The sequence below is a fragment of the Leptosomus discolor genome, chromosome 11 (assembly GCF_034619465.1).
Source record: "Leptosomus discolor isolate bLepDis1 chromosome 11, bLepDis1.hap2, whole genome shotgun sequence".
Lineage (NCBI taxonomy): Eukaryota > Metazoa > Chordata > Aves > Leptosomiformes > Leptosomidae > Leptosomus > Leptosomus discolor.
Genome location: NC_141401.1, coordinates 8,955,327 through 9,068,908, shown reverse-complemented (window position 1 = coordinate 9,068,908; position 113,582 = coordinate 8,955,327). Strand labels below are relative to the sequence as shown.

The 113,582-nt window shown below is 50.5% G+C and overlaps 3 protein-coding genes across 3 annotated transcripts; 2 read left to right on the top strand and 1 right to left on the bottom strand.

Annotated features, from left to right (window-relative positions):
* Positions 1 to 21,003: 21,003 nt before the first annotated feature.
* Positions 21,004 to 31,679, top strand: MFGE8 (milk fat globule EGF and factor V/VIII domain containing). Its single transcript, XM_086471786.1, has 10 exons — positions 21,004 to 21,094; positions 24,653 to 24,778; positions 25,033 to 25,158; positions 26,547 to 26,660; positions 27,092 to 27,273; positions 27,682 to 27,837; positions 28,713 to 28,857; positions 29,721 to 29,923; positions 31,259 to 31,414; positions 31,536 to 31,679. The coding sequence occupies exons 1-10, from the start codon at positions 21,004 to 21,006 to the stop codon at positions 31,677 to 31,679; spliced, it is 1,443 nt and encodes a 480-aa protein (XP_086327912.1).
* A 6,654-nt stretch (positions 31,680 to 38,333) lies between these two features.
* On the top strand, positions 38,334 to 40,988 carry HAPLN3 (hyaluronan and proteoglycan link protein 3). Its single transcript, XM_009955554.2, has 4 exons — positions 38,334 to 38,460; positions 38,756 to 39,127; positions 40,226 to 40,528; positions 40,708 to 40,988. The coding sequence occupies exons 1-4, from the start codon at positions 38,334 to 38,336 to the stop codon at positions 40,986 to 40,988; spliced, it is 1,083 nt and encodes a 360-aa protein (XP_009953856.2).
* A 1,861-nt stretch (positions 40,989 to 42,849) lies between these two features.
* On the bottom strand, positions 42,850 to 70,410 carry ACAN (aggrecan). Its single transcript, XM_086471383.1, has 16 exons — positions 70,341 to 70,410; positions 69,427 to 69,798; positions 67,934 to 68,108; positions 67,268 to 67,395; positions 66,382 to 66,675; positions 64,120 to 64,632; positions 63,464 to 63,638; positions 62,912 to 63,039; positions 62,497 to 62,790; positions 62,142 to 62,336; positions 58,144 to 61,494; positions 46,303 to 46,461; positions 45,719 to 45,801; positions 45,228 to 45,372; positions 44,460 to 44,642; positions 42,850 to 42,938 (listed from the first exon to the last, which is right to left on the bottom strand). Exons 1-16 carry the CDS (start codon positions 70,408 to 70,410, stop codon positions 42,850 to 42,852), a joined length of 6,354 nt encoding a protein of 2,117 aa, XP_086327509.1.
* Positions 70,411 to 113,582: the final 43,172 nt, after the last annotated feature.

The window sequence follows — 113,582 nt, the reverse complement described above, 5'->3', positions numbered from 1 at the left end:
AGCATTGACTAACCAGGTGACTTTTGCTAAATGCATATCCTGATGACTGAAGGTCCTATCACCCACTGCTCTCAATGTAGTCTTTAACAGTCCATTGTACTGTTTGATTTTCCCAGTGGCTGGTGCCTGACAGGGCACGTGATATACCCACTCAATGCCATGCTCTTTGACCCAGGTGTCTATGAAGTTGTTTCAGACACGAGTCCAATTGTCAATTCAACTCTTTCTGGCGTGCTGTATCACAGAATCACAGAATGTGAGGGGTTGGAAGGGACCTCGAAAGATCATCTAGTCCAACCCCCCTGCCAGAGCAGGACCACCTAGAGTAGATCACGCTGGAACGCATCCAGGAGGGTTTTCAATGTCTCCAGAGAAGGAGACTCCACCACCTCTCTGGGCAGCCTGTTCCAGTGCTGTCACCCTCACAGTGAAAAAGTTTTTCCTTATGTTAATGTGGAACCTCCTGTGCTCCAGCTTGCACCCGTTGCCCCTTGTCCTGTCACTGGCCACCACTGAGAAGAGCCCAGCTCCATCCTCCTGACCCTCACCCTTTACGTATTTATAAACGTTAATGAGGTCACCCCTCAGTCTCCTCTTCTCCAAGCTAAAGAGACCCAGCTCCCTCAGCCTTTCATCATAAGGGAGATGTTCCACCCCCTTAACCATCTCTGTGGCTCTGCACTGGACTCTCAAGCAGTTCCCTGTCCTTCTTGAACTGAGGGGCCCAGAACTGGACACACTATTCCAGATGGGGTCTCACCAGGGCAGAGTAGAGGGGAAGAAGAACCTCTCTCGACCTACTGACCACAGCCCTTCTAATACACCCCAGGAAGCCATTGGCCTTCTTGGCCACGAGGGCACATGGCTGGCTCATGGTCATCCTGCTGTTCACCAGGACCCCCAGGTCCCTTTCCCCTACGCTACCCTCCAACAGCTCAGTTCCCAGCCCCATGTACTAGTACGGATTGTTCTTTGCTTTTCAAGGCCCCAGGACTGTGTTCCAGGCAGTAGCATAGGGCATGGGACATGCGGTTGCTTCTGCCACTGCAAGATCAGAACATCCCTTCCAACCCAAACCATTCTATGATTCGAGAGCTCTGCCTCGAATCACACAGGACAAATGCCTCCCTAATTACAAGCAGGGATGAGGTCACCTTGCTCCCATTTTGTTAAACCCTCTTTGCATTAAGCCAATAAACTTGTCTGTTTACAAAAAAGGACAGATAACCACAGTGTTGAGCCAGTCAAATTTTAATCTAGAATCTCTTCTAAATGGGTCAGCATTAATATAAACAGAAAAACATTTGACTTTTTTGTACACAGAACACTAGTTTCACTTTTAGCAGGCTAGACAAAATTGGTGAGAGTCAGTAAGTATATCACTGGAAGTAATCAAGTCTGCCTTTTCATCCATGACAGGGTTTGAGATCCATATTGAGCAACACAAAGAAGTTGAAGCTCTTGGGGCCAAGGACATTATTTTGAAGCACCTTAAGTGTACAGTTCTTTTTTTAGAAATCACTTAAAGGCATGAGAGCCCCAAAGACTGACAGTCTTTTCAATCAATATTCTGAAGTCCCATTTGTGACTGAGGACTAACTTTAAAAATCAATCACTGCAAAGCAAGTGCTGTGTGGAGTCTTTTCATTTGCCCTTCCATCACAGATTAAAAAGCTGAAAAATGTTACAAGAAACACTCCAGCATTACTGCTAACAGAGTGCATCTCACCTGTACAATTATAACAAGGAAAACTCCATGTCTCCCCTTTCCAGACAGGAACAGAAAGCATAACAAAAGCCAATACAGCTACAGCAAATTCCTTATGAATCCTTTCAAGGACACTGGGTTTTGGGAAAGCCATCATTGAGATATTTACTTGTACATTAAGAGAATTCATGACTGACAAATCTGAAACCTGTACACATTTCTGTTCCAGGTTTCCTGGGGAGAGGAGACTCTCCCAGGGACAAAGTCACTTCACCCTGACTCAACAGGGCACACATGCAATTGGTAAGTACCAAGCATTACAGCTGCTCCACCCATGCCAAAGCTGAGCCCGACCCTGCATACTGGAAAGCCAACATTCAAAAAGCAAAGGCATTAATAGAAGCCACTCCCATAGGGTCCTTCCCTCAGGCCTTTTAATGAGCAACCAAAAGCCTGGCAGACTCATTTCACGGAAGGATTAGAAATGCTTTGGGCTAAAGCAGAGATCACAATGGTTTGGGTTGGAAGGGATCTTGAAGATCATCCAGTTCTGACCCCCACCATGGGCAGGGACACCTTCCACTAGACCAGGTGGCTCAAAGCCCCGTCCAACCTTGGCCTCGAACACTGCCAGGGAGGGGACAGCCACAACTTCTGTGGGCAACTGTTCCAGGGCTTCGCCACTCTCACAGTAAAGCATTTCTTCCTAATATTAATCTAAGCCTACCCTCTTTCCATTTGAAACCGTTACCCCTCATCCTAACACTACAGTCCCTGGTAAAAAGTCCCTCCCCACCTTTCCTGTAGGCACCCTTTAAGCACTGGAAGGCCACTATCAGGTACCACAGAGCCTCCTCTTCTCCAGGCTGAAGAGCCCCAACTCTCTCAGCCTGTCCTCATAGGGGAGGTGCTCCAGCCCGCAATCATCTTCATGGCCCTCCTCTGGACTCAGCCCATAGACAAGAGTAAAGGCAGCCTCTTTAAGAGGGGCTCCACTAGCTAGATATTTTATGCTCCATTACATTCACCCATGAATCTTGAAGGTTTCCAGGAATTTGATACAAAATCCTCCTAGATGCCCTCCCACCAGCCAGCGTTCTGGCTCACTAGAGCTTTCAGAGCTCAGCTGGACACCAAAACACTGGAGCATGCCTGGCCAACAATTAAAGCCTTTAGAAATCCCCTTTCCTACCCTTTTACAGCTTCTACCAAGTAGCGTAACACCTTCTCTTTGTCACCAAGATTCAGAAGAGCGAGAGAGGTTGTTTCTAGACAGATTAAGCAGACTGACTTCATTAACTAACTTATCAGACATTTCTTGTACTGGTTTCATTTATTTGTAGTGGCTGCTTGGGGAATAAAACTCTGAAAGCAAGTCTGCTAGACAAGAGGAAAGCAAAACATCGTACTTCGAAGAGTTGTGCCTAGGCAGATTCAGATCAGAAATAAGGTCGTGTCCCCCCCTCTTTGAAGGGGGAAGAAGAAAGGCCATTTCACTGAAGTTAGCTCTTTAGGGAATGTTTCCAGGAAATTAATCCTCTTTAATATCAGCCAAAGCTAACGCCTCTTCTGAAAGATACACTGCAAAACCAGAAGTTACAGGCCTGTCACTATCAGGTAAGATATTTAGAACCACGTTATGGAGAAGTGAACTTAACTAAAGAAAAGATGGAAAGTCAGAGCCCTACAAAGGTTTTTAAGCAAAGCCAAGTTTTATGCCAGCAGATTATCCGAATTTCACTCCAGGAAGTATGCAGAAGTGTGTCACACTGCTGAGCTTTCAATGGTTTAAATGCACACAATATTTAGAGACCATCCAGATGAAAACGTAAGTAGGGAATGTATACACCTGGGAAAGACTCTGAAAACGTGTCTTGATGGGAAAGGCTGCCAGACTCAGTTTTTGTAAAGCATCAAAGGACAGTCTGAGGTCCCACAAACTACATGAGCACAAGGATCTGTGCAAGAGAAATAATTAAAAAACCCTCAAGCTTTATGGCAGTCCCATATCCTGCCTTTCACCCAGCACTGTTTGTATAAAAGATATTTTCATTTTAATGGAAAAAAATGTTAAGCCTAAACCAATACTTTAAGGTCTCCAAAAATTTACATAGATACAAGGATTTTAGGGCCACACCAGTACTATGCCTCACTGGTTTAGGCACACAAAGCAAGGCATCACACTGCTTATGTTGAGACCGGCATCTAACCAGCCCAACCTTAGCCCACACAGAACCTCTTATTATCTTCAGTGGTAGCTCAGAACACGTCAGAAGCGAACGCTGAGATCATCTTGGTATATCACTCAGTATTCCCAGCCACTTAAAACAATCAACTAAGTCTCAGACCCCAGAGCATAGAGGGTATAATTAAGAATTAGCTGAGCACTTCAAGCACTTAAGTTCAGGTTTTCAGAAGGTGTGGCCATGAGAGATAAAGTGCAGTCCTCACCAGAGTCATCAGGAGTCTGGCAAAGTCCATCACTGTTTCATTGTCAAACATCTGACAGATTTTGTCTTCAAATAAAGAAGGCACACTGGCATGTCCCATCATAAGGATGCTTAAAAGAATATTATTTGGACAGCACACAAGTCCTTGGTGTAAATCCCTCTGACTCGTGCCAGAGCCAGCACCCAGGCCAGGATTTGGCTGGTGAGTATACAAAGCAGCAGGTACTGTTTACACCATGTTCCAACAAGAATTTCTTGGCTGGTGCCTTCACTGGAATTCAACCTTTTCATCAGATACAATACTTGGCTCATATACTCAACTTAGAGGTACTGTGAGGTTACAGGGACAAAGTTCATAGCACAAGGCACCATCAGCACAGCCAGAAAGACAGGTGCCATTAACTGAATCTTTTTTCCTTTTTTTGACTTTGAGAAATCCTACACCTTCAGAGCAGAAGCCAAGCACCTCAGAGGGCTGGGTGTACACTCCAAGGCAGCTTGCTTAAGAAAGCACCTGAGAATAATTCTATAGCCAACAGGGCCAAAGACTCTTTAGGTCTTTCACTCCCCCAAGAAGGCTAATTTACAGTCAAATAAGCACTGAATTTCACTTCCTTCAACTACAGGAACTGGTTTATTCATAATATCATTTTAACTGATTAAAATGGTTCTACTGCATGACAGGCAGCTTTTGCATATCCTCCAAGAAGGTTGCTATGTAGACTCCCTGTATGTCACCTTATCTGGTTCCTGCTTGTCACAGGTGGATTGACAAACACTGTATTAGCATTTATTGCACACACCTGATGTAAAAGATTAAACCAAGACAAGGCTCTGATGACTCCACAGAAATCAACTAATTGCATCTTATCTTAAAGAAAAGGCTCATGTTATTCAAGCAAACAATTATTGAATTACTACAGAAAATTAGGACTTTGTCACACCCTAACCACTGCCTTACGGAACTACATAGCAGAGCTTCAGCTCCTTGTAGAAGAGACCAAGCTTACTTTTAGGTACTGAAAGAAGAAATACCAGCTAACACCCTTCCACAGTCTTACAGCATTAGCAAGTGTCATTTGCCTACCACATAACCCCGTGTCAATGGGCAGCATGAAGCTTGAGGAAGTATAATAAACAGATTGCAAAGAACCCAACAATCCATGCTCAGTAGTTGAAGGAACAGTATTATCATCAAGCCAATACAGCTGCATTAAAGACTAAACCTCCCTGAAGGAGTCTGCTCTATTGCTTCACTGTATATTGAAACGCAGCATCACACTGTTAAAGCCTTATTTACCCTCAGGCTCCCAACTCCTCCACCCCCACACTGTCACAGAGCTCAGACTATCAGAGGAGCAGCCCGAAGTCCAAGGACATCATAGCTGTTTGCTCAGCTACAGGGTACACAGCTAAGCAGGGAGCATGCTCCACACCACACCAGCTGCACAGCAGGGAAAGACCATCTACCACCAAAGCACAAGTTAAGACAGCTAAGAGAACTTTATTCAAGACTGCTCCAGTTCAAACAGTGCCATATCTGAACATGATCAAAAGCTGAGGTGCCACTTCACTCTAAAGTCTTCTTTTTTAATATCCTTCCTATTCTTACCCCTGACTTTGAGACTGAAATAAACAATGGCTAGAATAATGAGAAAGGCTACATGCCCACTGATCAAAGAAGAAACAAGAGAATTCATTCAAACTTCTCTTGTGATATGAGAGCTAAACAAGCATCTAAGAAAGAAGGTGAAGTAGACAAACCAAGAAAAGACAAAAAACAGAACAACCAAAGACTACCTGTCAATGGCAAAACTCCCTGCACAGGAAATAAATGTTATCAAAGAAGGTCTGAAGATGAGTTAATCACAAATGCAAATAGCTGAACTTTGTGTTCTATGAACACTGTATCAGTGGCGACTAGAACATACCACCCTAAGCAATATTACAAACATGGCTGAGCATGATAATCTTTGATAAACAAGGCATGCAAGACGAACACACTGTACCAGCTAGCTGATTAATAAGCCACAAACACTTGCTACAGAATCAGGCACCAGTGTGGTGGAAGCTGAACAGCAATCTGTAAGAGGCAGACAGGAATCTTTAGTACTTACCACACCAGTGACAATTGTACATCAACAATAAGAGGAAGCTGTTATGAATTCTCTGAAGAGACCTGCATGAGAATGCAAGTACAGACTGCAATCCCTCCAGCCATAACTGTGGGAATAAAGCCACTGCTAACACATCTCTACAAAGAGTTAGTGTCAGGTGAGGATTTCACCAGCTGTACTGTATTGACCATGATGGATATACCTACCTATCCTGTGCTGGAATAAATCACAAGTTATACACGAAGTTGTAGAATAGAGCGGACAGAGTTCTGTCACACAAGCTAGCAAGCAAATATATAGTACGTACCAACAAAAGGAAGTCTAAAGTTGTTGCAAAACGCTAGTAAGGGTCAAGACCCAGGAGCATAACAGAGAACAGCCTCATTCAGGGGGAGCAGCACGGCTTGCCAGACATCAGCCAGAACTCACCTGGCCCCAACTCACACACAGATCCTCCCCTCCAGACCCCTGCTCCACGCAGCTCACGCTTGCTTCCCACCTCAGCCTTCACTCCGTGCGAGCACAGGCTGCTCACACCACGGCTTTTCTCGCCCCGCACAGCCTCCCGAAGCCACGGGGAAGGCCGCCGCCACCCCGCCAGCTCCACAGACCTTCTAACCCCGGCAAGGACCGAACGAGAGGCACCGGGAGAGACCCGGACCGCAGATCACCACAGCCACGCCAGGCCCCACCGCAGGGCTACCCCCACCCCCAGAAAATAAACACACAAGGCAAGCCTGCTGCTTGCAGAAAACAACCAGCGAGGAGGCGGCTGGGCAGGCACGGGGAGCCTGAGGCCGGAGTGAGAGAAGCCCCTCTGACCGCCCAGGGCCTGACAGACCTGGCGGCGGGCGCCCCGCGCCCCCTCAGGCCCCGTACCGCCGAGGAGCCGGGAGGGAGGGCGGGAGGGAAGCAGGCCCTGCTGCCGCCCCCTCAGCCCTGCGGGGAAGGGGCTCCCGGAGCGCAGCGGCCGCCGCCTCACCTGCAGGCCCGGCCGAAACCCGCGGCCGCCGCCGCTGCCACCCGTCTGTACCAGCCCCGCTACGCGCGGCCCCTTAGCAGCCGCCTTCTCCCTCCCATTGGCCACGCCGCCGTGCCGCTCCCGCCCAAGCCCGCCTGCTGATTGGCTGGAAGGCGAGCTGAGGGTGGGAGCGTGCTTCAGCCGGGCTGCACGGGTGCCATTGGCTGGTGGAGACGCAGCGGGGCGGGACAGGACGGTTCCGTTGGCTTGGGCGTCTCTCAGTCAGGCGGAGGGCGGTGATTGGCGGCCGCGGGAGGGGCGGGGCGGGGCTGCCGGCGGCTGTGGGGGCAGCGGGTGCCGCCGCCATGACGGAGCGGTGCTGCAGGGGGGCCGTGGGCGGCGGGGGCAGCGGTGACACGAGGGTGAAGCACCGGCCTCGCCGGTGGCCGCTTCCTGCTGCCGGAGCCAACACCCCTGCCGCGGGGGGGGGGAGGGGAGGCAGCCTGGGGAGCCGCTCCAGCTGAGGTGCATGTTCATCTCTCTGCGACACAGAGCTTGGTGGTCCTGAGGGCCACATGGGGCAAAAACCCCTCCGGTGTGGCGCAAGCCGCTGATAAGCCATCTAAGTGTGCCCAGGTGGTGAATACTGGTCACGTAATGCTATGTTGCAATCAAAAACCCTTTAGGAATGATATCTTGGGGCATTAAAAATGGTGGCTGGGCCTTCAACGTGATGGTTTTGTTTCCCATGGGCCCCCAGGCCACCTCTGCGGCAAACGTGGCACTGGGGTGCAAGCTGGGATCACCTCTTGGGCCTCCCCAGAGGAGTGAAGGGGTCTCCTCCACCCAGGCCCTCAGAGGCACAGGAGCGCCTGCTGGGTTTCCTCCCACCAAGTGGGATGTGTGAGAGGGACAGCAAAATCTACTGGGAGGTAGATGGAGTCTGCCACATCTGGAAGGAAAACAAATGATAAAAAATGTCTGCAATGTGATGTTTATAAACTTGCTTTTCTTCTAGCCTCCCAAAAGAGCCACATGTTATATTGCTAGTAACATCAACTGTTCCTAGCTATGTTAATGGTTGCTTTATATAACTGGATGGAAAAATCCTTTCCCTACTTTCAAACATTTTATTTCCTCTGTTTACTGGGAGTTGGAGCTTCCTACGTAGAGAAAGCTCTCAAGGAGCAAGTCACATTTTCCAGAGAGTTATGTATCTGGAGAGATGACTAATTACTGTAGACTGAGTCACGGTGAAGTGAGCTCTGAGGAAGGGTAGAGAGGGGACTGCTAAAATGATGGTGGCGGAACGGAAACAGTGGCAGCCCGACAGCAAGCACTCCTTGCCTTCTACAGATGTGATCCTACACCACTCAGTTAAATGAGAGCTGGATTCCTTCTCTTCAGCTTTTAATTAATCTTGCGAAAATACCCATGGTTTATGGTGGTTGCTACACTTGTCAGCGACTCAGCTGGGCTGAGGTTTGGTATGTCTGAAGGCAGCTGCGTTATGCTTGTGATCAAGCTATGAGATAGGCGTAGCAGATAAACTTCCGGTATCTGCCTCTTAACTAAGTATTTGAAGAATGTGTTTGAATTTAATTACATAAAATTGCAGTCCAATTGATTGCAGGTGTACCTTGGCTCCTCACCATTGATCCAGGCAGAAAAACACAGATACAGGCAGGAAAATGTGGCACAAACCGGAGCTGAGCCTCCAGGCAAGGCTTTTATTTTAAGTCCTTGAGGCTGTTAGAGATTTCTCAGACCTGAGAGAAGCTCAGCTATTAGAAGAGAGCTTTTTTAAGCACACCATCACAAGGCAAAGCAAACTCTTAGCTGCCCACTTCTTGCTAAGGAGAAGTAAAGCATAGGGCAGTGTTTTATACCGGGGGTGCTCAGATACATCAGTGACGAATGAGAGCTGAGAACTGGAGGGGGCTAACACTAAAGAGGTGGCAGCACAAATTCACGGGTGGCTGTGGCAGTGGGAGCCCAACTCCTGAGCTGTGCTTGTTGCAAGAAGAAGGGATGTGGTGGAAAAGCTGCTGTGTCTCCGGAAAGGGAAGGAGGAACCGGTGCAAGTGAGTTGTGTTTTGGACAATGTTGCGGGGTTCCAGCTGCACGTTCTGGTGTGGGAGCAGAGATGGCTGGGAGGGAGCAAGTGTGTTTTGTGAATAGAAACCCGGCTTTGGGCTATTAAAACAGCCTTCAAGCTGTGGCTTGCAAAGGAAGCTGCCCTCCCTCTGCGTGTCTGGGGAGCTGACGTTGCTACGGCCGAGCCGGTGTGATGGTGAGCACCGCAGGGCCGGTGGCATTGGGAGCGGTGGTGTGTGCAATAGGTGGAGCGCTGTGGCCCGGAGCCAGGAGCCAGGCTGTACCACTCATGGCAAACAGCTCATGCTCAGGAAATGCCATCTGAGCAGTACTACAAACCATCCCGTACAAGAAGGGTGCTGGGAAGAGATGAGCTTCATTCCCAGCCTCCTAGGGAGGGATTTGGCAGCTCCAGCCCAGCAGATGCTTCTGTCTGATGTTACTGCAGAGGAGTGGGATGGGGGTGTCCATGAACACCCTAGTGCTTCGGCGGCAGGAGGAGCCCCCTTTGAGTAGCGTGGCTGCTGTGGAAGAGGCCGGGTGTATATGCTGGAAACTAAGGCACAGGCTTTGCCTCGTGCTTTGGCCAGGCACTTACCTCTGTACGATGAGGCCAAAAAAAGGCTGATGATATAATTTCACCTTTTTAAACCCAGCAATTGGAAAGGTACCAGGAAGAGAGAACTCGATGTGGTGCTGAGCCAGCCTGAGACACCCCCATGCAACACTGTGGTGACAGTCACTTTTTGTTCTTCTCATCCCTCTTTCTTTTGGCTGTTGCTGCCAGAAGGACCTCAGACTTTTTCTGCTTCATTTCCCCAGGCCTAGCTTTTCTCCTGCTCTGCAAACTCACCATGCACTGAAGGACTCTCAGGGGCTTTGCACCTCTGAGGAAAGCTTTTCACTGGCGGAAACATCAGAGTGTTGATCTCTGCCAGTGTAGCAGGAGCAAAAAGGAAAACATCTCTTATGACAGAGTTTGATTGCCAGCCGAAAATAAGCGAAGTGCCTGTCAGTGACATGTGAGCACAAAAAAGCTTTGCAGATGGAAATAAAGGCAGTGCTTTTTCCTCTTCGCCTGCTCTGCCCTCCCTGCAGTGCCAGCGAGGCACTGGCGTGCAGGCTGCAGAACCACGCTGTTGGAGAGCCTGTTGGAGCTGGATGCACAGTGCTCTTTGGACTCTTACGTCTTTTCTGAAAACGGTGTCTAAAAGCGTAATGGGCACTTTGCAGGTCTCTAAATAGACCAGCCTCTGTCCCGAGGAGCTGACAACGTAAGGAGGCAAGTGCCAGGGATGGGAGAACGGCTGCCTCATACAAACCAGCTGGGGAGGTGGCACGTGGCCCACCTGCTCAGTATTTTTCCATCACATTTTCACTCAGCTGCTCCTTGCCAACTTCCAGTTCTGTCACCCCCCTCAAAAGCTTCTGCTCTGGGTTTATTTAGCTCACTATTTATTTCCTAATTATAGAACTTAACTGACTAACCTCAGCCCTACTGGGTTACTGCTGTCCACGTTTTTGTCCCCTGTAGACCAGAGGCTCTGGTCTCTTTTTATGGCTGAAGGCAGTTGCTGGAGACTTTGTCACTTTTTTGTTTGTTTTTCTACCCCAAGAGGGCTCTGACTGCTAATACAGGGAGCTCCACTGATCATTTCAGAGCAGGCAGGCTACTGAATTCTCAAATTCTTTAGGCCGAAAGAGAAATGCCACGGAGCTGAGCACTGTAACCAGGCTGTGGTGCACCGCATCTGTCCACGAATTCCCAACAGCCAGCTCACTCCTTTTACCCCACGTCCAGCCACAGCTGCTGGCTGGAGGAAGACGTTTTGAAAACCACTCCCTGGCAGCAGCAGCACCACTGCTCCTGCTTCTGGATGCTCGAACACTGTGTGGCTCCACACGCAGGCTCAGTGCTCTAAGAGAAGGATCTGTCTATATCTCCCTGAGATGAATCTGTGCCTCAATGCTCCTGAGTTTTCCAGGGAGTCCAGTTAGGTGAAATTCCTACCTCCTGCACCAAAAGCTGCCAGACTGAGCAGACCTGTTCCCTGCAGCTACCTCCAATGCCACCTCTTGTTTGCCCGCAGCCATTTCTGCCTCTTTATCACATATTTTGGTAAATGAGGACACAGCTGCAGGAGCCAAGCGGTACTTTGGTGTGGTACCTGTCCCCAAAGCCGTCTGCACAAGCAAAGGGGTTATGTGCAGAGGAAGCTGTGTGAGAGCAGCAGGTATCTAGCAGGCAGCAAGAGCAGGGAGAGGAGGTATCTTTGGTGGAAAGCAGGATGGATAGGAACAAATGAATGTAGGAAAGCCAGAAGGATGTATGAGCTTCTCCTGGAGTGTTTCCAAGATCTCATACTGAATAAAGGAAACTATTTGTCGTCTGTTTAATTCTGAGTGGTCTGTCTGACATTTGCCGTTACGCTGTGTTCCTGAGTTTGGAAAGACTATGATTATCCAGACTCAGAAAGCCAGCAAGGGAGACTGCTAAAGCCACATTTTTTTCAGTGGCTGCTTGTGAAATACTTTCTCTGGAAAAGTTGCCATAGAAGTAGGGGTGCATGAGCAAAGTGAAGGGTTGCAGTCCTGAAAACTGAAATGCTTAGTGAACCGAACAGAGGGATTATCAGCCCCCAGTAAAAAAAATCCAAATTTTAGTATTGCCTAAGGAGTGGGGAAAAGACTCTTCCTAGAGGGCGATATTTATGGAAACAAAGTGAGCAGAGGCGGAAGCTACTGCCTTGTGCCAAGATAGTGGTAATCAGGATAGGTCTGGGAGGTAGGGAGCACCCAACTGTGTGGTTGAGGGTGAGTATGAAGGATGTGGTTACGGTTGTGATTTGGGGGGAAGGATGATGGTGTTACGAGTGCAGAGAGCCAGAGCTCTGTTTTCTGAAGGTGTAGAAGGGAAATAGGGGTGAGAGGAAACAGGCTCGATGCCGGTGCGGGGAGGTGGGTTGTGGTTGAGGCTGGTGGGGACCACAGGAGTATGGTTTGGGGGGTAGGCAGGTGGGGAGGAGGCAGCAAGGAGCAGTGGGATGGCTGGGATGAAGGGATAGTCCAGAGCATCCTTATCTGCTGGATGCTTTCTTGGAGATGCACTGGCAATCACAGCCAAGTGGAGAAGATCTGCTGCTGCGTCCAGAGGCGAGCTGGGGGTGACCACCCTCTTCCATACACATGGACCTGGCAGGCTGCAGATCAGCCTCCCAAGAAAACAGAGCAACTGCAGAGCTATTGCCGTCACTGACCCCACGCCGCTCCTCCAGCTGACCTCACCTGGCTTCCCAGGAGCAGCATGACCCTTTTGAAAGCCCTGCCTGTACCACCACCAAGTTGAATTACTGCATGGGCTGGAGGAAATCAACAGTGCTGCTGACGCTGTGTAAGGATCACTTCTCCAGGCTGACACCACCGTGGCTCACTGCGGGCTCCACCTTGCAAAGCTGGTGCCTTGGCCTTTTGGAAATGATGTCTGATTTGCCAAATGTCTGCTCAGAATAGACCAGCTTTAAGGTCCTGATCACCCAAGCTCCTGTGAAATCCATCCTTGTATTTGGCAGTAATGCCGCAGGAGGATTTTGCTGGAGTTACGCAGGGCTGAACATGTAGGGAGCGTTGCAGGCCTGGAAGGATGCATTGCTGAATGATGGTGGTGAAGGTCCTCCTTCCAGATCAGTAAAGAGCTGCTGCCCCGGCAGAGGCTAGAGGGTGCTGTGCTCCAGGGAATGGGTGTCCTCCTCTCTCCCCGCTCAGGATCGCTTCAAAAGCAGGTAAAAATTTGCAGGAAACGCCGCCTTTAAGCCGAGATGAAGACCAAGGTGCTGGCTGTAGTTACTAACAACCTCCAAGGCTTCTTCAGACTAAAATATTGGCCCTGTCTAGCTCATTAGTTAGCACCCAGAAGATGACATACAGAAAGGGTGGCTTTCCTCAGATGGGTGAAAAATCAAAAAGGAGGGGACAGAGACAGGAGTGGGGAAAAGGAGTGAGAAAATGAACAGATTAGAAGATAAGGAAGCTGAGTGGAACAAAACCAAAGAATAGAAGAATAAAAAAAGAAAATAGAAGATGAAACCAATGCAGGGGATCACATCAGCTGCTGTGTCCAATTAAGGGCTTAAGACCTGCTGAATGATGAAAAGGGAGATTTGGTTGGGAGAAAAATCAAGGAGCACTTCTTGCTTGTGGTGGCTGATGCTGAAAAGCCCTCGGCTGATGGGGCAGGATCAGCTCCTGTTTACCCAGCTGAGGTGTGGTTAATCCTGAGCCCAGCAAGCAGCAGAGCTGAGGAGAGACAGGACAGGCAAGGGCGGGGGGGTGGGGGGCACAGAAGACAGGGCTGTGTTTGTACAGCAGCTGACAGGCAGCTGCAAGACCAGGCAAAAACACGACATGCTCCCAAACAAGCAGCTCTCTGAGCAGATCGCTGCTCCCTGCAAAGCCTGCCAGCTAACCACAGGCAGCCAGAGCCAACGTGCCTCCTGTGTGGGGCTGCACGTGCTCTGCAAAACACAGCCCTGCCACCCTGAAGCGGCAGTTGTGGGGTCACTGTCCTCACTGCTGGCAAATCTGCTCTGTCTGGCTGCCTGCAGCGAGGGAGGCAAACGTGCAGGCGTAGCTAGAAGAGGTAGATGTTTTCTTACATTCCTCGGTCTTGCAGAAGACAACCTTCCGAAAGTGAGAAAATGCAGACATGACAAAGAAGGAGGAAGACTGCAAAGGAGCCCCATTTCACAGCTGCCCTAAAGGGACTGCACCTACCTCTGGCTCATGGGGAGGTTCTGGTGTTCTTTTAGGCGAGCAGCATCTGCGCAGCATGGTGTGCCCATGAAGCCAGCCCTCCTCACAGAAATGAGCCACATCAGGTCTTGACGTAGGTGACCTCCCTCCTGTTTTCCACCTCGAGCCTGAAGTGGGATAGCAAGGACTGGAAGGGAGCATCCTAAACTGGACACGGGTTACCACACAAGCGCCTAATAACTGTCCTGGCCTCACCACACATGCCAAAGGAGGTGCTGGGGCTGCGTCCGCAGGTCCCTGGGGAACATCTCCAGGAGGCACAAACAAATCCTGCCCAGATCACGGACCAAGGAGAATGCTCCAGGAGGATGCAAAGCCCCATTAGGAGCTAAGAGGGGCTGTGAAACCCACATGTTTTCACTCACTGTATCTGCTCTGAATGTCCGCAGCAAGACCCACTGGTTTTACTGCTGAGGCTGTCAGGGCAGCAGCACATTGCTTGTGGGGGACAAGTGGGGACTCAGCACTGGAGCCAAGGCTGTTTAACTCTCCAAGAGCCACTGTGAAGGTGCAGAATAGGTGGGATTTGCATGCAGTATCAACTGGGCCACGGGACAGGACAAGGAGCTGAGAGGGAACAGTGAATTGTGAAAATGCCTGGAGTGGATTTGATGGCAGAAGGCAAATTGGTTCGTGCTGTAATAAAGGCTCTGGTGGAGGCTGGACAAGGTAATTGGTGTAGTGGGAGACTGACAAGGAGGGGTGATTGCACAGGACATATGGGTTATGACTAACAGAATGGATGTCTTAAGAACATGTTAGTATAAACTTCCCAGCAGGGAGGGAGAAACACTTGGGAGACTTTACGAGGGTTTGATACAAAACTAAGTTTTAGGAAATTTCCTTTGGAGGAAACTTGTGAAGCAGCCAGGGGATGGGTGGATACCCCTGACCCTCAGGACATTGCTGTTCCTGCTAAGGAGGTCTTCACTACTCCAAACGGTGTGTATGGAAACTGTATGGAAATGCCTGTGGATGTGCAGAGCTGTCAGCTGGCTTCTTGCCCGGCAGCTGTTGTTGCTGCTGAGACAGGAGGTAGCACAGCCCCAGGCAGAGGGCTTGGGGAGGACACAGCTGTACCGGCAGTCCCAGGGCGTCCCCTGCTCCGGCCTTGTGTCCCCCTGGGTGCGTGCTGCCCCCGGGGCTGGCTACGTGCACTCCTCCATGGCAGGTCTGGACGCTCTGACCAGCCAACAGCCCTGGTTGGGCCGTGGCCATGGCTCTCACAGATGGGTTTCATTGAGGACACATGTCTGGCTTGGAGCTTGTTTTCATTTCCTTTTGAGGAGAGGAGGAGTCATGGGAGAGGAGTAACCGAGCGGGTGAGCCGGCTCTCCTGGACATGGACTGTGGTGCCAAACGAGCTCCTGCTGCGGTTTCTGCTGCAGCTCTGGAGGCTGCAGCCCAAGGGGCAGGAAGTGGTGGAGAAGGAGCTTCAAGCGATGTGCCAGCGGTGCAGGATCCATCCAGGATGGGAGAGGGTTTGAATCACAAGGGGGAGGCTCTGATGGGTCTCGGGGTGGGGAGAATGTACAGCTCTTTGCCAGCACAGGAGCTCCTGCAGCAGCTGCAGCTGAAGGCACCAGGCACCAGGAGCTTCCTCCCAGAACAGAGGTCCTACAGGAGCCAACATCTGGCATTGGTGGTCAATAGCCACCCAACACAGGGGCATAACTGACTCCTGGTGGCCTCTGAGAGCCACTTTGGGTTACAGGAACCAAGGGAATAAGGAGCCATCTTTGAGGTGTGATCACTCTGGATGCCCCCAGGGGGTCGTGCATCTATGTGAGAGAGAAGGAGGTGCATGGGGACCTGTGCTTTCCTGCTACAACCAGCCAAAGATGTGGCTACTGAAGTGCATCTAAAAGGCCTCAAATACGCCTCTCTGGGAAGAAATTAATTGCAGAGCTGTGGCAGATCTCCCCTTGCCTGCCAGGCTCTAGGGGATCAGACCAAGTGGGAGGCACAGAGAGGGTGGGATGGGCAGAGTTCAGACCTTCTCATTATGCTCAGAGATACAGAGATCAAAAGGCAACTTCACAAATTAACAAGGCCCCTGCCTGGGCAGAGCCTCTCCCCAGCACGGTTGGGTGGGAGGGGAGTGTGCTGTAATGAGTAAACTGCCTCTTCTTCACCAGCCGGTAAGACAGGTTCTGGGCTCCTTGCAAACCCTGTGGCCCAGCTCATTAGAGCTCATTAGTGTGGTTACATATTCATATAGCATTAGTGCCATCAGGTCCCTGAAGTTTAATCAGGCTGCGAGGTTGCCTTGAGCTGTACAAGTCTTGGAGGACCTTCCACCAAGCCTATGCCAGAAGCACATGCACTAAATTAATGGCTTGAGTAACGAGGGGCCTTGTGAGTGTGATAACAGGACAAGAATCCGTCCCTTGCCACAGAAACCTGGGTTATCAGAGGAACCTCGATGACAGAGTTATCAAGTACACAATTTAGTGCTTTGTGTCGAGGCAGGAGCTTCCTGAAAAAGAACAAAGGAGCCACGTCTTATCTGCCTGTGGCATCTGCTTGATGCTCAGGCATGGCCAGGCCGCTTGCCACTGCTAATCCATAAGTGGTTTCGATTGTGCATCATGGCATACCATGGAGTGTCAGTTTGTGTTACTGGGTGGGTGCTTTCAACCAGCAGGCTAGAGAGGGGCAAGGCAAGTCTGGGCTGTGGGCCGTGCTCCATCTATCCTGGACAGTCCTCTGAGATGGGCACTGCAGGGAATCACCAGCACCACCATGCAGGCGTTTAGTCCTGGCCAGTGGTTAGTAATGATCCACTGTCAGAGGGGAGACAGCTGTTTCCCAGGGTGATTCCTCCTGTTGCAGATACGAATGACCTTTGGAAATGCTGCTGTTACTACTGGCTGCTGAGGAGAGGTGCGTGTAAGAGGCCAAGCCTGCATGCCTACCTTTTAGATGGACGAAATAAAGGGAGACACGTCCTTCCCACAAGCCCCTCCAGCCCTTGGTTTCTCATCTGTCAAATGAGAAGATGAAATCTGTCAAAGATGAAGGCAATACCTTTTCTGTTGGAGATACACATGGATAAATCCTTACAGACTGCAAAGCACTCCAATTCAGAGAAGGGGGTTATATAAAGGTGCTTATATTAAGCACCTTACACAGACACACCAGCTCTAAGCTGGATATAATCTTGTTTATTAAGGTTAGAGCAAAGGATCTAGGCTGGGATCTCATCTGAGCTCTGACACAATTCGCAGTGGAAATGGAGCAGAACTGGGGGACAGTGCTGCCCTTTGCCTTCTTATTTTTAAATCACAAAATTTTACATACTCTGAAGGGCACTTGGTAGCTGTACCAAGCTTTCCATGCCCTGAGGATGTTCAGTATCTAGGTTTCTTCGGATAGCCCTGAAGTTCCTGGTACCTAAACATTAGTATCCCTAAATGTAAAGCCTGAGTTTAAAGAATCTGTTACCCTTTTGCTGGAAAAGACAGAGAGTGTGTAAAGCTGTTTTTTTCTTCTAGAAAATAAACAGAGAAATCCAGTGACATGCAAGTATTGTCCTGGCCAGTATTCTGCAGCCGTTAGAAACCATGCACTGGCCTGCTGGCAGGCAGTGACACTGGCTGGGTCTGCAGGAGGTTAGAGATGCTGGCACTGAGCACTTGGTTATCCTGTTAGAGGGATTAGGAGCAGACTGGGGCTTAATCCTCTGTGATGGTGCCACAGATCGCTTCTCCTTCCCACTTGGAGTGGCTGACACGTGTGGCGGGACAGGAGTCTTGATCCCACAGGGCAGGAAACCTTCCCAGGACCTGTGCTGTGGCCTGAACCACAACTTTGGGCTCTAGGGAAGAGCCATGCCTGCAAGGGATGGGACTGGCTACCTCTGCCAGGGTTTTTTTTGGGCTCTTGATGCTGAGGTGAGGGAGGAAAACCATGTCGAAGGGCTGTGGGAGCGTTTAGGGTGGGGAATCCCTCTGAGGTGTAAGGGGTGCCTTTCTTTTGAGATAAACCTAAGCCAGTGAACTCCTTTATAGAACAGATAGCTGAAACAATAGGGGCTGTCACCCAAAAAAAGATCCATGCAAGGGTGGGGTGGGACTTTGCTGGGAGTGGAGGGGTATCACTGTTATCTGATGGTGGGGGAGAGAGGTCCCATGGGTGAGAGGGAGTGGAGAGAAGGAACACAAAACTGTGGTGATACCCGAGCTATTACTGCAAACTCTTCAGCCGTGAGACGCACCCTGGCTAGTTTTATGGCAGATGGAGGCTTTATGCTTAAGCAAGGAGCTTTCCTCCGTTGTTCACAGGAAAACACCTTTGTATAAGCTTGGAAATAAAGAGGATTGCATCAGAGACACGCAGCCCCATCACTTATTTTCTTCTTTATCATCCCAGATACGGGCACCGGGATATCGGCCATCTGTATGGCTCAGAAAGGGTTACGGCACAGCAAAGCCTGGCAGATCTCCATGCAGAAGAAACCAAACCCAGTGGTAAATCCTGCTATAACAAGGCCTAAGTAGTCCCTGCAGAAGGGAGTGAAATTATGCCTGACCTTCAACCTACCCAACTCTTTCAAGTAGAGCCATCCCTTGCAAAAACTTGGCGGCTGTATGAACCCGGGGTGTGGTGTTCGCCTGTGGGGGCTGTCTCCATTCCTCCCTGCTTCCCTGTCCTTGACAGGTTGCTCCTCTCTCTTCTCTGCCTCCCTTTTCCAGCTGGGACAGCATGGGCTCTTCCCAACACCGGTTTCTCATTGAGATCCCCCACTCCTTCGCAGGTCTCCATTCAAAGAGCCAGTGGTGCCTCCAGGAAGCGCCATCCCTATGGACAGCATAGCTCCGCCTGGTCTCAACCACTTGCTTTTTAATATCCTTTCCCATGCACATTCTTCAAGACATCAGTATTTGTGCCCCCAGGGACAGAAGGAAAACATTTTGCTTTCTGTTTTTAGAGAGGCTGATGATTTTTCTGCAGCTCCCTCTGGGTCTTGCATCCTCTCCGACTCTCCGAGACCAATCCAGGCAGTAGCCCCTCAAGAGGCAGAACAAACACCCTTGTCCTACTTGCTTGTGCACAGGCCTGGGAATCTTGCCCTGTGCTCTCCTCCTCCTGACCTTGTTTTCCTCTGAACACCACAGCAGTAATTACCCTGAGGTTGAAGGGTTATTCGAAAGCAAGTACTATGTCTTGTCTGTTCCTTCCTTTTCAGCCACTGTTTCTTCCTACGCTGGAGTTAAACTCTGCCTGGAGTTTCCTTTGTGTTGCTCTTAATTGAAGCACCACCAGTGATGGTGGTGGGTCTGGGTGGGAATATGTGTGCAGCTCCCTGTGTTCCTCGTGCCCTGGTGCTCCAGCAATGCCATCACAGCCAAATTGCCGATGCACTGGGGCAGGTGGACCTGCTGGTGGGTCTGTCCCTGGGGTGTCACTCCCCATCTGGGTGTTCTCATGGGCACTGGTTGACTGTGTCCAAGAAAAGCGTTAGCTGGACCGTGGAGTGGAGATGGAAAAGGAGTTGGAAAGACTGGTCAAAGTGCACGGCATGCGGCTGGGCTGCCCAGCTGGCTGCTGGCTGAGGTGGCCGCATTGCCAAAGCCAGAAATGTAGCAACACTTGGGCAGAGTCAACATGTAAATATGAGCAGCCAAAGTGTCTGAGGTGGGTTAGTTAATACTGAAATGAAGGGTTTTGCAAGAAGAGATAAAATCAGCTTCATGTTTAGGAGAGGGGCTTGCAGTGGGTCTCCAGTGCAGAGTCAAATGATCCAGCATTCCCGTACTGTGCAGTTCTCTTTTCTAAAGAGTTTGCTGCTGAATGTGAATTTATGCTGAATATGCTTTAGCCCGGTGGTTTCTGCCTTCCAGGGCAGATGCTCCCCACATGGCATCAGCTCCTCTTGATAGAATGGCTGGGCTTTTCCAGCCCTTGGTGGCTGGGTACAGCTCAAAGAGGAGCTTGTTTGCGGCTGAACCAACAGACCTGTGGCATGGTGCTTTGGGCAGGGAGCGGTTGTGTCCCCCCAATCCCTTTCCTGTGCACACCCGAACTGGCTGCAAGCTGTTTTCCTTGGTGCTGGTTAGGAGGAGGTTGGGAAAATCCCGTGCGGCTGGCATGCTGGGTGCCGAGGGTGGCACAGGGTGCTCATGTGTGCCCTGTCCCAGCGGAGGGGAAGCCCTCCCCAGCTTTCACCCCACCCAGGGAGAGAAAAGTGGGGGTTTTGCTGCAAAACAGCTCTTCCTCCTGCCAAGTGCTGGCAGCCCCCAGTGCATCCCGGGGCAGCTCTGCACCCCTCTGCCTGTCAGCCAGGGCCTGGAGCCACGGGCACCGCCGGGCTCATGAAGTCCCCAGCAGCATCCCGAGGGACAAGGTCCCCCTGCACCCGGAATATCATCACTGTGCCGCGGTGCCTCCCGCTTCCAGGCCGCTAAAGAAGCACTTTTGGCTGTGAGGCCGGTCTCCCGACCTTCCCTCTCGCCCTCCTGCTGCCTGCCTGCACCCCGGGCTGGCTGGGGTACTCCCCTTGCTGTCTGCACCCCCCGTGCTGCCTGCACCCCCGCTACTGCCTGCACCCCCCGTGCTGCCGGCACCGCCCCCGCCTCCCCAGCCCGCAGCCCCCTCCCACTCCCCGGTGGAGTCTCTCCGGGAGGCGGGGGGGAGGCGACCCGCGGGTCACCCCCTACCCGGCGAGGCCCCCACGTGCTCCGCCGCCCGCCCCCGGGGCGGGGACCGGCCCCGCCGGGCCGGGCTCAGTCACTCCCCGCCCTGAGCCCCGCGGCGGAGCGGCTCGGCTCGGCTCGGCTCGGCTCGGCTCGGCTCGGCTCGGCTCGGCACGGCACGGCACGGCACGGCGGGGCTCGGCGGCACGGCTCGGGGCGCAGCATGGCGGCGGTGAGGCCGCGGCGGACGGTGAGGCCGTGCCGGGCGCTGCTCTTCCTGGGGCTGCTGCTCTCGCTGCTGCTGTTCGTGGCCGGTGAGTGCCGGGGGTGCAGGGGATCAGGAGTGCCAGGGAGTCCGGGGTGCGGGGGAGAGCGGGGTGCTGGGGATCAGGAGTGCGGGGGATCCAGGGTGCCAGGGAGCCCGGGGTGCTGGGGATCCGGAGTGCAGGAGGGATCCAGGATTGCCAGGGAGCCCGGGGTGGTGGGGATCAGGAGTGCGGGGAAATCCAGGGTGCCAGGGAGCTCGGGGTGCTGGGGATCAGGAGTGCGGGGGATCCGGAGTGCGGGGGATCCAGGGTGCCAGGGAGCCCGGGGTGCAGGGGATCAGGAGTGCGGGGGATCCAGGGTGCCGGGGAGCGCGGGGTGCTGGAGATCCGGAGTGCGAGGAATGCGGTGTGCAGAGGGGATCCGGAGTATGGGGGATCCAGGGAGCCCAGGATGGTGGGGATCCGGAGTGCAAGGGATCCAGAGTGCAGGGAATCCAGGGTGCAGGGTTGCCTGGTGCGTAGAGGATCTGGGGTGCAGAGCGAGAGGATCTGGGGTGCCGGGGGAGAGTGTCCAGGCTGCCGTGTGTGGGGTGCAGAGGTAGCGAGTGAGGGGGTGCATAGCTCCCAAAGCTGCTGCTGCAAGAGGTCCACAGCCCCGTCCTTGCTCCTGAGCCGGGAATAGCTCAGCCGGACTGTCCCGTGCTTTCAGGCTTAGATAACCGTGCCCGCGATGTAAACAGCTTCTCTGGGCCAGCCGGGCCAGGGGAACCCCGGGGAGAAGTAGCTCCATCATCACCTGTGGGTCGTGCTTGGGGTGATTGTTTCTGAAAGGGGTGGGCGAGACCAGGGGAGAGGGAAGCGAAGCCCAAGTGCAGGCTCTGGGCCAGGGGACAAAGGGCAGTGGGAGGGTGTGCTGTGAGGAAGGCCCTGTTTGTGCTCGCTCTCCCTGGGCAGAGGTGCCTATTTTGCCTTCGCAAGACAGGCTTGACCTGACCTCCCCCAGCCCCACTGGGATGAGCCGTCCCAGTTTTCGGAGGATGTTATTTTTGCCTTCCAGCCAGCCTGTGGGTTCATATAAGCAAACATTTCCAAAAGCAGTGGCTGATCTTTGTTGCCCTGGTTCCTGACTGTCCAGCCTGTGACAGCTCTGTCCCTGACCGGAGAAAAATGTGTGTGGGGAGGATGGAGATGCTGAACTGATCTGAAACCAGGCCTGAAACAGCCGAGAAATATGAGCATCCAAAACTACTTGCCACAGCGGAAAATGTGACCTGTGCCTCATTGCTAGGCAGGGGCTGGCTAGCGAGACCCACCACGTAAGGGATTATTCCTGGGAGGGGACAAAAGCGAGTCCAGTTACTTGGGATAATTAAAGTATAAAACTGGGACCCCTCCTGTCCCAACCCTGGGAGGAGCCCTTGCTGCTTTGCTGCTGTGTCCCACCCCAGAAACTCGTGCGTCGGAGGCAGCACGGATGCCGGGGAGCACACGTTCCTTGGCGCTCCGTGCCTGGGGGAGCAGCCGGCTCCCCTCGCTGAACAGAAGCAGCTCTGTCCACACGGCCTTGGCTGGCTGCTGGGAGAGATCCTTGGGATGGGGTGGCTGGATATGCCCGAGACCTGCAGAGGGGCGTGGGGCAAAGGCATCCCCACGTATCAGCAGGAGCTCTCTCCTCCCATGCTGTAGCTCATGGCAGCGCATTGATGGAGCATGAGGTCATGCAGAACAGGCTGGGCAGCGCAGGCAGCGACTTGAACTGGTGCCCAAGTTTTTCTGCCTCCTGAGGCTGGGCTACAGGAGCTACAGCATCTTTTCGGAAACCTTCAAGTAACACTGGCCTGTCTGCCACCAGTGTGTACCCTACAGATGTGGAGTGTCAGGAAGGGTAGGATTAACTCAAAGGAGCCCTGCTATTAAAAGAGTAATGAGTAGGAGCTCACTGGGTAGTAGCTTAGGCTAATGAGAGCCATGCTGTTTGGTGTGGGTCTGGGCAGCGAGCCCACAGCTCATTAACTTCTACCTTCTCCAGGGCATGCAGGTAATAGGGGGTTATTCCTGGGTCTCTACCTGAGTTCAGCCCTTGCCCTGACTCCTGCAGTGTAGTAGAGAAGAACCTAGCATCAAGGGGTGTGCTGTCCTAGCGCTCAGTGAGGAGTTGTTGAGGCTTTCAGCCAGATCTGTGGGAATCTGATCGAGGTTTACGGCGAGTGTTGCCTCCTTGCAGCTCTTGGGGCAGAAAAAATTGAAGGTGGGAGGAATTTCAGCCTGGCTCTTGCAATCTGATTCAGCACTGCAACAGGGAGTAGAAGGTTGATGAGTGCGGCGGGTTGACCTCGGCTGGTAGCCAGGTGCCCACCCAGATGCTCCCTCACTCCCCCTCCTCAGCAGGACAGGGAGGAGAAAAGATGAAAAACCTCCAGCGTGGGTCCTTCCCATGGGCCTCAGTTTTTCATCAACTGCTCCAGTGTGAGTCCTTTCCGTGGGGTATAGCCCATCAGCAACTGACTGCACCAGCGTGGTCTTCTCCATGGGGCTGCAGGGGACAACCTGCTTCACGGTGGTATTCACCACAGCTTGCAGGGTGACAACCTGCCTCACCACGGTCTTCACCATGGGCTGCTGGGGAATCCTGGCTCTGGCGCCTGGAGCACCTCCTCCCCTTCATTCTTCACTGGCCTTGGTGTCTGCAGGTCTGTTTCTCTCACATTTTTCTCACTCCTCTCTCACAGCTGCTGCGCAGCGTTTTTTATCTGATCTTACGTATATTATCAGTGAGGCAACACGAGTGTCGGTGATGGGCTAAGCTTTGGGCAGCACTGGGTCTGTTTTGGAGTTGACTGGGACTGGCTGTCTCCAACATGGGGGGCAGCTCCCCGTGTCTTCTTGATGAAGCCACCCTTGCAACCCCCCACCGCCACCACCTCGCCATGTAAAGCCAATACCATGGGAGATGCTGGAGGTGGATGAACAGGCAGGGAAGATGGTAAAGCCTCACCAGTTCCCCGGGGGGACCTGCCTGTGGACTGGGGCTGCCTCATGGGAGCTGCTCAGAGAGCGCTGGAGGTCTGCAGGCTTCGTGCAGGCATGGGCCCTGTGCTCCCTCCTCACGTGCCTCCAGCATCTGAGAACCAAGGCATGTGGGCTTCCCCTGCGATGATTTTTTTTTTTGGTCTTATGGGTACTAACTTTCATTAGCAATGGGACCAGGCCTGTTCCCTTGAATAATCCTCTCCTGTTCATGTCTGAGCAAGCCCCAGCCTGGCCACCCCTGCTTCCCAGCTGAGCGGTAGAAACATTTGATGGACCAAACCCCTGGGTTTCCCCTCGCTTTGGTTTGACGTGCAGGCTGTTAACCCCCTTTTTTAATGTGCCAGGGCAAGGTGGGTCCTGGCTGCTGTCTCATACTCCTCATCTCAAACCATCTCGAACACCAACAGTCCTGTGCAGGATCCAGCAGCTGGTCCCTGCCAGGTGCTCCCCTCCCTGTAGCATCCTCAGGGAAGCAGTTCCTGCCGTTGAGCTAGGATGCTTCTGTGTGCATCTGCAGGGCTCTGGTGGATGCGTGCCTTAGGGATGGCTTTCAGTGACACGTGGCTTTGCTTCCAGGTGACTTCTGTGATGTGAACCATTGTCAGAATGGGGGCACGTGCCTGACCGGGATTAATGAGACCCCCTTCTTCTGCATCTGCCCTGAGGGCTATGTTGGGATTGACTGCAATGAGACGGAGAAAGGTGAGGGGCTGACCACCTCATGGGTGCTCTGGGAAGGCCAGGAGCCTTGCAGTGTGGCAGCGTGCCCTTGTTGTGGCCCTGCACCACTGGCCCTGGGGTCCAGCCTTGCTGATGGGAACATAGAGCAGAGATCCAAGCAGGGATGCGGTGACCTCCCTCACTTGAGCATGCTATGTCTTTGGGGAGTCACAGCCCACTGGATGCTTTTATTTTCCACCCATGCTAGTATTACAGCTATTTTTCCCTGTCCCCAGACCCCTGCCACCCTAATCCTTGCCACAACAATGGCGAGTGCCAGCTGGTCCCAAACCGCGGGGACGTCTTCACCGACTACATCTGCAAGTGTCCTGCAGGATATGATGGGGTGCACTGCCAGAACAGTGAGTACAGCAGGGTAGGGGGGTTGGGAGGGGCTGCTCTGACATTAAAGGCTTGGGGACCCCCTGGGCAGCACTGGGGGGACAAGTACTGGGCCCTGTTGGGGGCCACAGGGTAGTTTGGACCTTGCAGGGTGGAGGGAAGGACCACGGCACAGGGACACGGCGGTGTTTGAGCCTTGCTCTGCATCTCTGGAGAGGACACGGTGGCTTGAGTAATGGAACAAGGGGTGCCTCAAGGCTCAGCCTGCTCCACGAAAGCTCCCAGCCTTGCCGCCTTGCCTTGGCTGCATGTCCCAATGCACCCGTGTGGCTGCAGACAGCAGGGACAAGGTTTAAGGTGTGTCCCATCCTGCTCGGTGGGTTTCGGGGTAGATGAATCTCTTCTATTCTCCCTTTTAAAAGGGGTCTTCCTCTGCACGGCAGAGACCCTTTGCTCAGTGAAGGTAGCGAGTTAATAATCCTCTTTGGTCAGTAGATTGGCAGGAATAGCGCACTTTATTAGTAATATTTCACAGTTTGGATAATAGTAATATTTCACAGATTGGATAAAGGTAAGGGTTTCCCTATTTTTATCTAAAAATATGGAGAGAGAAAAAAAAAAGAGTGAAAAAGAGAGAAAGAAAGAAAGAGAGAAAGAAATATCACCACTCCTGGGGTCCTGCGATGTCTCACAGGTCCAGTCTGATCTTTGGTTCTTTGGTGGTGGGTACACACCTGTGTCTTCACTATTGGTATTTTTATTGTCCCTGCCATTAATATTTATGAGTCTTGTTCATGTTATCCCCTTCTCTTTTCGCTTTTCATGCTAGTTAGGACACAGGCGCAGTATACAACATTTTGGGGCTCCAAGGGGGTTTTGTCCACTCTAGGTAAGGGAGTGGACTTCCTCACGTCCAGTGTTCACTTGTAAATAAAGGAGTGGGCCTCCCCAAGTCCAGAAACACCCCTCTTCTGCAAGGTTTGTCCATTTGGATAGGGGTGGTTGGGTAGCCGCTCCAACTGAAGGCCTCTTTTCGATCACCCCGATGAAAGTTTCTGAAGGGGGAACACCGCTCCACCCTCTCATCTCCTTGGAGCAAGCTGTACTGCAAAGCAGGCTGTTTTTAGGGCTAATACATAAAACTGGCACTGTAGAACAGGTTTGTTCAGGACACATACATAAAATCTGGAAAACAGGTTGTTTAAGGCAAAAAAAAAAATCAGACTGTTCTTCACAAGGTCTCTCCTTGGGTTAGAGCTTCAACCTGTGCCACCATATCAGCAGGAACGCTGCCGTGGTCCTTGCTCAGGGGATGCCTCTCCCTTCTTATTGCTGCACTGACTGAGGGATCTCCTCCCTGGGACTGGCTTTGGGGTCACCTCCTGAGCTTTCCCCCTCTGTCTCGTAGACAAGAACGAGTGCTACTCCCAGCCTTGCAAAAATGGAGGCACCTGCCTGGACCTGGACGGCGACTACACCTGCAAGTGTTCTTCTCCGTTCTTGGGGAACACCTGCCATGTCCGTAAGTCCTGGTACCAACTGTACAGAAGTCCGTTTCCTTCCTGTTCCCCACTGCCCTGTGCCTCATTGCCAGCATGCCCAGGAGAGGGGTCACCAGTTGGTTTAGGAGATCTGGAGGGCAGCCATGGGTGCCTGTGTGCTGGCTGCCCTTGCTGCCAGCAAGCATGGTCCTGATGGAGCGAGCATCCTTGGGAAGATCACATCTCCTCTCTAGGCGGTCCCCAGAGCAGCCCTTCCCCCCCAGACCTCCTGCTGTGAGCGGGGCTGATGGACAGTGTGGTTTTGGCTGAAGGCTGGGGGGAACACCTGGGGGACAGGCAGGTCCTGGTGCTGGCCTCCATCTCTTGCCCTGTCGCCAGACAAGAGGCAAATGTCACTCTGGTTTTGCTCCATGGTCACTCTCTTTGGTGCTGATGTCCCCACTGCCCCCAGGCTGTGCCGTTCTCCTGGGCATGGAAGGAGGAGCCATCTCTGACGCCCAGCTCTCTGCATCTTCTGTCTACTATGGCTTCCTTGGCCTCCAGCGCTGGGGGCCAGAGCTCGCCCGCCTCAACAACCATGGCATCGTCAATGCCTGGACCTCCAGCAACTATGACAAGAGCCCCTGGATCCAGGTACCCACGGCACGGCTGGGAGCACTGGTGTAGAGGGCAGCCCTGGTAGCCGTGGCTGGTCTTGCTGGGCTGCTTTCATGGGATTTGTGTGCTTCTGGTGGCAACAGCAGGGTTAAATTGCTGCAGCAAAGTGCCACCCAGGGGCATCTTGTGACCTGGAGAAGGCAAGGTCCCTGTAGGGTGAGATGAGGACCTGGGATGGCAATCCCCCCCTTCTCTGCCCACGCTCGGAAGTAAGGCTGGCAGGATGGAGGACTTTTCATCCCAACGAAGTCACAGCACTCTGGGCAGCCCCTTCCCTGGTCCTGATGCTGAGCCTGAGCCCACCCTCCCAGCCAGGCTCGGCGGCACTGGTGGGCGCAGGAGCTGCGCACCCCGTCCCCACTCCCGCTCTCCTCTCCCTGCCAGGCCAACCTGCTGCGGAAGATGCGGCTGACGGGCGTCATCACGCAGGGCGCTCGCCGCGTGGGCCAGGCAGAGTACGTCCGTGCCTACAAAGTTGCCTACAGCCTGGATGGGCGAGAGTTCACCTTCTGCAAGGACGAGAAGCAGGATGCAGACAAGGTGGGCTGCGACGTTCTGTGCGGGGGCTGTGCTGCCTCCCCGCCACCCGGCGGTGCTGCGGGTGCTGGGGTGGCTGTGAGCTGCATTCCAAACTGTCCCCATGTTTGGGAAAGTGCTTTTGACCTGGGTCAAAGCCACGTTGGGAGCCATCCTAGCAGCAAGACGGCACAGGCAGTTCCAGCACCAGGCAGTGCTCTCTGGCTCTGTTTAATTGACCATAATAAGCATAACCAAAGAAGTTATTTAGGTCATTCAGATAATATCTTTATCGCTGAAACACTGTGGGAACCGGGCATGGCTGGAAGTCCTAGTGAACGGCTTATGCAGCTCAGTGCTGTGTTTGCACCAAGCATGAGCCGACCAGTGGGTCTCACTCTCAAAGCAGGAATACTCATTGATTGCAGCGCTCTCCACCCTCAGTTTTTTACAGCAAGTATCTCCTGGGGTTTTTTTGAGCATCCAGGGAATGGCTGGGAGTTTCTGCCTTGCTTTAAAAAAAAGTTAAATTTCTCTTGTTTCTGCAGCAGTGGAAAAATGCATGAAAACATGAGCTGACTCTATTTATTGTGTTAAAAAAGAAGTGAGCCACCTCTCTGCTTGTCATGATTTGAGAAGTGCTGCCGTAGCATGAGGGAGTGGGTGTTGCTGCATGTGCGGCTCTGTGGGGCGAGGACGGAGCAGGGAATATTGCAAAGCTCTGCTGAGAGTGCTGGAGCTGCTGCAAGGCCATGCACTGCTCCAGAGCCCGAAAGCAGAGCCCGGCTTCCCCTGCTCTTGCTGTTGGCAGTGCCGAGATCTGTCCGTCTGATGGATGAGGGGTTTAATGCACAAGGCTGCGGGAGGGCTGGGGCACTCAGCCCTGCTCGCCGTTGCAGGTTTTCCAGGGGAACATGGACTACGGCACCATGCAGACCAACATGTTCAACCCTCCCATCACGGCCCAGTTCATCCGCATCTACCCCGTGATGTGCCGCCGCGCCTGCACGCTGCGCTTTGAACTTATCGGCTGCGAGATGAATGGTAAATGTCAGTGGCTTTCCCCTCCCCAGGGACCGCAGGGCAGGGGGTGACATGGGGCACGGCATCGCCCCTTGTGCTGGTTCTCATGCCCTGGGACAGGGGATTTGTCAGCGCTTGTTTTTCCTCACATCAGCTACGTGATGCCTGGAAATACCCACGGGTTCTTTTGGGAAGCACAAGCCGTTAATCCCACCAGCTCAGCTGGGCCTGTGCTGCGTTCTCACACTGCTAGCATCTTCCCAAGCCGGGGGTCTTTATTGTGCCCTCTCCCCGTCCGAGCTGTGAACCAGCTGCTTTTCATGCTGGAGAGCTTGAAATTCAAATGACCGGAGGATCAAAGTCCTCTGGGAAACGTGAGGGATGATTAGCTGGAGCCCTTTCCCTGTGCCTCCTGCATTCCTGCCCTGCGGCATGTCCCGGGCAGCCGGGCGGGACCTGCGTGCTGGGGTGGGAGTGGGGCACCGTGAGGGCTTGGGTTGTGTCCTGCTGCTGCATGGGTGCAGTGCCAGCCGTGCTTTCAGCTGGGAACGTCTTTGCGTTGCTCTCTTCATCCGTGAAAGCGTCCTCCTCTGCCTCCTGCTGAAGCCGTCTGTATTCCGGGCTGTGTGGCGGGGATGTGTGTCTCTGCAGCAGGAGGCACTGTGAGCCAAGGAATAGCTGGGAGCTAAAAATCCTGGGAAAAGGCGAGCTAGCTGCGACCCTGTGCCTCTGCCAAGCCTTTCCCTGCCTGGCCCTGCTTGCCTCTCCGGGCAGTGGGAATGTGGGAACGTGGGGATGATGCCTGCCGGGGCTGCGGGGTTTTGCTTGCGACGGTGCTGTGGACTCTTTCCTTTTCACCGCCTGTATAAACCGTTGTGTTACAGTGTATTTCAACACGGCAGGTTGCTCGGAGCCTCTGGGCATGAAATCCCGCCTGATCTCCGACCAGCAGATCACAGCCTCCAGCGTCTTCAAGACCTGGGGCATCGACGCCTTTACCTGGTACCCCCATTACGCTCGCCTGGACAAGACGGGCAAAACCAACGCCTGGACAGCACTCCACAACGGCCAGTCCGAGTGGCTGCAGGTGGGTCTCGGTGCCCTCCCTCTGTAACCTCATTTCTCCTCCCTGGCTCCTCCAGCTGTGCCCGGGGCCACCTCCTGTGCCAGGGTGGCTGGAAGCAGGACAGGCACAGCGGGAGAGGCCGGGCCGAGCCGCCGGGACGGTGTGGCCGGAGCCTTGCCGTGGGGCACGCAGCCCGGCGGTGCTCTGCCCGAGCTGGGATTGCAGGGGCAGGTCAGGATGGGGCCGCAGCCACCGGGTTTAATAGCGATGCTGGAGCTGTGGGTCAGGAACGTCAGTGCCTGTAGGGACAGGGTGGTGCCATCTCTGCAAACCTTCTTGTGGGGTGCAGCACCCCAGTTCTGCAGCACCCCCTTGGGAAGTGCCATCCCAGCCCGGGATGACTGTCCCACAACCCTCCAGCTGCCCAGAACACTCCGTTTCTGTTTTGCCGGAAAAAATCAGGTTTGCTTTTCTTTTCCCAGTCTGGAATGGGAACAAATAGTTTTGAAATTTCCTTCTCAGTTTCCTTTCCTCCCCTGTTTTTGTACTTTTCACATGATTTCATGACATAATAGGACAAAGCAGTTTAGATATTTCCCTGATTTTTATTTGGGAAATGATTAAAAGCAGCTGCTTCATGGCCCTAAATAAACCAGCTTATCAAAACTTCTTCTGATGGGGTCAGGATGACACACTGAGTTGGGCTGTCACACCACAGGCTGCCTGTTTGTGGGTGTGTACGTAGATTTACATGTGTACTCATATATATACAAATATATGTGTATACGTATAGCTACGTACTGCCCTCCAGAAGCATAAAATAGGAACTAAATTAAGGAGACTTTCAGCTCATTTGCTGGTTTACCCTGTAGCGTGCCAGCAGCAGTAGTGCAGTGTTGCAGAGTAAAGAGAATAGAAACCATCTCACAACCCAAATGTCAGACCGTGCTGAACTGCATATTTTCTCAGCCGGAATCACTTTCCAGTGGAAACGCATTTCCTCCGGGAATCCTTTTTTTTTTTTTCTAATTGAGATTTTTTTTTGCTGTCATTCCCACGTTGACCTTTTCACCAAAAAATGTCGAGGTGGCATCGTTGGGGAAGGGAGCTGAGACGGTGGGGTTTGTGTCCTGCTTTGGGTTGCTTCGAGGGATGCTGTGAGTGTTAAAGGGTCAAATAGTTCGCAGTCGTGTTTTATTAGTTGCTCTCGCATGGGGGCGGGGGTCGAGCAGTGTTTTCTCCATTCTTGGCCCCTGAGGGCCAGCGCATGCTGGCTGCCTCTGGGACACACAGGATGCTCTGGGGTGGGAGCATCGCTCCCGTGAGGAGCCTCGACAAGCCTTGTCTCTGTGCCAGATCGACCTCCGGGACCAGAAGAAGGTGACGGGCATCATCACGCAAGGAGCTCGCGACTTCGGGCACATCCAATACGTGGCAGCCTACAAGGTGGCCTACAGTGACAACGGCACGTCCTGGACCCTCTACCGGGATGGCCAGACAAACAGCACCAAGGTGTGTGGGGCAGGGCAAGGTGGGCAGCGATCTCCTGGGGCTCGGGGATGCCGCTGTGGGGAGGGATGGGATGGTGGCGAGGAGGTCCCGGCGGTGCTGACACCCACCTTTCCCCCGAAAGATCTTCCACGGTAACAGCGACAACTACTCACACAAGAAGAACGTGTTTGACGTGCCCTTCTACGCCCGCTTCGTCCGCATCCTGCCCGTGGCTTGGCACAACCGCATCACCCTGCGCGTGGAGCTGCTGGGCTGCGACGAGTAGGCGCCCCGGGGAGGAATGATGGGGCTGCTCTTCCCCGCCGCCCGGCCCGCACCCTGCCTGCCCCTGCCTGCTCCTGCTCCAACCTCACACCTCCCTCTCCACGTCCCCAAACTCGGGAGGCGGCCAGGAGGGCTCCCCTGCCCTGCATTGGCGCTGGGGCCGCAGCACTGCACTTTACGGGACCCTTGCAGGTGAGATATGGGGACGGCTCCGGCCCTTTCGCCCTGCTAGCCAGGGGTGACACCCCCTCTTGCAACTGGGGCTTGACTGGGGGACTCTGTTCTGCAACTGGGGCTTCCTTGGGGGACCGTATCCTGCACCCAGGGCTTGGCTGCATCCTCCCAGCTGTGCCCGAAGACAAATTTTCTCCCTGTTTTCCCTTCTGTTTCCAGCAGAGAGGCTGCAGCCAGCGGCAGTCCCCTGTTCACACTGAGGCTCAGGGCTCAACAGTTTTGGGGGGCTTAGGGCAGGCACCCCGGGCTCGCAGTCTCCGATGGCCCTCCTGCTCACTGCACGGCTGCAAGCAGAGGCTCTGAAAAACCTACTTGGCTGTTGTCCCCTGCCCATTTTGCCAGGCCCTGGGTCTCCTTGCCTGCGGTGTCAGCACCGCATAGTGCGAGGGGAGTGATGAGATGGCTCCTCTCGAGAGGCACCGGGTCCCCATTGCCGGTGGCTCTACCCGCTGGGTGCTCCCGGCAGGCGCCGTGGCTGGCGTTTTGGCAGGCCTGCCCATTCCCCTTCCTGGGGTGCCAACTCCAGCGTCCTCCAGCATGGCCGCCGTCCCCAGCTTGCTGCAGTTTGGGGTGCCTGGAGGTCCCTTGTCCCCAAAGCCAAGTGGTGACCAGGGGGGCTGCAATCTGATAGTGGGGGAGAGATGGTTTGTAGCCACAAGGGTGCAGAGAAAAGATGGGAAAGGTGGTGATTAAACCACCCAAATGCAGTAGGTAGAGAGCTGTGCCACGACCCTTTTTGTAACCTGTTTTTTTTCCCTTTCTGTGGGGTGGAGGGGAGCCTCTTTGCAATGCTCGAGCCCTCGGGATTAGCAGTAGGAGACGAGTGAGACCCGGCACCAGCGAGTGGGAGTGCAGGCAGGGTGTCCGGGCAGCGGTGCTGGTGGTGATGCTTCCCCCACCTGCTGGGGTGCGAAGTGGTCGTGGGGCTGGGCTGGTGGTGGGTTCACTTCGGCAAGCGCCGAGGGAGCCTGGGTGGGATGGCGGCGGTGGCCCCGCTCCGGGGTGTCTCTGACAGTATTAAAACCAGCTGAAACTTCTGGGCTGTTGACTTGGCTGCTCTGTGCCTCCCCAGGAGCCACCTCCCAAAGCATGGCAGGTCCGGTGATCTCCCAGGATCCCCTCTGAGCCTCCTGGCTCCTCCATTCCAGGGAGGGCTGCTGGCTGCCGTGCTGACCCTGCACCTCTCCTGCTTTCACAGACCATCCTAGCTCCCTTCCGTGCCTGAAAAACAGGGTACTGGGGCTTTGTGCATCTTCCCCGCTGCCCCTGCCCTGTCACAGCTGGTGGAGCCTGTGCTCGCAGCTGGCCAAGTGCAGCGGGATGGGACTTGGGAAGGGGAAGGTGCTATCAGCACCCCACACCCTGTGTCTCCTCCTTTGGCTTTGATCCTGGAGCAAATGCCCCAGCTTGGAGCAAAATCAGCTCTTGCACCCCAGCATGCTCCCAGGGCTGGAGGGAGCTGTGGGTTTTGCCAGGGCTGCCCACGGGGATGCTCCCAGCAGAGTCCTGCTGGGTAGAGTGGGGGGATGGATGCATTGAGGACGGGGTCCCTGGTAGGGAAGGAACACTGGGGTGACAGGACTTTCTGGAGTCTTCTGCCACACTGGGCAGGGACCCCTGACATTGGCAGAAGTGCGTCCCACCACAGCTCTCCCTCCCCACAGCTCCGGACAACCTCCATGCACCTTCCTGCTGCCAGCAGTGCCCTGCTCAGCCGTGCATCCCCTCCCTGGGCCCTGCCCACGGGCGATGGGCTCCTGCCTGGTCCCGTGGGTGCCAGCCCCGGGCACCAGAGGAGCTGGGGGGCTGCTTGCAGAGACCGACCGGGCTGAATTCATTGTGGCTGTGGCTGCTTGGTGACAAATAGCAGCCATAGCTAGAGCTGGGGACCAGAGGGACAGGCAGCCCGGTTCATGTCCAGACATGCCACCCTTATCGCCGGGAAGCTGGGACAGAGATAAGAGCAGCTTGCTCCGAGTCCAGCCAAGACAGCCCCGAGCTGGGGGCATGGTGGAAGCTCAGTGGGGATGGTGACGGGAGCAGACGCCACACGTCAGAGCTGGGGACGCATCCCCAGTGCCTGGCCACTGCTTCCCCCTGCCTGTTGCCACCCCCCCAGGCGAGCCCCTCTGACGGATGCTGAGCCCCTTCCCAGCTCTGCGGCATTTCCTTCCTCCTCCAGACCCCCAGAACAGGGGGGTTGGTGATGGCCAGGGCGCCCTCCACCCAATGCACAGCTCCCCACGGCTTGTCCCCATCCCTCGGATGCTCTTCCCGGACGCGGCTGGATTGCTGGGGCAGCAGGAAGGCCGTGAGGGCCGGCACGCTGTGGCCACGGCACCCTGCTGCCTGCTGACTCGGCTGCCGGTGCTGCCAGCTGCCCGTGAGCCGGTTCCTCAGGAAGCAGCCGTCGGGGAGAGCATCCTCTCGCCTCCACCCGGAAAGCCCAGCGCAGACTGCAACCTCATCCATCCCACCAGGAACAGGGGATTTCCTCCCCAGTTTGAGCCTTGGGCAACAGGTTCCCGCTGGAATCATCCTGCGCAAGCGGCATTTCAGGGAGGAATCTCTCCGGTGGGGCCATGGCGGAGCTGCAAGCTGCTGGGTGTGAGGTGGGGAAGACAGGGATGACTTTTTATGGCTCCTGTTCAACCAAAGCTCAGCCAGGCCTAAACACGTGCCCTAAACACGTGCTCCTGGGTCAGACCTACCCTGACCCTGTGCAGCCTTGCTCACTCTGAAACCCGCAGTCCCGCCCAGGGTCCCCCTCAGGGAGCAGAAAACAAGTCTGGGATCATCCCTGAACCTCCAAAAATAGGGTGAGAGGCAGGAGGGAGTGAAGGTGATTCCTCCTTCCTTAGGGGGCTGCTGGTGGCCAAATTCTTCGCCATGCTGCCTGCTCGTCCGAAGGTGGAGGGCATTGTTGGCTGCATCCAGACAAGAGCCATGGCCAAATGTGAGCCGTGAGCTGTTGCTGAAGAGATGCACAGAAGCATCCCGCTCCCCTGCCTCTGCTTCCCTGCTCGGGCTGGGCAGGGGATGGCTCCTGGCAGGCGCTGCGGTGCAGGCAGCGCAGCAGCACCGGGCACCGTGTGGCTAGTTCAGCTCTGAAACAATGGGGTGGCCACGCCAAGGAGCAGCGTGTCCCGACGGGGCTGTCTGTCTGTCTGCACAGCTCAGGGTGGTGGAGCGAACCTCCCGACCACTGTCTCGCTGGAACATGGGCAACTTGGGCAAGTAACTGCAGGGGGGCACTGGTGGCTGGGATGCAGCCGGGATGCAGCCAGGATGCTGTCCCACCTCCTCCTCCGGCCACGGGGCAGGGCTGGGGGGACTGGGGACTCTCGGCCAGGGGTGCAAGCAGCGTAGTGGCCCCGCACCACCGTGCTGGGAGCTGTAATCACCCCTCCATTGTGGGCTGCGGAGCAGCCTGCTCCGGGCAGGCAAGCAGGCAGGATGCCCGGCCGTCATGCCCCTGCGTCCCTGGGCAGCCCAGCCCTGCTGTGTCCCTCCTCGGGGAGGGCTGGTGGGCCCCAGTGGGTGGGAGTGCAGGGAGAAGGAGAGCAAGGCAGAGCAGTGCCTCTGGACCCCGGGTGCTGCAGCCATTCCCAGTGAAGGCTTCCCATGGGTGATGGGGACTGCTGGGCTGGCGCTGGCGGCAGATAACGCCGTTTCCACGCCGGCTGCTCCCTATCAGCGTGGCGGCGGCGGGCAGACAAGATTGCACCCTGAGCACGCCATGCTGGGGGGGCCGTCAGGAAGGGGTCCCAGCCCCCTGCACCCCACAGCCAGCCCCAGGGCGGTTTATTTTTGCACGAGTTGTTTTCTTTCCGGCTTGATGCCGTCCCTCATGGCGGCAAGAGCCGGACTGGGGCCCCCGTGCCTCATTTCCTTGCCATAAAACAACAAAGCGGGGGGCAAAGTGGCGTGCTGGGCTGGGGCAGTAGGTCGCTGGGTCAGGGCACACGCCGCTCCGTGGTTCCTCCGTGTTTTTGGCCCCACCAGCCACCCTCCGAACCGGGATTCCCTGGCTGTGCCACTGCCGTGCTGCCCCCGACCTGGGGCTCTTGGAGCCAGGGCTACGTGTCCGTGTGCGGGCAGGAGCTGGTGTGGAGGGCATCACCCAAGTCTGGGGGTGATGCCTCCTCAGATGGGTGCAACCGGGCACTCCAAATCTTTTGCTCTGGTTTCTGTGCCTCTGCTTTGCCCCCGCAGTCCCAAGTGGACCCCGAAGAGGCTGAATCCCACGGCTCAGCTGCCTCCTCTGGACCTCAGAGCGGGCAGATGCTGCCTGCACATCCTGGGCACGGACCACCCCCCACCACAGCCCACCGGTCCTGAGCCACTCACGCCCGTGGCCCTCCTGCCATGTGCACGTTTAACGCCGCCACCACCGCCTGGGGACCGCGGCCAGTCCCCTCAACGGGATGTGGGACAGGGGATGGCTCTTCTGCCCCAGCACCGTGGCTTCACCGGGGCTTTGCACGGGGCATCATGGGGTCCCACCAGCCCCAACGGGGCACCCGGCTCCCCGCTGCTCTCCCCTCCAAGCCGGGGGCTATGCGGGCAGCTGGCACATCACAGGCGATGCGTGCGGGCAGCGTGCGGGCAGCGTGCGGGCACACGGTAAGGCCATCGCCCAGGCACGGCGGGCAGGCGGGGGGCCGGGGGCACCCACCCCAGCTCCGGGCTGCGAGCAGGGGGTTGGGAAAGGCGTGTGTTTCCCTTTAAGAGGCAGGCCCTGGAGCTGCTTCCTCTCAGCCCTGCAAGAGCCCTAAACACAGTGCATCTGCCTGCACGCCTGCCTGCACGCCTGCCTGCAACCCGCGTGAGTAGGACTTGGCCCCCGGAGTCGGGACTGGGGAGGGCTGGCACCCTGGGGTGGTGGGCACCCTGCTTGCCGTGGAGGGCAGGGAGGGATGGCATCGCCTCGGAGGGTGCCGGGCATCACCGCGGAAGGTGCCGGGCATCGCTGCGGTGGGTGCTGCAGCACGATGCTCGCTGGCGTCGGGGACACCGGGCCCCCTGCCATGCCACCGCCACGCCGGGCTCTGGAGGGGTGGCTAGGCACTGGGGGCACAGAGGGGCCGGGGCTCCGGTGCCGCCCGAACCGAGGTGCGAAGCCGCCGGTGCCTCGCGCCTGCCCTGCCGCCCGCGGGCAGCACGTGCCTGCCCCGCTCCCGGGGCCGCCGGGCTCCCGGGGCCGCCCAGCGGGTGCGCCCCGCGCCCGCCGGCACCGGCTCCACAGACAGACCTCGGCAAGCGCGGGCTGCCCCCCACGGGGGGGGGGGTGTGTGTGAGCAGTGTCACCGGCCGCGGAGGGGAGCCCAGCAGCGAGCAGCCCACGGTGAGAGCAGCCGGTTGCACGCCCCGCTCCCCCGAGACCACCGCCGTGCCCCGTGCCAGACCCTGCCGAGGGGGGGCACCCGCTCTCCCGCAGGCCCCTGACCTGGGGCACCTTCGCAGGCGCTCGAAAACCTTGTCTACCCTGGAGGCACAGATGTCAAATCTCTCCCGGGCTTGGAGGGGGGCTGCCGGAGGCTGGCTGGGGGCCGGGCCCCCTCTGCCGGCTCTGGGAAAGCTCGCAAGCTGGCAAATACTGCTGCAAGCCGCCCTGGGTGAGTCCCATGCAGGGCACCCTTGGGTGCTCAGGGCGGCCAGAGCTTTGGGCAGCATGGGTCTCCGGTGCCGTGGGACAGCCAGGCTTCTCCCCACCCAGGGGACACGGTTTGGGAACGATACGTGTTGCACGGGGTCAGCGCCAGACGTGTCTGTGGCGCAAAGCGGCAGCCCTGAGTCAGAGCTGGGGCTCCTTGGCCAGGTCAGCTGGGTGCTGCCGGGCTTTGTCCGGTGTTGGGGCAACGGAGACAGCCCCAAGCTCTCCCTCCCCTCCTCAGCTGAGTTGCACGCTCGGCTGCCTCTGTAAACCGAGCTGCTCCTTACACCGGGGCTCGGACACTTCTCTCCCCCCCCCCCCCCCCCCCGCACCCCCTACGTGATGTTTTCCCAGTGCTCCCTGTTCAGAGGACACCCTGGGATCCTGTTTCCCCCAGCTGCCCCGTCCCAGGCTTGGTCTCGGCTCCCTGCTCTGGGCTGGGTGCTCTGCAAGCCCCAATGGGCGGCAGCAGCGAATGCAGTGGTATGCGGCGTGACCCAGGCAGGAGGATGAGGATGGTGGGGACTGGGAGCCCCAGTTGTTGGGCAGGTCTGGGGCCACGGCTCAGGTTGCCTGCACTCTCCCCTGCGGGCAGATGAGCCCCTCTGCTGTCTCTTCCCACCCCTTTCCTTGCATCCTTGCGATGATGTCTGCCCAGCATGTGGTATGGGGCAGCGCTTGGTCACGCCTGGTTATTTTGGGGGACTAGCACAGCCCTTTACCCCTCTGTAGACCGGGCTCAGGCTTCAGGCTCACTCCTCAGCCATGCTGCTGCTCCTGCTGCTCCTGGAGGCCACCCTGCTCTGGCTGGCCAGCGGCTCCCACCACCCCTTCTACAATGGCTTCTACTACAACCACATCATGAACGACAATGGCAACGGGCAGGAGAAAGGTATATCGGGGGATTGGCAGGGCTGGTGGGAAGCGGGGCTGGCAGGTTGGTATAAGAGATTGATGTCCCTCCCGTGCCTCTGGGATGGGGTGGGGGCCCGCCTCTGGGATGGGGATGTGAGGCCCAGAGGAACAGGCGAGGGTGCTGCAGGGATGCTCAGGGGTTGCTCATGGAATGCTCAGGCAGAAGAGGAGGTGGCTGGAGGGAGGGAACAGAGCAGCTGCAAGGAGATTTGGGGACGCTGCCTGGCCGTGGACCCTGACCCACACTTAAGGCCTTCCCTCCTTGTCCCCAGAGGTTTACTTCAATGGGGCCAAGCTGGTGGTGGAGACCCCCAAAGACCCCGTCTACAGCTTCAACGGTGCCAATGTCACCCTGCCCTGCCACTACCATTACGAGCCTGACCTGGAGGCCAAGCACAAGATCCGCATCAAATGGTCCAAGCTGCGGGACGACTACACCAAGGAGCAGGACGTGCTGGTGGCTATTGGCAAGACCTATGTAGCCTTTGGGGACTTCCAGGGCCGAGCTCACCTCCTCCGGGCTGGCCGGCGTGAGGCCTCACTGCTTGTCAGTGACGTGCGCTTGCAGGATGATGGCAAATACCGCTGCGAGGTCATTGATGGACTGGAGGACGAGAGTGATGTGGTGGACCTCCGGCTGCAAGGTGGGGGCATGGTGGGGACCACGTGAACCCCTGCGCCAAGCCAGTGAGCCTGGCCTTCCTGAGGCACGCCCTCCTTGAGGGAGGTAGCAAGGCAGGGAGCCCAGTCATGGGCAGAAAGGGTCTGGGATGCTTGGTGTGACAGGGTGGTGGCTTGGGGCAGTCTGACTGTGGGGTCTCAGCAGCGAGTGAGCCCAGAGCAGTCTGCCCAGCCGGGATGCTGGGGATGCTACTGTGGAGTCAGAGTTGGGGGTGACCCCACGGCCACAGCATTTCCTACCTCTGCCCACCCATCTTCCCCTTGTGCTGCATCATGTGCAGCTGCTCCGTCATCTCCCAGCTCTGGGTGTCCTCATGCATCTTGTGATGAACCTTGGTGACTGGTCCAGCCCCTCTTGCTCACTTGCCATGGGGGACCTGACTCAGCCCTGGCTCCACTGCCAAGCTCAGAGCTGGTGAAATTTTACCCTTGCCCCTGCACACCCCCTCGGCCGTTGGGTCCTCCCTCCCATGGTGGCTTGTCCCCACTGGTCCCTGTGGCTGTGGTCCATGGTGGTGGTGCATATGTTCCCGTGGTCCATCCATCCCCATGTTGGTGGTCCATGCCTCCTGAGGTCGTGGCCCATATGTCCCTGTGATGCTGTGCCCCTGTCCTTGTGCCCCTGTTCCTGCAGCCTGTGCATCTCCATCATGATGGTCTTTCCATCACCACAGGGATGGTCCGTGTCTCCCTGGGACCGCTGTCTGTATGTCCCCAGAACCGTGGTCCATACGACCCTGGGGTGGTCGTCCCTGCATCCCCGTTATTATAGTTTGTGCATCCCTGTATGCGCCGTCCCAACGAGGGTGGTCCGTGCTTCCCCAGGACCGAGCCCCTGTGTCCCTGTGCCACCAGATGTCGCTGGCAACTCGCCGCTGGCGCCTGCATGCCCGGAGCAGCCTCATCCCCGCATGCCTGAGCCTTGGGCTGTGCTACCCTGGGATGGTTCCTGTCCCAGACCCTAAATTTGGAATGGGTTGGGGATTCCTGTGGCTCCTGGTGGGCCGGACAGGGTGGGTGGGCTTCCTGCAGAGCCGGCTGAGTGCCCCGTCTGCCCCCAGGCATCGTGTTCCCCTACCAGCCTCCCCGCGGCCAGTACAGGCTCAACTTCCACGAAGCCGAGCAAGTGTGCCAGGAGCAAGGCGCCATCCTCGCCACCTTCAACCAGCTCTTCCAGGCCTGGAGCGAGGGGCTGGACTGGTGCAACGCAGGCTGGCTGGCTGACGGCACCGTGCAGTACCCCATCCGCCTGCCCCGCAAGCCCTGCGGAGGGTTGCACCTCGCCCCGGGCATCCGCAGCTACGGCCCGCGCCACCGACACCTGCACCGCTTTGACGCCTTCTGCTTCTCCTCCTCGCTCAGAGGTGGGTGCTGGGCCAGGGGCTGGGGGTGGGATCCTGGGGAAGACGCTGTGCCCCGTTGGTGGCATCCCTCCCCTGTAGGGCACAGGACTCAGCCTGGGCGGGGATGCTCCAGGCAGGGATGCTCCACATGGGGATGCTCTGGATGATGCTCCCCTCTCATGCTCCCCTCTCCCTCCTAGGAGAGGTTTTCTACCTGGACCGCCCGGCCGGGATGACGCTGGAGGAGGCCAAGCAGAGCTGCCAGGACGCGGGGGCTGAGATCGCCCGGGTGGGGCACCTCTACTCCGCCTGGAAGTTCCTGGGGCTGGACCGCTGCGATGCCGGCTGGCTGGCGGATGGCAGCGTCCGCTACCCCATTGCCAAGCCCCGGGCCAACTGTGGCCCCGCAGAGCCCGGTGTCCGCAGCTTTGGCTTCCCCAGCAAGGGCAGGTTTGGGGTCTTCTGCTACAAGGAGAGATAAGGAGCTAGGAGGGCTCCTTGGCCGGAGGATGTTTCCAGCCTGACGGTGCCTGGCGTTGGGTGTTTCCCAGGGCTGTTTTGGGGGTGACTGGGGGGAGGCAGGGAGGGGGGGGGGCTTCTTTTTGTTTTATTTTGTTTCCTTCCTTTATATTTTCCACGTCTTGCTCAGCAGCCGGCACTGCAGCTGCTCGGGGTGGCTGCCAGCTGGGGCAGCATGAGACCATCCCTGGCATGGGGTGCGCGCAAGGACAGTCCCCATGGGCTGCTGCCACCCCGCTTGGCCACTGCTGCCCCACGGGCGATGACTGCAGCCCCTTCCCACGCTGTCTGCATGTCACCGACACTGGCGTGCCCTTCCAGGCTGGTCCTGCCCCTGAGCTCTCGGGGTGCAAGTGAGGCAAGGCTGGATTTGGCCAGAGGCAGAAAGTGGGTGCCTCTGTTTCGTCCTGGCTCCTCTTCCAGCCCCATCCCCATCCCACTGAAGGATGCTGTTGTGCCTATTCCCATGGGAGCGCCAGTGCCTTATCTCCATGCGCCCCTTGCTTGGATGCCACTTGAACTCTGGTGCCTTCTTCGAGCGTTTGGTTATGAAAAGATGTATTTTCCTGGACCTCTTCTAATAAATCAGTGGAGAAAGCCCTGGAGCGACGTGGCTGCGTCCCCATCTCTGTCCCAGCATGAGAGAGGAGTCTGCCATAGAGAGAGGATTTGGGGATCCCTGGCTGGACACCTGGGACTGTCTCATCCTTGGCTGAGCATCGTCTCGTCACCACTAGCTCAGCCCAGTGCCCACTCGAGCTCCTGCAAGGGCCTTGTGCTCCTTCATTAATGAGCGTTTTAACCCCCTGGGTGTCAGGACTAAAAGGTGGAGGATGAAACAGTTCCTGCAGGTTATGGGTTTTAGATGGGTTTTAGGCACGTGGGTTAACCCCCTCCCAGTGCGAGGGGGGATGATGTCCTACCCCAGGGTCCTTCTTCTGTTGGGGCTTGGAAACAACCCCCCCCACACACCTCTTTTTATCACCCTTGGGTGCTGGCTGGGGCTGAGCTGTAGCCTGGAGCACCCTGTTTGGGCTCCCCTGCCTTGCCATGGGAGACCTGCCCTGGCCCACAGGGACACCCCGCCTGCCCAAAAAAATCAACACTGACAAAGTGCCTGTTCCAATTTCGCTCTCTTTATTATTTATCATTCTTTCAAAATAGGATATGTTCAAAAATATAAATAGGTGCAGGGAACACTGGTGCCCCGCACGGTCCCCTGGAAAGAGCATGTTGTCCCAGGACGGGTGCTGCGCCGCAGAGGGAGCGGGGGGGAAACAGAGAGGAGCCACGGCCCCCAGCACCTGGGTCCCGGGTCTCAGCATCCCATTGCCTCCCTCCTCCCGCAGCTCCTTCCACCGCAGCCCCCTGGCCCTCCCACCCGCCCCGATGTACTGCAGCAGTAGGAGGATTCTGGAAAAAAAATAAAATAAAACCCTGAAAGGTGCTGTTCACCCCAGAGATTAAATAACAGAAATAATTACATTGTTCGTGGATAAAATCAGGAAAAAATAATCATCTTTATTATTTAACTTAACCCTCTGCCCTCTGCAAACCCACCCCCCTCCCTGTCCCCGAAGGCACGAAGATAATTGGAACCGGACGGTTAGTAAAAATGCTGAGATCTAATTTGCTTTGCTTTGGTGCTTGGAAAAACATTAATTTTGTTTTGATATATATACACAAAGGTGGGTTTGTCTTTAATATAATTTTTTTTCCTTATATGACAAAGAAGCAACAAGAAGAAGAAGACTCTGTTAATATAACTGTTCCGTTAAAAATCTCTCTTTCTCGCTTTCCTCCTCGGTCTCTCTCGCCCTGCTCTAATGGGTCGGTCTGTGCACGGCTCTGCCGCTGGGTCTCGACCGGCTCCTGGGGCTCCTCTTGTATAGCTTGCGCTGGTAGTTGGAGGCTGCGGAAGAGGGAGGAGAAGAAAAGGCACCTTGTTAGCAGGAGCCAGGACAGAGACGCTGCTTGTCCTGCACTGGCTGCCCCAGCCCCTGGCTCCCTGGAAAAACACGGGCAGGCACAGGCAGTGCTACCTGGCGGGCGGCTGTGTGTGCCCCGGCACCAGCCTGCCTGCCCACCACAGTTGGCCCTTCTTTCACCCCCGCAGCTGGGATTTGCTTCACCCGCGGGTGAAGGTGCCCAGTGCCTACCGGGAGCCTGGGCAGGAGCATCCTCTCCTCGGATACTTGTCCCATCCCTTCCCTGTGCCCGGCTGGGAGGGCAGCTTTGCTAATGGGGTGAGCATGGGGACCGCTTCCCCAGTCTTGCCTGCCGCCCTTCCAGTCCCTCACCAGTCCCTTGAGACAGGGAGGGAAATATCCAGCAATGGTGGGTTGTGCTCAGGGCACAGGAGGGGAAACAGCCCTGTCTGGCTGTCAGTAACAAGGTTTCTACCCCATCTTCACTGCCACTCTCCCTTGAAGCTGGCATTTCTCCAGAGTGGTAATTGCAGGAGGGTTTTGATGGAAGCAGCAAAAGCCGCTTGGGAATAGCCTAGGTCTCTTGGTCACTGGTGGTCCATGCCGAGAACAGCCTGCAGTGCTCCAGGTCCACGGCAGAGCCAAGGGAATCAGCAGCTTGGTCTGCACCACACAGCTGCCCTTGGACATCTCTTCCATCTCTCCTCCTTCCATCTCCTCCCTTGGGCGGAGGTTTCTCCCTTAAGCCTGTATCGACTTTCCCTGGCTGTAGAACAGCTGCTTCAGCTGGAATTGCCCAGCTGGACCAGAACCTGGCAAGGAGGCCACTGGACAGATGTGATTTGGCTGAGGCTGATGAAATTATTGGGAAGCTGCAGGCTAGCAGGGATGGGACAGGGGTGTAGGCAGGCCTGGGAGTGGGCTGGGACACCAGCGGGAGAGGGATGGCTGCCATCAGCTGGAGCTCCGACAGGAGAAGGCTCAGGAGCCCAGCCCTGTCCTGTGGCCTAGCTCTGCCGCAGGGCTCCTGTCCTCCTGCCTGCTCCCAGGGCAGGTGGATGCCAGGGAAGGGCTCAGGAGGACCACAGCTCCCTCCCCCTATTCTCTCTGCTGATGCAGGTGGTGCCAAAACTCACCCTTTCAGGAGTCATTTCTTTTTCTTTCCTTTGTTTAAGTAGCCTGGCCCCTTGGTGAGCTCCTTGTTGCCCTTTCCAGGCTCTGCAGCTGCCCCTACCCTGCCTAAGTGCAGGGGCCTCCAGGGCAGGAATTGCCCAACCTGCCCCTCCAGCCTGTCCCTGTGGTCTATACCTGCCCAGAAGGTGCCAGCTCCCATGGCTCCATTACGGGGTTGCTTTCAACAAGTCAAAGGGACCACAATGTCCACTTCTGCATGGCTCAGAGCTAATCAGTACCCTAAGATGATGCCCCCCTCAATCTCAGCTCCTTTTGCCAGCTGCAGGGAGGCATCAGCCCTAACCCGAAGGTGAAGGGGCTCTGAGACTTACGGTTTATGCAGGATATCCGCGGCTCCTCCCACTGCCCGTTGGGCTGGCACCGAATCGTGGGCACATGGCGCTGGATGTAGCCTTGGTTGCACTGGTACCGCACCATGGAGTTTATTTCGTAGCGGTCCTTCTTCCGACCGAAGGTCCTGGCGTTCTCCACCACGGGGGGGTCCCCGCAGGCCACTGCAGGAGATGGGCAGAGACATGGAGAGCTGGAGGAGTCCTGCCTGGCTGAGTGGGCAGCTCACACCCGAGCAGCTCCTGCCTGACCGGCACAGGCTCGGCATGCACAGCCTTGTCAGTCTTCCTGCACATAAAACCTTAAATCCCTTTAAGATTACCTCCGTCCACAAAATTTAGGGGCAGGGGGATACGGAAATTCTGTGATGACGCCTTGAAATTAAGCAGTGTTCTGCCTCAGGGCTCTGCTCCTGCCTTCTGGAGAGGCAGCGAGAGCCAGGCATCACAACAGCCGCTTGTGTCCATGGGAGGGCACGGAGCTCCTGTGTGGGAGTTATGCTGCAGCCATGGTATGGCTCTGCCTGGAGACATGAAGCTCTGTCCTTGGTGGCTTGTCTTATTTGTTTTCAAGCCCTTGGGAAACTTTATCCTAGAGCCTTGGCCAGCTTCTATCACTAGTTCCTTCCACCTCTTTGACCACCCTTCGCAGTGACAAAACCCATGTTCATGTGCACTGAGGGCTCCACTCGAGCCCTGCATTCACTGCCTGAACCCCCCCTCCTTGCTGGCACGGTACAGGGTGCTGACCTGTTCCTTTCTTGCAGGTGAAAGGGAGGTGATAGTTGCAGGGAACATCGTTCCATTCGCCTTGCTCATGCCAGATCATCACAACGCAGTCCTCACCCGCCGCGAAGAAGTTGTCGGGTTGGTTGGGCCGCCACTTCTCAAATTGCTGCCAAGAGAGGAAAGCCCTTTGCCTAAGGCTGAGTCCTCCCCTCTCCTACTCCCCTCTTCAACCTTGCTGCTGCCTCACCCATACATCTCACCAGCAGAGACCGTGGGTTGCCAGCACTGCTACTACAGCCGTTATTTCTATTGCGATGGTGCCCAGGAGCTTAGCTGCCCAGCTTTACTAAAGGCTTGGAAACACCATGAGCTCTATGAAGTTTAGGGCTGCTCCACTCAATGCCCAGCCCAAGCACTCAGCACGTAACTGATGGAGCTCTTTCCACCCAAGGGGAACCACTTTCCCCACACCAAAAGCCAGTGCCCGCCCGTGCCGCTGGCTGCAGGCTCACCAGGGAGTGCCCGTCGGACCAGCGGAAGTCGTTCTCCACAGCTCTGTCACTGAGGCCGATCCACTGGTAGTCCTGTGCGTGGCCTGGAAGAGCCAGACGGGGAGAGAAGAGTGGGTCATCGTTCTGCTACACCTTGTTGGAAGCATTTCTTTGCCATCCCAACTGTCTCTGGCCCTGGAGCCTCTGGGTCATTTGGCTCCTTCCCAGTCACTAGCCCCTGATGTCCTTTTTTCCTGCTGCATCATGCTTGTCCACCTCCCTCCCCACTCAGCATGCCATGAGCATGGATCAGCCTGTGTTGGCATGGGTCACTGCACTTGTTGCATCAAGCAAACATCTTGTGAACAAGCCACATCAGCAACGTGGTAAGAGCGAAGATCTGCCCTAGCCGAGAAAGGGCCCTCTTCTGTCTCACGGTTGGACAGTTCTTCCTCCCCCGCGCAAGGGTGAGGCCTTGTTAGGAAACATCTGAGCACCCACGGGAGAAGTTGTGGTTTTTACATCATTTTGCATGAATTTGCCCGTAAGACTCAGAGTCTAATGGATGGATCCCTGCCCAGTCTCAGGCTGCCCTCAGCACTCACTGTTCACAAATTCTTGCTCCTCTGGGGTGATGATACTGCTCAGGTGGGCTTGATGTTGTCGGCATCTGGTCTCTGCATCCATCCAAGTCTCCCTCTCTTCAAAGTGCCTGTAGCAGTGGCCCTGGAATTTGGTCCAGCCTTCCTCACAGTTTTCCAGGTCTGAAACACACAAAGGAGGGATGAAAAGGAGTTGTGCATGGGTCTGGAAGCTATCCAACTCACCTCTTAGCAGCTCATGCTCTCATAGCATGGGACAACACATGGTCACTTCCACTAAAAAGAAAACCCTGACACTATTGCCTGTGGGAAATCCCAGAGAAATCATCAGAAGGCATCCAAGACACACGCAGAGAGGGGAGCCTGTGTTGAAGACTCTGTTTTGCAGTAACGTGACCAGCGCTACTAGAAAACTTGAGTGATACAAACTTATTTCTGAGCAATTCAAACCCCTGTAACATGTTCCTGGACTCTGTTTTTGAGGAACTGACCATGCAAGAAGCCCTCTCTTCCCACTAATGCTGCCCTGCAGAGTGTTCTTGCTTTGGAAAGAAACTCCAAAACCTGAATCCGGATGCCCAGAATCAACATGTATGATTTGGAAATGAAAGAGAGGAGGAGAGCCCTGGTTCAGGTGGTTGCATCACTCGGTATGGTTCTGGAGCTCTGGAGAAGGAAGCCTACCAAGATGGAAGAAAAGAAATGGAGGCAGGAACTTACCATGGTGGAGAGAGAAAATGAAATCTCGAGGAAAAAGCTTGGAAGCTGCTAGAGAAGTACAAACATTTCTCAACTTTTCAGAACATCATTTACCATCTGAGGAACACTGCAGAGTTGAGCCCATTAATTAAAAAAAATATAACCCCACAGATGTGAGAGCAGAGGCGAATGGAGAAACCACCAGAAAAGACCTTCAGCAGCTCCCATTCAATGCAACACCACGCATCTCCTCTGTGTGACTAAAGGAAACAGAAAATGAAATGTGTTTAATCTCAGTCTTTCAGGTTCCCGTTCTACCATCCTTTCTCAGGCACTTGCTGCTCTTGGAGTGGTGGGCTACCACAAGTCATCATGCCTGTATTCCTTTCCAGTAAGGTTTTCTGTACTCAGTTTCTTTCTTCTCTGGTAAATTTAGTAGGTCAAAGCACTTGTCACCTTCAATCACACTAATTCCTCCTAATCCACCCTTCTGATATTCTTCCTGCTGGAGATTGCAGATGCTTCACAGATGTTGGAAGGGTTGGTGGTTAGTTGAGGCATTAAAAACATTTTTTGCCTTCTTCAACAGATCAAATGGATTATCTGGAAGCAGCTGAAGCTCTGAGGATTCTTGGTCTTTGCAGGCAGACTGCTTGCACAAGGTAAGTAGAGAACACTCTCCGTCTTTTGAGATTTAAGACTCCTTTCCAGCAGCTTGAACATCACCCCTTGTCATCACAGCCTGGGGATAGGACAGCACATGGCACAGAACCTCATCAGGACATTTCCTAGGAGAAAGGCCACTCTTTCCTACACAGCTGTTACTTAAGGGGAAATATGACAGCAATCATCCTGGAAATCATCTGGTAGGGACACTGTCATGGTGACAAGGAGGACTGGCTGTGTGCACAGACAGCAGAGCTCACTAACGTTGTCCTACTGTTCTTGGAGACCGACGGAAAGGATGGTCTGCCTCATGGGAATAATGAAGACTTACATTCCCCACTGCATTTGGGGCACTGGCTTCCTCTTGCACCTCCCAGGCTACAGCCCCCATCGTAAGTCCATAAACTGGAGAAGAAAAGAAATTAAGTCTGGCTTGGACCAAACAAGATTGTAAGCAGCTGCAGGGTAGAAAGTCTCTTGTTGGGTCACAGGGATCTTCAACAATGAATAGCAGGGATGAGTAAATCAAGGTCTGATTAGGTTGCATTAGGAAAGTGGTGTTAAGGCAGCACAATTCCTGCCCAGATGGTCCAATGATCCTGAGCCGCCTTCTTATGGTCTACTCCACAGGTTCATATTGAAAACAGAAAGAGAGTTGCAGAGACAGGGGAGGAGAGAATCCAATACATATTATCACTACTCGTGCCAAGGTGAAGAACCTTATTTCTCTTTTGTTTGAGCAAGGCAGGAGAGCTTCCCCTCAGCTCAGCTGATAAAAGTTTGGACTTCCATCAGCTTTAAGAAAAAAAACCCCAACTGTTTTTCTTTCCTTGTAGAAACAAAAAGAAGTATTTGCGCAGGTCACTACCTAATTTTAATGTAAAAATAGGTCACATCACGTTTTCTCAAAGATATATGTTCCCTGCTGATTTTGCCACAGGAAGCCACATTGAAGAGATGACAAAAATGTCATGCTGTGTCAAATTGGTGGAGATTCCTGGAGTGAACGAGGCTTCTCTCAGCTGAATCTTCACAGAGAGAAACACAATCATTTTTCATGGCTCAGATGAAGCATCCTTCCATGAAATTCCAGTCTAGCAGAGAAAGTTTGCCTGGGGTGAAGATGTACTCAGATGTTTCTGTACTGTTACAGATGAACAGAAAGACCCTTGACCCAAAGAGACAACGACTTCTGTGATCAGCATTGTTACGATCTGTATGGAGCTTTGCTAGAGAAACTTAAAAAACGAGAAAGATGAGAAGACACCAGAAGATCCTACTTAGGAATCTTAGAGGAGATGGTCCTGCAAAAGTCTCAAAGCTTTTCCGTAGTGTATTTTAAGCTGCTGTTAGAGGTTAGCTTACTGAGATGAGGGCAGGACTGAGGGAGCACTTGGAATCACCTTTTTTTGGGAGGTAGGGTAGGAACAAGGTAGTGCAGCAGTTAGTAAGATTAGCTGAAGCCAAGTAGGCCGTACCGATCTCACACAGGTCCCCTCCGTAGCTGGGAAGGCATAAGCATTTGAAAGAGTCGATGCCATCAACGCAGGTAGCTCCATTCAGACAGGGGCTTGAGTAGCACTCATCAGTGTCTGCAAGAAATCAAGGGCTTCCATTAGGGCTCTGGGCAGACAACTCCACCAACAGGAGAACTCATTTCCTTGCTTGTTTAGGAGGGAACATCAGTTGGTTTTGGGGAACTTCGGAGTTGCTAGAGTCTTATTTTAAAACATACTGCCACTGCTGCTGCTGGAAGAATGAAGGCAAGAGACCCAACCTACCCTACAGGGAAGACTTTGGTTTCTGTCACTTGATAGTTGAACACAACTCTGAAGATATCAGTACAAGCTCAGCAAGATGTATCAAATACACAGCACTCAGTCTTTGACGGCTGTGGTAACTCTTCCTTGTCCGCTGTCTCTGCCTGATGCATCAAACATGCAAACTTGTGTCTGTGTCTCCACCAGCTATGGGTCTACGAGGAAGAACGTGGAATTCTCATAAATGATGGAGACATCCTGAAAGAGATTTCTATCTCCTAACCGGCCTTCCTGGTTGCCAGTGCTCACTACTGTTTTCTTCCTAACCGTAATTTAGATGAAGTTCCAGGGCAAGAAATCTCTTCTCAGTGAAGATGAAGAAAGTGCAGAGAAGAAAAGAAGTGGGTTCAAAGGTGGTTCAGAGACCCTCAACTTTTTCCCTTTGAGGATCTTAGGCCTAGCTACAGGTGCCTCTTCCTTGGTGAAGAATACTGGAGTGTAGTACCATTTTCTCCAGACCTGTCCCCACTATGCGCTCTCTTGCTTGTGATGGGGCTGGAAGAAGCTGGTACTTCTTTTCCAGCTGTGGACTTGTCTTGGTAGAGGAAACTACTCTTAGCTTCATGTCTAGATAAAACAGCCCTTAACATCCTTTTTGGTCTTCTGGAGGTGAAAAGAGAAGTTGGTACGGGAAGAGTTTGGCCTCCAACTCTCCAATATTTCTCAACTTGCTATTTAGCACAAGCCTGGGTAGTAAATGCACCGTTTGGTAGCAATTCTGTCATCTTGGGGCAGAAGGAAGGAAGCATAGATGCTCTGAAGAAGGCCACAGGTAGATAGTTTGTATCTATATATTGTAAAATCTAGTTTGTGCTGGAAGTAAATCTCTTTTCCCAGTATCTCTGTAGGCTGAGCCTTAATTCTACTTATTGTGCTTTGGAATCAGAAGAAGAGTCATTCAGAATGGAAAGATTTCAGAGATGTTCAACTCATAAACAAGGAGGAAGACTAAGGAAGACAGTGGGAGCACACCCACGCAGGTTAGGTTAAATGATGACTGGTTAGATCCTCATGTGAGATGTTTCTCTCTTTCACGCTCAGAAGAAATGTAAGGCTTTGAAAGTGCTGACTAACACTCCATGCCCTTCTTGTGGATGAGAGGGGTTAGTGAGGAAACGTTCAAAGGTGACAAACATGCCAGCTATGGAAATAACAGAGCAGAGCAGCGATTCCCCAAGGTCTGTGTTCATCTTCTGATTGGGTTATATTCAGTTGGATATCATCTCCCTGCAGAACTGTGGCCCAGCTGCTTGGTGTTCCCAGACATATGGGAGCAGATGTGTGTTATACCCCATGTGGCTGTCTAATCACTCAGTGGCCAATGTCTGATATGTCAACTAAAAGCCGACATGTTCTGTAATGTGCCTAAGTGATGGAGAAAATTCTTTCTGACCTTGGATGGTAAATCTGTTCATGCTTTGGAACATGAAGATTGTAGTCTTTATTCTAGGCTGCACCACTGCGAACAGTGCACCTGTTCCTCAGATGGCTGATGAACCTCTTGCTCCAGTTTTGCAGTTCTTCTCTGACAGAAGGATTTTTTCCTCTGGATTGCCCTTCTAAATACCCATGAATGCTTCCTGGATTTCTTTGTTCACTGCAACGTGGAGAAAATTCCTGTTTCCACGACACTAATAAATACTTTGAGACTTTCCAGAACAAGATAGGGGTCACAGGCCTAGTAAAAGAGAGGAGCTGAACTTGGCTGACTATTGCTTATTAGTCACACTTGGAGTTCCTAGAAAATAGGGAGCATAAAGGAAAATGCAGTATTCTGAGGGATGATTACAACTCTAGAGGCCTCTTGGGCTTCCCGACAGCAGCGGCAGTGAAATTCATGTTGATTCCAGTGGGTTCCAGCTGAACAAGTAAGGAAAGGCTCTCCTTTGTCTGTTAGGCTCCATGAAAGTGGAAAGCACGCTGCAGAGGTGGGAACAAAGCACATACGAGAGCTAAAGCAGAATGTTTAGCAGTGAATGAGTCTTCAGCCGTCTTCGACTATGTGGACTAAAACTTGCTGCGTCCAAGATCTCTTCTGAGATGCAGGAGACCTGCTGTGAATTGCCATCCCTGGTCTTGGAGGAGGAGGGAGCCGGCACACACATCATTGCCACAAGTTTCCAGTTGGGAAATAACACTGGAACAGATTTTCCTTTTACAGATATTGTATATAATATGATCGCACATATTATATACGCTGTAAAACCAAAACTCTGCATACAATATATATGTAACATATCTCTCCGTACATATACGTATACATATACATATATATTTTTATATATGACATATAAAGAAAGGGTGCGTACTTGTAGATAGTCTTGGAAAAACAGACAACAAATACAAGTGAGACACAGACAGGTTTTCTTCCCAGAAGCATACTGCAAATGGCTGGAAAGAAGATGTTTTAAACACACGATCATAAATACCAAACTCCCCCTTCAGCCTGTTTGGCTGTTGGGGCAGTGACCCTATCTCCATCTGGATGTAGAATCACCTCACCAAGTTGGTATCAGGAAACTCAAACATATCTGCTGGGTTGGAGAAAGTGTTGCTGATTCCAGTCCTCCCAGAAGGTCTGAGTCTTGGAGGTCTTTCAGAAAAGTAAGTTCTGAATGGTAAAATTGGCAGCAATGTTGTCTCTGGAAACCCTGGCAAGTGGGTTTGGAGGTGTTTCTAGGATATTGCATCGAAGCCGTAGGATTTATGAGAGGTGAGAACTCCAGTCAAAAAAAAATTCCCATCTATCACGCAACACTTGACTATTTTCTTCATAACCTTTTATATACCATAATTGTGTCCACTTCCACAGAGTTTAGAGCTAGGTGAGGTTAGTAAATCGCTGTACACCTCTTCAGCCAGCTGAAAAGCCTGTGGCACAGTAGGTGTGCCAGCTCTGCTCAGCACGGAGCGAGCCCCCACTTCCACAGCTCTGGCTGCCAGGTACCTTGACTCTCAAGGATCTTACGCAGAGGCGAGCTATTTATTTGCTTGGATGAGCAGTCGTTCAAAAAGTCAGCTCCGCTTTGAGATGCAGCTCAAGTGCTCATCAACCGACAAGAAGACAAGACTACTGCTATGGTTACCCAATGCTAACAAAGGACAAGCGATGCAGCATGGGATGCAGAACAGAGGCAGTCCTTGCTTTCAAGAGCTTCAGCTCCAAAACAAAGACAGGGGAAAAAACGCCTTTTGGTGCCATGAATAGGAAGCCCATTTAGAACATATTATTAACTCAGTTCTTGAGGATAGTGCAAAATTAGCAGCTCTTTAGAAGATGATTCGTACTGCAGTTAATATTGCCCAGAAGTCGCAAATATTATTCAAATCTGTTGTGACAACAGTTTCTATTTTTTGCTACTAACAGGACCAAGGTCTAACTTCTAGGTTAAAAAAAAAATATCCGATGTAAACAGGGTCTTGCATCTGGAAGATGTAAACTGTTGGCTGGAGGAACCAAGGGGAGTTACACAGCTACAATGCAAACTCTGAATTTGTTTCACCATTTTCTTCCTAAGATTTCTTTTACATTGCCAGATACATACTATATTTAGTCAGAACTATTTTATTTCAGTGCAACTAAAACCAACACAAGTATTCTCCCAAAGCCTTTGAAAACAATTTGCTGTACTAGATCATGGAAACTGGAAAGAGAAATGCTTTAGAAATGAAAGAAATAGATTGGTCCTGGTTTTGCTCAAGAAAGCAAATGGCATGCAAAAGTGAACATGCTGTGTCAGCGGTGAGAAGGAAATACTTTTAAAATCCTTCACCCCAACCTAAGAAGACAATGCTAGAAACAGTGCTAACACTTTTTAAAACAGTACAGTCTGTGCATTTCTCTCAATAGCAGCCTGTATGGAAAATTAGCACAAATACCCATTAAACACAGTCAGTTTTGTGCTTAAAACATCTACTAAGGAGAAGCAGCTTGTGAACAGAGAGGATGCTATCATCCAAACTCTGAACAAACTGTAGTTTTCCTGAGACAACCGTATAGTTTTCCTGAAACTGTGAGTAACCAGTTTAGAAATATACCCTAGAGAGGAAAAGGTAAGCAGAAAGGTGAGGCATTCTCAGGATGTCCAACAGTCCTGTTGTGTTGCTCACCCTTTCTTTATGGGCCTCCTTGTAAGTGCAATTATCCAAACAGGGACTCAGAGATGAGCTAGGTAATTATCTTCTAGAGACTGAGGAAAAAAAAAATAATCCAGGTACAAATTAAATTTGCTTTTCAGACTCCTGGGAAGTTTGAACTGCCGATCTGATAGCTCAAACAGCGAAGAAAAACGTTGGAGCAATTGTAGGGTGACTCCTACAAGAAAAGAATAGGAGGAGTCCAGGAAAACTGTTCTCTCACATTTTAAGTAAAATGCTAGCATTGAACATCACACAGCTAGCTAGTGACTTAGGATGGGCAATTAAGTCATTAAAATAATTAACTACAATAATTAAACCAAAGCCTCCATGCAGCAGAAGGGGCAGCTACTGCTACAGCCTTAAAATGCTATATTCATCTAGAGAACAGCAAGTTTCCAGGACAACCTGTTGATCTGCCGGGACCTTTGATTCAACATTCTTATAGAAGGAGAGCTCAGGAAATTTGGACATCTCCAAAATATTATGTGTAGAAGTGAACTGACGTGTATGATAATAGTGCAGGACTGTATCTTGCCTCTTCAGAGAAAGGTTTTAATTAAGCTAATAAATTTCTGATGCAAAATAGGCAGTATTCCAGGAGACATCAAATCATCTGGTCAGCCACCAATGGTCTGTGCTTTTGCTTATCTCTCAGTCAGGACTGGTACCGTCATCTCCTTCTTGAGAGCATATTCTTCATTCCATATTAGGTAAAACATTATGAATCAGGTGAATGTTTTCTAGACCCTTTTCTTCTGGGTTGATCTTCTCTTGACCAACAAAATCTTATCCCTTGGAATTCCAGGGTGTGAAGAAGGAGGAAAACCCATCAAGACCTTTCCTCATTTGGATTCTAACCTTCAGCTGTGTTTGGGCCATAGGCAGCACACTTCACGAACTTGTTTTACCAGAGACAAGCAAAACTTAACATAAATAGCTGCCATTTCAGCACATTTCTCTTTCTTTCCCCAACTTGAGTGAAGTTTTTAAGTCATTGTCTGGTCAGAGTGCTCCAAACCACAGCCTTTCACTGAAGCGCCAGCATGCTTTTTTCAGCTAATAATTATTCAAATGTTACCAGAAGCAAAAAGACCCGCTGAGTTGGCAAAACTCTGGATGAAGAAGCCAAGCCTATGGACAATTCTTCAAGCTTGTGGGGCTCCTGTCCTTGTGGAGGAATCAAACTGCTGACTAAAGACATGTGCATGCATAGCCTTCAATTTGGTTAAATACTAAAAAATACTGTCACTCCAAGCGTTAATCTTCAGTCTTCTTGTGCGTCTGGCTCTGGCTTTTAGAAAGAAGTATGGGCTACAGCAGAGCAGAAGAATATCATTCTTCTTAAATCATCCCACTAAAACCACTGCTGGATCTAACTGGAAGCCTTCAATGACAGGACAAAAGGGCAACAGCCACGTGCCTCCCTGCTCCTCACTCTAAGCTCCTTCTGTAAGCTGAACCAGCTTCACCCATGCTTTAATGTCAGTCATAATTAATCACACTTAATGGGCATCCCTTACATCCTTCAAACTCTGAGCACAGCACAAGGCACAGATATTAGACTGATCTTTTTGCAGGAGCTAGATTTCCAGACTGGGAAGCTTCAGGTAAAAAGGCAGCCACAATATGGGAAACAGCATTTTGGGCTCCAGCCTATGGATCTTCCTTGTAGACTTTCTATGTTCACAATCCCCAGAACACTGTAAAGAGTAACGACCCAAAAAAAGGAAATCTGTCATTATTATTCCTTTTTAAAAATTTTTTTTGGTCATCACTTTTCTCTAATTCTCTAGAAGAAGTTTGCCTTGTTGCAGGGGTGTTGCAAGTTCATGGTCAATACACTTTCTTGCCACGTGAATGAGGTTCCTTCAGACCCTGACTAGGACTGCATTTAACCCTGTAGGGACATTCTAGCAAAGAAGCTTACCAATGAAAAGAGAAGTTTTACCCTAGAATATCTCCCCTGGTGGGAGCATCAGCCACACATGTGCACTCAAACCCATCTGTAGTTTACAAAGAGTCTACAGTTAAACTTCATGCAGTCATCGCTTACCTCTCCCTGTCACCTGCTAAGAAACCCCAGCTGCGACATTGTCATCTCTATGACTTGCAAATAACACAACATGTTCCAATTTCAGAACATTTTTTAAGCTTCTTCACACATGAGCTGTTGAACACATGGTTTTCTTTCAAAATACTTCACAAGAATGTTGGCTAACAAACGCCTGGCAATCGCCTTGTGGGTAATTTATAAAAAGAAAAAGCAGTGAAATAAAACCATACTTTGGGGCCAATTTTTTTCTTCTTCTTTTTTTTTTTTTTTAAATTTATTTTTTTTTAAATTTCTGAGCCTCACTGGCTACTTTCCTTCCTTCCCCTCAACTCTGCCTTTGCTGGCTTGTTTTGTCTCCAGGCTCGGACATGGCAGGAGGCCCATAGGTGTGCAAGGAGTGTGCTTTTGGGTACGTAACTCCTGCGGCACCGTGCCAAGCCCCGGACGCTGTGCCAGGCTGGACCAGTGCTGTGGGAATGACCTCGCTGACTTGCCCACACCCATTGCTGCAGCATCCGCTGTGCAGCTGCTCAGCAGACAAACAGGACCTCAAATTTGTTGTGAGCGGGACTGAATAAAGGTTTGTGATTACCTGTTTTCTCAGAGGGAGAGAAGTGACGGCAGAGGGAAATGCAGTGACTCATTCGAAGCACTTTGGGGATGGAAATGATGTTAGAAACCAGGCTGAGCTTCACAAAGCCCTGCACTTACAGACCGTTGCTGAGTCCAGAGCTACCTATGCTGAATGATGTAAATTAACCAAAAAGAAGCAGTTCAGGAGGTAATGTGGGAAAGGAGTGGAATTAATATTACTTTTGCTATAAGGAACTGAACAAATCTCTTTGCACATACGTTGTGTACCATACTTAAGTGTCATGTCTTACATGAACATGTGGCCCACTGATAACTGAGCATGTGTAGGACCTTCATACAGCAGCACAAGAACTGATGGTTCTCAAACAGGGCTTGTCCCCAGGAGCCCGCTCCTGATGGCAGCAAAGTGAAACTGAGCTGTGGCCAGGGATGTCACAGGACATCCTGTGTTACTGGGACTGGACTTGTCCCTTGGCCAAGAAGCAGCCACCAGCAAGCACGTCCAATCTCATTTTCTTCTCATTCTAATATCTTAGTGCCTCCACAGCATGTGAACACTGCTCAGGGGATGCTTCTCACAAAGCTAGTAGAGTGTTTTCACCATAAATGGTTACTCAGATTTAAATATTGTGTCTGTTCATACTTGGCAGCAAGGGGTCCTACTAAAGACAGAGCTAAAATGCCAAAAAGGGGCAGGGTAGAAGGAAGGGCATTTATCAGCAGAGCTGACAAAGGGCAGCAATGCTCTGAGCATTGTCTCACACATTTAGCCCCTCCTGGCTGCAGAGAGCAGCGTTAAGACACAGACCAGAGGGCGGTCATGCTCTGTGCCAAAGGGATCGGAGCAGTTTGCCCAATGCAAACATTGCACTCAGCGCAGATGATGCTGAGAGCAGAGAATTTCATCCCCAGCTGTCTTGCTTTTCCTCTTACCCCTTGGCACTGCAAAGCTGCTGATGGCCAGCCTCCCACTCTGGAGCAAGAGCCATGAAACGCTCGAGAATACAGGCAGCAAGTCAACACAGCATGGAAAGAGAAACAAAACAGGACAGAGACTTGCAGCTTGTCTTATCCAACTTCTCAGCTGCATCCACTAGCCAGGGTGGAAGTCTCTGGCGGGTGGAGCCGTCTTTGCTCTTGTTTCCACATGAGAAGAAAAGATTGTTATTTTCTCTAGATTATAGCAATGGCTTAGAGCAATTTCAGGGGAGGTATGAATGCCCTAGTGCCTCCCCCAGCTGTATCACACACAGGGACCTGGTCACAGTGGCTCTCAATGACCATTCTCAGAGTATTCTTTTTCAAGCCTCCACCTCTGGCATCACAGAGGGGAGGGATCATCTATGTCCCAGTGATGACCTGGGTCCCCTGGGGAGCACAAGCAGATGATGCCTCCATCACGTTCCTGGCAGATGCCAGCTCCACTGGGCTGCTCATCATAGCTGGGGTGGAGCTGTATCCACCAGGAATAGCAATTCAAAGGAGTGACTGATGCCTACTGCTGTGGTGCAGTGAGGGAAGGCCAGACATGCATCTCCTGGTGCTTCCTTTGAACGGGTCCTCTGCTGCTCTCCCCAGGGGTATGTAATTGCCATGCACAGGCAGCCTGGAGGCTCCTGGGGATGCAGTTATGGTGGTTGGATAATTGCATTACCTGCCCAAATGTAGGCTATCATTTGTTAAGACAGAAGCTCGTGAACATGAGCTGGGAAAAACCCCACAGGTTTGTAGCTTCACACTGCAATAATGTTCTGCTCAAGTCTACTTCTGTGTTAATGTTCTCTGCTGTAGAAGAAGCAAAAAAGTGACAGCTATGCCCACTCCCTCCCTTCCCTTCCATAGAACGTTCCCTTCGAGAAGAAGACACGGTACCTTCTGTAGTGGGTCCTAATGCTTCTATTGCTTCTTGTGAGACTTGAGGCAGAGCAGCAGTGGTGGTGGCCAGCAGATGGGGATTGTCTAGAACAACAGCTGTCTCCATCACTTGTCCTGACACTGCAGGAGGAGAGGGCTCTATTTTGAGCTGAGACTCTTCAGGGTTCCTGGGTCCCTCTGTTGGTTCAACATCTGGAGTACTGGTACTAATTACAACATCTGGGACAGAGGTTTCCCCTGAAATGCCTGACATCAAGTGTGTCACAGCTCCAGATGTTATGCCAGGAATTTCCTTCTCCTCCGGAGCACCAGAGGTCTCACCACTGGCCAAAGATGTGGCAGCTGTTTCGATGTTGGCAGCAGGCAATGCGGCTGCTTCTCCACTGGTTTCATGGACTGTGGATGTTTCTATGCTAGTCTCAGGAAATGCAGATGTTTCCACGATGGTTTCATGGGCTGTGGATGTTTCTATGCTAGTCTCAGGAAATGCAGATGTTTCACCTCGGGCTTCTTGACTTGTGGATGTTTCTATTCTAATTTCAGGAAGTGCAGAGGTTTCCCCACTTACTTCTTGAACTGTGGATGTTTCTATGATAATTTCAGGATAGGCAGATGTTTCACCCCTGGCTTCTTGACTTGTTGGTGTTTCTATGCTGATTTCGGGAAATGCAGATGTTTCCCCACTAATTTCTTGAATTGCTGATGTTTCTATGCTAATCTCAGGAAATGCAGATGTTTCGCCTCGGGCTTCTTGACTTGTGGATGTTTCTATTCTAATTTCAGGAAATGCAGAAGTTTCTCCACTGATTTCGTGGACTGTTGAAGTTTCTATGCTGATTTCAGGAAATGCAGATGTTTCCCCACTGGTTTCATGGACTGTGGATGTTTCTATGCTAATTGCGGGATAGCCAGATGTTTCACCCCTGGCTTCTTGATTTGTGAAAGTTTCTATTCTAATTTCGGGAAATGCAGAACTTTCTCCACTAATTTCATGCACTGTGGAAGTTTCTATGCTGATTTCAGGAAAGGCAGATGTTTCTCCACTGAATTCATGGACTGTTGAAGTTTCTATGCTAATTTCGGGAAAGGCAGATGTTTCTCCACTGGTTTCGTGGACTGTGGATGTTTCTATGCTAATTTCGGGATAGCCAGACGTTTCACCCCTGGCCTCTTGACTTGTGAATGTTTCTATTCTAATTTCAGGAAATGCAGACGTTTCCCCACTGATGTCTTGACTTGTGGATGTTTCTATGCTAATCTCAGGAAATGCAGATGTTTCCCCACTGATTTCTTGTATTGTGGATGTTTCTGTGCTACTTTCAGGAAATGCAGAGGTTTCCCCACTTACTTCTTGAACTGTGGATGCTTCTATGATAATTTCAGGATAGCCAGATGTTTCACCCCTGGCTTCTTGACTTGTTGATGTTTCTATGATAATTTCAGGATATGCAGATGTTTCCCCACTGATTTCTTGAATTGCTGATGTTTCTATGCTGATTTCAGGAAATGCAGATGTCTCCCCACTGATTTCGTGAATCGTGGATGTTTCTACGCTAGTTTCAGGAAATGCAGATGTTTCCCCACTGATTTCTTGAATTGTGGATGTTTCTACACTAGTTTCAGGAAATGCAGGTGTTTCACCGCTGATTTCGTAAGCTGTTGATGTTTCTATACCAATTTCTGGCAATGCAGATGTTTCCCCACTTAGTTCACCAGATGCAGAAGCCTCACCACTTGGCCCAAAACTGTAGGGAAATGTGACAGCTGTTTCCCCACCCAGTTCCTGTGATACTGTTGGTCTTGTCACAACTTCTACTAAATCAGAAGTGACTAAAGTGACTTCTGGAAACCCTGAGGCCTCTCCACTAATATCAGTCACTGCTGAAGATTGTCCACTTAGATCTGTGGCTCCAGAAATGTCTCCACTGACATACGGGATCCCGGATGGCTCTCCACTGAATTCTCCTGTCCCTGAAGGAAACCCACTAGTCTCCATGCCTCCAGACCCTTCTCCAGATAGTCCCCTGTCACCGGAAGGAAATCCACTGATTTCCACCATCCCAGATGGCCCTTCTCCCACCTCTTGTGCAACTGACGTCTGTGTTACAACTTCCACTAAAGTGGTATCCACGAGAGAGACTGTGGGAAAGCCAGAGGTGAGTCCACTTTCCTCTCCAGACACTAGGCCACTGGTGACATCAACTCCAGAGACTTCTCCACTGCTGTCAATTATTCCACTTGGATGTCCGCTCATCTCGAGCATGCCAGAAACACTCCCACTGAAGTCTATACGCCCAGAAGGCTCACCACTGATGTCTAAACTCCCAGATACCATGCCCGATGCATCTTCACCTCCTGAAGGCAATCCACTTATTTCCAAAATCTCTTTTGCTTCTGCTCCCGTAATTGAGGGTGTTGTTGTCATTTCCTCCAACCTGGCATCTACAAAAGTAATGCCTGAAGCCTCACTGCTTCCATCCATGCCAGAAATAAGGCCACTTAGGTCCACCAGGCCACTGACCTCATGTGTTCCAGATGGTTCTCCACTGACATCCAGTCCTGAGGGCAGCCCACTGAGCTCAGGCCCTCCGGAGGGCTCCCCGCTGAGCTCGGGCACCCCAGAAGGCTCCCCACTGAGCTCAGGCCCTCCAGAGGGCTCCCCGCTGAGCTCAGCTCCTGAAGGTAACCCTTGGGCTCTGCCACTGGTGTCCCACTCGGTGGACGAGAACCCTGACAGATCTCCTTCACCGCTGACTCCGATGGATCCTTTTCCCTCCTCTCGCCGTTCTGGTGCTGTTGTTACAACTTCCACCAATGTGGTATCCACAAGAGAGATGGTAGGAAAACCAGAAGCGAGTCCACTTTCCTCTCCAGATGACACGCCACTAACTAACCCAGTGCCAGATATTTCTCCACTAAATCCAGAAGGCAGCCCACTGCTTTCCACTCCAGATGGCATCCCACTAATTTCTGGTACCCTTGAAGTAGACACTGATATGTCTTCCTCTGCAGAAGGTAAGCCACTGATGTCAACAATGCCAGAAGGCATGCCACTCAGGTCCTCTGAGGGTAGCCCACTTTCTCCAGGTAGAAAGCCACTGCTATGCAGGTCTACTGATGGTAATCCACTTTCTCCGATCCCTGAGTGTTCTCCACTAAGTTCAAAAACTCCAGAAATCATTTCTTCATGTGTATCTGGGACTCCAGATACCCACCCAGATGCTGAAGATTCACCACTGACTTGATGTTCTCCAGATTCAGTGACGTCCCCTGACACTTCACTGACAGAAGCGTCGGTACTTGTTTCCTCTGGTGTTACGGTAGCTGGAGGAAAAGCAGATGGACTCACTGGAGAAGAAAGTGAACAAAGAGAGGGAGATAGGAAAATTATTTACTAAATTGTTTTAAACAAGCTGTTAACAATTTTCTGGTTGATTTTACCTCTAAACTGATACCTTTGGAATAAAGGCACAAAGTCCTATGGCTTGCAGAAATAATTTGGTCACTTCAAATTTGTTGGTGAACATTATACCTTAAATGACTACAAATTAAGTATCTCTGGGAAACCAACAGGATGTATAACCTTCTGACACAGGACGATGGCAACAGTGACACTGATTTCCAGCTGCCAAAACCAAGTTACTACTTCCTCGGAAATAACATGTGGAAGAGAAAATGTTTGGTGTTGCTCTGACCGCACTGCAGCTCTGTCATCCCTAGAAGGCTGACCTATTTCTAGCCCACCTTCCCCATCCTGAATACATAACAATGTATTTTTTAAGGTGCTCTGGCAATGCTGTGTGCGTTGTTCTGCTGGTCATTTAGTTCAGTAATAAATTCAATAATATACAGGTGTGGCTCCTCCTGTATGCGCAGCCTCAGACTTCGCTAATATGCTTTCCTTCAGCAAGGAGACTCCATATTTATTTTGGGAGTATCCCAACCTTACAACATCAGCCAAGCACAACCCAGGAAATGTGGAAGCTCTGACCCACCTGAGACCAGTGACACATCAGTTGGAAAGACCTCTGTCCCCCAGGCTGTCTGATTCTCAGGTTGAGTGGCAAATTCGGTCTCCACGGTGACCTCCTCCCCGGAGGGTACCCCCTCTACTCCAGGGATCACTTGGGTTGCCAGCACATCTTCTTCAAAGAATGATGTGACCCCCTCCTCCTCCACAGGTGGCATAGCTGGAAAAAAGGTATTGGAGGGAGTTTCCAAAAATTCACAGTCCCAGATGCTGGTGAAGTGCTTCGCCCGATCTGGCACCCTGATGTGCCCAACCTCCCTTGTGAAATCCCTTTCCCCGAGGAGACAGATCTACATGCCCTGCAAGGGGTGGGAGGGTACCTCTGAAGCAGAAGGCGTGATGCCGGGTCAGTGGGTCGGGAAAGCCCGTCTGGTTGTAGTGCTGGTAGACGGTTCTCACGCCAGGAGCATCCCCCCCGCAGGCTGGACGGGGGCTGACGATGGGATAGCGGAGGCTGCCATCGGCTAACCAGCCAGCATAGCATCTGTCCAGGCCCTGTTTCCAGGCAGCGTGGAGTTGGCCAACAGAGGCCAGTGTGGCGTTTTGGCTTTCACAGTACTGCTGAGCTTCTGGGAAGGTGAACTTCACTGGCTGGGTTGCGAAGAACACCTCACCTGAGGGATGGGAGAGAAAATGGGTGTGAGTCCCTGCATCTCACCCAAGCATACGCAGATGTGGAGGTTTGAAGCACATTTTTGCTCCACAGCCATGCCCAGAGGAAGGGGGAGAATGTACCCTTGAGCCTGTCAATGTAGCAGTACACATCGTAGGTCTCTGAGGCTGGGCGCATGCCATATGACCGCACGCCTGGAGAGCTCTCTTTGTCTCCTATGCAGTTACTTCGGGGATTCACAATGGGATACCTACCAAAAGAAGAATAAAGGGCATAACTCAAGGTCAGCCTTATATACCCTGGACTGAAGAACCTCAGTGTACTTGGGAAAAGGACATGAACACTTCACCTTTAGAGGTGCTCAGAGCCCTGAACGTGACTTGGAAACAAGCCCACTTACATCTTGGGGCAATGAACACAAACTTTCCTCCATTTTTCCTTCATGTTAGGGGAGCTCCCACTGCAAGATGTATACGCAGGTTAGGAAATAGGTAGGACAAGTTGAGAAGAACATGTATATTGGCCACTAGATATCATGGCTTGGAGACAGCCTTAGGTCAGGAAGGCCTTAGATGCTGGTGAGCAGAGCAGCAGGACAGACCAGAGCAAAGCCTCAGTTCCATGGCTGAATAGTCATTTTGAGAGGGGTCTTTCCCAAGTCAATATAGTTTTACCTGACTGTCTGGTCCCGCAGCCAGCCGGCATCACACTGGTCAAAGCCAGCCTCGTAGGCAGCCTGGAGCTGTTCGGGAGTGGCGATGACTGCGTTGTTCTCCAGACAGGCCTGCTGGGCTTGGACGAAGGAGAAGGCGTATCTGCGGGTGGCGGCGCGGTAATGAAACACCACACCTGGGGGAAGAGAATCTGTGGTTAGATAGCAGATATGGTATCCCCCCTCCACTGAGATGTGTGACCAGAAAGGGTCTTCCCAACAAGGACCAGTGCCTGTCAAACCCACTTTGATGTAGATGTCTTGTTCATTGAGCTCTGCTGCCATTGAGGGTGATATTCTGGGGATCTCTTTAGCCTTCCTCTAGGATCTTACTACCTTGGCTTTCCCCTTCCCTGGAGCCAGATGCCCATGGGAGTGTGACCACTGCAGCCCTAAGCGTGAGCCAGCTGAGCCACTTTTAGCACATGATGGGGTGTCCTGACCTGTCCTGTCCTATGGCAGTGGAGGCATTCAGCCTGTCCCTGACCTCAAACAGGCCTGCACACCTCCAGGAATCTGGATGCCCACTGAGATGGCAGAAGCTCAGGCTGTTTTTAGCTGAATGTTTACCTCTAGGAGAAACTGATCTTCAGGCTTCTTGGAGCCCTGGTGACTTACCCGTGGGGGAGATGGGCTGCTCAGGGAGGAGACCGACACCGGGTACTGCTGTCATTCGCACGAGCTGATCTTCCACTGTGAATGCTGAGGCGGACTCTAGTCCTGGTGTGGCAGTACCCCCCACGACCTCTTCCACCGAGCTCACTTCTGCCACTTCGGTGGTGATGGCAGTGCCTAAGGCTACGGTGGTTACCTCTTCAGGTACAGCCCACACCCCCGTGACGTCGCCCCTGGTCACGTTCTCCTCCTCGGGGGCAGCTGTCTCTACTGTGACGCTGGTGGCGAAGAGATCGGGCAGGACAGTGAAGCCCTCGTACAGCTCGGTGGCAGTGGGTGTGATCTCAATGGGCTCCAGGGTGGCGATGCTGCCACGGGCCTCCTCCTCTGTGGCGTTGCGTGGCAGAGGTAGCTCCACTTCAGTCTGGGTGACGGTCTGGACTGTGAAAGCACTGCCCAGCTCGCTTCCTGTCTCATCGATGAACTGCCCTGGGACCAGGGTCTCAACGTCGTCCCCTGCAGCAGGAGACAAAGCAGCAATCAGAGAGTGCATGGTCAGTCTAGCAAGGTGTACTGCGCTGGTGCTGCCTCTGAGAAGAAGCTGGGTGTTCGCTGGCTCTGAGGGAAGCAGGGAAATCATGACGGTCTGGTAAAAGAAATGGTTTTCCTTCCTCCACCTCGGCTCTCTACAACACCTCAGCACGGAGGGCATGTTCATGAGTTAGAGGCAATGAGTCACCGCATGCTCCACAGCTGGTAAATCAGAGAGGACTTCCCCTGCTCTCCTCCCAGCTCTCCTTCCCGGGAACACCTTGCCTATATCCAAGTCTGCACTGACCTCTAGTGCCTGTTGCAAGGAATTTAAGGTGGCCGTAGGGGAGCTTGGATAACCTCCACAGCAGGTCTGACCCGGGGGAGAAAGACAGCGGGATCCTCACACTAAATACATGAAGTCTCACCAGGACCACGATCTCCTTCTGCTCTGCCCAGGCGACGACTTCAGAGCTCATCACATATGAACATGCTAACCCCATCACCAGGACAGCCAAGGCCACATGCTGTACCAAACACATTCGAACAGCTCCCACCTTTCCCCTCCCAAATCACTTTTCTGCTCAAGTCACATCCCTTGGGTGTAGGAGAATGTGCTTAACGTGCCACTGAGCTGGTCAGCCTACAGCAAGGACAGTGGTTTAAAGAGCGAACTGGGCAGGTGAGGGAGGGATGGGACATCTTGGAGATGCAGCAAGGCAGGTCTTGGCTGGGGAGGGAGAGAAAATGAGACACTATCAGTCTTTCCCTCTAATATTGCTTTCCCTGCTCTATTTATTTCTAATTCCATTTTCCTGCTAGTTCATTGTAGCCAGTACCTCTCATACCTCAAGGGATTCAGAGAATTAGATAGAGATGCTCAGAGGAGGACTGGCTGTACTCAGCAGTTTCAGATGCATATCCTGAGATAACCAGAAGGCTGTGGCTTGGTGGACCAGTTGTTAGCTTGGCCATGTTGCTGAATACCTCCAAGGGGTCTGGGAGGTTTTACAGGGCCTCCTGACACAATGATTATACATGCATCTGGGGACAATAGGTCTGTATCAAAGGGGTTTCAAAACACACTTAAAAATTATTTTTTTAGAGATGGCAACCCTATTTGAATGTTAGTCTCTCACTGCCCTGAATAGACCATATACCACTATGCTTTGCCTCCTTCTTGCTGCAGGGAGAAGTGTGCAATTAGAAGAAAAGTGGGGGTAGCTGGGATGGTCTTGACTTCCTAGGTGCAATTTTACCCCATTTCTGATTGCCAGAGACTGCCGCAATCTCTGGTTTTTCCCAGTGTGGAAACTCAGGCCCGTGTCTGTACTGCATCACAGCACTATACACATCTTCAAGGTCAGATCTGTTCTCTTTTTCCTTCTCTTCCATCTACAGCATTCAAAGTCTTGTACATGAAGCACCTGAGCTCTGCTCTGTGTCTCTAGTGGAGCTACCAAAGCTGAAAGTTGTGGGAGGACTGGAAAGAAGAGGGCTGTGTTACACCCACCTCCTCAGAGCCCCCTTGTACAGATCAGGCGTCTGTGCACTTTCTTGGTCTGCTTCCTACCTGAACATGAATGGGGGACTAAATCCTTAGCAAAACCCTCTTTCCCCCTACCTTTAAAAAAAAAAAAATTAAAGAATCAAGAGGTGAGCTATGGCCAGGGAGCTCCTGGTTGCTGATGCATAGAGACCCATTGCTTAGTCCCACAGCCCCAGTGCACTCACCACGATAGCAGATGGCATCGTAGCGAGAGTGGGGGTGAGGGTACCCCGTTTGGTTGACGTACAGGTACACTGTCCGCACGCCCACCAGGTTCCCTCCGCAGTTGGGCCGTGCTCTGGAAATGGGGTAGCGGACGCTGCGATCGGCCAGCCAGCCTGCGCTGCACATGTCCATGCCATCCTTCCAGGCCAAGTACAGCTCTCCCGTGGTGGCCAAACGGGCTCCCAAACTGCGGCATTTGTCGAAAGCTTCTTGGAAGGTGAACTTCTCAGGGGCGGAGGCATAGAAGACTTTACCTGCAATCACACCATCCATTAGCAGAATTTAATCCGAATTCCCTTTCTTTTCCCTTCCTGCTCGTGGGAGTTTGGATAAGATGAAAGATCCTGTGTCTTACAGCTAAACCACAACCCCATGCTGATGACTATCTATAAAGACCAGAAGAAAGGGAGTCTTACAGACTGAATACGGACTAGAGCAAAACATACCAAACCAGCTGGAGCCACAGGGCAAGAGGAAGATAAAGGAGAGTTTCAGTTCTGATGTGCTGAATATTTCAATGGATCCCTGTCATAAGCATGGGTGATTGACGCCTCTGAATGTCACACCCTCAGATGGATGACCAGAGCCACACAGGATGGCGTGGGCTCTGGTGGAGGTTAGACAGACTCCACCCTCTGTACTGCATTAGTCATTTGACATTAAAATTGTCCAGGGTCTAAGAAGGAGACTGTAAAGAACTTCTGGCCTTGCTGGGGTATGTGCTTTTTCATCTTTAATCCGTCTTGTCTCTAGGCCCTTTGCCTCTGTATTTACTGTTGTCCAGTCTAGGCATGATCAGAGCTTTGGCTGCTTCTGTGTCTAGTAACAATCAAAGCCCCAAATCACCTTGCATTTGCTCTGCATAGCAGTAAACATCATAGGTTTCATCTGGCTCACGGACACCGTAGGTCCTCACACCTGGGAATTCATCCTTGTCACCGTAGCAGCGCTCCCGTGGCCAGTGGATGGGGTACCTGGGGGAGAGAGGGTGTGTAAGGAGTTGGAGGGGCAGGACCCTGGCAGCCACAGTGAGGCTGGAAGGGAGCTGCGGAGAACTGCGCAGTGTGATGACATGACTTTTCCTGGGTTACAGGGAAGGATGATCTGCTATCCTGCCCTCCCTCTGATGGTCCTGAGCACAGCAGGTCCCCGGGAGCACAGACCAAAGACATCAGGCCAAGGTGCCTCCCCAGTGGGAGATGCACAGCTTGGTACAGTTGAGCCACACTTGTGCACCTTGGCATAACATCTGTTTTGTTCAGGGAGGATGAGGGATCAGGATTAAACCATTGTCCACCAGCTGAGGAGCACAGTGGTCCCTCTGCTTTCCTACTGTAGATTTGCCCTGGCAGAGAATGGCTTGCAATCCACCACCTCCCTCTGCACACCAGCAATTACAACAGCTGCTGTTTAGCAACTGTTTCTCAACAGTTTTCAGTCGGTGGCTTCATTACAGAAGCCCTTCCCTAACGACCCTGCTGTGGCTTTCCTTGCCGCTCCACTGTTCATTACCTGACAGTCTGATCAGCCAGCCAGCCAGCATCACACTGCTCGTACCCATCCTCATAGGCAGCTTGCAGCTGCTCGGGAGTAGCAATGACAGCGCTGTTCTGGATACAGGCCTGCTTTGCTTTCTCGAAGGTCAAGGTGTACCTTGTGGAGATTGCTCTGTAGTGGAATACGATGCCTGGAAAACACAATGGCCATCACTCACACATCTGCTAGAGAGCAACCAGCCCCTTTCTTTCCAAGGAAGTTATGGATTCAAAGAACTGATACTACATGTCAGCTAGAAACAATGAAATATTTAGGCTGATTGTCTGTATTTGAGCATCACAAGCCAAGGGTGACTTGTTGGGCTCCTTTCACAGGACCTTGTGGAGCACAACTGTGACCTAAGACAGTGACTGCTCTCCTGTGGTGCTGTAACAAAGTCATGGTGCACTGAAAGCCAGTACCTGAATAGTAGTGTGAACAGTGGGAGGAAACCCATCGCCCAGAACACAGAGCTATATCACTGTCAGATGGACTCAACACTTTTCTGATATAGCTCCATGCAGTATTTTAAATATACAGTTCAGAAATCAGCCGGTGGGGCAGAGTAGGGACTGGGCTGCTGCGCAGTTTTGAAAACTGCCACCTCCCGAGGTCCTGCTCAGGACCAAGGGTGCAGAGTGTCAGTCACTGTGTAAACACAGGAAACAATAACAAGAAGCAAATGCACTTAAAATCTCCAGATTCGCTGCAAACATATCTAAGTCATATTATTTTGATGAACAGGGATATTTATAAAGGATGTCTATGGGTGCACTCTGGTCTGCCACGACCAGGCTTTAAGTGAAGTGGAAAATTCACCAGGGAGCAATGAGGGGGCTTCCAGCCTCCACTGTCAGATATGTACTCCACATCTGCATGTGAGCAGCAGAGACCTGCCAGTTAACTGTTGTAGTGGAAGCTGTCCCCCTGTCCTACACTGAAAGCAAAAACTACAATAAAGATAAGGATTGTAGGAACTTTTGTTATTTTATCCACCTATCATTTTGACGGGCTTTACAAGATGATGGGGAAAGTTTTTTCCAGAACAGACAAGTTCTCCAGCTGAGGGCATCCCATCTTCTAAAATGTTTGGAAGAAATAAAAGGTCTTATAACGGCCCTGTTCCAGCTTCAACCCTCTGAGCAATAGCCCAGTGTATCGAGTACCACCTCCTGCCAAGGATGTCGTCTTGCTGTCTCTGTAACTCGCCTTCTGCCAGAAGAGTCATTTTATTGCCATATATTCTGTGTGAGTCATTTTACTGGTTTGTTTAGTCTGGTCCTAGCCTGCTAAAATAAATGCCTGCCCATGACTTCTGCTCACCTACCCATTGCCTTATCTGTGACCTGACTGAAAGGGTGTATGCCTATGGGGAGAGCAGTACCTCCTCTGCCCATATATTTCTTCCTCCCTTCTGCCCAGGCTTGGCAGCAAGATCTTGAGAGGAAAGAGCAAAGGCAGGATCTCACCTTTCACTAGGACCTCTATTGTGTCTTGTCTGTCCTCAATCCCGTACATCACTTCACAGCGATAAATCCCGGTATGGTTGGATCTCAGTGCCTTGATTTCCAAGGTGGCATCAGTGGGGATGGCAGGGTAATTGGGCAAAGAGATTGCCTCTCTGTACTCGGTGTTAAGACGGATTTTCCCACCAGTGGCCACTAGCAAGACAACTTCGGTCCCATTTGAGAGCTTGCTCCATTTGATCCGTGGGGTCAGCAGAGCACTGGTGTCCTGTTCCTCTGGGATGTTGAAGTAACAGGGAATGTTCAGGGAGCTTCCCAGGATGACACGCAGGGGAGACTGCTCAGGTATCTTCACTTCCAGGCCATCACTACTGTCTGCCAGTTCCCAAACAAAGCAATGGTTATGTTAATAACGCATTTAATCTGAAATGTCCAGTGCTTCCGTGTGCTCCAGTGCCTATGTCTGCTTTGCAAACCTGTACCCACATAATCAGACATACCCTTTTTGGTCTAGTATGCTGAAAATAACTTGCAGAAAGGGATGTTACAACCACGACCCTTGCACTGTGGTTGCTTTTGGGATTTGGACCAGTGCTGGATGTGGAAACGAAGGGCTCTACTGCAGTGTAGCTGTTGCCCATGCTACGAGATCACACCTGGTAAGATTTAAAAAGGGGAATGATAAAATTCCCTTAGTTTCCCCATAAATCTGCCTTTGCCTGGAGCTATCTCCCTGGCTCCTCAGGCACAAGAACCGTGAGAGGCTATGGCATAGCAGCCTTCCAAATAGAGGAGCCCTGTGTGTACACAGAACAGATCTTGGGTATGCTTATTTCTGGCAGCAGCCCATGCTCGGGGATGGGACCAGAGTGCAGCACATTGCTCAGTCCTGCTTTCCCACACCCCGGGGCACATACCTGAGAGCTCCACGGGGACGGCTGCGGTGATGACTTGCAAACACACAAACACTAATAGTAAAGTGGTCATAGTTTACCTGCAAGAAACGACACAAGGAGAAAGGATTTATGACAGCTGTATGTTCAATAGGCAGCTGAGTGCTGCGGATGCTGCTGTGGGGCAGTGAAATGCTTTCAGCCACCCCTTAAGCCTCCTACATGTGGCTGACAGCGAAATCCAGTCCTTGGGGAAGAATACTGTCTCGAAGTGCCTCTTGCTTCTGGAAATGAGTCCGCGAGACAAATAAATAAGATACTCTGCTATGTACAACAGACTGAAGTGTTATTATAGATCACTTATTGCATTGCTCTCTCATTCCCTCTCTTGTGATTCAGTCTTCCCCATGGAGCAGAAAGACAATTTTCCAACAGATCTTCATGCTTATTATGTATTTACTCAAGAGGGACCATCACATCCATTAAGCCTTCACCGCAGAACAGGAGATGACCCTCACCAGCATCCGCCATCCAAGCCAGCACTGGCTCTTGAGCCCGATGATTGGATGCATTTTGTATACCTTAAAATGCTCTGAAGGTAAATCTGTCCTCTATATGATGGAAAAGCCAAAGGTTATAATGCTTTGATCCAATACTCTTACACTGACAGCATACATAGCCTTGACTGCAAATGGATCCCAAACTGATACAAGAAATTCACAGGATACAATTCTGGGCATCTTAACTCCACTCTAAAAATATCTTCTTGGCATCCCTCAATTAGTCAGAGCAACCTGCTACTTCTGAAATCCTTAGGAAAGGAAAAGAGCATCTTCCCGACATTGAATGGCAGAAGCAATATAGGGAGGCCAACTAAATTAATCCTTACTGGATTATTATCCAGTATAATATCACAAGATAGCCACAAATGTCCAAGATGGTTTTCATATTTCAGATAAAAAACATGTCCTCTGGCAACACAGCATTGTTTGCCGTTACATTTCAGCACTGACTCAGAAGGAAGGACCATACCTACTGAATCACTGCTGTCTCCTTTGAGGTCACCTGTCCAAATATTGGCTGTTTATCTCCTGTGATCTAGAAGGACCCCAGCTGACTTCAGCTGACAGGGAACATTCTGAGTACATGCCTATCAATCTTGCAGAAAAGTCCATTAAATATCCTCACTGGCAGAAGAAAAGGCCAAAAATAAACCTCATCCTGTACAGTCCAGCATTAGCCTTTCACTTACGAAAAAAATTACCTCCATGCGCTCATTCATTTCAACTTGACACACCACGAAAGTCTTATCTTTGTGAAATCTTTAGTTAATAGAGACACATATACTGGCAGAGAATGGGACAGAACAGGGCTGGAACACATTGACAGAGATGTGTTCTTGCACCATGGAGGCTTGAGTTTGCAGCTGTAGAGCTGAACAAGATCGAATGGACATGTCACAATTTCTGCTGGGCCTGGGAATAAAATTTCAGGTAAGTGCCAACCTCAGGTGGAAACTGTGGTATTGTGTGTCTGTTTGGGTGCCTCTCCCATTAGGAATGATATCTGCATAAGTAATGTATTATGAACCTCTTCTGTAGAGTCACAGTTGACTTCACCATTTCCCTCTACCGATGGCCAGTAACAAGTCGACTGCCATGCTGAGGGAGAGGTCAAAGTGTTTGGCAGCCTGTACTTGGATGATGGCAGGGGGATGTGCCCATAGGTTAGGCTGCAGGGGGGCGATGAAGTGCCTTCTGCTCATCAGTGAACAAGGAGAACTGGCAGCACCATCTGCTATGGATAAACAGTCTGAAATCAGCTTGGCTAAAGAGCCGTACCCAAGAGCCCTTAAAGAGCTGGCTGAGTAAATTGCTGGCCCACTGATGTTCATTTATAATCTGCACTGGAGCACTGGGGCAGGTCCCGAATACTGAAGCACTGTGCCAATAGTCAGCCAAGATATACAATGTTGAGCCTCGTAAATACATGCTAGTTTGATTGAAATAAATTCCAGGAAAAATAATGGAAAATCTGGTACAGACTTCAATTCCTTAAGCACTGCACTTACACATAAAACAGGTGCTTCCAAACTTGATTTCACTAGTTGGCATGATTCTAAGTTTGTCTGATAAAGCTGCCTGCACAGTTGTAACACAATGTAATTAGATTTTGATAAGGTTTGACTTTCACAGGGTTCTATGGTATGAAGATAAGTAATGTCAGTAGTATATATGTAATGTCAGTAGTATATATGTAATGTCAGTAGTATGTACATTAAAATGGCTTAGTAGAAGCCTAGCTGGCAGGTCTCTAAAAGGAGCCATCTGAGAGACATTGACATTGAAGGAGATATTTCTAATGGGCATGTACAGGGGTCAGTACTAGATCCAATGTGTTTCCAAATAGATTATTTTAATAGAATCAAATGTAAAATTATACAAGGGATGCAGAACATGCCTGACAGTGGGATATTGTGTCCTACAGATCAGTCACTCAGGAGAGCTACTGCCATTATCTGATATTAAACCAAACAGGAATATCTCTCTGTGTCAGTGGTAAGAAACAGGAATACCGTGCACACCTCTGGGTTGGCATGACTATATCAGAAAAAGATGGTGCAGAATATATGCACTATCAAGGATCTGGGGGCTGGAGGAAATGCCTTACAGGGGAAGAATAGGAAATCTGAATCTAGTTATTGTCACAATAACACACACAAGAAGACTGAGAAGTTGACAACAATGCACAAATATTGTTTCAAGCAGAAGCTGCTGATGCTAAAGATCTCTTTGATCTAACAGAAAGTCATCACCAGAACTAATAGCTAGGAGACATATGCCAAGCAAACTCAAATGGGGAACAAAGCCCACATTCTAAACAGGGGGTGATGGATCACTGGAACTGGTACCAAGGGAAGCAATGGAGTTTCTAGACCTTGGTAGCTTTGAATCCAGACTTGAAGGATTCTTTGAAAATCATGGCTTAGGCAAACACAAGTGGGCTCAATACAGAGGTAACAGGGTGAAGTTTAAGCAGCCTACATTTACAGGAGATCAGCCCAGATTGATCCCTTCTGATATTAAAATTCATTAATACGAATGTATCACTGTTTTGATCTCTGCTATTGTATTATTCATCTTGCGTGGCTCCAGGCAGTACAAAGAATCATGTTGATGAATATCACACACATTTTTTACCTGCTTTGTAAGATCTAAGGCAAAAAGACGTCCTGTAAAATTATCCCCCTTCAGGGATACCTGAAGGGATTACTCCCCCTTCAGGCAGGGAGAAAGGGATTTGAGGGTAAGCTGCCAGTGGAGGAGAGGGAAAAGGGCTTAACCTGTATTTTGGGGAACACCTCCAGTCACTGCTAACATATCAGGCACTCCAGGAAACTTGAAGCAGACACAGCTTCTGCATTTTGGCATATCTTTAAATTTTGGACGGAAACTGAAGTTCACTTTCTGAACCATATTCTTGTTTAATTAGAGGAATGTTTCCTACAGGAACAAATAACCTGTGGGACTGTGCATCCAGAGCCCTCCTAGAGTAGGTCACTGCTTTCACTATGGACATTGCCTGAGGACTGTCTCCCTGGAATGAGATTGTGGGGTGGGCTCAGATTATTTCTACTTGCATTATCCCAAAACTACTGTTCTAGTGGATATTCTCCATTCTCGTCCCCTGGATAAAAGGAGAAATAGGAAAGCAAAGATCACATGAGTCCTGCAATCAGGGGTGGACCCTGCAGGACAGAAGGCACTTGGAGAGGATTCAGGTAGAGGATACTCTTCTAGCCATTAGTAACTAAGTCTTTACTCATGATACCTGCTTGAGCATTAAATAAAAGCTCTTAGTTCTCCAGGCTCCTTAAATCAGGTACTTTTCAGCTGGCTCCATGTTTTGCCAGAATCAAAATAAGCTGAGCAACCCTGAGTGACATGCAATAAACTCAGCCAGGAGGGGCAGGCAGCTTTAGACCAGGATTGCCTACTGAAGAAAAGAAACATCCTAGAACATGGAAACAGAGATGTTTAAATAGAACAGGAGCTGGCTGGCCAAAAAGTCTTACAGAATCCATGTCTACAGCAAACTGGTATTGTTCTGAGTCCCACACAGCTGTTATTTCTGTGTGCTTTGGCAGTGGGTAGGAGGAGAGCAGGTTCATCTGTGCATCAGTTAGACTTCTCAGAACAAAGTGCCCTAAGTAAAGGAAATTCACTTTGTACCAAAAGCTAAGACAAGCCCATGTACTTCTAGTCCTATTCAAGTTTTATGCTGGTCTTTCACAAGGAAAAATAACCACATATAGTAACAGCTGGGACCAGCAGTATCTTTGCAGTTCGATTTAGCTATGGAGAAAAACCCCAGCCTCCTCTTATCCCACAGAAGCCCAGAGGCAATGGCTTTTCCTTGTGAGCAGTGGTTAAACAAATCACAATGTTTTGGGTGTATTCTGCGAAAGTGTTGACTCTCTGCCAGTGAGAAACCCAACCTACTCCTCAGGGTGCTGTTTGCAATGTTGATCTTCATTTTTCATTCTCCTTAAGTGTGCCAAAGAGATTCAGCCCTGAGTCTGCACACAGCTCTTGTTGGGATTCACTATGCTGGGAATGCCTTTGATTAACAGCTCGTTGTTACAGCAATGGTTCCATGCTGCAGTACTTCCACTCCACGCTGTCTCTAGCGGGATGTTCAAGCACGTGATAATGAGCAAACAGCTGCTAGAAAGAGCGATTCTGGAAGTAAGTAAAGACAGACTCCTGTCTGAGCAGGCATGGATAGCACAGATGAAGGAGACCTGGTCTGTCTAGCCAAGGGAAATGGGCAGGTCATTCCTTTCATTCTAAAGCAACATCTAAAACAGATTGTATAGCACAAACCCCAAACCCGATGATCCCTCTCCACTGACTGTCAGAGCAGAGAAGTGTGATTAGCTCAAGTGTGGATGTTGTCTCTAAAGAAGTGTGAGTTCAGATTAGGTGAGCTGTGCCCAAGAAGCACGAAGGTAAAGTTCAGCGCATGGGAGAACCAACCTGGAGCAGTCTGTGCTCGCTGAGACAGGATCTGGCACAGAGGAAAAGTTTTCAGGGATAAGTGCCTGAGATGCACAACTGGGTAAAGGCAGAGTAAAGCCTGGAGCAGGCTAAGCATTGGCAGAAATGTCCCTTGCTTGGCATCTTGCTGATTGGCCCTCAACTGTAGCTGAATGGCTAAGGAGAGAGGTGGACCTGAGCAACATGTTGGGGATACAGTTAATGCCCCTACCATATCTGTCATAAATAACACAGGCCTCAGGAGACAGGTTTGTTTAACTACTTTTTTGAAAATCATCAAGGTAGCCTGGTGTCCCATCCCACTTGATGGGTTTCAGGGTATGTGAATCTTTTCTATGTTCCCTTTTAAAAGGGGTTTTCCTCTGCACGACAGAGACCCTTTGTTTGGCAAAGATAGCAAGTTAATAATCCTCTTTGGTCAGTAGATTGGCAGCAATAACACACTTTATTAGTAACATTTGAGTTTGGACAATAGTAATATTTCACAGATTGGATAAAGGTAGGGGTTTCCGTATTTTTATCTAAAAATATGGAGAGAGGGAAAAAAAGTGTGAAAAAAAGAGAAAGAAAGAAAGAGAGAAAGAAATATCACCACTCCTGGGGTCCAGTGACATCTCACAGGTCCAGTCTGATCTTTGGTTCTTTGGTGGTGGGTACACACCTGTGTCTCGATTATTGGTATTTTTATTGTCCCTGCCATTAATATTCGTGAGTCCTGTTCACGTTACTCCCTTCTCTTTTCACACTAATTAGGATGCAGGCGCAGTGTACAACATTTTGGGGCTCCAAGGGGGTTTTGTCCACTCTAGGTAAGGGAGTGGACTTCCTCACGTCCAGTGTTCACTTGTAAATAAAGGAGTGGGCCTCCCCAAGTCCAGAAACACCCCTCTTCTGCAAGGTTTGTCCATTTGGATAGGGGTGGTTGGGTAGCCGCTCCAACTGAAGGCCTCTTTTCGATCACCCCAACTAAAGTTTCTGAAGGGGGAACACCGCTCCACCCTCTCATCTCCTTGGAGCAAGCTGTACTGCAAAGCAGGCTGTTTTTAGGGCTAATACATAAAACTGGCACTGTAGAACAGGTTTGTTCAGGACACATACATAAAATCTGGAAAACAGGTTGTTTAAGGCAAAAAACAAAAAATCAGACTGTTCTTCACAAGGTCTCTCCTTGGGTTAGAGCTTCAACCTGTGCCACCATATCAGCAGGAACGCTGCCGTGGTCCTTGCTCAGGGGATGCCTCTCCCTTCTTATTGCTGCACTGACTGAGGGATCTCCTCCCTGGGACTGGCTTTGGGGTCACCTCCTGAGCTTCCCCCCTCTGTCTCGTAGATAAGAACGAGTGCTACTCCCAGCCTTGCAAAAATGGAGGCACCTGCCTGGACCTGGACGGCGACTACACCTGCAAGCAGCACCAATCACGCTGTGCTTTCTGCAAGGTCCGTGCTACACCTTCCAGCCCTGAAGATTGCTTTCTTACAAAACTCCATTTGCGCTTGCTGGGAGAACAGTTGGAGCAGGCAGCTTTTGTGGCAAGAAAAGAGGAGGAGGCAGGAGAAGTTACACAAGGTCATGGCTGTGCTTCATCAGAATAACCGTTCCTGTGCAGGGTACCAAGCAGTCTGGAGGAAGAAGAATCCCAGCCATCCTACCTTCTCTAACCAGTGAACGAGGCAGAAACAAGGCCTTCTCCAATTAAGTCTGGGCCAGGAAGAATTCAGGAAAAGCTCTTGCCTTTCCAAACAAGACAGAGTAGGGAAATACTTGTAGGCTCAGGAGCTCTCTGCCCCAGAGAACAACTGTTCCTTTCACTGAAGTTTATTGCCACTTTACTTTATACCTAAGGCTGTGCTTCTGTAATCAGGTTGTGTGTGGACTGTCCTAAATTGGCTGCATATAAATATGTTTATTTGAGAATCTAAGTGTATGTGGAGGGAAGTATGTACATATGTGCAGACAGGTTAAACCCCTTGCTCTTCCAATCCTGTCCCCAGGTTTTCAAAGGGCTGAAAAATTTGAAGGGAGCAAGAAAAGGAAAAGTCACTACAGTGAAAGTCTAACAAAGTGCCTACACAGTACGACTGTACAGTGGAAAATAGCCAGATGGCCTGTTTGCAGCACAGTCTAACTTATTTGCTTGCTGGAAAGCGTTTTCTGTTCTAGTGTATTTTAATTGAGTCACATCTGCTGTTTCTCCTATGGCCTTTGCTTGTTCCAGACCAGGCTAATCACCCTTGTTGCAATTAAATTTATTTTCATTACCGTTAATCCTGTTGTTGGTTTTGGTTTTTTTTTGTTTGGATTGGGGCAGATAGGTCATTTTAAGCTTCCTTGTTTCTCAATTGGAAGACCTTTAATACACTTACACATTGTTTCTGGCAGCTAATAAAATGCCACTCGTTGCCTAGAAGATATGCCTGGGCATAAAGGTATTTCCAAAGACAACATTTCCTTTAAAATTGTCTATATAAAGAGGCTCCTGAATAGAAGTCAAAACCAGCATTACTCATTTAGCTTTGGATTCTCTATTTTCAACTCTTTTTCCACCCCAATTTTAATCCCCATCAGGGGATGGACCTTAGTTTCTCTAGGACACACAGTCACCTCCATCCAGCCTTATTTCAGCACTACTATTTTCAGGCACTGGCACTGGTGACCAAGGGTTTGATGAGGTCTGAGGAGACACCATTACCCAGCAGGGACATCAGGAGTGTTCTCATGTATGTTTAGACAGCATGCCCCATGCCCTTGTACGCTTCGGAGTCAAACAGTGGTTTCTGCTCTCCTGTGTAAAACTACAAACTGTTCCTCTATGATCTCTATGAACAAACACTTTATTGTCCCTCTGCATGTTCCCAGCCTCTGTGCAGGACTGAGAGCTTTTCTGTTGAAAACCTCAGCCTGATCCAGGAAATCGGAGGGAAGTAAGGGGGAGTGAAAAAAGTGCAGAGGGTGGGCAAAACCAGTTTTATTTCTTTTTTTTCTTTTTTTTTTTTTTTTAAATAAGGCAAACTTTGGAACAGAAATATGGCAATAAATGCACTCCTGTGATTTTTTGTGTTTTTTCAGCTGTAAAGAAAATAGGAGAAATATTCCATTCTGTCTGGCTTCCAAACCATTCTGAAAGTAAGGTCTTTATGTACAGAGCAGCTTGGATGCTGCTCCTGCCTGCTCTGTTTCTGAAACTATCCCTGGAACAATAAAGTCCTTTTTTCCCCAATTAGAAAGACACATGACAGTAACTGCTCAGATATTTTGTCATCGAGGGATGTAGTCCTCCGCATGCTGTCAGTCCTACAGCATTGGCTGCCTGGATTGCTAGAGAGGATGGCAAACTGGTGGCACCAAGGCGTTCTTAGTGCACAAAACACAAAACAGGGAACATTTGTTGAAGACTAGGAATAATGTCAGGTTTCACCTCAAGCCTCAGATGGCTCCTGTCCTCAAGCACTGCTTGTTACTGCAGGCATGAATACGGTCAGACATAGCTCTGCTAATACACCCTGGTGGTGGTATTGGCATGCCCCTCAGCCATAACTCGTGGTCCAGAGCTCCTCTCCATCCTCCTCCACAAAGAACCAAAGTTGACTTGACCTGTAATTTTGGTTCTATGCTATACCATTTTCAGTGTCTTTATGACTTTTCTTTCAGTAAGAGTTGCAGTCTGTTATAATTTGACTCTTTATATAATTATATTGCACATACACTACAGAAAAAGCCAAAATACCCAAGGATATATGGACTTGTTTTCAATAATCAAGATGGCACAGGAAATCTTAGCAAAACCTAAAAAGTCTTATGCTAGGATCAGTTAGTGATCCAAGCTCAGACGCTTGGCCTGGAACAAACGTCCTGCTGAAGACAAAAAGGTTTATAAGCATTTGTCTCTTTTCTGGTATCTACCACAGAACAGCTCTCATTCTCCCCCGATTTACATTGGTTTTACATTACATCTCCATTAACTTCAGCAGCATTTCTCCTTTTTTTTCTTTTTTTTTTTTTTTTTCTATTTTTTTTCCTGAGAGATCAGAAGCAAGCTAAACACATAGGTTCCAGAACAGCGGAAACCCATACCACTGGCCACCCCAAAACTAGGTCCCTTGCAGGAAAACCAGAACTGTCTGTCACTGGCAACACACACACCAGCGATTTTCCTACCCTTCAAGGACAGAGAAGTTGCAAAATGTCCATTATGGCAAGCAGAAGACAGCTGGAGCCTTTCATGCAAGGTGTGGGATCAGCACCAAGTCCTGAGCTGCCATGGCTCTACGTGTCTGCTCAATACAGAAAGCAAAAGCCACATTCAAACAGTCCCTAGAGCCTCTAAATTCAAGGGAACAGTGAGCCTTTGAGACTAGCTAAAGCTTACACTCAAAATCCTCTCTGCTCCAAAGAGAGTAAAAGAAACTTCTAAAGAGCAATTAGTCTCTTTATGAAATAGATGTCTCGGTTGAGAACATTTAAAGAGTCGTTCAGCCATTTCTCTGTCAGCTGGTAAGGGAGGTAAGGAAGCCTGGAGCACTGCTAGACATCTAACTTTTAGAGATGGGAGGGTGATTATGCACTTCATAAAGCCTCCTTATACCCTATTTTGTATGCGCAACAGTTGGGCGTAATTGGAATCTTTCCCTTCGCTTGGGATGAGAAGAAAGAATTCAATCTACAGAGAAGCAATGGAACTTGGAAATCTCTCCTCCAGGATACACTGCCTCTGGGAATGACAGTCACTCATCACCCTACTTTTTGGTAGCAAAAGGCAAGTAGACAGTTATATCCCTGGGAAAGAAAGTAAAAATCTACCTTTGTTTTCTGGAGCTGCTCTCAGCCTTGAGCGAATCTCACCTAGACATGGGAAGGAAACCCACCAAAACACAATAGAAGAGAAACCAGATCCTCCCTGGATGTCAGGCATGAAGATGGTAGATTGGGCCATGATCCAAGGAAGTCAAGAACAAACCCTTCAAGTGACAACTTTTTCCATTCAGATGCACTGGTTCACAATAAAACCCACTGAGAAATATGAAAGTTTCTGTGCACCTAGGATCCGAGCTATCTAAGCCCAGTACAGAGCAGGAGAAAGAGAAGACTGAGAGACCTGGGAAAGCCCTCTTCCATTAGCTTTGTAAGACCTCTCTAAATCACCACCTAAGTACCTGTTCCAAGCAGGCACCAGCTAAACAGGCAGGTAGGTCTCTACAGATGCCAAGAGAGCTAGTGTGAGATGGGTGAAGCTCAGCTGACGGACAGCAGCTGCTTGCCCCAGTTAGGGGATGGCCCATTACTCTGCTGGAGTGTGACAATGATGAACAGGCTGCACTGGGGATTTTCACTTGTGCAGAATTTGACTTTTCACTTGTTTCATGAGCAGGCAGAAACCTCGTTGTGCAAAGAAGCAGCCTTAAAAATGAGGAAATGTTTCTCTCTGGCTATAGAACTAGACGCAAATGTGACTGCAGAGAAGCAAATCTCTGCAGTGGTTTTATGCTGGCAGCAGATTCATGAACAACTTCTGCCTTGCTTCCCTTCTGCTCTGACCCAGCTCAGCCCTTCAGAAGGCTGATTTTCCAGAAATCTGTAATGCCTTTGAAACCATGTTTTAATACAGAATCCATAGGCTCAGAGACCTAAGTCTTCGCTGACCTTGCTAGTTACTACCCAAATCTAGTATCTGTTAATAGTCTGCTACCCAAAATTGCCTTGGAGGCAACATGTCATCCTGAGTTCCATTATGCAGCACATGCAAGACAACCAGGTGATCAGGCCCAGTCAGCATGGGTTTATGAAGGGCAGGTCCTGTTTAACAAACCTGATCTCCTTCTATGACAGGGTGACCTGCTTGTTGGATGAGGGAAAGGCTGTGGGTGTCATCTACGTCAACTTTAATAAGGCATTTGACACTGCTTCCCATGGCATTCTCCAAGAGAAATTAACTGCTCTTGGCTTGGATGGGCATACGCTTTGCTGGATGAAAAACTGGCTGGATGGCTGAGTCCAGAGAGTTGTGGTCAATGGAGTTAAATCCATTTGGTGGCTGGTCACGAGCGGTGTCCTCCAGGGCTCAGCACTGGGGCCACTCCTGTTTAACATCTTTATCGATGATTTGGACGAGTGGATGGAGTGCACCCTTAGTAAGTTTGCAGACGACACCAATCTGGTTGGAAGTGTCGATCTGCTTGAGGGTAGGGAAGCTCTACAGAGGGATCTAGATAGGCTGGATGGCTGGGCCAAGATCAGTTCCATGAGTTTCAATAAGGCCAAGTGCTGGGTCCTGCGCTTTGGCCACAACAACTCCCAGCAGCGCTATAGGCTTGGGGAGGAGTGGCTGGAGAGCTGCCGGGCACAGAGGGACCTGGGAGTATTGACTGACAGCTGGCTGAACGTGAGCCAGCAACGTGCCCAGGGGGCCAAGAAGGCCAACAGCATCCTGGCCTGTATCAGGAATAGTGTGGCCAGCAGGAGCAGGGAGGAGATCATTCCCCTGTGCTTGGCTTTGGTCAGGCTGCACCTCAAGTACTGTGTCCAGTTTTGGGCCTCTCTCTACAAGAAGGACACTGAGGTGCTGGAGAGGGTACAGAGACAGGCTACCAAGCTAGTAGAGGATTTGGAGCATGTCTTATATGAGGAACGGCTGAGGGATCTGAGGCTGTTTAGCCTGGAGAAGAGAAGGCTGAGGGGAGACCTTATTGTTCTCTACAACTACCTGAGAGGAAGTTGTAGCGAGGTGAGGGTCAGTCTCTTCTCCCTAGTAACAAGTGGTAGAATAAGGGGAAACGGCCTTAAGTTGCACTGGGGAAGGTTTAGGCTGGATATTAGGAAGAATTTCTTTACTGAAAGTGTTGTCAAGCGTTGGAACAGCCTGCCCAGGGAGGTGGTGGAGTCACCATCCCTGGAGGTATTTAAGAGATGGGTAGATGTACTTAGGGACATGGTTTAGTGGTGTTGATAGAGCTAGGACAAAGGTTGAACTCGATGTCTTGAAGGTCTCTTCCAACTGAAACTGTTCTATGATTCTGTGAATCTGTATGTGCTCCTAAGGAATGCAGTGTGAAAGTTCACCTAACAAGGCACTGGGCAGGACTGGAAGAGATGCCACGAAGCTGGTCCCTGTCAGCTTCACAATGATAAAGATTTTTCCTTTTGCTGTGCTCCAGGTAGACAGAAACATCACACTGGCTTGGAAAGTTGACAAACTTAGGAAATACAAGGTGAGAGCCGTAAGACTATGTGCACAGCTGCAGTGCCTCTATAATAACTGCACGTTTGGGTCATGCTAATGACATGTAGTGTGACCACGTTTTGCGTTGGTACCAGTCACGTAATATTGCGCATAGTCTTGGCTTGCACTAATATACCTTCATGTGTATAGGGACCTCTTATAAGATAAAAAGGCTGCATCAACCTCTTGATAAGGACATCTTCTACTGATCTACGTGCATCGTGCTGCATCATGATCTTTGGTGAAACTGTCCATGCTGGGAACACACAGAGCTGCTAATACTAAACATCCTCACACTGCCACAGCACGGACACAAGAGAGATAGGTGAGCAATCACGTCCTATCTGGCCTTTGCATTACCAAATATCGCATGCTGCTGGTGCTTAACAGCAGTAAAAGCAGCCTTCCATCCAACCTGGAGGAAGAGCTTCCAGCTTCATCACAGTATCTGCCTCTTTTTGCTCCCCATTTTCTCTTTCTAAAGTTGGCACCTGAAAGTTTTCTCTGCATTAATTCCAGACATTGTGTAAACACCATGCTTAGATTTACTTAAATGAGGCTGTTTCAGCACTAGCTTTCCTCCGAAGCAGATTTCCTGTCTCATAAATTCAAGACATGTACAGTTTAGTTTTGCTAGGAAGGTGGAATCTCGACTCGATCCTCCTGGTGGGATGACCTGGAAGACAAAAGGGCAGACGGCATGGGCAAGAGCCTGGGGTTTTCTGGTTACTGGCTGGAAAGTGGGGAGACATCCTGCCATGTGCTGTTCAGGAGGTAGTGCCAGTGGTCCAAGCGAATGTTACTACTTACCATAAATAACCTCCAAGATTTTAAATCTAACAATCTCTTGGCATTTTTTTTCTTCATAACCCCAGAAGATGGAGAACCATCTTTTCCTACTGAGCAGATCACTAACATTTTCAGTGGAGAAGCAGTTTTCTCCCGTTTCCAGACGCTCAAACTATTTGTGACTCCTTAGAAAGGCACATGTATATCAAATGTTCATACACACTCCTTGTGCAGGCAAGCAGAGAGTCTCCTAGGAGCAAAAGAACTTTTCCTCTCAAGCCTTTAGTCACTAGGACTTCAGATCTTTTTTCTGGCAGCAATGTGACCCTCCAAATGTAATGCAATTGCTACTGCTGCTGAAAGCTCTTGTGCACCCCTGAGCCTGAAGAAGGGTCTTTACCAAAACATTGGAATGGGTTTTCATCAAAGTTGTCTGCTGCCTGGGACTGCTATGATGAACATCAGTTCTGGAGGCACCGGGTTGGCTTTGCCTTTCAGTTTATGGAGAGAGCACACAGTATAAACAGAGACCACAGACTTCACATTCAGACTATAATGAGGGTTTTGCTGCCTTGGCTGTGTTGAGGAAGACTCTCCTACTTCTCAGTTTCCTCTGCCAGCAAACCTCTGACAACTAGACCGAGCACAAAACAGCCATGCCAGCTTGTACTAATCTAGGAGACTGAATGGTACAGGAAGGATTAAGAAAGAGAAGCAGCTTTTCACTCCCATCTCTGGTTCTAGGAAAGCTTAATCAATGGCTGGGCATTGCAGCCCCTGAAACTGCCTCATGCGTGACAGCAGGAGAATGGTTCGCTGTCTCCTCTCATTTCCTCCTAGACCAGCTCTCCCTGCCCACTTTGTCCCACTCTTGACAGTTTTAGCAGCAGTGGAAGATTATGTGGACCATGGACAATGTGCTCCCCCTCGCTTCCCTTCCAGGGACCGAGTCACACAGCAAGCAGGTGCTGAGCAGGGGCAGCGTCCGGCTGTACAAACCAGAGGCTTTCCTGTGAGTGTGTGGAAGGTTTAAGGACCTGTTAAAATCTCACCAGGCTATCTTTTCTTTCAGGTTTTCCCTTTATATTCAACCCCAGTCACTCTCCCAGCCAGTGCCATCTCATGGCACCTGGTAGACCTGCATCCCTGTACAATTCCTTCCTTTGTTTGTGCGCTCAAACTGTTCATGAACCAGGAGACCGTTCTGGCATGCAGTGCCCTCTTCGCTCTTAGCCAAGACACACAGTGTGTATTTAACTCAATTTAACTGGCTCGGTGAATAAGTTCCCTGTTAATTTCAATATTGCTCCATTTCTTCTGGGGGACAGAGGTACCTCAAAATGCAGTCAACTGCCCTGCCCTGCACCAGTCATTCCAAGGGGATTTCAACATGTTGGGAACACTGAGGGGTGACCAGCTCTCCTTGCTAGGGGCAGTCCCATTGGGCACTGATACTCATCCACTGCTCCTATTCACTTGTCAAGTCACTTAATCCAAACAGTAATTCCTGCCTTTGGTTCAGCCTGCTCTTTTCTTCTTGGGAAGAAACCAACGGGAACTCCAGGCAGAAAATAAATCTTTCTCTTGCTTTTTTTCCACTATAGTGATGTTTTCGAATCAAGCCAAATCGTACAGCGGAAAACAACACAACAAGAAAGAAGATAACAACAAAATAGTTCACAGCCAAACAAGCTTGTTTTGGGTTTGCCACAGAGAAAGACCATCCATCGGAGACCTCAAAAGATTTAAGTCCTACTTTATGAGACTGGCAAGGAGCTGGAAGGGAAGAAACAAGGTGATGGAAAAGATGTCTAAGAAATTGTCCTCTTCTAGCCACTGGCCCCTCCATGAAGGTGGATGTCGGTCTCTGGGTGGTGTATTCATTCACCCAGCAGAAAAGATAATGGGAGCCCTCAGCACAGGAAAGGGAATAATTAGCAGAAGGGTTTCAGTTCCCTAGCTGAGATTTCCATTTTGGGTCAGTCCAAAACTTCCCCAAGAAAATCCTTCAAACAAACACTTTCTGAAATAAGCAACAAATGTAAAAGGGTAAATCTTTAATCATATGAGACCCATTGTTCAATCCAAAACTCAATCACAATGTTTTTTTTTTTTTTTTTTTTTCCAAAGGAGATCTTAGTGTCTTCACAAAACTCTGCCCACACTGAAAGGTCTGTTCCCTTCAAACACACGGTGAAACTAGCTTGGAGAACAGAAACATTGCACCTGAAAAACATCCGATCTCTTTGACCTGAATGTGTGTTATGTATATACAGAGCTTTCTCTCTACATACACATGAACTTATAAATGGATTTAGGCATGGTATCACTTATGAAGCAACTGTGGTGATGTGACATTGAAAGAGAGAGCAGGAGGGAGACAATTAACCTGTCCAAAATTAGTTTCAGTCTAGGGTCAATGAATGCATATCAATAATGTTTTCATTACAGCTCAGATCTCAGGGCTCCACTGAATTTCCCCAGCACAGGCAGACAACGGTCCCTGCCCTAAAGATCTTGCAATCTAGAAAGTATGCTGCTGACCCAGCCTAGAGAGCACAAATACAAATTTGGGGAGACCATGGGAATCCTGAATAAAAGCAAGGCTCTCACATGAAAAATAAAATCAGTCTGTGAGGTGTAGACTGCAAAGGGAAAGAAATTTAACCTCAACATGAGCCACAGATGTTTGGAGAGCCACTGCTGCTAAGCCCAAATCTAAGTTTACTAGGCAAAGTCCATATGTCATACCTTCAAAAAGAGAAAGTGAGGTATGGAGGAAATCAAAACAGCAATTAGATGCTAATACAAAGGTTTCTGAGAGGCAAATGAATTCCTATGTATGAGATGCGGTTGAGGGAGAGCACCAAAATGTTGCCCAGCATGTGGTGAAGCATTCTCTAAGGGCAACAGAAAAAGTTGTTTTTCCAGAGGTATGTGGAACAGCTTAAAACTAAAAGTGCCCACATTTTGGGGAACAGAAAGGCACCAACACAGATCCCCTTGTAGGCAAAATAACTGCCTAGCAAAGTGTTTCAAACCAGCAAATACACTCTAGCATTGGTGGAAGAGATGTGGGCTTTAAAATGGATCTTGGAGCGTGATACACTGGTATTTTAACTCAGACATACAACATTAGCAAGAGAAACCGTATAAAAGTAAAATTTGTTTTATACTATTGGCATAAAGGACCAATTCAAAGGCAAGTCATAATTATCATCTATTTTAACCAAAGTATCTTGTAATTCTTCCAATAAGATGGGCAGGTAAATTATCTGGTGGCCAGATCCAGTTACCACTGGAATCAGTAGGAAAGGTGCCATTTACCTCTGAGGTTAGGAAAATTAAGCCTGAGTTCTGGTATTAAAACCTAGTCTATACAAGTAACTGCTTGCAAGTCCCTAGCAAACAGCAGGGAGAGCTCTCAAAAGGAAGTCTAAATCCCCACAAGTTTGTAGAGAGAGCTCTGCTTTCAGACAGAAGAATTAATTCCATAAGACCATATAGCCAGGAAAATCCTGTTTGGCTTTTACACACAATGTGTGAACTGGATCTAATCATACACAACGTTTGGGCAATGTCACAGAGCAGTCTGCAGATTGTGGTAATTACATAGCTGTAACTGAAAACCATCACAGCATTAACACACGTTGATCCACACCTTTTAAATAAACCACACAACAGGAGTGATGTTCAGGAGAACTAGTTGGCAGCTAAATATTCAAACCAAAAATATTCTCTGACATTTAGGATAAGCAATCCTGTAAATACGGTTGAATGAGTCATACTTTAAGTTAATGATTTTTAATGGAAGTGTACTGGGAAGGTGAGGGGCTACAGCTGATATTCGTTCTGGCCCTCAAAGATTTGTCCATGCAGACCCCAGGCTTGTCCAGCCAACGTCTGCGGCCTCTTGGGCCCCCTGTGCTGCACTGAGGATGTTCAAAAGCCGTGTTGAATATCCTTTCCCCTTAGGCTGTGTGCTCTGTGCATGCTCTCTGAAAGACTCAATGCAATCTCCTTCCTACCATAAGGATGCTGCAAAAGAGAATGAAAAATAGGAGCAAGTATTTTGGAGAACAAGAAAAACAAGTCCCACTGGTCATTAAAAAAATTAGCAGATGGCTTCTAAACTGACCTTTAAAAAACCTTGAATACAAGTTTGGATACAACGGCAAAAGATACAGTGCACTCTAGTGAGATGCTGTGAGATTTCTGGGAGAGTCAAAACTGTTCAGTAAGACTCTGACAGCCTGCCAAATTGTCCATGGTATTTCAGAGTTTAAAGATGTAAATGGATAAGCGAGGCACCTAATGGAATTTGCAGAAGCGCTTCTCTGTGTCTTTGGGCACTCCACTGCTTCTGCAAAACGTGGCCTTCAGTCCCTAAAGCAACTTCTGGAAAAGGACATAATTTTATAAGGAGATAAATCCAATCAGCTACCTGAGTGCCTAATGACCCTGATACTCAATCAGTTTCAAAATATTATTGTTTAATTACACCAACAGCACAGATGAGAGACATCTCTGATGGATGAGGCACCATAGATCCACAGAAGAACAGTCAGCTGCATTTGCAGTTGCAGAACAGAGAGCAATGCTGTTGGAGAATAGAAGAAATTGGAAATAAACTGTGCCAGGATTGAAGAGAAGGTGCCAACCAACATCTTCGCTGTCACCAATACACCTAATGGAAGCACAAGACTTCAGCATTACTCTGAGACTGCAGTATGAGATAGATGTTTCCATTTTAAGCATGAGCAAACCTAACCTTCTTGTCTTTGATACTAGACTGATTCTGAAGCTGCCACAACAACACGGGAAGAGCTGGGCTGCCATGAAGGATGCAGGAGAGCAAGAGGCGTTAGCACCTAGGGAACAAAAAGCTGAGCATAACATTCACAAAATACGTGTGCTTATGTTGGTCTAATGGGCTTATTCAAAGTAGGCCGGTGGCAATTGTATGAAACTGGCCAAAACCAGAGCAGAAGTGAGGGGGCTTGTGTAGATCAATAAGCTGGAAAAAGGAGCTTGTGTTAGCCAAAGAATATATTTTCCAGCGTTCTCAGCTGCTCTTGGAGTTACCACCTCTGCCTACAAACCTTACCTTGACCAAAGAAGAACATCTGGTGGGGCTAGCAGAAGGAAGGACAGAAGATTATCAACTCTTTGAAAGAGGGTGTCTAGAAGAAAATACGTAGTTTCCCTAACAGAGAATGTGGATGAAGACTGAGGGGCACTTTTCCTAGTTTCTTCAAGGGGAATGTCACCAACTACTGTAGACAAGACTGAGCTGGTTGCCACCCAGCTAAGCACCATGTTGTGGCAGTGTGATGTCCATCAGAGGACAGCTAACCCAAGAACTTCTCTTGCTTCTCAGGAAGATTTTGTAGCCCACAGTGAACTCAGTGCTGTCTTGGTCAGAGTGGTGATGGTGCCTGGGCTAGCTAATTCAACGTTACTCTGGGTATGTTAGTGAGCGCTGGAAGCACAGCATTGAAGATGAAGTGAAATGAGTGTCTTGGTTGACTCTGAGATCTTCACGCCTGTAGCCCACACACCTGCCTGGATGGCAACAGAGTGGCCCAAAACAGCATTCACATAGTTCAGAAAGGTGTAAAGGAAAATGTGCATGCCTATCAGTGGGATATGGGAATAATTACACAGGTGAGTACAACACTACAGAGTGCTGTAATCTCAGGGGCACGCTGAGAGGTTGGTCTGGAGCATTTCAAAATGCTGGGCAGATTCAGAGCTGAACGATATGAGCAATGAAGACCTTTCTGTCCTCTGCTAAACATGACTCAACATTATGGGTGGTGCTGAATCATTTCATGCTGTCCTGTAACAGGCAGGAAACCATACGTTGAGACTAGAAGATGATCTCTCTGTTAGCTAGCATCGAGGGTTTTTTTTAGGAGGCAAACTGCAGGGAATCTGGGAATTGTGAAGGGACAAAGATTTTGCCCTGTCTCTGGCAAAGTGGTTCATGATCTTGAAGGACACCAGGAAAGGTCAAGATCCCGTGGGCTAGCTGGCCAAGCAAAGGGGTGACCCCCTTTCCCTGCTGATACGCAGTGATGGCTGCAGGATAGCTCCAGCCCTGTAGCTGCTGAGCACCCTGTTTTTTGAGTGTAACAGTGATGAAGGGCTGAGGTGGGAGCCCACCATCCTCCACTGCACAGCCCTGCTGTGTCATCTAATGCCAGTGTAGCAGGCAGTATTAGCAGACTAAGTACGCTGCAGTCTGACAGTATCACTTACATATCAATTACTATGAGGCAGCAGGGTATTATTTATACAATAAATGCAATATAAAACAACAGGGTAATATTTAAAGGGCAAATACTACAGAGAGGAAGCCTGTAATTTGTTCTGCAGCAGCAGGATGTTCTGTGCAATCCAAAGTACCGAGCAGGATTAGGGTGACACTTACATGCCAACTATGATATGAGGACAGGGTATTATTTAAACCCCAGACACAATGGTAGGGAAAGAGCACTATTTACTAACCAGACTGAATGCAATAGCAGCAGTGGCAGTAACTGCACAGTATAATTTACAACAGAGGAAAAGACGTAATTTGCAGACCAGTTATTACAGAATGGGAGTGTATTCGTTATGGCACAGCACTGAAGTATTACTTTGAAGCTGAGCGCTATAGAGGTACAGGGTATTATTTGTACACCAAACACCATAGAAACTATTTTTCTGGGGTAAGTAATAGTGACAGTTAATCATTCATATGAAAGCCATCCTATAATTTCCAATATGTGAACTACGTGATTATTTCAACTGTGGTACAGATGATGTAATGTTAATTACACTTAGATCTACGGCTGCTGTACCACAGGACTGCTAAGCTGGAGTAATCTTCTGAAGTCAATAGATTTGTGCCAGCAAAACTACTGCATCTGTCCCTGCCCTGTGCAAAGCCTGCGGTGCCCGGGGATTTCCAGGGTTGCGGTGGGGTATTTATCCCTGACCCTGTGCAGGATCCCCACAGGAGCAACAGGTTTTGCTGTGGATTACAGGTTATTCAATCCCCAGCACAGCGGCTGCTCTCCTAGCGGAGGTATGAATGATGGATAGGAGCTCCAGCTGGAAGGGATCAGCACCATCATTTTCACCTGTTTATCAGCTGCTGGCCTCCACATTTTCTCTACACACTTTTTTCCTTCAGTCTGTGATCTAACCTCAGCCAGTTCCTTGGTTATTTCTTGTTAGTTTCCCCTGTGGATTTTTTTTCCCCCTGTCAAATTATTCCTGTTTAAATTTATCGCTTATTAAGTCAAATCTGTATCTCCTGCAGTCTCACAAACAATTCCTTCTGTCTTTCAGTGGTTTTCTACACTACTGCTAATAAAGTGTCCAAGTCCTCTGCCCAGCGCTAACCAAGGGCATTTGAGAAGCCAAAGGCACATGGAAACTGCCAGACCAGACAAAATCAATGGTGTGTCCAGGCTGGTATCCTGTCTTGGACAAGACCTATATCACCGGCTTCAAAGCAAAGTTCTCATCATCAAAAAATAGGGAATAAATTGCTGAGAAGGAAGTTTCTTTTTAACACTAGGCATTTAGTGGTTACCTTAAGCCTTGAAGCATGAGTATTTACATTCCATATTCTCCTGCTAATGTAAGCCAGGTTTATTGGGCATGGCTTAATAGACAGTTTTACTCCTCTCAGGCCTAACCCATGAGCATTACCCTGCCAGAAGAAATCTCCTGTCCTGATCACTTTGTCTCTACAATACAACGTAGTTGCTCTAGCTGATGTCCTTTTGTCTCATGTTGCCTGATGTGACCGCTGTTGAAGCCAGTCCCATTCCTCTTGGACCTGCCCTATCCATGGGTGGGCATGGAGCAAGGCTGGGTCCACCCCTGTGCAGCACCAAGGTGTGCCAGAAGACCCCTGGGTCCCGGGTAGTTCCCTGGTAACATGGTAGCAACCAGGACTATCTGTGTTCAAGGTTCACGTGGTGCCTCACTAACCATCATAGCAAGTACAGCTGCCAGGTCAAACAGCACAGCCTTGCCTTTCCTGGGACATCCCATCACCCAAGTTCTTCACAGCAATCACTGCTCCTTTCCACCGTAAGTCTCCATGCTCTCAGGACATGGTGACAACCAGGGGGCAACTGAGCAGTGAGGTTGGACTCCTCATCTGAGTTAATTTTGGGTCTCTCCCAAAGTTCCCCCTACTTCAACTGACCCAGGTGTCCTCTGGCTTGCACTGGGGTTTGTAGAAAAGGCATGAATTGCCATGCCTTGGTTGATATAGAGAGCAAACACAAAGGTGAAACCCCAGATGATTATGCTTACCAGAGGTGTCCCATTCCCCTGCTTTAATCTCTTCCTCCCTGCTCTCAGCAGAGTCCTTTCTGTGGTCCCCTCTCTGCCCTCCCCTCCAGCTCCCAAGCACAGCAAATTTGCTCCTCAGTCAGCCTCAGGGAAAGGCAGAGCCATGGAAACACGGAGGCAAAGCTGGCTCCCAGGTGGAAGCAGCTTGTACAGCAGGAATGGGGACCTGGTGGCCTCTGGACTTTGCTGCATGGCCAACGTGCTCAAGTCACGTCATCTCCCTTATCCTCACTTGGTTGTGGGGCAGTGACACGGCTCCAGCTGCCTCCATCAATGGGCTGAAGCCATTGGGAACATTAGATCACTAAAGCCGATTGCACAGTGGTTGGGCTTGTAAAGCAGGGGAAGGAAATCAGAACATGGTGGTCCATAAGGCTGCTACTTAACACCTCAGGGCATTTCAACAGCTAAAGTGCATGGAGGCTCTTGGAGAACCCAAGTCAAATGATTCTGGTATTTCTCATCCTTCCCCTGACCCTTCTGCTCTCCAGTCTGTACGGGGCAATCACTGGGGAAGGGGAATATCATGCAAGGGAGAAATGGAAATTTTTCTTAAAAAGGGAAAGCCCAATGAAAAGAACACGGAGGAAAAACATCTTGATGTGAAGCGTCTCAAAAAAGGCTGCGCGGGTAGTACAACAAAACCCCCCACCTATTCATCAGGCCAACAAAAAGCTTCTTTAGATTTATACTGTGAGTCCATTGAGAGGGAGGGGAGGGGAGGCAGCGCTCACACACCCGCCCTTGTGCACACAGGCAGAGCCCGCAGACCTGCCCCGCACACACAGGCTGAGCTGTTCTGCCCTCTCACAAGGAAGCACTGAGTTTTTAAAAGTAAACTGTAAGGTTTCCGTTGTTGCACTGGGCTCAAGTATTTTTTTTTTTTTTAAATATATAACAGCTCCCTCTCTTTGCCGTCTCTCTCTCTCTCTTTCACTCTTTAAACAGCCCCGGCTGCTCTGGGCTGCTCGGCAGCCGTCGTGCGCTGGCTCCGTATGTGGTCCAGACCCGCTATGAACACGGCTTTTGTTGCTGCTGCTGGGAAGCTGCCTGAGAGCGGCACACACAGCCCGGCTTGTTTCACACGTGGAGGCTGCAGCGGGTTTTGGGGGTGGGAGGTGGGGGGGAGGAGGAGGAGGAAGGGAGCAGCTTGGGGAAGGTTGTCTTGTGGTTGAGCAGCCGTCCCACCACTGGCGAGGGAAAGGGGGAAGCGAGGAGACGGAGGAGGGTGGCGGTGGAAAAGATGTCTCAGGCAGCTAAGAAAGGTCCCGTTGATTTTTAAAATGGGACCAGCTGGCCCTCCACCAGCCCACGTTCCCGACGGGTGTAAGTCAGCATGGGAAGGTAATAAAGTCGCTGGATCTGTGCAACTTTGCAGAGGATCTGCCCCAGAGAGAGAAGAGGAGAGTAAAGACCAATAATGGAGCGGATTTTGGAGTGCCTAGGGTTCCTGACGGTTATGCACATCCCTGAGTGATACCAGAGGACTGAACAGCAATCCGGTCTCTCTTTTCATTCACACATTCATTCATCCATTTGTTTCTGTCTTTTAAGTGATACCATCCATCCTCTTCTCCTCTAAACCCCTCAATGCTCCTCTCTAATTGGGTTGTATTTTACAATGGTGAGCTGCTGTTTGCTCTGACAGTGCTTAGTCTGCTGGATTTTTTTTAATATCCCCTTTTGCTTAGTAAGTTTTTCCCGCCGTCTCTTTCACTCTCTTGGTTTCCAATCTCGTCAGCTCTCTTTGCCCATCCATCCTCCAGCCCTCGTGCTGCTGTCAAACCCTGCTACTGCACGCGGAGGTGATTATAGGAAACATTAAAGAGTAGTTCAAGTGGAACAGATGGAGTTTTCCCCCAAAGACCATTCGGGCTGCTGAGAGCACTCAGCCAGCACGGGTCCATCTCCAGCCCTCACCCTCTGCCCCAACCGTTGATGGTGGGAGGTGATGCCTTCCCTTTCTGCACTCTGACAGCAACTCGAAACATCTCAGAAAGGGGCAACATCTCCCCTTTGACCTATCAGGCGGGTACAGTCTCTTGAAGCCAGCAGGAAAATATAACATCAAACAACCAAAGCAAAGAAACAAATAGCTCAGCTTCCAAAAATGTGTGGGATTGCCCTCCTTTGCGGGATCTGAAAACCCACCAAACTCAGTCCCCAAACCATTGGCCCCTCTGCCCAACCAACATCCTTTATCGTGAGCTTATAGAAGAAAACCAAAGTAGTGAGGAATGCTAAAAAATTCCTCTTTCCCAACTATTCGTTCCTCCCTTTCCACATCTGGCAAAGTTATTTTAGAAAGCTAGGAAAGCTTTTCAAACCAAAGGTTTCTGGCTAAACAACTCAAAAGGGAAAGGTTAAAATATATGCTTTCTGCTACATGCAGAAGGTTACTTAGCACAAGGTTTGAGTGAAAAGTCCTGAAAAGTAATAAATGAACAAAAAGAAGAAATTTCCAATAGAGATACTGAAAAACAAAACCTTTTTTTGCTCTGTCCACTTATGCAGAAGAGCTCAGCTCCCTGCAAACTATTGCTAAAATTATGCTTCATCTGTGAATGGATTCGGAAAGAGGGCAGGTCCTGAGTAACGCCCGAAGCTGCTAACTGGAAATAACCCAGGAGATTCTGCCAACCGCTGGTCCCTGCTATCCTCATGCAAGTGGAGTGTGCTGTCAAACCCTCCAGCATCCAGGTGCTTTTCATTCTCTTTCTGAAGCTGTCAGCCCCTACAGAGTTTAAGACCCCTCTAGCTCAGAGATCACCCTTTGCCTTCCCTGTAGCAAGGCAATGACACCAATGAAAGCAATAATCATGAGAAATCCCACAGTCATTTAGGACACTTGCAACAAATCAGCACAACAGCAGCCTCCTTCCCCAGTGCTCGGAAGCAAGATCAAATACATCACCAGGGCACAAGCAGTAGCTGAAATCCATCACAAAGAAACACCGATGGGTTGGAGGGTCTTTTGGGAAAGGACAGTGGGGATAATCCTCTCTCGGTTCTCCTGCCTCGTGGTTTTTGGCTATAGGATCTCTTAAGCCAGTGACTTGCTTTCCCTCCCTTCCCCAAGCCAACTTGACACATAGTTGTTGCCTCCGGCTGTAGGTTTGCTCCCCGTAACGGGTGGGTTGGTGGTGAGGACCATTGTGCCGAGAGGCACTCCAGTCACAGGCTCCCCTCTCGCAGCAGCGCCGCTTGCAGAAGGGAAACTCTGTGGAGAAGCTAGGGCTCAATCAATTTACAACTTTTCTCACATTTCTCTGCTGGTTCCTCACCAAGGAAACAACGAATCCACTGACTGAGAGCCTGCATCTTTAGGACATTGAGGAAAGACATCAGAAAGTTAAGGAAAAGATGCTAAAGAGAGAGGAGGGAGGAAAGTGCGATACATTACCTTTAACAGTTCAGTGCAGTGCTTCCAGAATCTAAGTCCCATACACCTGGCAGAGAAATGAGGTGTTTTTTCGGCGTTCAAGAAGGAAAGAACTTGCCACTTCTTGCTATTACTGTATGTCTTCTTCACAATCTCCAGATGAGCTTTTCCTGCCTTTTTTTTTTTTTTTTTCTTCCCTGGATCCCCAGAAGAAATCAAAATTCCCTGTGTGGTATTTCAGGTCCTTTCAGGCAGTGGCAGCAGCAGCAGGCTTGAAGAGTAAGTACTGTGTGTGAATGGCAAAAAAGAGAGAGAGGGTTTCAGACCACATTAGCTGCCACTGGCTGCAAGAGAGACCATCAAACTCCTGTCAGCCTCCTTAGATACCTCTTGAAGAGCTGGCAAACTAAGTGTATTGGATCCTCCTCTGGATTTTAGAGTAAAGGTAGGCAGGCATCCAGGGGGCAGGGGGAAATAGGAGGGCTTAAGGACAGAAAAGGAAGCCCAGCCTCTTGGAAAGAAGGAAAAAAAAAAAAAAAAAAAACCCAACCCAGAAAAGAAAAGAAAGTGGAAAAAAAAGAAATACCAAAAAAATACTGTAAATGGAGAAAGCTGAATGGGGAGTGGGGGATTAAATTTAGCCCTCTGGTTTGGAAGCAAACTGGCTGGAGCACCACAAGTGGTTGAGAGAGAAGAAATAGTTTATGTAATAAAAAGAGAACGTGGTTTATGCAAACTAAAATAAGATGAAGCTAATTAAGGGACCTGAGTGAAGTATGTGTGTCTGCAATGCAGTCAATATCACTGCAGTCTGAGTAGAAATGAGCAGATTTACTGGGAAACCCAAAGAGAGCAGCAATCAGGAAAGTTTAGGGAACTCTTGCATGGCTCTGTTGGCTGCTGCAGAGGAGGCAGGTGATGGCAGTGGAGCTTAGTGTGGAGGGAGGGAAGGGATGCTCAGCATTAGGAAATAGAAAGCACCTGGACAATCAGTAACTGATAAGTGGTAAAAAGGCAGAGAAAAAAGATCTAAAAGCTGTTTGGGGTGAACTAGGGAGAAATAGAGTCTGTAAGCACCTAGGAATGATGGAGATTAAAGCAACCACCCCAAAACTTTGAGGAGGATCCTATAACTGAATCCTGGTCAATTCTGCTGCTGTGGGAAAGTGCTGAAGAGGTTATAATGTGTTTTCATATTTTATTTTTTTTTTTTTCTGTGGGGGATGCTGGTACCTTTGAGTGGGAGAAAAGCTGTGCTTGGGGAGGAGGGAATGGGTCTGTTACTGCAGGCCCACACTGTGGATTGGGAAGGGGACAGGGGGCAGCTAGGAAGAGGTGGGAAACTGCTGAGACTTTTACAGTTGAGAAAAAACTCTTCTGGCTGAAGAACCTGTTTTATCTCAGTGGTGAAACCTGAGGGTGGACAGAGATCTTGGGTTTGAAGTTCCTCAGGCTTGGAGGAAGGCCTCAGCTGAGGCTGACACTGGCCACACTGTGGTTCAGTCTTTTCACATCCCTGTTCATCATCAGCTGCAAAGAGATCTCCAAGAGATGAAGGTGGGGTAATCCTGAGTGCAGAAATGCAACCGTATGATGTTGCCTGGGTAGTACTTGCTCCTCACACTTCCTCAGTGAAGGTCCCTCTGTGACAGGAGAGTATCTCCAGCCCAAGGGAAAGTCTTTGTGCAGGCTGTGACATGGTTTAGCAGAGAGAAGAGCAGGATGCAGAGGTGAATGATTTTGTAAGTCAAACTATATCGAGTCTTAACAGCCTACTTTCCACATTGCCGTTCTGTAGGAAAGAGGGAAAAGTTTTTAAAGCCCTTGGCTCTTAAAGAGATTTTAAAAGGTGGGAAACTCTCTGGATTTAAGAAGGAGAAAGCTGTTTCCCCTAAAATGGAAGAGAGCATCACCAGCCTAAAGTAAAGGTAAAATTCAGAACTGAGTGCAAGGAGATCCTCCTGTGCCCTCCTTGCACCCAAGCCACATGCTTGCCCTCAGCCTCTCTCCCTCCAGCTCTCTTTTAGTACGGCCTTTAATATCTACACTTCCCTCTCTCTTCCCAACTCCCTCGTTTGCTTTCTGGTTTATGATACAATAATTTCTCCCCTCTTCACGAATTATTTTGATCCCATGCCTCATTTCAAAGCTTGCTTCCTTGACTGTCTCATTTTTAAACCTGAGGCTTATAACCCTTTCGCAGCATTCATGCCCTCTTGTGAGAGCCGTGCATCCATCATCCTGACAGGTAATGCTCCCAGATCACAGAGCATGGAGACTCGCTTCTTCCCACGAGTACCTTGTTCCATCTTAGAGATTCAAGACCAGATTTTGATTGTGAATCTCCCTCTTGGATCATCCTCCTTTTTTTCAGCATTGAAGCACTAGATATTAACTTAAAAACTTTCCAGGTGCTTCTCTGTTAAAAGTCAAAAGGGCTGCGAGGGAAAGCTTCACAATGGTTAGAAAGGACGGTACGTTTACAGCCCCATCTGAAACTCTTGGACTTTATTTCTCTTATCTCACATGCCTTTTGGCATGTAAGAATCCTGCCGGTCCATATCTATTTTAATTCTTCATCTGCTGAGGTCAAGTGGGGGGGCCTTCCCACCTGCCCAAAAGGCACTGGATCTACCCTAGGGATGCCACCACCTCCTGCTGCTGGGTGGGTTGGGACAGGCAGAGCTGCACAGGCTGTGCTGGAGCATCACCTGCCTCCCCTCCTTACTGGCTGGTGTGTCTCTGCACTGGGCAGCACTGTGTAGCTGTAGCAATGAGAGGGGACAGGCAAAACGCACTTCAGATGGGGTATGACAGCTCATGCTTTAGGCAGAACTCGGTATTTCCAGCCAGGGATAAAAAGCACGTAGACAGGAGCTATAAAATATGACCTGACTGATTTTGTTCAGACTCACGTACGTGAGAGACTCTGAAACAGCTCATGCCCGACCGCAGCCCTTTTTCCCTGTAACATAAAGACCTTTTGGGAAATGTATATGTTTAGTTGTTTTGCTGTGGAATAACTGTGAGCCCTGTGTACCCTCTGCTGCTGCTGTGGTTTGGCAAAGAAAAACCCATCTAAACCTTTGGTGAGCTGAAGCCAGGGAACAGAGAAAATTCCACTTCAGAGCTGACCAGCTAGGAAAATGTGATGCTCCACACAAAGTGGTTTCTTGGCAACTTCAGGAAAGGAGTAGAAACTACTCAGTACCTGCTGGCTGTCCCAGTTTTTTGTCTGCATCAGGAACGATTGGAAAAACAGCTAAATATGTTCAGAGAAATTGTGATTCATAAACTGCTCCTGTGTGTGTGTTTGTGTTTTAAGCTGAGGAGAGGCCAGGTCAAAAAAAGTCACATAGATGGCTTTTATCTTCTGTTTAAAGCAGGGAAGCAACAATTCAGAGCTGTTTGAAATACAGGTAACACATTGCAAAAGTTCTTACAGTCAGGTAAGATTTTTACATGCCATTATAAAGTTCAAAGGAGGCTTATGTCTATTCCTAGTGAAGTTCAGCCTTCAGAGTGCAAATATTTGAACAGAGGACAAACCCTGTGGCCAAGGAAGAGTGGATAATAACTTTACTGTGAAAACTATTGAATATCTAGAATTTGTACGGTGGAAACAGTCACTGAATGAAAATGGGCAGAAAAGGAAAAAACACCAGGTAGGAAAAGGTTCTATCAGTTAAGGTGATACTTGCTTGCAGTTTTCTAAAAGCAATGATGGGCAGGCTTGGGTGGCTTTCCAGCCAAGAGAGAGAGGGGAGTTAAAAAAAAGGGAACAGATAGTAGAATAAAGAATAAAAATCTCAAACTGCTTTTAAAAATTGCATAAATCAAACCACTCACTGTTGTGAACTACTGCTTCTTCCCTGCAACTACCAGTGCAGCCATCTCACGGCTCTCAGTTCAAACCCTCGTCTTACTCTTGGGATGAAAAGGAGGGTTTTGTGTCCCTAGAACACTTAACACTTCTAGAATTATTGTGTCCTATTAAAAGCTAATTAGGCATTTAAAAAGAAAACCAGCTGGGGCATGAGGAGGGGGTATGGTATCCCAGCTACTCTGTGCAAAGGTAGCTGAGTGGGGTGGTGTGCAATTTAAGTCTGTGACCTGTCTTCAGGAAAAGGCACTGGAGATCTAGAGGTAACCCAGGAGCTTTGTGCTTGTGCCCAGGAAGTACTGTTCATGCTTTTACAGTCCCTGCCTGAGGAGTTCAAAATACATTACAGCAGGCGTTTCTTGATCAGCTGTCACAGGTTCCTTAAGATAACAGTATTTGAGTTCTTGCTGCTCTGTGGTGCTGTTGAAGCCCTGGCAGTGTGTGGAACTGAGGCATGCACAGGCAGGATGACTTGCTCAAGACTATGGGTGAAGCCAGTGTCAGAGCCAGAACATCTCTGTTGCCAGACCTATTCCCTCTTTTAAAGCCAGCAAAGGCCTTGATTTGCTGCAACAGCTCAGGGGTGGGTTTGCCTGCACTGCTAAGCTGTCTTTTCTGAAGCAGTGATGAGCAGTGATGCTCTGCAAAGGTGAGGCTGCCACTTAGAAACCTCTGCTCTGCTTTGATACAGCTCCCACCTACCTGCCAGTCTGGAGCTCTCCTCCCAGCAGCAGCAGCTGGGAAATAGAGAGTGGAGGAAGCAGGATGACAGCCTCCACACCTCCCACAGCAGGGGCGAGACAAGCGCTGCCAAAGCGAGCATGCTTTTGTGCCCCAACTGATGAATGAGTCTCTAATTGGGAGGGTGGGGAGAGGGCTGAGATGGCCCATTTTCTGTGTTTCTGCTCAGGTGCTTGACACTTCACAGAATGGCAGGGGAAGGGACCTCTGGAGAACATCTAGTCCAACCCCCCTGCTAAAGCAAGTTCACCTACAGCAGGTCGCACAGGATCACGTCCAGGTGGCTTTTGAATATCTCCAGGGAAGGAGACTCCACAACCCCCCTGGGCAGCCTGTTCCAGCGCTCTGCCACCCTCAAAGTAAAGTTTTTCCTCATGTACAGGTGGAGCTTCCTGTGCTCCAGTTTGTGCCCGTTGCCCCTTGTCCTCTCACAGGGCACCACTGAGAAGAGCCTGGCCCCATCCTCTTGACACCTGCCCTTCAGATATTTATAACTGTTGATAAGGTCCCCTCTCAGTCTTCTCTTCTCCAGGCTAAAGAGCCCCAGGTCTCTCAGCCTTTCCTCATAAAAGAGATGCTCCAGTCCCCTCATCGTCTTTGTAGCCCTCTGCTGGACTGTCTCCAGTAGTTGCATCCCTTCTGGCTTTGAGCTTGAGTGTGCAAATGTGCATGGGAGAGAAGTGCTGGGGTTTCAGGCACTGACATGTACATTCAGGTATGTACATGCTCATGTGCATCCTTTTAGGCCTCTTGGTACTGCTGACAGCCTAGACCATGTAAGCAGCCCTCGCTGCATGGGTGTCGCAGCTTCCTCTTGCTTACCCAAGGGACACCAGGAGGAAATCCCTCCAGAGCTGATGCTGAGGCTGTATCAAGAAGGATTGCCTCCAGTATTTCATTGGTAAAGCCTGAATAGCTGTTGCCCAAGTGCTGCTGTCAGGGTGCCTCAACGTCAGCTTTGACCCCCACATTTGGGTCCTGAACTTCTCCAAGCCAAGATCCCAGGGAAGCACAGTGTGATGTAGAAGGTTTGCGTCCCTGCATAGCTCATGTCACTGCGTCCTGAGCGGGGGCTTGTATGGTCTTACTTTGGGGTCCTGCTGGAGGGATGGGAAGAGACAGTGCTGAAACTCCTTTAGCTAAAAGTTAGGAGGGGTCTAAAACTTTTCAGGAGAGGCTTTACCCACTGACAGCATGGGATGGGACTGAAAAGAAATGAGTCATCTGGGGGTAAAAAGGACAAGGAGGAGCCTTCCCTGCCCCAAATACAGCACCTGTGCCCCTTTATTCCAGAGTGAATATCAGCCTTGTTGGTGCAGGTGGAAAACTCACCCCATATTTAAAATGCAAACCTCATACACACACACACACACACAACTTCTCCCAACCCTGTTTGCATCCCAGATTGGAAACGATGCCCTTCCTGAACCTTCTGCACTGGACAATGTACCTATTCAACCTGCAGCGACCAGGATGGTCCGGCTCCAGCTGAATGAGCTGCCTTCTGCTCTCAGCAGCGATCCCCGCACCGGCAGACGTAAACAGCAGGGCTTGCCCCTACCCCGATATTGCGGCTTGTCCATCACCTGACAAAAATAGAAGCCGAGGCTGGTGGGTGGGATGCTGCGCACAGATCCGTGTTTGTTTGGCAGCAGACTTTTTAAAAAATATTTTCTTCTTTTTGCTTCTCCTGTCCTGTCGGTGTCTTTCCAATTGCTCAACAGGGCCGTACGGAGGGAGCGGGGATGGACACCTCCGGTCACAGATTTGGCGCTGGGCAGTGCAGGCTCACCTAGATGAGGCCTCTTGTGCTTGTCCTGGCTGCCCAGCCTCTCATCTCCATCCTCGGATGGCCGCAGGCAGGGTGTGAAGGGAAGGTCTGGGGGAATGGGCTCCTCCAGCTTAAACATGTGCCGTTTTAGGGCTGGGGCTTGGCACACAGAGGGGATGGCTGGTGCCCTGGGGCTGCTCATCGCTCTGCACTTACAGAGGGCACCCCAGGGAAGCTTCCTCTTGCATTTGGCTGGGGCTTTTGGGGTACAGGGAAGGGCTGACACCTCCTGGGCGAGGGGAGTGGGTACCGGCGAGGCTGCAGACTGGGGTGGCAGGGCTGCACGGGGCTGTTAATCAGCCAAGACACGACTGTACGGCCTGTCAAGCTCCATCCATGGTGCCCCCCGCCCCAGCACAAGGGACCTGCCGTCCCTCCCACTGTGCAGCTCCATGCTCAGCGTGTGCGGAACCTGTGCAGCCTTCCTGGCCATCTCTGGGTGATGGTGAAATGCCTTTCATCCAGGAGGCATGGTGTGGAGCGCTCCCTCGGCCAGGGTGATGCTGTGTGCATCCCCCTGCCCATGCACGCTCCCCTGGCACACTGTTTGCTTCTGAACACAACCCCCGGCTCTCCCTTTCTCTTTTTTTTTTTTTTTTTTCCCTTTTGCACACATGCATGCCCTCACCTCACCTTGTTAATCAGCTGCTTGGACTGAACCTAACTTTGCCCCCCTCCCAGCCCCCCTGATGGAGACTTGCAGGCTCAGCAAGGAAATGTGGGGGTGGGCACCACGCAGAATATTTATACAATGAATGAATGAAAACATTGCTAATTTTATGTTACTCACAGCCTGGGATGGAGCAACACGGGAATACAGCACCTTTTGTACGGACATAGGACATCTCCTCTGTTTGCTTTTCTCCCAGAATGCCTCTTCTCACCCCGCGCAGTATAAACAGGTCGCTGTTGACCTTGGAAGCTGGCAGAGAGATTACGTCAAGCCCAACAGGTTTTTTTATTTATGGTCTCGCACCCTTTTTCTTTGGCTGCAGAGGTGACGTACGCTGTGCACACTCAGCTGTGTGCCGGGCTCTGAAGTGGGGTCGGCCGCCTCTCCCCATGCACCAGTGCAGCATTGGGGAAGCCTGGAGGTGTCCCTGAGCCCCAGGGAAATTGGCTGCTCAGGAGAGATTCTGCAGAGTTTCTCCTTTTGCTTTGTGTGTTGAACAATGTTTTTGTAGCATTTGTTTTGTTCCAATGAAAGGTGTGTTCTTGTCTGAGCTTGGTGAGAAAGAGGCGAGGAGGGGATGGGGAGTTCAAAGAGCCGGCAGCAAATAGGGTCCGGCAGCAGGTCTAGCTCTCTCTGCCTTCTTCACAAAGCTCTTCTGACCTCGGTGGGCTGTGTCAGGCTCTTTGGCTGCTTTGGAGGCGGTAGAGGTCACTGGAGAGGCTTTTGACAAAAGCATACTGATTCCCCTCCACAAAGAAATATTTTAGCTGATTTGTCGGTGGTGAAAAGGAAGCTCAACAGAAACAATGATAGCCTGCCATTGTGGTAAGGGCGGCTCGGCAGCTCTGGGTACAGCTTGTCTCTGGCCAGTCTTGCTGAGAAACAGGAGGAGTGAACCTGTGCATCTCAGGGCTGAGAGGTGAATCACCTCTCAGAGGGAGAGACTCACCCAGAGTCACTTATTTCAGGAGGGGGAAAGGCTTCCTCCTAGGAGCTACAAGGAACATCTTATGTATCTCTCACTCAGAAGGTGATGGCCATGTTGCCAGCAGATTTAAAGTCCCTGCAGAGGACTAGGCCAAGGCAGTCAGTTGCAAAGAGCTTTCTGCTTTCCAGGAATCCTTCAGGCTGAGCAGCTTCAGCTCAAAGATAAGGGGATCTCAGACAGACTCAGCTTTGCTGGCACGCAACAGCCCAGAGGTAATTTTTTAAGCAGAAAGTTCAAGAACACAGCAGGCAGTGAACTTTTCTTACTGTAGCTAAGTGGGTTTTCAGTCCTTCAGCAAAAGGTGTACACTTATCTTCTGAAGGTCAGCCTTTTCTGTCATCCCATTAACACAAGAATCCCCTTGAGCCTTTTTAACCTGCTCAGTCCTGCCCTGGAGTATTTGTTTTCCCTTTCCCATGTATATCTCAGTGCCTAATTTGCATGTGAGATAGGTTTCATGATGGTAAACAAGAAAATGATGTAAAAAAGTAAATCTCAAAACCAAAATCCCACTAAAAGCTCCACAATCTGACAGTAACATTTATACGGACCTGCATATAACAGATGTGGATTTAAGATCACTGCTGGGTGCTGCTGTCTGCCACCGGCCCTTTTCCTGCTCGAGTGGTCAGAGCTCAGTAGCAGACTTGTACAGAAGGAGAAGAGTGTAGGGGGTTTCTCCAGGCACGACACACAGAGACCTTGATAAATCATTCAACCCCAGGGTTGACAGTGAGTTGGCAGCTTGTTCCTTCCACTTCTCTTACATTTATTATTAGTCTTTCTCTTTCTTGGTGTATTTACCTATGAAACCTCATCCTCTGGTTTCGGCGTTTCACTCCTTGTTTTTCAGCCTTCAGCAAATGTATCTTTTTGTTTGCTGCAGAACAGAGGGCATTTCTCTGTCTGGATTGTAGGGTGGGTAGGTGGAGCTGGAGTTTTAATTCAGAAGGCCCAGAAATATCCTCAGGGTTACTCCTAATAGCACACCTCATCTTTTTCTGCCAGTGGAAGATATAACCTGCCTCACCTTTTAGCTCTGAGTACCCAAGGGAGTAGATCAAACCCTCCATTAAAAACCCCACGATTGGAGAGCAGGTTGTGACCCTCCCATCCTTCCCCTGGGACTGGAGGGTCTCTCTGGGGAGCATCCAGAGTTAGAGATACTCATATGGTTCTTCATCAGCAAACACACCTCCAGACAACCTCCTGCTTTTCCTTAGCTCCTTGCAGCTGAGCCCTTTGCCACATGTTGAAGTTTCTCTGTGCCCTCTGCTGAGGTTCTAGGCTGATGAGATGAATGATGCATGTTTGAGCCTGGGTTGAGGGCTATGTGGTGTGTCTGGTAAGAAAAACTTGTCTTGGCTTGTGCTTGTGTTAGGAGAGAATATCTTGAACTGCTCTAGGTTTTTGCATCCATGCTGGGATTAGATCCACACTCACTGCCAAACACCAGACCAAGTGAGGATGCAGGGGAGAAGTCCTCAGGACACCTTCTATGCTTCTACTTTGCTGATCGTTGTTGCTTTCTTAAAAACCCGGCTGGGACTGTGCTCAGAGCCCTTAACAGGTTTCTCTTTGACAACTGCTGCTTCCTGGCATCTGTACTTTTTTTGTGAAACATCTTCATTGGCCTGAAAAGTGGTGACTGCCCCTCCAGTGGGCACTTCTGTAGGGTCTCCAGAGGTTCCTGGTGCCAGAAGCTGGGTCAGGGCTGGACAGGTCCACCTGAGGAGTTGCTGCAGTGGAGAGGAAAGCAAAGGACTAAAACCCAAATCCCCCTCTGTTCAACAGAGAAGCTCGCAGATCAAGGGCTCCCTGAAAATGTTGCTCTTCGGCTGCAATGTGGAGATCTCAGTGTCAATATTTGTGAAGTAGGAAGGGCCCTGCTGCAGCAATTCCAGAAACAAGCCTCTGTGTGCAGGGCTGGGGCAGCTGCTCGGGGCTCAGCCTGGGACGCCTGGGGCTGGGGCTGCTGCAGGAGCCCCCATCCAGACGTGCCCTGCGAGGCTGGGTGAGGCAAGGATGGTTCTACTCACAGCCCTAATCTGCCTCTTTGAGGTCTGGGTGAGATTTGTTCTGTTCTTCAGAGAAGCAGACAGCAAGCGTTGCTGTGATGCTGTGGTGTTTCTGGCTCGGCAACATGCATGAGTGAATTGGCTTTGATAGTGGCAGAGTTGCCTGAGGGCGTGGGGGAAGAGCCTTGATGTCTGCAAAGGAATAATGCTGCTCCTGGGCGGTCACCATGTCCAAATGCTGCTTCCTCGGAGGAGTGAGTTAATGGTGACGTGAATCTCACAGCCCTGAAATGGGTGAGAGCGGGCAAGGTGAGCCTTGACATAATGATGTAGATGGCAGGCTGCAAGAGTAACGTCACTGTCCCCAGGAGTGGGCCAGCCACCTCAGAAAGCATGGGCTAGGAGCCTGAACCTGCCATAGTGCCAGGACTCTTCAGATGAGTAACAGGCCTGGTGTAGTTACAAGCTCAAGACTAGATGCTCCCATAGCATATAAGCTCGACTGCCTTCCCTTCTTTCTTTCTTCTTTCTGGTGTTTCAAATAAATCCTAAATAAGGGGATGATGTTCCCTTAAGTGGTAAGTGCTTGGTATCAGTTTCAGAAAGAAAGATGTAAGAATACTTCCCTGTGTGGAGGGAGTGACAGCTATGCTTCATTTTGAAGGTCATTCACATTCTGGACCCTCTTTTCTCAAGTGCTATTAGAAAAGGCTGGTTACATGGCCCTGATGGCAGCCAAAAGCAAGAGGCACTGCAAGGGAAATTGGAACTGAGCAGCAGCTGAGGGCTGCAAAGAGGGAAGCGATAAACCAGAGCAGAACTAATCAGACCAAGGAAATCCCTGCACTAGGTAGTGAGGGCTGTGGGGGCTTCAGAGTGCTGGCGATGTGGCCCTGAGGAAAGCAGGGCTGGAGTGGGGCTGCTGCGGGGCAGGACGGAGGTGCAAGCAGAGAGCCTTGGGCTGCAGGCGGAGGGGCACCGGGAAGGCAGCAGGGTCTGCAGGTTATGACCGAGGTGCGTCTTCAGGGCTATGCGTACACCTGGATGCTCCCCAGGGATGGAGCAGCAAAATGTTGGGAGGTGCTTGTGTGGGGAGGAGATTAAACAGGCCCTTGCTTTCAGAAAACAAAATAAATTCCCTTTCTCTTCCTGGATACCATGAATGTATCTTGGTCTTTGTGAGAATAAAGGACTGACTGACCCCTCCCTGCCTTTAAAGGATCCCTGATTGCTGCCACCCTGCCCCATATCCCTCCTTCCTTCAGAAACAGCCCTGGCATGGAACACATACATTCTGTTGTTCAGCAGACAGCCTGTCCTTTGGTTTGGGACTGTTCAGGTGGGAAAATAGCCTTTCAGGGCTTTGTGATTTGTTTTACCCTTTCCTTTGTTGGGTCCTTTTACAGGAACCCAAAAGTAGCTGTTGTGAAAAGACAGCAGAGACTGTGTGGACCTTGGGTAACTTTTTTGAAGACCATGAGACCTGCCAAACAGCCCGAGAGAAAGGATCTTACTGTGTTGATTTGTTTTCTTTGGTTTATGGGGGGAAAAAATATTTCACACATAATTAGAGCAGCCACAGAGAGATTGTATTAAAGGCGCTTTACTGGAAATTTCAAGGGACAGAACAAGGGAAACCTGTGTTAACACTAGCAACCAGGAGAAGGACCTTGCCTGCAAAATGGTGGGGAAGGACAATGTGGAGTGTTTAAGCTGCAAGAAAGAAACTGTTCAGGAGGGCAGCACGTGCATCAGGGTCTGGGATTAAGCTAAGCTACTGCAGGCCGTGATGCTCCCTGCTTCCGTCTCCCAGACCCCACCAATGCTGCAGACTGCCAGCCTGGGTGGTCAGGTGTGGCGTGCACAGGTAGGACACCACTCCTGTGGAGGGAGGAGAGCAAGGACCGAGAGTCTGACTTACTCCTTGGTACGAAAAACCTTGGTGTCTCCTTCAGCTAAATCCACCCAATTTCAATCCTGTGTCAGTGGCTAAAACTAGACGGTCCTTCTGTCTTGAAGACCTCTCCAACATACTGTAAGAGCTCTTGCCTGCTTCTTCCATTTACTGATCCCACTCCATAGAGAACAGCAGTTCTTTTAATGCAAAAACTCCCAAGACAGATTCCAGTTGTTCAGCCTTGCCTATACTCTAGTGACAAGCCCACCATAGACCTCTTTCTCTCTGGATGTTTCCATGTAACCCATTGCTGTATCCCCTAGAGTTCTGAGTTTCCTGGTAGACCTCGCTGTATCTGTGTGTGTGTGTTTCCCCCCAAAAAGAGAGTTGTGTGAATGAGGCACGACCTTATTTAGGTGGGCTTTTTTGCTGTTGTTGGGATTTTTGGATCCCTTGGGCTCAGTGAGATCCCTGAAAATGAAGATCTTGAGTTTCTGTTTTACTCTAGTTTGAAGGAAACTAATATAGGGAGTAGAGGACTGACATGTCCATGAGACCCATGTCGCTATTGCATGGCACCTTTTGTTGATCTGTCTGAGCTCTCCACCCACGCTGAGGTGTCATTTTAACTTGTGACACACAGAAGTATCATTATTCCTGCTTTAAAAGTAGAGAGGTGAAGTGTGTAGCTTTATCCAGGGCCATGTTAAAAATCTTATGCTTTACATGTATTTAGCTGCCTACAAATAGCCCTACAGTAGCCTGATATGCTCGTTCCCAGGCAGGGGAAGCAGCATTTAGACTCCCCTGCTTGCAAATCTCGCTCTTCCCTATGAAAATGAAGTGCTCACTGCTGCGTGGTTTGTCTTCCTTATTGTTGCTGCTCGCTTAATTTTTGAAGCTTACATCATTCTGTGGCTAGCAATGTCTTGGGTGTCTTGTAAGAGGTTACCTGAGGGCAACTCCAGAACTGAACAGCAGCTCTACAGAAGGCACGAATATACTGTGGCCATTTATTTCCTACTGTGCTTAGGAGATGAGTGAAGCATATTTGTGGTGGTTGCTATTAGACATTAGGGAGGAGCGTTGCCTGGTGGTTAGTTTAGGGCCCGGCAGTCAGGAGTCCCGGGTTATATTCACAGCAATGCCACTGACTCTGAAGGTAAAGTGACATGACCTGGTCTCCTCATCCTCAGCAGGGTCATCAGTATATTTAACTACTCCACAAGTTGGCTGGTGGCACCTGGATAATTCAGTAATTCAGCAGCTGCTTGATTCTTTATGTGTTGTCACAGCTACCCTACAGTGTTGCTCTGGCTATACAGTCGTGCTTGGCTAGAGAACAGAAAGTTAGGGGTGTTGAGCACGGAGGACTATGTGGGTGGAGCAAAGCACGCAGGTCACTCAGCATGACATTCAAGTTGTGACCATCCCTTTTTCTTTGGTGCTCGTCTTCTTTCTTCTTCTCCTCTTGGACTTTGTACCTTTCCCTGCCCAATGTTCCCTGCTGGAATATCCCTCCAGCTCTCCTGAAGGTTCTGTCCTATCTCCAATCCAGAAGACTATTTTTCTGTGCACATCCGTAACTCCCAACCTGTGTCCCCTCTGTCTTTACATGTGCCGCCTTTACAACAGCAGCTCTACAGAAGGCACAAATATACTGTGACCGTTTGTTTCCTACTGTGCTTAGGAGCCGAGGGAAGCATATTTGTGGTGGTTGCTATTAAACATTAAGGAGGAGCATTGCCTGGTGGTAGGGACCGGAAAGATACTTGGGCTCAGGAGGGCAGGATCAGCCTGATGAACCCCGTCTGTCACAGATGAAAGAGTGATGCACTAGAACTGCTGGGTCTGAGAATGGACCCATGGACCACGGCAACATCTAGCCTCTGCTGGCCAAGGATCACCTGGGAGTTGGAAATTAGATTAAGTAGGTGAGTATTTCTGCCCATTATTAAGCTATTGCCTGGAACTCCGGATGCGGATTAACTGGGAAGCAGTACCAGGAGGAAGGGAAGGCGCTGGGGCAGTGTTTACAGCACTCCTCCTTGGTACAGGGGGAAGGTGGCCAAGAATAACCCTATGCTAGCCATTAGCAAGGTGAGCTGGTTGGATTTTTCCATTTGCCCTGTGTGTGGCTCTCATCTTTGTCCCCTGACGCATGCCAGCCCTGGAAAAGTCACTGCCCTGGTTGTCCACAAACAGGCATCTCTATTCAACACTGCTCAGCCTGTGGGGAGGAGGCTGGGGTGCAAGGAAGGACAGCACGCATCCCTGTCAGCCCGTGAGACACTTAGGCAGCGTCGGTCTCTTCGTTGCCACTCTTCCCTCATTTAAAGCCACACTGTTTGCCTTCCAGTCTGGATGCAGAGGTGGAGGGCTGGCAGACACGCTCTGGCTCGTGTTACCCTCAGGGTAGGAGACAAAAGACGGAGGAGGGAAGCAGGGCTGATGGCAGAGCTAGCCAGGTAGGCAGGGATTTTACTTTGATGTGTGTTTCTGGGCAGCGCTCTTCCATGCTCCCTAGGCCACTGCTCTCTTCTCTGCCAATTTTCCATGTCCGTTAGTGCTGAGGTTGGTTTGTGACATTAATTCTTTCTCTGCTGAGGTGGGCGAATAAGCTACTGGCATGCCTCTGTTTTAAGAAAGCCAGTGGTCCAGTGCCTTTGCCACAGCCACGCAGCATGTGGCACACCACACACAGAAGAGAGCTCGCACCAGAGCAAAACAGAACAGCATAAGTGGTGGGAAAGGGAGATCTAGAAAGAAAGTGGCCCAAAGCATGCTCCTTTCCCACCGCCTGCGTTCAGTGTTGCTCCACATCCCAGGGGTCCTCCCCACAGACCTCACAAACCACAGTACTGGTCTCAGGTGGCATCCCTGCCTCCACAAATACCTGAGCCAGGTATGCGATCAGTGCACTAGCAAAAGGCTGGTAGTCCCTAGCTGCAAGCACACGCGGAGTCTGGCACGCTCCCTGTCATTTATTTGAGTGGATGCTGAGAGTGTCACCTCCCTGCTGCTGGCCCAGCCAATCTCTCTCACTCTTGTCGTCTCTGACAGACTCGAAACAAACTAAGGCAGCTTAATTTTATCTTGCCTACATAACTTGAACCAGAAAGGCAACTTAAGCACAGGAGGAAAACTACCCCCTTGCTACATGACAAGTAGTTGCTCAAGGACCCCTTCAGAATCCCAGCTTTGAGCTGGAAGCTAGTTTGAAAAATACTTAGCAAGTGACTATAAGCATACAGTGTGAAACAACAAATCAATTGTTTTAAGAACAGGCTACCCAGGAAAGTGGTGGAGTCACCATCCCTGGAGGTGTTCAAAAAACGTGTTAATGTAGCACTTGTAGACATGGTTTAGTCGGCATGGTGGTGTTAGGTCAACAGTTGGACTTGATGATCTTAGAGGTCTATTCCAGCCTAATGATTCTATGATTCTATAAGTTCCCTTGAAGCAGCAAGCCTGGAGAGAGTTGATGGGAAACTTCTGCCCCAAAATCTATGTCAGAAAGCCAGGATTAGAAACCAGCTGAGAGAGGTGAGGTGGACTGAGAATAAATGGTCACTTTTCAATACAGCAAAAGGGAGATGATATGAGAGATTTATGAGGCTGGATGAGAAGAGACTGGTCTGGTATAACAGCTTCTGACTCTCTGGACAGCAATACATTTGCCTGCACCCCCCAGATCCGACCTCCCCACAGAGCCTTGGGCTGTGCTGCAGCAAGCTCCTGCTGAGGGAACTTCAGGACGTAACGATGGAGAAAGAGGTTTCCTTTCTAGGCATGACCATGAGCTGCAGCGGAATGAAGGACCTGGTTAATAAGACCTGAGACCTCAATGGAATGTTTGACAGAGCTCAGAGCAGACTGACCTCAAACACACTCAGACATAATTTTCTGTCCTGGGGTGAGTGCTAGTGCTGTCTTCTGAGAAGCTGCCAACCTGCTACTGTTGGAGACTCATAGATCCTAACTGCAGGGCCTATGGCTGCCTCTGTATTCCATTTCACGCGTCAGAGACCTCTGCATAGCAACAGCACCCAGTGGGACCAAAAAACGCCAGCAGAGAGAGCAGGAGTGAGAAAAAAAAGAGTTCAAGGTTCCATCAGAGATGGATTTCCCTTCTCTGCGTTGGCTGCAGCAGCACCTGCCTGGCCAGGTGTACATCTGGGATGAGGGACTGGAGGTGCAGCAGGCAGCAGAGTTTGGGCACGTCTGTATTACCGCACTCACACGTTGAATTAAGGTGGTCCTTATCTGACCAGAGATCACAGAGCAGGGCAAAACCCCAGACTGCAGCGATGTGAATCTGTGGTCTGAGTGGTGCGGTAAAGCATCTCTCCCAAGTGACACCCTGGTGCGCTGGGAGCCTCCTACTCCCCACTGCACTGGGGTGAGCCTGGACTCTGGCTCATGGATGCGGGGGAGTGGGCTGAATCCGCAGCACAGAAAAGCGGACATCTAGGGCTAGGTTCCTTCCAGCACTTGGGCTACCTCACTCAAAGCTACCTGGGATCACTGTGCTTTGCTCTGCTGCTGGCAGCGCAGACATGCCCAAGAGCAGCCCCTTTATAGAAATTCATGAAAAACGAACTCGACGGCTTTAAAAGACAGGACCAAAGCTGCACACAGCCTGTGGGCTGAAAAACAGGAATCTTGTTCCCAGTCCAGCGCTTAATTCACTAACCAAGCCACTTCAGGCTATTGAAATGCCCTTCTTTGAGGCCAAGGATCGCATTAGTGTTTCAGTAGAAAAGCCTGCTGAGCTCTAATCAGATGTAGAGAGGGAATTTATGGAGGATGTCTTTTCTCCGGGCCCTGCTCCAGCTGCTAGGCATTTGTTCCAGCAACTGGTGGTGAATCTTCCTACAAACGTCAGCAGGCCTGATATAATAGGTATCTTGAGCTGTTCTGGCTGGAGAGGGTGTAAATCCCCTGCCTTCAGAAAAGTCAGGAATAGAAATTAAAGCAGTAGGGTACACTTCAAGGCTCTTGCGTGAAAATGGCCAAAGCTTCTGATGTTCTTAACCAGAACTCTACAGGGATCTTAGGGCAGTTTCCTCAAACAGGTCCTGTGTGGGGAAGGCAGCGGAGATGTTATAGGAATGCAAGAAGTGGCCCTAACACAGCACTCGTGCTTAGGCTTTGAAGGCACCAAAGAGGACACAAACCCAGGGTGCCTGCCAGTAATGGCAGAAGGAAGTCCTTTGGGTGAAGGTTAAGATTCATCAGCGAAACAGCATGGGAATGCATCGAGTTGGGTAAACGCTGGGGACTGTGTGGGCCTGGAGTACAAGCTGGATTAGTGAGCATGCTCTGCCACGATTTTCTTTCAGGCCATGGATAAAAAGGGCAGGAATTTAACATACACTCTTGGTCTTAGTGGTAGCACGGATGGCATTGCAACCTTCAGGTAAAAAAAGAGACTTTTGTTTAATTTAAAGCAGTTTGTCAAGCCAGTGAGCAATTCGCATAACTCTGTGATTTGAGGAGAGAAGAGGCAGCTCTGGTCATCTTGTCCTGGCTGCCAGTGCCCTGGAGCTGATGACCACAGGCATCTGGCAGGGAACAGCAACTCAAGACCTGGACTTCTGGAAGAACTGGAAGTCCTGCAGCTCTCCATGCACAGAGTGCCCTTGTTTAGCAAGGCCCAGAGAGGGCCCCGTGCTTCGCTGTATGGTCCCCAGCCTGGCTGAACAGCTGTTTTCTCCCTGTCACCATCCCTAAATCAAAAGGCTCCTGTGCCTGCTGCATTTGTATTTTCCCCAGTAGAACTCAGCAGATATCTGCTATTGAATCCTTTAACTGAATTAAGCAGGAGTTAAACTGTTATCTGGGGTTAAACTGTTATCTGTGTGGTCTGAGCACAGCCTTGCACTCAGCCAGTGCAGAGAGCCGGGCTACAGCCACCCACCGCACCTCATGAACACACTGCTGGTCCTCCTAAGTAAGGAAAGCTGAAGGCTCTGGGAGGTGGTTGGAGGTGTGACAAGTGCTGCTTTCTAATTCCCTCCTCTCCCATGTTAACAAGCCACAATGCACACGCTGGGATCTTCAGAGACAAGTGCAGGCTTACTGATGGGATCGGGAGGTGCTGTGACTCCTGATCGTTCTTAATACCCTTGCCAGCTTGACCCTGAATGACTGTACCCCTCTAACCATGAGTTTCCACGCTGGAAAAGAATAACAGCAGGAACTGGACTGACACCAAATAGCAAAACATCCACAAATGATGCTAAGGATTGGTATGAGTGAGACTGCAAGTTGCTTTAAGTGAATGGTACTTGGTGGGAGATATAAATTGTAGTGCTGTCCCTCCATGGGTTACCTACATGCTGGCAGGAGGAAGGATGTTCTGTGTAACACAGTGCTGACCTGTAATGGTTTCCTTCAGTTCCTTGCGTTGCTTCTGAGGCTACG

What these genes read in the sequence shown, in the direction of transcription:
- ACAN (XM_086471383.1), bottom strand. Translation starts at nt 70,410, where the DNA reads ATGACCACTTTACTATTAGTGTTTGTGTGTTTGCAAGTCATCACCGCA. An exon ending in CGTCCCCGTGGAGCTCTCAG is followed by an intron (nt 69,799 to 70,340) that starts GTATGTGCCCCG and finishes GGGAACTGGCAG; the next exon opens with ACAGTAGTGATGGCCTGGAA. An exon ending in GCAGCCCATCTCCCCCACGG is followed by an intron (nt 63,639 to 64,119) that starts GTAAGTCACCAG and finishes CTCTTCCCCCAG; the next exon opens with GTGTGGTGTTTCATTACCGC.
- MFGE8 (XM_086471786.1), top strand. Translation starts at nt 21,004, where the DNA reads ATGGCGGCGGTGAGGCCGCGGCGGACGGTGAGGCCGTGCCGGGCGCTG. An exon ending in ACAAGAGCCCCTGGATCCAG is followed by an intron (nt 27,274 to 27,681) that starts GTACCCACGGCA and finishes TCTCCCTGCCAG; the next exon opens with GCCAACCTGCTGCGGAAGAT. An exon ending in GCCAGTCCGAGTGGCTGCAG is followed by an intron (nt 29,924 to 31,258) that starts GTGGGTCTCGGT and finishes TCTCTGTGCCAG; the next exon opens with ATCGACCTCCGGGACCAGAA.
- HAPLN3 (XM_009955554.2), top strand. Translation starts at nt 38,334, where the DNA reads ATGCTGCTGCTCCTGCTGCTCCTGGAGGCCACCCTGCTCTGGCTGGCC. An exon ending in TGGCAACGGGCAGGAGAAAG is followed by an intron (nt 38,461 to 38,755) that starts GTATATCGGGGG and finishes CCTTGTCCCCAG; the next exon opens with AGGTTTACTTCAATGGGGCC. An exon ending in CTTCTCCTCCTCGCTCAGAG is followed by an intron (nt 40,529 to 40,707) that starts GTGGGTGCTGGG and finishes TCTCCCTCCTAG; the next exon opens with GAGAGGTTTTCTACCTGGAC.